At 36.1% G+C, this 144,179-nt stretch overlaps 1 long non-coding RNA gene across 3 annotated transcripts; it reads left to right on the forward strand.

Annotated features, from left to right (window-relative positions):
- Positions 1-1,065: 1,065 nt before the first annotated feature.
- Positions 1,066-67,386, forward strand: LOC114085523 (uncharacterized). 3 transcript variants are annotated; one of them, XR_003581486.2, is made up of 4 exons: positions 1,066-1,353; positions 2,828-2,934; positions 49,116-49,294; positions 66,963-67,386. It is a non-coding gene; the product is annotated as an uncharacterized lncRNA (long non-coding RNA). The 3 variants fall into 3 exon arrangements; XR_003581487.2 differs by lacking the exon at positions 66,963-67,386 and adding an exon at positions 49,781-49,815; XR_003581485.3 differs by lacking the exons at positions 49,116-49,294; positions 66,963-67,386 and adding an exon at positions 6,950-7,720.
- The last annotated feature ends 76,793 nt before the right edge of the window (positions 67,387-144,179 follow it).

Raw genomic sequence — 144,179 nt, forward strand, 5'->3', positions numbered from 1 at the left:
CCACACCATCATGATTCTACCACATCTTCTCACATTTGCCTCAGCAAGTCCATGGACAAGCCTGTCAATAGAGCAGTCAGTGAGAAAGTCCAGGCAGACACTAAAGTTATATAACAAGAACAATGACGTATACTCCTCTTCTAGGGCAGGGAACATGGGTTGTAAGTATTTCAATCTAATTCACTTAGGTACTTGTTTTTAAATTGTTCATTTTTCTTTGTAGACAGAATACCAAAGTGAAAAGAGGGCCCATTGGAAGTCAGGAGATGAGACCATACATCTCTTTTCCATTCACCTCACCTCACTGAGCTTCAGTTTGTTTATTTATAAAATGAAAGTGTAGGACTAGAATATCTAAAAAGACTGCCTTCCCAGGAGTCCACCCCAGTTCTGTGATCCCTTCTCATTTTGTCATGATCAAGAAGAAAATGCAAAATGCAGCAAGAAAACCTAGACTGTATTTATAAGTCCCAGTTCTAATACATCATGCCACAAATCTACGTTCTTTCATATTTTACTGTGCGGTTGTGATTGTTTTTGTTGTTTTTCTGTCGTGTATTAGAATAACCAATTTGCTTTTCTTCCATGTTACAAATAAACATGCTGGCTTTAGGCATTCATATTTGTTAATAGTCTTTGGAACAATAGAAAATCCAATTCAAATGGCTGGATGCAATAAGATGATTTATTAGTTAATATGGCTGAAAAGTCTAGGGGAGGACAGTCTTGGGAGATGGTTTAATTTGGTGACCACATGGTGCCACCAAGAACCTGTGAGCTTTATCTCAAGACTAGTTTTTCTCTTGGTCACAAGTTGACTGCCAGCTGAAACTGAAGTAAGACATGTTTTTAATTCTAGTCCAAAGAAAGAGTGCTTGCTACTGTAAAGAGCATATGCCACAGATACTCTGGGACATGCTAGGACTCACTAATTTGGTGGCCATAAGGAACAACAGCCATTGAACTGCTTAGTCATATCTGCTTGCAATTGATAAAGAAATGTGAGGGGTACTAGCCATAGGCATGCTTGATAAGGAGCACAGCTCCATGGACATGCATGAAGAATATGCCCAGCTGCAATTATATCACCTCACTGGACACAACCAGGCAACAATGACTTTCACTGGGTGTAACCAGTCATCAACGTATACCACCAACTTGGAACTGTATTTACATTGCTGGTCCTGCTTCATTGAAGAGTTTTGCTCCAAGGACATCTGTGAGACTGGCCACCTTGCTGCCCATCCCTAGACTGACTCCACCATTCCCTGACATCCAGCCATCAGCTGGAGAGAACCACCAGACAAGGACAACATCTATTCTTTGGCTAAGAGAAATTACATTGCATTGGAGGTATTTTGGGGCTCGTGGTTGTCTTGGGAATGTGTAATATGCTTATAGTATTTAATTAGTGTACATTGAATGTTAGTTGAGGTGTCCCAACACACCCAACACTTTTGCATTAATTATTTATATTTGATGATTGGTGTGATTGAATATACACTTACATTTAAAGACAATCCACCTAGGAGTAATTATTAATAGCACCACTAGCAACATCCACCCCAACTATTGACCACAAATTCTGGGCTTTACTCTGAGTGGAAAACGTTGTGTCAAGTTCCCAAATTTGGTTCAGACCAATCAAAGTCAAAAGAAGAATATGATTTTGCTATTTGGCTTCTCTCCACCCACATCCCTGTGGCTTTGCACAATGGGAAAGTGGTAGAGTAAATATTAGAAAAGCAGCCACTCCAGTTCACAATGGAAGACAAAGATGTAACAGGAATATTTCTATTGCTACCTTGCCACAACATAAAAAAAAATAGATCACTGTCATATAAAGAGGTTTAAGAGTAAAGTCCTGCCACATTCACACCTCCCTGGGAATATTTCTATGCTTCTGATAGAAAGCACAATGACTAATTCAAATCTGGATTTTATGAACTTCCAGTGTGTTTGCCTACCAAGAATTATCTATGTAGCAAAATTACTTTGTCCAATTTTAAGGAGCTCATAAAAAACTTTCTGAAAAGAAATTTATCTATAAATAGATAAATTTAGGGTTGAAAAATGTAAATATACTCTGCTACCCCTAGGAGTCACCCCTATTCTTTTATAGTGATACAAGTCCATAAGAACACAAAACCTACTTTGCTTAGTTAGCTCTTTTGTTAACATAAACAGAATGTTCTTTAACCTGTGATATACATGGAAGAGTACTTTATTTGAGAGGAGAAGGATTGTAGATTAAAACACAGTACACACCACAATTGCCAATCTTTCATGTTTTGTTTGTTGTTATCGTTGTTCAATAACTAGCTTCCTCTTATTCCCAGAGAAGTCCTGGGAAAAAAAGGCCAGACAGGTACTGTGTGGCAAAGCTAAACAGGAGGGTAGCTTTTAGCTTGAAGAATCAGGGCTTACAGATGTGCCTTCCATCTTTTTATGAAATATGGGAATTCCTAAAGCATCCACTACAGTTGTACCAAATGAAATGACAAAACTGTATTTCACGTACAAATATAAGTGATTTTTGGATTATCTGTTTTTGTTCCTCTCCAATAGCTTAGGAAATTGAGTCAACTGCATGTGAACTTCGTATTCACAGCTAGCAGATAGCCTCTTCTGAATTATTCATGCTAATTATGGAGAAGGAGAAGAAATGCCATGAATAAATTAAATTTACAGATGAACAAAAATATCTGTGATTCCATGGCATATTGTACATCTCCTTGGGATAGATGCTTCACTATATGCTACAATCATTTAGATGCTTCACTATATGCTACAATTATTTATAATGTTCTATCTATTTGACTTGGAGATTTGCAGGTGCCTGGTAATAAGGAACTGAAGTGGGAACTAGAAATATGAAAAATTTCAAGTCACAGTTGATCATCTCTAGGAATTTGAGTCTTACAAAAGACACAGGTAAGACTAAGAAGGTTTACAGAGCAGAAAGATAACTGCTATGACAATAACTCTAAGGGGGAGCTTGGAGGAATGTACTGTAGGGCCCAGGAGGGGCTTGTAGTAATGAGGAAGTTCCAAGAGTTGGCAACACTGGAGGTGGAGGTGGATGTTAAAGGGTGAGGTATCCAGCTGATGAGGAAGGACTTAAGTGACCTGCATTGAGTGGAACGTTTAGACCCCAGGCTTGCCAAGAATACCAAACTATTGCATGGAGCTTTCACCAGCCCAGGTAGAATTGTGAGTCTGGCTGCATCCTAAGCAGCCATGGCAGTTAGGATTAACAAACCAAAACACTTGGGGTTTCTTTTTTTAAATTGAATGCCATACTTGGCTGATAAATTTGAATGCTGGATATGGCTGCAGGATTCAGAACTGCTAATAAATTACCCAGATATTTTTAAAGTTTACTAAAATTTAAAAATTATTGCTCTATGACATTGAATACATATTGGAATCACCAAGGAAGATTTAAAAGATGCAAATGCCTGGATTCACCATACACAGAGTAACTCAAGCATCATTTTTTTTTTTTAATAGTTTCAAGGTGATTCTAATGTGTAGCCCATTTGAAAAAACACTTGTTTAGGGGAACAATCAAGGTATGCTTTCTTTTCTTTTTGCTGACATGTGGGATTTTTTGGAGCAAAGCATAGTCCATTTCATTAGATGCTAAAACCCACTGCGATTGACAATAATGTCAAACAATCCTCACAGTGTAGTATAACCACCTAATTATGCCTTTATCCTAAAAAAAAAATCTAGATAAATTGAAAAAAAATGTTACAGAACTCAAAATCTTTAGGGAAAAAGTATTTGGTAGTTTCATGTACTGTGTGTTGGAATTAAATATTCTAAGATCTCTATTTCAAGGGACTCCAGAATTTTTGTTTCATAAATGTAATTTCAAGGTGGTATGTCTTTCTGCACATGAGGAGATATCAACTGATCATTGTGATTTTTTCAGTATTGATTCCTTCTTTCATGAGCACAAGCTTGTTACAAGATTATTTGGGAGTACATTTGAAATGAGATGAAGATACATCTCATTTGTTTATTTGCTTCTTTTCCCCTAATACCTATTTATACTTACAGTAAAACCCCTAGCTACCTTTTGAATAGATGACCACCTTTAAACCTGTACTGCACAGTCACTGCCTGTTCAGCCGTGTGTCCCCTCCTTCATTAAGAAGAGATAAAGGAGGCAAACTCAGCCAGTGACTGAATTTTCATCTGTTCCCAATGATTGAATCTGTGGACTAGTTTCCAATTGCCTTAGGTACAAAAACAATGAGAAAGATACTAAGGGACATCAAAAACATGGATGTTGGAGGACAATTCCATTGATTTTATTAGGTGAACTAGTGGAAGCACCAGAATATTCAGCAGATGTTAACTAAAAAAAGTAAAAGAAGGAGGGAGGAGTAAGAACAGAGCAATAACCCATTTTCTCTTTCTCTTGCTGATGACAGTTATTTTAATTAAGGAGTCAGTGTTATTTACCCTGGAAACTAAAGTTGCTGATTAGAACAAAGAACAAGATCACAAGATCAGATCGTGCCTAATTTTGCGTGGGAAGGGGTGAAACATCTGTCCTTTCCCAAACTCTTTCTACACAATGACAGGAAATGGAAAGGAAAATGTAAAAGTCATTCTAAAGTGTTAGCTTTATCATTCTCCTAAAAATATCTTCAGGCCAGATATGAGCATTCATTAAGTCTTGTCCTGGCATGAAATGAATCTGATTAGATCTTCTTTTATTCTTGTCTTTGTAGACATCAGTATCATCATAGGCATTCGTGATAGTGCACAGCGTATTATATATAGGAAACAAATGCATTGCTCCATCTTCTGTGAAGTTAAAAATCAAAGGCAAGATGGGTATGGTGGCACATGCTTGTAATCCCAGCAGCTCAGGAGGCTGAGGCAGGAGGATCGTGAGTTCAAAGCTAGCCTCAGCAAAAGCAAGGTGCTAAGCAACTAAGTGAGAACCTGTCTCTAAATAAAATACAAAATGGGGCTGGGGATGTGGCTCAGTGGCTGAGTGCCCCTGAGTTTAATCCCCAGTACCAAAAAAAATCAAAGGCAAATAACTGATTCTAGGGGTGAGGCGGGTCAATACAAGATAAGCTTGGGATTTTTGTGTGTGTGTGTGTGCAGATGTGAGGCAGTTCTAATAAATAAATAAATAATCAATCATGTCAAAAGGCCAAATGCCCAATTTAGCCAATCTGAAAGAAGTCTCGATGAGCAAAGCTGGAACAATTTGGACAACAAAAATAACTATCCCAACATTAGATTATCACTGAGATATAAAATATAAATATCCATAAGGCCATACTGTTATAAGCAAATGGCCAAATAAATGAAAGAGAAGAGACAAATCTTTCTTACAGAAGAATTCCAAATAATTTATGTAGGTACTTTCTCCTACAGAACACAGAATTAAATCTCCTATCTTTCTGATGTAGAAAGAATTTAATGACTTGATTTCAAACAATAGAGGAGGGGAAGGGAAAACAATAATCTTACAGTGAAGAAACCTAGCAAACACAACCTTGGCTGTGTAATCAAGGTGAACATCAATAGTAATAAATTGAGTTGATAGCTATCATGGAAAACAAGAAAACCTGAGAAAGTACAGACCAGAAGAAAACTAATGGGGCATGACAACTAAATACTAGGGAGTGTCCTGGTTGGATCCTAGACCATATTTAAAATAATAGTGAAAAAAACATAGAAAGTCCTGGAGTTCAAGTTAATAGTACATACCAACATTGGTTTAACAAGTGTACTCAGGTAATCCAAGCCATTAACAATAGGCAAAACTGGTTAAGAGGTATTTGGGACTCTTCATGTTATCTCTGCAACTTTTCTGTAAAACTGAACCTAATCTGAACAAAAATATGGATTGGAAGAAAATATAATGCAAGTCTAGTCAAAATTATTAAAGTATGAGGGATGATACTGTCAAAATAAAAACATTCACTTGACAATGCCATGCAGAGCATTTTAAAAATTGTGTGAGTTAGCTGCACTTTAGAAAGAAGAAACCAAGAACATAAGTAGTATAAAAATACTATACATGGAATTTAACCTAGTTCCATTTCATTTCAATGCAGGAAGGCTTCCTATGTACACTTGCTTTCTTTTCCTGAGACTAACAAAAAATCATTGTGATTCAAAGTGCTTTCAAGGCTCATTTTCTACAGGTTATACCAAATATGAGACCACTATGCAATAGGGTAAAATCTTCAAAGATTTTACTCCACAACCCAACTAGCATTCATTGATGGATTCCTACTCCATATGAGCTACCCTAACTTTTCCTGTTAATTCATGCTGTTTTCCTCTTCAACCATTTTTTCCTTTTTTATTGTTTTAACTCTCCCTCTCTTCCTTTCAACTGTTGTATGTTCTGGCTCTTAATGAGGTCTCAGAGCCCCCGTGACTGCTTCTGTTTCTCTGCCATCATGGTCTTGCCTGTATTCTGTCCTTTGAAAGGAAGCAACAGAGTTTGGAGGAAAGCTTTATTTCCATCATAAAGTACTATAATTTGGATCTGGAAGATTTCCCAAAGGCTCATGTGTTAAAGGCTTGGTCACTAGTCCCTGGTGCCATTAGGATGTTATAGAACCTTTAAAAGCTGAGGCCTATTGAGGTCTTAAGTAACTGGGATGTGTCCTTGCAGGGATTTTGGAACCTTGATCTCTCTTTCTTCCTTCATATCCCAGCCATAGGTTTTGCTGTGCCACACACTGCCACCATAGTGTGCTACCTCATCATAGCCTTAAAAGCAATGGGGTCAACTGATCATGGGCTGAAACCTCCAAATAAACAAAATAAACCTCTTTATCTTTATAAATTCATTTTATTCCAGGTATTTGTTATAGCAACAGAAAGCTAACAAGCAAAATTTACAAATTTTTATCAAGGTCAGATACTGTTATTTTAACCACCTTCATCTTATTTCTAGGTCAGAACTTTTCAAAGAGTAGTATAAGGATCACCCGAATCAGATTCAACTGGAATTTTTCTTCTTGGCCTAGACCTACTGACTTGGAATCCTTGGGGTTGTCCCAGTAATCCAATTTTAACATTAATTTCCAAGTGATGTTTTTATCCACCACTATAGGAAGTTACAACTCTTTGGACTTTTCAAAGGATTTTCATCCTCAGTTTATCTTCCTTCTTTGAAAGAACATGAAAATGTATTGAGCTGAGACAAAATTTGTTTGTCCAGAGTTCAGAAGCTGAGAAAGCTATGTCTTGACTCTTTATTAGGAAGAGACTGTGTTATAGTTTGTATAAAAATTCTCTCAAAGACTTATGTATTGAAGGGTTAATCCCTGGCCCTTGGCACTATTGGGAGGTGGTGGAAACTTAGGAAGGGGGTACCTAGATGAAAGACCTAGGTCATGGAGGGCCTATAACTATGAAGGATCTATCGGTCCTTGAAGGGTATGTCTTTTTTCTGGTCCCTCTCCCTGTCACTGGCTGCCATGAGGTGAGCAGCTCTGCCTCACTCTGTGTTCCAAAGAGCACCATGATATGATGTTCAATCTCACCACAGACCCAGAAACCACAAAGCCAAGTGAATATGGACTGAAACCTCTGAAATCATGAACCAAAATAAGTATTTCCTCCTTTAAGTTGGTTTTTGTCAATCATTTTGTCATAGTGACAGAAAGCTGACAAATGTGGTATATCTGTCTCAAAATAAAGAACTCATGGAAATAAAACTGCTTGTAATTGTGTCAGTTTCAGCATTTCCAAGGAAGTTATCCAACTAGGGTCCCTACCAAGACCCAGCTACCAATGGCTTTATTAACCAGTGTTCTTAGGCATTAAAACATTATTTTCATTACCTGTTTAGCTTTCTTCAATAAATTTCTTGCCACTGTTATTAGATGAAAAATCTAATAAGTGTTATGTAATGATGAAATTGAGAATTAGGCTGAAACTATGAGAAGAATAGATCATTTTAACTGACACCACTTGGCTTAAAATTTTCCTGAAAATGTTTCCCTTCTCAAAAGTAGAATAATATGAAAATTGTATGTGATTTATAGTTGTACGATTTGTCTTTGATATTCAATTTTCCATTGCTTGTCTCATTGTGGAAGCATCAGTCTTATTTTCTTCTCATTTCATTTGAAATAGCCAAATTGTCTTTTATGTTAATTACCTTTAAATAAGAAAAAAAAATATCCCTATGCACATGATACCCACCCTCAAACAGTCATTATTTCATTAACTTCATGCTTTGGTGACATGATGACTGCTTGTTACAGCACAGTGGAACTGATAAAAATTAAATCTAAATGGGTCATTCATTAAAAAGCCAGTGTGAAATGTCCTGAAAAGCAAGGTTCCTTAGTTTAATTTAATGGTTTTTTTCCCCTAAATAGTCATGCTGCTCTCGTAGTTCAAACAAACATCTATATGATTAATTTCTAATTTTTTTTTACTCAAAAATAATACCTTAAAAAATTAATGCTGATTATATCTTTAAAAAAAACAAACCCAACCTAAAACAAAAATGTTGAAGCACATAGCCAAATATGATTGGGAACTATGCATGTCTTTGATCAAAAAACATAAGTGAAAAATCTGCTATGGCCACTGAAATATCAAATTTAATTTGTTTACATATTAATTTTTAAAGCAAATAATTTATTAGTTTAATATTTTGAATCCTTCTGTAATATGAATTGAATTGCATCCTGCTGTCGTATATAACTAATTAGAATAAATAAAATTTAAAATTTTTTTTTGAATTCTGAAACAATAATCTCAATCAGGTTAGAATGATTCATGGCCATTTAGACAAAAGTTTGTATTCTAAAAGCCTTTCTAGTCTTTTGTGTGCTTGTTTTTTGTTGTTGTTTTGTTGTTGTTTGTTTTTGCCTACTAGATAAAAACTGTGTTTCCATGGTATTTGGCTCTATTTAAGTACTCTAGTATTTATATGGGGGAAGGCCTTATGGTTTTAAGAACTTGTAGAGCTCTCATTATACTTATTTTGAGTAAAAGTTATTCTATTCTTTCACTCAACAGAAATTTTCACAACTTCTTCCTTCCTTCCTCCCTCCCTCCCCCCTCCTTTCTTTCTCTCTCTCTCTCTCTCTCTCTTTCTTTCTTTCTTGCCTTCCTGCCTTCCTGCCTTCCTTCCTCCCTCCCTCCCTCCCTCCCTCCCCCTTCTCTCTCCTTCCTTCCTTCCTTCCTTCCTTCCTTTCTTTCCAGAGACTTAACCCAGGGTGTTTAACAACTGAGCCACATACCGGCCCTTTTTAATTTATATTTTTGAGACAGGGTATCATCAAGGACCTTGATAAGAGAGAGACTGGCCATGAAATTTGGATACTCCTGCCTCAGCCCACAGAGTGGCTGGGATTACAGGCATGTGCCACCACACCTTGCTCTCAGCCTTTTTCTTATGTCAGACATTGTACCAAAACTTTTAGAACGAGTGCAGGTGGAGCAGACATGCTTCCTGCCTTCATGGAACCTAATGTTATTATCTTATTTTTTATTCCTAAAAGTATAAAGACTTTTTGTCATTTTCCTGCTAGTTGGATTCATTGCTTATTAATCATTAAGACTGTTCTAGTACCTAAATGTCACTGTTTTAACAACAAAACAACCACAAAAAGACAAAATTTTAAACATGGTAGAAAGCCAAGGTATATGTTATATGTCTTGAAATATATCTCGAAATAATTATATATTTTATATATATTGTAATGTTTTACATAACGTGATTTCTATATGACACATAATAAGACATAATTTGAGGCACATAATTACATGTCATATATGTCATTTACTTCTATACATCACATAATTTCTATATGACATATAATTATATATATATATATATGTTATATGCCTTAAATTACATATTTAAATAATTAATCATTGAGGCAATATGAATTTTACATAATTACTGATCACAGCTTTTATTACAAATTCAGTTAATTATATGAGAATATAAGAAATCAGGAAATGGGAAAGTACCTGACAAAAGGCTAATTCAGTAATATAAATCACACTCCCTATAAAATGAGGAGGTGCATCTTTTGAAATTCATTAGAATAGAGGAAACCTGGACAGAAAAGGTTCAAGCTCTTATCTTTTCCAAGTAATGATATGATATAAACAAACACTCTCCTATAAAGATACAAAGCCTTTAAGTTTCTTTGACTGTTCCTACTTAGGAAATTATATTATGTAAATTAAGGAATTTTCTTTGTTCAAATTTAGGAAATTATATTATGTAAATTAAGGTTAACTTTGAAATGTTTTCTGGGATTTTTATGAATTACAGTGAGATTAATATTGTCCATATGTATTAAATTTTAAAGCTTAACTATTTTACTACCTAATAAATAAATTCAAGTATTATCTAGAAACTGGTTTCTCTCAACTTTTACTTCAGTTCCATTTTACCATCCACCACTCCTGAGTCAGTAAAGACTTTCGATTGGTTGTCAAGGAAACTATAATATAAAGAGTTTTGAAAATGGTGATAATCTCAATCCCCATACACCTGTAAACAAGAGATAAACTAAGTAGAGAAAGTACAAATGTGTTCACCATCCCATGGAGAAAATAAGCTTTAAATTATACTATCAAACGGCTTTTCAAATGTGAGGTGTGTTGTTTTAAAGGAGAAGAGAAAGAAAAACAAGAATTTGAAGGAATCTCAAGAGGTGCTGGGATAAATGAGGAAAGAAATGAAACCTGAAGTATAATGATACATATTCATTGCAAACTCCTGAGGTATTTTCCTCCTTGTCTAATTTAACAATTGGAATCACAAGCCTGCAATTCTGCCAGTATTACTGTGCCTTTATTATACAGCACGAGAATTTTATTTGCTAGCATAATATAAGCAATTTACCTGAAGGTTTAATTGAAAACAAAATCTCAATAGTAGCATTTTGTACTTTCCTGAATTGTTTTGGAAATGCCCAGAATTTTTACTTTATTCAAATTCTAGGAATTAATTTAAATGTGTAAAAGTTTTCAGGTTTCAGCTCTCCAGATTTAAAGTTACAAGTCCCAAATAAATTTATTTGACAGGAAAAAAGGAAGAATAAGAAGTAAAAAGAGGAGAAAGAGAAACAGGAGGAAGTGAAGGTGAGAGCAAAGTGTTAGTAATTCTACTGAAATTTTAGCATGGCTCATTTGGGCCATTTAAGACTCAAGTCAAAGTCAAGAGTAGATGTGGAACAGGAATAAGTAAGTATGCAACCTGGATAATACTAGTTTACAACCTAGATCAAAAGTGTCCTACATAGGTATCTGTTCCAATACTAACTGCATATCAAATAGAAGTCAGTACTTGGTTATATCAAGGAGACACCCTCCTTGACCAAACTTTCATCAGTCTCCTCTGAACCCTCCTCAAGGAAGCCTTGACCTGTGGACTTCCACATCTATTTTTGCATTGAATTTCTCACCTTCAATATCTGATTCTTCTCCATATCTGAAATAACCCCTTAACCCCTAACCTTGCTATCTGATCCTGTCAAGTTAACTTAGCCTGAGTCTCCTTACCCTTATATTTCCTATTAATAACTTTCCATCCATTTACCTATACCTGTTCCTTGGCTCTCTATCCCCCACTTGTTCATGTTGTACTCAAAATTAAGCCCAGTTCTATGCTGGGGTCTCCTTTCCTCTATTACAATAGTTCCTGAATAAAATCTGTTTTTTACTGTGTTAATTTCTGTGCAGTTCTGATTTGCTTTAACAATAATCAATTAAATCTTTTATTACATACTACTTTCTGTGGACTTCTATTTCATGTTGCTGATATTTGTCTCTACAAATGCTAAAACTAAGTCTAATCCCCTTGAGGCTCAGAGCCTCCTATATATTCATCTTATGTTTCCCTATCTCTTCCTCTATAGGATGCCAGCAGAGAAATAAGATCTCCAAAAACATAAGTAAAGTAGACAGTATTTAAGATTTTCTTAAATATTGAATAGATAGTATAATCTGAATTCTTTACAAATGGCATCTCTTAATAGTCTGAATTCTTTGCTTCTACCAATAGAAATATGTGTTTGGGTGATGTAAAGTTGATTTTTTAGGTGGTATTCTCATCGAATAGCTTTGAAACTAGAAAAGTCCTAAAATCTTAAAGTTGTTAACACAACCATCAAAGTTTAAAGCTTTAAAACGAAAGTTCAAAATCTACTTAGCTTACTTAGGATTCATTTGACAGATATTTTTCTCTAAAATGGAGAAATACAAGTGAAATGGAATAATGTAAGATGCATAAGTTTTCTCTAAAATAACAATGGCTCTTCCAAAAGAAAATTTTATGTGTCATATTTTTTTACAACTCAGTGTAAATTGCTATGTGAAAGATGCATATAATGCTATTACATGCTGACTAGGGGACATAACCTAAAGAAGTAGCTACTGTTAGCTCAGTGCCCAGGATGCCCCCTATTTGAACACCTATCTCATCTAATTCTCATTAGTGACCATCCCTGGACTGTGAGAATGAAAGGAAGCAAGGGGTTGCATTGAATCTGTGATAATTTAATGCAAAAATACTAAATAATCAGTTTGTATATATTCTGTTTTATATTAGGAAAGAAAGAGACTTCAAGCAATTATAAACAATAGTGATAAAACAATCATGCAAATTTGTGTTTTACCCTTTATCAATTAATTTTGCATCCATTTTTTTCATCTACACATCAGTTCAAATCTCTGGAGTGAATAGTTATCATCTTTACTTCCCAGAAAATGGAATCTAACTTAGAAAAGTTTTAATTTGTTCTGTCTAAATATTTACCTGCAGGGACTTTCAATAGCACATGGAAGAAATATGCCTTTGTCTCTTAGAGATGTCATTTGTAAACCACATGATGAACCTTTTCAGGATTAGAACATTCATAAGATATAAAGATGTAACCTATAAAACATGAGATAGAAGACATCTCCCTATTTTGCTACATTTAATTACATGGGGAAAATAACTCAGCGGCCTAAGTAGAATTTAAACAACAATGTCTGTTATAATAGATTTTACTATATTTAAGATGTAATTTATTGGGGGAAGAATAATTTTAAAAGAAGTAAAAAAATTCAGTGAGAGAATCAAGTGTGAATTTCAAGATCAAACTTATTAAATGCCATGGAATTGTATTGCTAGCACTCCTACCCCAAATTGCCTGCTATCCTTTAAATTTAATTCAGAACTAGGACAATAAGTGACAAATTTCCTTTGAAACAAGTAAAATAACAAACAGTATTCCATTGCTATGACCAAATATGCCACTACATGTCAAAGGTTGGGAACAGGGAATGATTTTTCCCTATTCTTTGTAATGCTGAATGGATATTGTTCATAAAAAGTGAAAAAGACAAAGTACATCAGAAATTCTGCTCCTTAAAGTTTTCTTTATAAATCTCAACTAAGTACCTCTTTCACTTGCAACATAGATAAAATGGGAATATTCTCATTCTTTTCTGCAGTAGCCTTTATATGTTTTATAAAAATGTAGAAGCATATGTTTCACATGTATTTGTATCTCAAAATGAACAATATATTTTGAACAGTGAATTCAATGTTATTTAAGCATATGTGTGCAAACCTGGGAGTTCAGTCACTGAAGGTCCCATTGGGAACAATTTTTTTCCCTAATGTCACAAGGGCTTTCAGTCACTGATAATTTTCCTTTGTTTTCCCTCCTGTCCCTGTCAAAATCCAACCACACCAGGGAGTGAAATCAGCAGGATGCTTTATGGCCAACTTCAAAAAGCCATCACTAATGAGGTATTGAGAGGCGACAGCCACAGTCTGACAAAATTACACTATGATATGAAACTTTTGATGCTTCTAGGTACATTTTCCACTAGAATCAAATGAAAGTAAGGAAATACATAAGATCATAAAGTACACTATAATAAAATTATAGCCAGTTGTAACCACAACATGGAGAAATGCACAGCTTTGAAATTTATTTAACTCAACACAATTAAAACTCAAATATTTAGAAAGAAATTTAATTTTCAGTTATGCTGGGCATTATTTGAACTTTCTAACAAGTTAGCTTGAATCAAATGAAAATAATTTTCTGTGTTAACGGCTCATTAGCAATAAGATGAAAATATTTCCCTAGTTTAAACCATAGTTGAATGATCTGAAGTCCCACCAATCTATACAGAATGACTTTGGTCATAGGTGTTCACAGAAGTGCAAATATTTGTTTGTAGAATATAGACCATTTCAGATCAAAACTAACATGGGGTCATGAATAAGGGATAGGGCAACCCTAGAGTAGAGAAAGTGAAGGTAATAAAGAACGTTCCTTTACAGTGTTTTCTCCAGCATAGTTCCATGATGATATTTCCATTCCATACTTCTGGTTAAATAGAATTTATCAGCAAGGAGCTTTAAATACCAAACCTCTGGTCCAGACCATTCAAATGTGGTTTAATGGAATGGGTCAGGAGTTTAATGGAGTCTTGTGTTGTCACCATGAGTTTTCAGAAAACAGACTCTTCTGGAGGACTCCCAAGATGACTACAGCCCACCTACACAGTCTCCTGGTAAAGATTTCAGCACCTATCTTTGGAAGAGAGAGGCCAATATCACTCAGATTTGTTCTTGCTTTTTTGCCTAATCAGTATCTTAGGGTCTTCTATAAAAGGCATCAGGCAGATAATTCACATGAAAGAAGAAATTGATTTAATAGAGAAATTTCTGTGGTGTACTAGGAACACATGGCTGGAATAATTTTGAGAACAAACAAAGTTCTCAGGGTCAAGCCAATACTTCCTTCTAGTACAATATGCGTGGCCTGTTACAGGACTGTGATCATAATAGGTATATAAGCACTGTCTGTAGTAGGAGAAAGAGGAAAAAAAATCTTGGCCAGACACAGTGATGCAAGCCTGTAATCCTAGTGGCTTGGGAGGCAGAGGCAGGAGGATCACGAGTTCAAAGCCAGCCTCAGCAAAAGTGAGGCACTAAGCAATTCAGTGAGACCCTGTCTCTAAATAAAATACAAAATAGGGCTGGGGATGTGGCTCAGTGTTTGAGTGCCCTTGAGTTCAATCACTCGTACCAAAAAACAAACAAAAATAACAACAACAAAAAAATCTTAGTAGTGTGAAGAATCTAGAACATAGAATATGAAAAACCCAGAAATATCCCAAGAATATGATTTTTAAGGAGAATCCTTTCACTATATAGTATATTGTTGGGATGACTGGCAACAACTGAGTGAGGCCTAATGGTCAGTTAGAAGTATATTCATTTTTATAGTTTGATTGGATAAGATAGAATAGATAGTAAAATGGCTAAGTAGTCAGTATAATGGGCCCCAATTAAGGTTTATTTCAAATGTAAAGACCACTCCATGTAAATAATCTGTAAAAACATTATGGCCAAGCCTTTCTTCCAGAATAGTGGGAAATGTAATTTGGGGTAGAACTGGTTAAAAGTTACAGGGAAGTTTGAACTCTTGGGCTAAAAGGACACAGTGAATTAGAAGGTCACAGGCGGAGCCAGTAGCCTTTGTACTTTTTCAATACCTGTGTAACAGATTTTAACCAATACCCTTGATATTTTTCCAATACCTGTTTAACATGAATTTTGACCAATAGCCTTGGCACTTTTCCAATACCTGTTTAGCATGGATTTTAATCAGTGTCCCTACCCAGAAGCTACATAAGCCCCTAGACTAGTAGTGGAAACCTGCAATCAGGTCCCCGCTCATCTTGTGAGAGTTCTCTCTCTTTTCTTCTCACTTATAAACTCTACTCCTTTCACTCTTGCCTTCCATTGTTGTCTATAAATTTCATTGTTCCAATTTTCAAGACAACAACTAAGAAATAAATTGGCAATGAGTTACTCCTGGGTTCTACCATTAAGAGCTGCAATGCACAGCTAGGTGATAGTGGAAAAGAATCTGACTTTGCTGGGCGGCAACCCTTGGCCTTAACTTCAGCAGGCATCCCCCACTGTGAATAGCTGCTAACACAAAAATGGTATTTCTTAGCTACAGAAATCTATGCCTACACACCTACTGGCAGAAGTAGAGTATCTAGTTTTATCTGAAATCCAGTTTGGAGATGGTTGCTTCATATTTGGATGGTTAGATAATTACAGAGGAGAACACTAAATTTATATATGAAATGCATACTAAATTCCTTAGGGTGTTATATATCATATCTACAAAGTACTCTTTTTAAAATTATATTTTAGTTGTAGGTGAACAACATGCCTTTATTTTACTTGTTTATTTTTATGTGGTGCTGAGGATAGATTCTAGTGCCTCACATGTGCAAGGCAAGTGCTCTGCCACTGAGCTATAGTCCCTGCCCCTAAGTTTGAGATTGCTATATATATACACACACACACAATTTCTCTCTCTCTCTCTCTGTCTCTCTCTCTCTCTGTCTCTCTCTCTCTCTCTCTCTCTCTCTCTCTCTGTGTGCGTGTGTGTGTGTGTGTCTCCACAACTTGGTCTGTATCTGTCATTCCAATATTTTTACTAATTACTCCCCTTTATAAATCTTGTACTCCAGTTTGTCTAGTTCACTGGCTATTTTTCCAACATAACAGACTACAGACTTTGTCACTATCAGGACTTTGCTCTATTACCTCCACTCAAGGAACTTCCACACACCCCCAAACACACACACATATTCCTAACAAATTCTACTCATCCTTGGCTCAAATGAAATTTCCTCCATGAAGTCTGCTCCAATATCTCATACAAAGTATGTGCTCAAAATGTACCTAGTGAAAATAACTCAGTCACCAAGATTGGAATGGTTAAGGTTAAATGGTTAAGGTTAATCTCTACTGAGATTATATGGAAGTCGGGCCCTTTGAGATCAGCAGAAGTTGGCAAAGGTTGAAATAGATGAAAAAGATTTTATTTTATGAATATGAAGGAAATAGTATATTATTCAGGGTCCTCCAGAGAAACAGAATCAATGTTAGGTAGTAGTTAGTAATGAGTAGAGAAGAATATAAAAAGGTCACAGGTGTTCTTTAAACTACTTTTAAAGTTTTCTTAAATTACTTCCAAGGCAGATGAGTAAATGACTTATAACAAAATAACTTGTAGAAAAACATTGTTGTACACAGAACTTGAGAATAAACACATAGAAACAAAATGAGCTAATTGGAGTACTAATTGGGAATTTGTGTCAAGAAAGAAGGCTTAAGGGAACTAACTCTTGATAGGGTCCACTGAGGTCAAGGTGTTATGGACTGAAAGCCATAGGTGTCTCCATATATTTCAAAAGGGAAGTTTCTTTAGTAATGCAGGCACACTAAGTTAACTTCTGATTGACCACTTGCCCTAGTGCCCACATTAACGTAAGATTGACCCTGAATAGGATGGCCACCATGACAGTTCCTGAAAGGACCAATTAGGGTGATAAACTCTACCACCCCACTAAAGGATGAGTTGAACCCCTGATTGGTATAGAATGTAGAAAGTGGACCCCAGTTATGAAGGCAAACATCAGACAGTAATAAATTTGGAGACAGCACTGTCTCCTTCGTCATTCTCTGCTGGGAGGTGACCCACTATCTTTCTTGAGAGTGCTCTCTGCTTCAGCCTTACCTTACCTTTCATGTATAATAAAATTCTCTTGCTTGGCTTTTGGTGTCTGGTTCTAAAATTTCTTTCATCGGAATACAAGAACAGAGGTTTGGAGCTTCAACCTCCCACTCTCCTGTGACACCAACATATGAAGAGATTTGTTATAATCTATTGGCTCACACAATTATGGAGGTTAAATCACATAATCTAGACCTTCAGGAAAATCAATGGTTGTGTTCAAAGCCTGAGAGTGAACACTGGTAATTCCTACTCTGGGTCTAAAGGTCTGAGAATCAGGAATGCTGGGAGTGATAGTCCATTCCAAACTCAAGAAATCAGACAAAGAATGAATTCAATATTTCTTTGCCTTTTGGTTCTACTCAGGCTCTCTATAGATTGAATGACAATGTATTGTCATTTGTGGAGGATGATCAGATTAACTCAGACCATCAGTTCAAATGCTAGTCTCCTCCAGAAACGCCTTCACAAACACACCTAGAAATAATGTTCAATCAGTAATCTTAGCATCTCGTAGTGAAGTTGGCATATAAAATTAATCATTACAAAGAAGAAAATCAAAAGAGGAGATATAAAGTTGTTGTTTGAAGATGAATTTGGTGCTCTGCAATGTAGAGATGATCTATGGAAAGAGGTGTAGAATAAATTCAATTAGTGTCACTGTGGTATAGAAATCTATCCCTGATAGATTTAAGGATTGGATAATAACCTATAAGGCTGATGAAACCAAGGAAAAATGAAAAGATTTTCATTCACAAGCAGCTGAACAAAGCATGATAATATACATTTTAGAATATGGAAAATGTGTTTGTATTTTATTTTGTTAAATTGCTTGAAGGAAAGTGAGGTGGTCACAGGCATGGATCCATAATACCACAATAAATCTAAAACATTGTAAAGGGAAGAACAGTAAAAAAAAAAAAAAAGAATGAGATATTCTGGCTGTATATTTCCTAAACAACTTTCCTGAGAAAAGATGCTAGAAATTAAAAATATTATTAGTTATAGACTATGCAAGGGAAAACATGTAACTGCTGAAGAGACAAAGAATTCTAGTTTCTCCTTGAATAAAACCATAGAAGAAAATGATTATAATTCCTTTGTATCCATAATATTACATCAGAGGACTACTAAGAACTGTGCAGACATTATTAACTGCTACTTTAAAGTAAATTTCCTATTTTAAAGGATTTTCTTAAGGATGCAAAAAAGAATAAAAGTGATTTCAGTTTCTGAGGAAAAATATTGAAATTATCCCTTTTTCAAGAATAGGCAGTTTGTCAAATGTAACTTGGACTCAGAAAACAAAACAAAAAAGCGATTTTAAAACTGAACAAAGTCACCAGCATAAAACATTTGTCATTTCACTCTTAACCCTAAACTCTTCCTGTATGACAATATAGGGGTTTCAAAATTCTTATTAAGCTGTGAATCACACTTTTTTTCCCCAATACTTTCATTTTACTAATGATTTCACTTTTAAAATCAAGAAATAAATTTGGGGGGTTATTTATAAATATAAATATTACAGATTATTTTTTACTGAGATTTACTGAGTAGACTGTATTGAAATTGATCTCAAATTTCTTGGAACTTCTCTATTCCTTATGCCATCCTATTTCCTTATTTGAAGCCTCTCCCACGGAATCATAAGAGCTTTGCTCAATAGATCTCCTTTCCTTTCTTACAACTGTCTCCTGAGTCTAGTGTGCCTTGAGTGGAAGTCTCTCCTGATACCTTTTGACCCTGAGATTTGATCAACTAGGAGTATGAAATGTCTTCCTTATCATTAGTTACAATTAATAATGCAGGTCTCAGTTCTCTTTAGCTTTTTCCTTTTTAAAGCTGAAAATTAAACTCATTAGGCAAAAAGAAATCATGTGACCATTTTTTTTTTTTCAAATGAGCTTTCCCTTGGGGTGCTTTCATAGGGAGAAATTAAAGGGTAAGGGGCTCATTTGCACTGTAGGAATGAATAATAATGGCTTATAATGACCATGACAATAAGTACAAGCCCATGGGGTCTAAGACTTAGAATAAATCAGGGAAGGCTTAGTGTGAAATAGGTTGAAGTCCTAAAAGGCAGTGGGCAGAGGTCCTAAAGGGAAATGCAGTGATTACTGTCTTGCTTTTTCCTTAATTTGTGGTTTCCTTTTTGTGGGTATTGATTTGTAGGTGACCTTTAGGAGAGGTCTTTTCCAGGCATGTGTTATCTCATGACTTGGAGATCACTGGATATCATAAGACCAAAAAGAGGAAACTATCTAAAATAAGTGAGGAAGACCTAAGCAGATAGTCAGTCTGATTTACTATAATTGAGTATGCTAAACTGAACAAGATAATAATATTATTGAAGGGTGGTTTGGGAACACCCAGCAAATTATAGCAAATGTTTCCTGAATCGAATTCTGACTGGAACAGCGGGAACATTTCTTATCTATGAAGTTGGAGAATCTCCTCTTATCAAATTCTTACACAAAGAAAGAAAAAGTATCATTTTTTTTCGTCCATAAACTGTACTAAGACCATCTGTCTTTTTACAAACAAATGAATTCATAAATCACATGGCTTCAATTGGTTTGTTGTATAAAGAGCAAATTAACTTGAAAGCAAATGTTAACATTTTAAACAATCCATTAGAAACTAGTATCAAAAATTGGTTGTCTGGTTAAGACAAACTGTACGTTCTATAAAGCAATGATTATTTCCTGGGAGGCAAAAATTAGAATTGGTTCCTTGGCATTTAGACTTGAATGTTAAGTTAACTTGTGGAGAGAAAACTATAGCCTAACATTCACAAAATTGAACAACATCTTATTAAATTTTACTGTATCCAATTAAGATTTTTTTTTCATTTTTAGTTACTCCTAAGGAAATCAGTTAAGATGGTAAATAATAGTATAATTGTAGCATGTGTTTCAAAGTTAATGAGAATTACTTTAAAGATGATTTTTATCACATGCTTTCTCTACAAAGTCGATGGATTAATAACTAAATAGGGAAGCTACCCACAGCTTCTGCCAGGAAGAATTATATAAACTCATTAACAGAAGACCTGGGAGGAACCTGGGCTCATTAACAATCTTGATAAAAGGGAGGAGAGAAAGGCTACCACAAAAGAAAACATAAACAGATCTTTCTGTGTACTAACTCATTCTTTTTTAAATTTATTTTTTATTCTAATTTGTTATATATGATAGCAGAGCGCATTATAATTCATATTACACATACAGAGCACAATTTTTCATATCTCTGGTTGTATACAATGTATATTCACACCATTCGTGTCTTCATACATGTACTAAGGGTAATGATGTCCACCTCATTTCATCATCTTTTTTTTAACTCATTCTTTATAATAAAATATATCATACCTTAAAAAGCTGATAAAATATTTTCAGGAAAGACATAAAATTCAAAGGACAAAATGTGACCATATATAAGAAAAATTTGTAAACAAATAAATTCAAGAAATTTGAGATTTAAATTTTGAAAACACATTATAATAAGTAAGTGTACCAAATGAAAAGGAGGAGAGAAATTATTATGCTGTTACTCACCGTAAGAAATTATTTTTACTTTAGAAATCACTTCAGAAATAATTTTTATTATGAACTCCAAAAGTCATATAAATGGTGATATCTATTGATACTGTGATCTTGCTCTAGGAATTTTCTTAAGGATTATCTGTATTCATTGCAGAATTATTTATTATAGCACAAAATGCTAACTGTTTAGCAATAAAAAATGATTAATTAAATTTTGGACTATCAACTGATGGAATATTATTAGTCAGTAATTAAATTATTATTTGTAAGGATTTATACCAACGTGTGATAAATATTAACTGAAAACAACAGTCAGAAATTAGAAAACCTACAGAGAAAAGAAGAGAATATGGAAAAAGAAAAAAAATCTTAGTGGAAATATTGTGGCTGCTATATGTAATTTTTGTTCACAGTTTTTGCCCCTAGCTTATTTGGGGTAAAAAAAATGTAGAGTAAAAGATTGTTCAGACTTTTACTGAAAATCAAAAATTTCAACAGTTAAATGAAAGTCCTTCTAACTAAACTTACATTATAATTTATTTCAAAAATAACATCTTTTGATATAAATGTGCTGTGAAATAATATTCCATAAAATATTTGGTCAGTGCCATTGACTCAGAGACGGTTTGATAGAATATTTTACCAATCTAATTGATCATGTTTTAGATTCTAGAACAAAGGAACAAGGGTCCAGCCCAGGATGAGGGCAATATAAAAGGCAATAAGTACAGCACCAGAACTGTCCTAATTAAAATCTTCACCACGTGTTTTGTGAGGAGAAAGCAAAACTGATACTAGAATGCTCCCCTGTCTTCTTTATAATTTTAGCTATATGATTGTGTGTAAAAATTGCTACATGAATTTAATTAGAATGCAAGTCAGTCTTCCTGCATGGATACTTTAATTGCTCTTATAAAAGCCTGAGTCAGAGAAGGAGTAAAAAGCTAAGGACCTGTGGGCTAAATCTGCCTTACATTTTTTTTTTTTTTAAATGTGGTGCTGGGAATCAAACCCAGGGCCTCACAAGTGCTAAGAAAGCACTTTACTACTAAGCTACAGCCCCAGTCCCTGCCTTACAAATTTATATTTGGATAGACAGAGTGCTTATAAAAGTTTTTGTGAAAATTCCTGCATGTAGTGGGGCATGCAGTCTGGACTGATTCATATATTTATATCACTTGACTGGATCCCAGAAGCATTTGAGCTATTGATGCCTAAATCAGATATAAGTTTTAAGACCCAAACCAGTGGAGAAATAGCTGTGATCCGCAAAGTCTTGTGAAAAGGCCCCTCATACCCCCACCTCCCTATCCCCAGCTGTCCCAATCCATCCATAGCTTGATTTTTCCTGCATGTCCTGGAGCTGTGGCAACTGAGTTTGATTTCTTCAAACCATGTGGTAGCTGAAGCTGAAAAGAGAGGATTGCCTCACCCCTGCCCTTTCCTCTTTTTGCCAAAGGGGTTATTTTCCAGCCCTTGTCTTCAGATCAAATCTTCAGTGCAAGGTTAGACTCAGTTGCCTTCAGTAATTTGAGAAAGTGCTGGAAGCCCTGATCCTTTTTCTCTGCCTCCTACTGAGAGAGGCAGATCTCAGAAAACCTTAATTGACCATAGACAGTTAATATTCAAGTATAATGATGTTGACATTATTGATGACATGTGAAGAGTCCTCTGCCCCTGTTTTAAAAGAAAAAAATATGATAATTTGGAACATATTGCAATTAAGCATGCATTTTATGTAACATCTTTCACCTGAGAATCTCAGAGGTTTATAGAAAATTAGCTGATTTGACCTGAAATGAATGATGTGCTTTCAATGTTAGAGAGTGCTGACCATGTCTAAAAACCACAAATGGAATTTAAAGGTGTTAAAGAAAGGGGTAGAATAATTAAAATATATTGTCGTTTCAGGGGCTTTAAATATGTCCAGTAGAAAGAAACATTGCATTTAACAGATAAGAGCATCTGTGTGACATGGTGTACAAAAAAAACCACATTATTCCCATTTAGCTTTTTTTTTCCCCACCAGATTCAAATAATATGCATATAAACACTTTTGTGTATGAAGAGCCTTTTTTACTCAGGCATCTTTGGCTTTTTGGTGACATCTACTGTACAAAGGAGAAAACGCTCTCGAATATTTCTCAGAAACAATAGTTGAGCTGCCTAGGTATTATTTAGGTTTTATTTCATTTTCTTTTTGTATTTACAATTCTGTAACTCCTTTAATACTTCTCTTCAATGTAAGAAATCTTCCTTTTATAAAAGGTCAGATATTTAAATAACTTCCATATGTTTTGTATTATAAAGAAATATTGATCTGTGATGGCAAATTCTAACACTTTACTGGTAAATTGATTGCATTTCAGTTTAATGACTTCACTAAGATTCTAATCAAATATCATGAAAAAGTGAATAGTTAAATTTATTTTCTTGTATTAAAAATTATCACTTCTGTGGGTTAATTAAAATGTTATTAATATAATATTAATATTTACCATAAAATTTGAATTTTAGCAGGAATCAAAACTCCTAATAAGTTGTCAACTTGACTTTTTGGCATGGAGATAGGATCAGCCTGAACACAGAGTCACCCAGTAGTCTGGTCACTGGGGACACACATGGTTATGAAAGGAGAACTAGGAAACAAAGGCTCATCCTGTGCAGGGTCCTCAACTTCAAATTAAGGAGCCTGGATGCTTTTATCAGGAAAGTCAGTTGCTTATTCTTGATTCCTAGATCACATCTTCATTTCAAGTTAACTTCCTTGAAGCTTCAACTCAGAGCCAGTGTTCAGGATTAGGTTTCCTCTACCTCCCTTCTTCCTGTGCTTTTAATTTCTTCCTGGTCTTAGGCCAAAGCATTCTTGGCCAGTTATTTGCTACAGATCCTTCATACTAGATCAGTTTACATCCTAGTTTCTGAAATATCTTACTTTCCCCTAGTTAGTCTAAATTTTAGTCTAAAAATTACAAATTATAGACAACCAACACTATTCCAGTGGAAATTTATTTTTACACTATTAATTTTAAAATACTTTAGATTTTCCTCCCCAAATATATTTTATCATACTCACTCCTTCACTTTCCTTACCACTTTCCTTACCTGTACTTAAAGGACATTTCCTTTAGCAAGGACAGGAAAGTCCATCTTCTCCCCTGACTGCAAAAGCTAGGAAAGCCAAGACCTAGAAAAAGGAAGATTCAAGAAGGAATGTTACCAAACTTAGTCACTCTCACCCACTTTTCCTAAAAAACTTCAGTTCACTTTCTCTTAAAGTTTGAAATAATTCTGTGACTTGTCAATAAAATATATTTGAAATGACTGTGTAAGTACAAAATATTCATAGCTAATTAAATTCAGTTGATAACTCAACAGCAAATCATAAATACCATGCTATTTAAGATTCTGTCTAAAATTAATTTTCATTCTAATTCTAGCAGTAACTAAATAGTTTTCTACCATATCATATTTGGGGTTTTCAAGACTACCCTAAGCAGGCATAATTTTTGAGTTTCCAGTATATGAATTTATAAATTTTTACCATTTGTCATTACCCTTTTACAGTAATCTCAGTCTAAAAGTAAAATCAAACAAAAAATTTAAAAGAAAGAAAAAGTAAAATTAAACCATTATTTCTGATTTTTAATTTGTAGTTTGTGTCTAACTTCAATTAAATTAAGATAGGACAAGTCCAATTAAGTAAAAAAAAAAAAAAAAAATATATATATATATATATATATATATATATATATATATATATATATATATATATATATTCAGGAGTAGAGTGCTCACCTCACGTGTGCAAAGCCCTGGGTTCTATCCTCAGCACCACATAAAAATAAATAAATAAATAAACAAACAAATAAATAAATAAAGGTATTGTGTCCAACTACAACTACAAAAAAATAAATATTAAAAAAATCACATTTATGATTTTTTAATGTCTGCATGCATCAGCTTAATTTGGCTTTCCATAAGTCTATGTTAAGTAAATGAAATGGCCAAGAATAAACCACAATTCACTGTAATACTCTGAACATGTACATTTGTCTGGAATTGGTATTCCCAACTGCTTGATTCTTAGCATTGTCAGTACTGCCACCTACTGACAGATCTGGGTACATCTGAAGTGAGACAATTTAAGATTGAAATTTATTGTTCATTCAGCACACTTGATTGAAAAAATAATAATTTTTTAGTGTTCATCAAAAATATTAATTTTTATAAAATTAAAATTACATATATTTGTAAACTGAAAAAAGTATAAAACCTATTCATTTTCTGCACATTCAAAACTCATACAAACATAATAAATATTATTGATACATATTCACATTCTTTGATATCTTAGAGTCTGTCTCTAATACACATCACCAGAATTTTCTTAAAAGTTGTATTTTTTAAATGTGACTTTATTAGTTTGGCTTTTAAAATGAAAAATGCTTTACTGAAATCTTTGTTTTGTTTTGCTTTGTGTTAAGATGAGGCCCACTATGTTGCTAACGTTTGTCTCAAGCACAGGAGCTCTGAGATCTTTTCAAATGCCACCTTAGGGATAACAAACTTGAAATTGTTGGCATATTCAATTTTCTCTTCTCTATAGGCCATAATGAAGAACATACTCCTCTTCGGAGAATGAAGTAAATTCTACTAAATGGCAGACACTCTCATATGCTCTTATATTTTTCCCAACAGATTTCTCATCAAAACAGTAATAAATTCAGCAGGGACCCCAAATAACCAAACTGTATGTGTGTGCAATTTGTGAAGCAAATATCTATATTGGATTTTAAACTTAATATCTCAAAAACTAATTATTTGATCAATTTAAAACAGTAAGAAATCATAGGCCATGCAGGTAGGACCCTTGCCAACCTTTTAAACAAAAATATAGTGTTTCCAACCAGAGATGGGACCTAAAAACTGGAAAGAAGAAACTAAGACAATGATACCAAGAAACTATTCTTCCAGACATTTCTTAGAATTTTAGTTCCACAATCACAAGTCTTTGTTCTTATTTCAGGTGACACCACCTCTGTCCCCATTATTCTGCTCTGCAAGTCAACATAAGTGTCCTACAATGCTATGGAAGTACAGTAGTATGTACAGCTTTTGAGAAGTCATTTGAAAATTTTGAAACCTTAAAATAGAACTACTTAAATAGAAATCTTTAGTAAATAATTGAGTAAATGGAACACTGATGAACCCTGAAAACCAATATCCAGTTCTTGAATTAATCACTTGTTTGTTTTCACACTTAACACTTAGCTATTCTGTACCCATTCAAAGTGCACACACACACACAGAACCATAACATTTACATGCTTGAATATGAGAGACATTTTCATAATCTGTCTTTTTTCACCTTCCTCCTGTGCCTGTAATATCCCTCCTTACATCCTTATTCCTTCCACCAAGTCCTTATAGTTTCCTGTACACAATTCACTGCAGCGCCAAGATTTCTTTATGATTCACATTTCATATTCATCCCTCTTCACTATAAACTCCTCTTAGGTGGGGTCCTTTCCAGTTTATTTTTGTAGCAAGCCCCTAGCACAGTGCCTATCATGTTATAAATATTAATATTCTTTGTTTGATGAATAAATGAATGACTGCTTGGGTAATGAGGAATAAATGAATGATATTCAGGGAGCCCTACCTGGAAGATACATTTTGATGTCCCAATTCTTCAATTCTTTTTGGTACCAGGGATTGAACTCAAGGGCACACGACCACTGAGCCACATCCGCAGCCCTATTTTGCATTTTTATTTAAAGACAAGGTTTCACTGAGTTGCTTAGTGCCTCACTTTTGCTGAGGCTGGCTTTGAACTCTCAATCCTCCTGCCTCTGCCTCCCATGCCACCGGGATTACAGGCATGTGCCACAACACAGCACTGGTGATGTCCCAATATTTTCTGGTATAAAACATATCTTCTATTAAATCAGACATCCAAAATACTGCATTATTTTTACCTCAGGCAGAATTACTTGGCTTTGATTTGAATATGGCAATAAAAACAACTCTTTGAAACTTATATTTAAATTTAGCATTTTTCAATATTTTATTTACTATATTTCTCAGAGCCATTTTTATCTTTGGTAATACACTAGAAAATTTTTTCTTCAACTTTGGAAGCTGAAAATGCTTTGTTTTCTATGGTACACAAAACAAATTTATATAATGATTTCGTACCTTTATCTGCATTGGCTTCTAGGAATCTTAGATCTGCAATTGTGTCCCATCATTAACAATTAAACATGTTTGATGTACATGTATTGTCATTATTGTTCTTTGATTTTTCTTTTAATTGTATTTGTTTGAACATATAAAGACAAATACAAATATAATACAAATTTTGAGTGGTTTAAAATTTAAAATATAAATACATATACATGAAAAGTTGTATTAATTTCTTCATTCTTCAGCTTCTTATTCCCCCAGTTCTATCAAGAAAAAAAATACCATTTCTTTTTTATTCTTCTAGTGGTCAGAGACCACTGTGCATATAACTTTTCTTTTCTTTCTAATTTTTTTTTTGTAGAAAGGGAGCAAGCCACACACAATTCTACTCTTTACTATCTTCACTTAACAATATATGTAGACATAGCTCCATATTGGTATATAAAGATCTTCTACATTCTTATTTATAACTATTTACTAAATCATCACTCTGTGTGCATGAGGAAATGTTTTCAAGTCCCCGCTTAAATATCTAAATCTGCAGATATTCAAATCCCTTTTTTGGAATAGTATATGATATTTTCACATAATCTATGCACTTCCTTCTATATACTTGAAATCATCTCTAGATAACTTATGATACCCAATAAAACATAAATGTCACAGAAATAGTTGTTACACTGTATCATTTAGGAGATAATGACAAAAATGTCTATATATTTAAAATATATTTTTAAAAATATTATTGACCCATGGTTGGTTGAATCTCAAATACTTAGGGCTGATTGTATTTTATTCACGGGATATGCCATAATTTGGTGTTGTCTTCAATCTTTGCTATTTCAAACAGTGGTCCAGTGAGCAACCATATAAATAGATATTATTTCACATGCATAAATATTTCCAATTTTGAAGGGATTTTCCCAAAAGCTACTTTATTCAAGTATTCCTAATTTAGATTCTCACTGGCATATTCTCTTTTTTTAAATCTTTGCCAATTTTTCTGGTGAAGAATAACGTTTAGTGATAGTATTCTTTTATTATGAGTGAAGATGGGAATCACTTTGTGATGAAGATCCATTTTCAACTAATTGTCTATTTATGCCATTTACCCTTTTCTATTGTATTGATGGTCCTTTCTTTACTGATTTTTTAAAAGTTTCTTTTAGTTGTTAATGGACATACATACATACATTTATTTAGTTATTTAGTTAGTTAGTTATTTGTGATGCTGAGAATTGAACCCGGTGCCTCACATAGGCTAGGCAAACTCTGCCACTGAGCCACAACCCCAGCCCATCTTTACTGATTTTTATTTTTTTATTTTTTTTTTAATTTTTTATTGTGGGTTGTTCAAAACATTACAAATTTCTTGATATATCATATTCCACACTTTGATTCAAGTGGGTTATGAACTCCCACCTTCACCCCATACACAGATTGCAGAATCACATCAGTTACACATCCATTGATTTACAAATTGCCATACTAGTGTCTGTTGTGCTCCGCTGCCTTTCCCATCCCTTTACTGATTTTTAAAGGTTCTTTTTGTATTAAGAAAACTACGTCTTTGAATGTAATGGTGGCAAATGTTTCTTCCAGTTCTTCAATGGGGTTTACCTTGCAAAAATTTTATTATTAACTTTGTTACATGTAGTTGAACTTATTAATCTTTTATCATATGCATTCTGAGTTTGAATTATACTTAGATTAGACCTCTCCTTTCTGAGATTATTTAAAATTCATAATTCCTTGTAGTATTATTGAGCCCAACCCTGATGTTTCTTCTCCACTGTTTATGAAATCCTTTCCAAATACCTTTGCATCTGAGATTTCACTAGTGAGCTGGTTTTGTTGAAGAAGGATTTCATGTTTAACTTTCTTCTTGTTATTGCCTTTTTGTAACTTTTTACAGGAGAAGAAGAAAATATTGACTCTGTTTCCATTTTCAAACTGGAAGACCTTCCATTTTATTTAATTGATTTTATTTTTTTAAATACACTACAGTGGAATGCCTTACAATTCTTATTACACATAGAGAGCACAATTTTCATATCTTTGTATAAAGTAGGTTCACGCCAATTCATGTTTTTATACAAGTACTTTTTTGCATTACAATTCTTATTATACATATATACTACAATTTTTCACATCTCTGTTTGTATATAAAGTAGGTTGACACCCAATTCGTATCTTCATACATGTACTTTGGATAATGATGTCCATCACATTCCACCATCTTTGCTAATCCCCTGCCTTAAAAAAAAATCTTACTTTATCCGATGTACTTTCTATAAATCAAGTCAAATCCTTTGTAGAACAACCATATGAATGGATAAACATAATTATTATACTATGCAATTAGTGTTACTTTTGTTTGTTTTGTTTTATAGCACTCCTTTTTTTCACCAAAATACTTATTGATTTTTTTTAAATTATCTTGTTTTTAAGACCACCCTTCTAAGATTAAGTTGCACTATAATGACTTACAAACTTATACAAAGATTTTGCACACAACTTCATGTGCTTAAGAGTCCTCTTTGAGACTCTTAGTGTCCATTATGACTTATTATGAGAATTAGAGGTCAAATATGAAAGTCTCATCCTCAAAAGACAAAATCATTTAATAAAAAAGAAAACGTGTCCTGGATGTTATCATTGATGTGTATATATTAAAATGTCAAGTGAGATAAGACCATTTTAAGGACCCATCACAAATGTCATTATGTATTTTAGAATTATTATGGAAAATATATGACTCAACATAAAATTTTACTGTTTGTAGGAATGAGTTTAGGAAATATATACTCAACACATTTTCAAACAAATCATTGGGTTTTCTGCAGAATTTTTAGCTAAATGTATCAAGTCCATGGGCAATTAATTTCCTTTATAGAAAAAGGTCTAGGCAGACTATTAAGAATATAAATAATATTGTAGAAAATAAGATTTAGATATAAAACATAACAAGATGTTAGAACAAACTTCATCTGCTTCAGTTTTATGTCAGATACAAAGGGAAAAAGAAGGATGTATGTCATTTGTCTTCCATTTCAAAGTAACTTACTAGATCACCAATGTAGGATCTACAAAGTAGATAGTGAAAAAAATATCTTGCATTCATTGATGGATTACCTAATTTAAAGACCTGAGAAGTTCAATAAACCTAAGAAAAGAGTTTAATAAGAATAAGCTATCCACATATGGTGGTATTATATCTACCCTCTTTCTTTGGGTACTTCTCCTTTACCTCATGGCTAATGAAGGAATCTTCCAAGGTACTGCTCAGAGAATTTGATACTGGTCTACTTAAATTTGGAGAAGAAAAAAATCTGAAAAATTCAGGGTTGGGGTTGTGGTAGAGCGCTTGCCTAGCATGTGTGAGGCACTGGTTGGAGTCTCTGCACCACATATAAGTAAATAAAGGTCCACCAAAAACTAAAAAAATATATTTTAAAAATTCTGAAAAATTCAAAAGTGGAAGTCTGTTCCTAAATTTGAAGAGTGAAGAGACAAAATTATATTTTCCATCTATGGCAGGTCAGAGAAGTGTGGTTCCTAGTCTTCAAGGAGAGGACCAGCCAGAAATCAATTTAGGGGAGGGCCCCTCTCCTGCTTCTAGGAACAAGGAGCTTTTAGCATAAAGAGGCGAAGAACGTACTGTCCACATAGAATTTGCTGGGAGACAGCGGTGTGTAGGGAACAACTATCAGAGAAACATTCCTTACACATGAGAGCTGAATGTGGATCTTATGTGTTGCCCACATAGGCTCATTCGTTAGAGGACTTGATCCTCAGGTTGGCATTATTGCAGATTCTGGAAACTTTAAAAGGTAGGGCTTAATGGGGAATGTTTAGGTCATTGATGATAGGACCTAAAAGGAGATTTTAAGACACTAGTCCCTTCTTTTCTTCTACTCTTTCATTCTCTGGCAATGAAGAGAGTAGTTTTGCTATGCCACACAGAGTTTGCCATGATATGTATATGTAGGCCCAAAGCAGTGGGTCCAATGAATTACAAACTGGAAACTCCAAAACTGTGAGCCCAAATAACCCTTTTCTTTTTATGTTGATTAGCTCAAATATTTCTCATAGTGGTTGGAAGCTAACACAGGGAAATAATTAAGGAACCCCCCCACACACAAAAAAAAAATATCCCAGGAGGAAAAAGAATGAATACTGGGAACCTGCCAATCTCACAGGGCACCAAACACCAAGTTACATCTACCTTTGTCAGGTAGGACATCTTTTCTGACCCCTTTTCCTTGAGAACAAGCCCAGGAAGTCTCAGTAGCAGCTTTGTGGGCGAAGTGAGGTCAAGAAAGATCAATTGGAACACAATGAGGAAATGGAAAAATCACCACACCCTCCTCTTCTGCTCATATCTTCCCAGGTGGAAGTATTGTGAATGGCCTAATTGTAAGACTTTAATTTAAATGAGGCACAGAGATTGGATTATTAAAAATTACAGGGCATTCCATTTGTAATACTCTGTCCCATTGGAGGATTTGAATTTTATTGAGATAAACAAAAACTTCCTTCCAAAATAGAAAATTTACCTCTTCTTCACCCTCTTGATGAGGAAGAATAGCTACCCTGGGTGTTATTGGGGATGGATGAAAACACAACACTTTACACTGAACAGATGCATTATATCAGTCACATATACTCATAGCCCACAGGAGGAGGACATCACACACCATTCAGGGTCACATGGATACCTGGGGGAATAGATGAACAGGCAGTGGTGGTATGGGTCAGGCTTTGTAGTAATAAGAAGGTGGGATATCCTACAGAAGGATGCAACTGGCTTATTTGAATAATTTTATAGGCTGGCATGGGACTGGAACCAAGGAATTTAGGGATAAATACTCATTGTTCTGGTCCTCATGATAGGAATATTGTTTCACTAGGGGATGTTATATATCAGAGCAGAAGAAGAATAGAACTTTTAATTACACCATTCAATAACCTTCTAATTTTATCAGATGTCAAGGTAACATTAATAATGAGTCTCAATATCAGGCCTTATACCATAATGTACAAGGACCAGAGAAAACATTGTGTAGTGTCTTTCCAGTAATTTGGAAAGTATGGAATATGGGCTACAGGACAGAGAGTTCTGGATGAGGCAAACAGAGAAGCAGGGACAAGAATGTAGAGTCTCAAATGCTCTGCTACAGAGTTCTTCCCTGTAAGGGTAAATAGAAGGTTTTAAACCTTCTTAAATGAAGTGACAGCATGAGATCTGGTTTTCATTTAGAGAGCCTCTAGCTAAAATAAAGGGATGTTTGGAGTTGGTACAACCAGAGACAGTAGACCCATTATGAGGATTTTAGAATTATGTAGGAGACTGAAATTTACCAAAAGTAGTATTGGGAATAGAAAGATGCGGAGGAATCTCAGAAAGAGTAAACAAAAGGAAAAACCTAAGGATTTTATTTTCTGGATTTAGCAACTAGATAAATAACCATGTTTTTCATTTTAGTAGGAAAAACCAGGTAGACATAGTTCAGAAATGGGCATAACAATTCACAAAACTACCATAAATTAATCACATGGTAGGAGGTTGAGAGTTATATATTACAAAGTTAGATTTTTCCACTTCTTGTGTTTATTAGTATTAAAAAGCTTATAGCACAATGGAATCCATATATAGGTAATGAGTCAGTCAACAAAAATTTTCAACATATACACTAAATAGGTTATTCTCAAAGATTTTTTTTACTTGGATATATGGACACCAATCTCATATAATATGTATCATGCTGATATTTAATACATTCCAAATTATCAAATCAGGAAGTAATTTTTAAAAATATTTTAAAATGTATGATAACAATAGTAAAAACTCCTTTCAAAACACAAAATTAGAAATGTCTTCTCTTTATCTAGCAGTTCTGCTTCTCAAAATTTGTTCTTGGAAACTAGCCATTGGAAAGTATGAATATCTATGCATAGACTAGTACTTGTGTTTTAAGAGTGAAAATGTAGCCATTGCCTATATTAATATCAAAATTTTTAGTTATAGTTATATAATTTTTAGTTATATACTGTGCACAATTTTAATCCTAGCAGCTCAGTAGGCCGAGGCAGCTGGATCACAAGTTTGAGACCAGCCCCAGCCACTTAGCAAGGCCCTAAGCAATTTAGGGAGACCATGTCTTAAAATAAAAAATAAAAAGAGTTGGGGATGTAGTTCAGTGGTAAAGTGACTCTGGGCTAGAACCTCAATACCAATAAAAACTAAAATAAACTTGATGATATATATATGTTATATATATATATATATATATATATATATATATATATATATATATATATATATATATATGATATGTATACATATGATATATATATATATATATATATATATATGATATGTATACATATGATATATATATATATATAATATATATATATATCAGTATAATTACATAATAGAATATTGTTATGTCATTAAAAACAATAGAGCAAAAAGTATTACATAAAAGGCATCAAATAATGTATTATTCTATTAAAATGCAGTCAATAGAAGAGTATTATGGCATAATTATATCCCTATATCTGTCTAAGAAATTCTGAAAGTAATCACCCAGCAGGCATAACATAGTCTTTCCTGAGGATGTGGGATTGCAGGGTTACTTTCACTCGCCCTCTATCATTTAAAATTTTAGAATATTATGTATATTCCTCCGGGTTCTCCGGAGGAACAGAACTAAGAGGATATATGTAGAGATATAAGCAATTTATTATGGGACTTGGCTCATGTGATTATGGAGGCTGACAATATGCCATCTGTCAACTGCAGACCCAGGAAAGCTGGTAATAAAATTTAATTTGAGTCCAAGAGCTTGAGAACCAGTGGAGACTGACAGTGGAATTTGAAGTCCTGAGGCTAAAGGCCTGGGAAAGTGGGAGAGAGGTCAGGGGCACTAATGTAAGTCCAGAGTGTGAAAGTTCAAGGGTTCCAGGGTCTGAGGAAAGGAGCAGATGGATGTCCTAGCGCAAGGGGAGAAGTAATTTTTCCTTCCTCCTCCTTTTGTTCTATTTGGGCCCTCAGCATATTATGTGGTAGACCAGATCTTCTTTACTCAGTCTACTGATTCTTCCAAAAACACCCTCGCACGTACGCTGAGAAATGCTTAACCAGCTGTCTGGACATCACTTAGCCAAGTCAACTGACAAATAAAATCAACAATCAAATATATTATGCAAAAAAAATGATTTTATGAAATGACTTCTATTGTCACCTCATGAGGAGCTTTCTGGACAATACTTCTTTAGACAGAGAAAAATCATCAGGACAAATGACAGAAACTTTTTTCTATGGTTTCATCTTGACTCTTACCACTAAATGCTTTCCATTCCCCAGAAACTAGAATTAAAACTGAAATACTTGCCACTTTGATAACTATTTAATATTTATTATTCTAGCTTCAAATAATGGTAAATTGTACAAAAGTGTCTGACCATTTGAGAAAAATCCAAATGTAGCGATTTTTTTTATTAAGGTAAAACATTCTCTCAATAACCCAAATTAAAAACTATAGAACTATCTTTCATTTCTTCTTGCTTCCTATATTAAATCAATAACTCAGTCACCGAAACTCTCCCACTCCTTTCATTTTCACAGTAATGGTTGGAAACTTGTTGTACAAAGGAACAGACAGTAAATATTTTGGCACAACAACATGTTCAAGTCTTAAATGCACTTTGCTAAGTGAAAGAAGTCAGACATAAAAGGCTAAGCTACATAATTACATTTCTATGACATTTTCTGGGAAGGATAAAACTTTAGAAACAAAGCAGTGTAGTGGTTGCCAATGGTAAAGGAGGGAGGGGTTGACCATAAATGGGCAGAATTTGGGGACTTGGGAAGTGAGCAAGATCTGTATGGATCTGTGGTAGTAGATGCATGCCTCATCACATTTATGAAAACTCAAATAAATGTACATCATAGAGTGAAATTCACTGAAGTTTTTTTTTAAATCAAATTGTATAGGGAGGTGGAATACAGATTGTGACAAATCTAGCTATATTATAGGTCAACCTCAAATCGTACTAAAGGAGATAGGGAAGAAACAATCTGACCCAAGTAATTTTTGGTGAACAGTTACATGACTGTTTATAGTTTAAAGCTATAGACAAAAGGAGTACGCTGACAGTGTGCTCTAGTTTAAGGATGGGCAAACTTTTTCAATAGAGAACAAGATAGTAAATATATTAAACCTTATGAGCCATAGAGCTGTTATTACAACTATTAGATCTGGTTGTTGGAACACAGAAGCACACATAAACAAAACATAAAAGAATGAGCATGGCTAAATTCCAGTAAAACTTTATGCATAGAAAGAAAATGTGTCAGGTCAGCTTCGACTTATGTGCTGTAGATTAGTATTCCTCAGAGTTGACACATTTACTTATTACAGGAGTATGGGTTAGGAATTCTGAAAACACTGCATTTTCACACTAAGTATGAGCTGATGTGTAAATAAACTGTAGATGATGAGATCTTTATTTCTTACTCTCAAAGGAACAAGTTACAGATAGGGAAAGAGTAGACTCTAGAATGAGCCATGTAATACTAGATTAGAGATGGAGATATTAAGATGAACTCCTGATTTTTTGTGTTTTTGTTTGTTTGTTTGTTTTTTGGAGCTGGGGACTGAACCCAGGACCTTGTGCATACAAGGCAAGCACTCTGCCAACTGAGCTATATCCCCAGCCCTCTTCATGATTTTTATATATATAAACATATAGGCATAAGTAAATATAGATGTGTTTATAACACAGAGTACATATAATATCAGTCTTGAATATCAAGATCAGGTCCTCATTCCCCTGGTGTTGAAGATTAAACACCCAAGAAACATCAAGGCAAGAATAGAAAAATAAATTTTATTTAAGAAACAGAACAGAGAGAGAGAGAGAGACAGACAGACAGGCAAAGAGAGAGACTCTTCTCCAGAGAAGAGGGGACCCAGAACTGATGCAGATGGGTGTGGGGGTATCTCATCCCTTTATAGATTTTAGGTTACCTTTCTTCTCATGCCCCTTCCTCCTATCTTGCCTACATGACCAAAAGGCAGGAAACAAGTGACCCAGCAGGTGGTTGCTTGTGTTGGAAAGTGTGATTATTCTTCTCTTCCCCAGGGGTATTTGCAACTGGTTGATATAGAAGTGGTATGTACCCTTTTCCTTTTCTTTGATAATCAGCTGCCTGTCCTTTGCCCTGGTCTCACATACACACATTTCTTGGTTCTATCCATTAAAAGATACTAGAGGGGCTGGGGTTGTGGCTCAGTGGTCGAGTACTTGCCTAGCACAAGTGAAGCACTGGGTTTAATCCTCAGCACCACGTAAAAATAAATAAATAAATAAAGGTATTGTGTCCCTCTACAACTAAAAAAAAATTAATAAAAAAAAGATACTAGCAATATTGCCCCAACCTAATGGACTTCATTTCTAAATAGCATTTTCTAATAATAGGACCCAGGATTCTTTAGAAAACTGTTTTGTTCCAGGGCAGGATCAGGTTCCAGATGATCCTGGAACAGTTTGTTATATTAGAAAGTAAAGAAAAAATTAAAGATAAATGAAAAAGGCTGGGGCTGGGGTTCAGTGGTAGAGCACTTGCCTGGCACATGTGAGGCACTGGGTTTGATCCTCAGCAGAACATAAAAATAAAGGTATTGTGTTCATTTAAATTTAAAAAAAAATGAATAAATAAACCAGGACCTATTGAAAGGGCACAAAAGACAACCTAAGCAAAGTTCCCATACCAAAAATTAGGACAATTAAGAAACAAAATATGTAACCATAGCATTGGATTGTAACCCAAAGAATGAAATAAACATTCGTTTTGATGTAAATAGCAGATTGAAGGGCTAGGGTTGTGGCTCAGTGGTAGGGCGCTCGCCTGGCACATGCAAGGCCCTGGGTTGGATCCTCAGCACCACATAAAAAAATAAATAAATAAAAATAGCAAATTGAAGAAATGTGTGTTTTTTTAAATAGAAGGAACAAGCCTTCATTCTAAAATAAATTCCAATTAAAAGTGGAGAAGAAATGAGGACAATAGAACACCACATTAATAATTGTCTCTTGCAGAATCCAGAAATGGGTGCTAAAATTGGTAAGTAAAAGTTAAAGCAGAAATAGGATTTTGCATTGTCACTGCCTAGTTTAGGTATGTGGTTTCCCCCCCAAAAAAACTTATATGTGAGACAAGAATGTTTACAGGTGAAATTATTAAGTTATAAAAGTTATAACTGAATCTGTGGCTCAATCCATTGATATGAATTAACTAGGTAGGAACTGCAGGCAGGTAGGTTGTAGCTGCAGGAGGCAGGTCACTGGGAGTGTGTTTATATTTTGTCCCTGGTGAGCAGAGTTTTCCCTCTGCTTCCTGGTGGCCATGCCATGAGGGGCTTTTCTCTGACATGCCCTTCTGCCATGATGTTCCTCCTCACACAGGTCCAGTGCAATGAGTCAGCCATCTATTGACTAAGACCTTCGAAACCATGAGCCAACATAAAGTTTTTCTCCTCTAATTGTTCTTGTCAGGTCTTTTGGTTGCAGCAATGAAAAAGCTAGCTAAAACACTGTCTTGAGTCATTCAGGAGGCTGTAACAAATTTCCATATTCTGAATGGCTTGTAAATAACAGAAATTTATTTCACATGGGTCTTGGGGCTTGAAAGTCCAAGATAAAATTGCTGGCAGATTCAATGTTTGGTGGGGGCCTGCTTTTTGAGGGAGCAACCTGAAACTTCACAATGACTAAGGGGGTGAGTCTTCTCTCTGGAGTCCATTTTGTAAGGAAGCCAATTCCATTCTTGAGTGTACCACTCTCAGGAACTAATCACCTTCCCAAAACCCCTATCCCTAATACCATCTCCTTGAATATCAGGATTCAGCATATAAATTTTGGGGGAAAGACATTCACTTTATGGAAGTCATAAGTTCTTTCTGTAAAATATTCAGTAATCACAAAATGAAAACCATCAACTTTACAATGGAAAAACCTGGCAGACACCAAGTGATCAAAGCTAATATCATAAGTAATAAGATTTATCAACATTATTGACCCTTGAGCTGATACATTAAAAATGCACATCATCTCTAAGATATTTTAATAATATGTAGACTTAATATGATTAAGAAAAAAAAATCTAAAAAACCTGAAAGAAGTGAATTTCTACAAAACAACTCTCTCTTAAATAGTGTCAAGGTCATTAAGGACAAAGACTGAGGAATCATCTCAGATTGGAAAAGATTTAGGAGACATGGAAACTATATGTGATGTGGGATCTTGGATTAGATTCTAGAACCAATAATCAAATAAATAAAGTGGAAAAACTGGTAAAATCCAGATGAATGCTTTTATTCCATTAATACCACCACACCAAGGTCTATTTCCTAGATTTGATCATTCCCCAACCTTCACTGTGGTCAAGAGAGATGTTGGCATAAGGGTAAGCTGGTTGAAAAGTACATGGGAACTCTGGGCATTATTTTTTGCAACCTTCTGTCCACCTAAAATTACCTCATTTTTTTTAAATGTTAAGGGCAAAAGTTCTTTAGTGTATACTAACTTTATGCTAAATATAAGATTAATGCTAGAGTTATTAAAACCTATTACACTGGTTTATAAATGCTTATTCAATGGAGCTAGAACTAAACAGACTATAAATAGGTTCTTCGAGGTGCAGTTTGTAATTTGGGGCTCTGGATAAGAGGATGCCATTTGATAACTCCTAATAGGTTCCAAATCTGAAGAATTATATATATGAACATCAATAATTCCCCTGGCATGGCTTGAAGGAAGATTCAAGGACTCTGTTAGAGTGCTATTTGACTTGGCACTCAGCTCATACCAACATTAATGAGGAAGGTTTTATGCTAGTTTAACACATTCCATAGATCTAAATACCATGGATCTTCATGTTCTTTACATATGGATCCTGAAATGTTCATAGAATATTAGTTACAAAATACAGAAAAGATGAATGGGCAGACTAAGGCTGGGGGGTTATAACTGAAATATTCCAGGACATTAACTTTGGTGGCAAATAACTAGAAACATAGACTTTTGAGTAGAGGCTAGCAGAATGTCTCAACTAGACAGACAGAAGTGGTCACGTCCCAGTGGACACCAGTCAGGGGTTGGTAAGACTCCTTATCTCACAAGAATCCAGCATGGATTCATATGACTCAATATGTCTACCCCTCTTTCCTTCTGTTCCCACAGGACATTTAAATTTCTAAAAACACATAAATCATTTAGAATTAGGAAGGAAGGAGAAGAAAGAAATCTGAAATACCTAAAACGTATACCAAAAAAGGAAAAATCCTAAAATAAACCAAAGAGATTACTCATACTAGAAAAAAGTGAGTGACCATTACTTTATATTCCGGAGTATAGTCTTTTGCAGGAAATGAAAGTTATACTTTACTTTCTGAGTAGTTAATCAATTAGTGACCTTACAGTGCTTACTCTGATGCAGTGTTGGAACAAAGGTTCTGTAGTAGCTGGATCTGCATCTTTTCATTTTACCATTATACCTAGCAGGGTAATGATGTTTGATAAACATTGTTATATGAACAAAAAAAGGAGGGAATGAATCCGGAAAATTAAAATCGGTACCCTGGCTCAAGAGTTAGAGAGGCAAACAGTTATGTAAACAAATAATTAAAATAAACTTTAGTAAAGGATGTGAAGCTACCCAACCACATCTACCTCTGGGAGGCTAAAGAGACTTCAGAGAGTAGTGTAGATTTTGAAATATTAGTAGGATTTGTCAACTAGGGATTTTCCGAACTAGGAGAAAAACTTAAAATTTTCTTGAGTTTAAAACAATATATTTTTACTTTTTTATATTTTCTCTGAGTCCCAGGACAGATACAGGCATTTTGTAAATATATTAATTTGATTTGAGTTTTGGTTTATAATCCTTTACTCTTAAAAAAAATTGCCAGTGCCTAAAACACATTTCCAATTAACGATGTTAGATAAATGCTTTTTTTTAAGCTAAATTGATCATGTTAGTGGTCTTTTACAGTGAATGAGGTTTGTTTATCAAATTACCACAGGATCAAATCAAATAATGATCATGGATGAGTATGCAAGTAGATTGGTCTTTTTGTTTGTTTGTTTTAAATATATAAAAATTTAATAATAATGCCATTCATCAATGCTTTAATTTCAGTTCTCTCAGCAAATCTTCTATATTCTTCATTTCAATCTCTCTATCTACTTTATTAAAATGTAATTGTATCTTTGTAATAAGCATTGAGCTTTAAATGTTATATAAAAGATTAATTTGATATGTCTTCTCCCTTCTTTGAATCTTCTTATTCTCATTGTATCAAAAATATACATAGAGACAGAAAATTTCAACTGGAGACATACTAGTCACAATTGGATCAGATTTCTTTCAGATTTTGATACAGAATTATAGAATCATAAAAATCCAAATTATATTTCTAGAGTCAATCTTAGAAATCATCTACTTAGTTCTTTTGTTTTACATGGAAATTTTATTAAACTAGAACTTGTGTTGTACCCCAAAACAAAATAGTATCTTAAATGCCTTGGTTGGAATTATTATTATTTTTAATTCAGTGTTTTTAAGGACAGCATTATTGTGTGTGGTAGTAGACATACTCATAAAACTAACCATCATAAAATATAAAATTCAATGGGTTTTAGTAGATTGAGAGAGTTATGCAGCCATCACCAACATCTAAATTTAAAATATTTCACCAGCCCCCAAATAAATCCCATAGTCATTATAATCATACTCCATTCCTACCCCAGCTCCTAAAGACCTAATGTACTTTCCATCTCCTGAGGTTTGGAGTAGAGACAGAAAGCTTCAGGTCCCAGAGACAGCAACCAGCTGAGAACACAGGGATAGTGATGTCTCTGTCTTGTTATGAACTTCATTTTGAGTCACAACTTCAGTATCACAGTACTTCATGGAAGATACTGATGATTTTAAAAACTCTCTGACAAACTGAAAGTCCTCTGTGGACTAGATTTTTACCACTCAAGCCTTCCATCTCAGGGAAACTTTTGAAAACAATTATTCTGTTTTTGATCAACAGTTGTCAAAGTATTTGAATTAAACTTCAAATTACACGAGATTTTTTTATTTGCAAAAAAACATGGTAATTACTAAATTGTATTTTTTAAATATTTTGATTTTATTTTATATAGTGCTGAGGATTGAATGCAGTGCCTCACACATGCTAGGCAAGCACTCTACCTCAGAGTCACAACCCCAGCCCCTAATTTGTAATTTTTACCAATAATTTTAGGCACTGAATAAACTTAATTCATACTTAAAGAGCATGAAGAAAGAAAACACATAACTATAAAACTTGAAAAATAATTATGAAGTATTTCTGAACATGTAAAATAAAAGTTATTGTTACTAATAATATGGACAATTGAAGAATGACTTAATCCCTTTAAATTTTTCAACCTAAAAAAAGCAAAAGCCTGACTCTTATCCATAAGTTAGGAACAATAATATTCATGCGAAATATTCTATTTATTCTCTTCTATAAAATTGAGGAATGGGAAAATTGGAAAAGCAACAAATTATTTATGACATCAAATGTTATTAGAGTACAGCATATGGAAATGGGAAATCTGAGCAAAAGTAAAATCATTGTATTTACCTGGCATTTGAAGCTACAAAGGCTTTTTTTGTAAACACTGATTTTAGCAACTTAGACCCTTTTAAAACTCTGGGTATGTGTGGGTGTGTGCTGGTGCATGCCAGATTGTAAGTAAAAAAAAAAAGACACATGTTTATATTGGCTTATATTGAAAGCAATGTATTAGATATGACAAATTAATTATCCAAATGAATGTTTATCTAAAGAATCATTTCATGCCAGTTTTATACATATACATGTACATATAGCCAAATATTTTCAAATTTAATCAAGGAAATATTTTATTTGCCAAGACTTCTTACTCAAACCCACAGAGTATAAGCTCTTTTTTTGCTAAACAATTTTTTCTTTACAATAAATAACATGGCACCCTTAGAAATGCTGTTCACAACATGTTTTCAAGCAAAATTAAAGTGTTAGAATTATATTGCTAAACTCTAAAGGCCTGTGTCAGGAAGATGGATCAACATGTTAACTTTGTATTGTAGACTGACTCAACTTTGATCTCCTTGGGTAGAAACCTCAGGATTCCTATGTTCTTGGCTCTGTCTCTGACCTCTCTCAGTGCCTTGCTACAAAGATTATTTGTACTTTATCTTGTATGTTTTCCCACTCAATCCACAAAAACACACAAGTCTTCTATTCTAAAGCTCTTAGTGTCTTAGATTCTATTCAACACACTTCCTTATGTCTATACCAAACTTCATGGAAAATTAATGTATTTTCCTTTGACTTACCATACCCCATTGAGATAGAGATTGCTGGCTGCCTACCCAGCACCCAAACTCCCGTCCTTTGTATCTAACTGGAGCCTCATCAGTGGGCCCAGCTAAAAATCTTTATTTCCATCTTTCTGGCAGTTAGAGGAGTTCAATGAATCTTAAACAGAATTTAAACCGACTTCAAAAAAGTCTCTTAAAAGGGATTAGATTCTTGAAACATACCCTCTTACCATTAGTTCCTTCTCCTTCATCCTGGATACAGGTGTAGTCCCCATAGCTCCAACAACCATTTTGAACAATAAAAAAAAAAAAAAAAATTCAGGATGGAGCCAGGGCTAACCACAATGGCACAGAAAAATAAAAGAGCCCAAGAGTCAGATGATTCTTGAACATGGTCACTTCCATTGACCAAACTCAGGTGCTATGATTGGCTGAATTCAGATATTTATTACAAGGACAAATTCCTAAACATAAGGACTCAAGCATGTGAGGAAGACTCTCAGACCAGTTGAATTTCATTGAACACTATGGAGTTTCATGCCATCTTTGAGATGGCTTTTTCCTGATTTGAAGAAAGAAAGGAAGGAAGGAAGGAAGGAAGGAAGGAAGGAAGGAAGGAAGGAAGGAAGGAAGGAAGGAGAGAGAGAGAGAGAGAGAGAGAGAGAGAGAGAGAGAAAGAAAGAGAGAAAGAAAGAAAGAAAGAAAGGTCTACATTTTTATTACTATTTTAATTTTTTTAAATTGCTACACTTTAGCTTCTTTTATTTAAATTTTTATTAACATACTGTTAAATGCTTATCATAATCTATGTAAAATTAGATATTATTATTTAAAGATTTAAACTTTAACTTTAAAATATAAGTAATATTTTGACACAATAAAATACAGTGAACATATCATGTTGATTTTAATTAGCTGAACTTTTATATACATGCTTTTTTTAATTGTCCACTGTTTTATTTTTCCAAATGAGCAATAGGCTTCATACAAATAAGAAGATCTCTAGCGATATGTATTAAAATGGCAAACTTATCACTTGTTCGCAATCTAAATTTTAAAAATTTATTAAGGCAAATTTAATCTGTGAGTTAAAAACAAACATTCTGGTATAATGAGAGTCATTTCACTCTCATACCCAAAACACATGGGCACCAAATTATCCAAGAACACTTACTATTTAAAAAACCAGGAATATAAAAAATTAAGGAGGATTCAACTTAACTGATACATTCAAGCACCCTTCAATCTCTAAAATCTTTTCCATTCCTTTCCTCTAACAAAACTCCTCTCTGAAAGGTCACTAGTTAACTCAAGTTGCCAAATCCAATATTTAAATGTTAAATAAGTTTATGTCATTCCTCTTATTTTCCAACACGTGCACCAAAACCTCCTCACAACTCTGTTCTCATTTCTTTGTTTCATTGTTCACTCTTAGATTTTCTTCTCCTTTTCAGATCAGTCCTTTCCCAGTGGCTGCTCTCTTCTAGCTCCTGTTAAGTATCAGGTCCCTTACAGATCAGGCTCAATCATGCCTTTGCAGCCTGTCTAGTACAATGCCCAAACTCTCGCCCTTACTGTTCTGACAATGCTTTCTGCATCTATGTCTCAGCCCTGGCATTTCTCTTGTGTTCCACATCCATGCCTCACAGTGGCTGCAGCCCCACAAAGGACATGCTCTCAATAATCTAAATGAGCATGCACCTCACTGTGACTCCCACAGAGCCTGCCACCTCTCAGACTGCTCTGTTCCATGGCCAAGGGAGGGCAGGAGAGTCCTACTCAAAACAATGCTACGAGGTCCTCATGCAAGAGGAAGTCACAAAGATAGCCTGTGCCTATGAGTGATAGCTGTTACTGTTTCAAGTGAAAAATAGGCCAGGCCCAGCAAATAAAAAACATACTGGCTCATATGCCTGAAAATATCTGGAATAACTAGCTATAGTTTAGTTTGGTTTGGTTGTTTAATCCTTATATTCTATAATATTTGTTTTCCCTCTCTTTATTATTTAGTTTATTTTCCTCTATGCTGGCTTCTTTCTCAATGATGTTCATCCCAGAGTCACCAAACATGGGCTACAAATTTACTCAAATTTGAGGATTTCAATAGAAGAGAATCTCTTCTTCAACAACCCAACCAAAAGTGAAAACAAGATTCTCATCAGCTTGCCCCTATAGGATAATTAAAACTTTTCACTACCTACCTACACCCAAGTCAGTGGGACCCCTGACCTTAACTCCTATGATACTGTGATACAATAAGAAATAAATATTTGAGTACTGTCCCCATTCCTAGCACAGAACTTCTAAAACACTTATAATTTCCTAAGTGATATGGGTGATAAGAACATCTTTTTTAATATGTGGTTTTGTTCCCAGTTCATGACACAAGAACCTTGGATTAAAACCCTAGGCTTTTCCTTAGTGATGGTAATGAGAAAAGTGACTTCATGATTTATAACAAACCTTTACCAACCATACCAAGTTTTTGGAATGAAGTGATTTTTGGTAGTGCCTACAAGACTTCAGGATAGGCACTAGTTGCCAGAGGAACAAACCATGTGATTTGAGAGTTGGAACTTTGTTTTTTTAATTTTTTTTTTTTTTTTTAGTTATTGATGGACCTTTATTTTATTCATTTAATTTATATGTGGTGCTGAGAATTCAACCCATGTGAGGCAAGCGCTCTACCACAGAGCCACAACTCCAGCCTGGGAGTTGGAACTTTTAACCCCACTCCCCAATATGTAGGGAGAGAAGAGGGGCTAGAGATAAAGGTAATCACCAGTGATCAATTGCCGCAGTATGGCTGGCTGCAGCAAACTAACCAGGGGGTGATGAGCAACTTGTGTACATTGATACAGCAGGAGTGGGAGCCGTTTATTGTAGGACAACAGAGGTATTTATACATTTCACACAGCTTATCTTAATTAACATAAACTAGATACAGCAGTCAACCAATAAGGAATCTCCACACTTAATGGCTCGCTGGTGTTACTTCACAAACCACTCCCTCTGGCAAAATGCCAGGCGCCATCCTGACTTGTTTACAGACTCTAACAATCAATGGTGTAATCAATCATGCTTATGATCAATGGTGTAATCAATCATGATTATATAACAAAGATTCCATTAAAACCCTAAACATTGGAGTCTGGAGAGTTTCTGGATGGTAGACCCATTCACTTTCTGGGATAATGGTGCATCCCAACTTTGTAGGACAGAAGCTCCTGCACTCAGCACCCTTCTGGATCCCACTGTATATACACTTCATCTGTTTGTTTATTGATACCATTTGTAAGTGCAAAGTTGATAATATATACATTTCACACCTTCTGTTTTAATATTGGACGTAGTACATGCCTATGTAGTTATGTAATGCCAGGTTTTTTATATAGTTGTATTTACAATCATGTATGTATTTATTTATCTAAATTTCATTGAGTATCAGAAATTAGAATAATCACTGTTCTCCCAGAAATATATACCATATCAAAATGCTGCAGACAAGAATATGGATAAATAATTACATTATAGATACATAGGTAGGTAGAGAGATGTAGTCACATATAATTTTAAAGCATGAATGATGTTAAATAAAATGGTCTTACCTCAGATATCCTTTTTTTTTCTCTATTTCCCACCCATCTTCATTTTCTTTATACTCCCTGTTATGACTTGAATTGTGTCCTCCCAAAAGATATGCTGACTTCTATCCCCAGTGCATGTGAATGAGATCTTACTTGAAAATAGGATCCATATAGATGCAATCAAGTTAAAATGAGGTCATGCTTGACTATAGTGGTTCTTGATCCAAAGTCACTGGTGTCACTGGAAGAAGAAATAACTGAGAGGGAGGAAATCTACCATGGGAAGACACAAAGATACACAAACAGAGGAAGATGCCTGGTGAAGATGGAGTCTGCCAGTGGAACTTTGCTGTCAAGGAGACTCTGGGGCCACACAAGAAGCTAGAATGACAAAGGAGTATTCTCTTCCAGGGGCTTCAGAGGGAGCATAACCCTACCAATACCTTGGTTGAACTTCTCGCCTCCAGAGCTGCGAGACAATAAATCTCTGTTGTCTTAACCTACCTAGATTTGGGGAATTTGTTAAAGCCGCCCTGGGAAACTAACACACTTACCCACTCCTTTCCAATAATTCATCTTAATTCATATAAACTCAGTCCCACAAAAGAGCCTGCAATTGTACTAATACTGGGACTATACAGTGAAGATAGAGCCCTTCCTCAACAGAATTACTATTGATTGGCAAAGACAGACATTGGAAAGTACATGTGCTCATGTGTAGCTAGTGACACTCAAGAAAGTCCTTAGGGCTTGCCCATCAATCCTACTACTGTATTTCCTTAAGTAAGGGGCCAGAGGTGTGGGCAAGGCTGCAGGGCTGGGAATTCGGACCTGTATAGTTGGTGCAGTATCTCTGGCGGTTCAATGAACCTAGTTTGGGGAGTGTAGGGAAAACAAGGAACCCAATGCTGCTATTGCAACTGAACCACCAGCTTCCAATATGAATAGCCATGCTGGGCTGAAGCTGAGCAGAATCACACAGCAAACCGTAAAGAGGGAGCCCCCTTCCCTTTTCTTGCCTTCCAGTCTTCTTCCTGTGCACTCTTATCAACAGAGCTTGACAGGAAGCCAGCTGGCAAAGGATAAATGTGGTCTACAGAGTCCTTGCTCCCAATTAGGAGGGTTAGAAGCGGAGAGCCAACAACTGAAGAACCAGTGAACTCACTGTCTAAGCAGCCTTCCTATTATTCTCACTTTTTAAAAATTAGTAGACTTTATATTTTAGAACACTTTTAGGTTTACAAAGAAACTGGGCAGAGGGCACACAGAGTTCTAGCATAAACCCTCTCACTGTCCCCTCCTCCCTCGGTTTTCCCTGTTAACTCTTCCATTAGTGTAGCATATTTGTTCTACTTGGTGATTTAATAGTGATGTGACCATTAACTAAATTTCATAGTTTGCATTAGGATTCATTCATTCTGTGTTACACAGTTCCTTTTTGAACCTGTTTAAATCAAGTTTCCATCCTCCATATTCCACTAAAACGCTTGTCAAGGATATTCTTGCCAAATCCAAAGTTCAAGTCTTAAGCATCCTGTTATCCAATCCACCTGTAATGTGAAGCAGTCAGCCTCTTCCCGCTTTTGGAAAACACTGTCTTCACTTGTCCTCAACGCAATCCCTGGGGTGTCCTTGTATCTCATAGGAGAGCCTAATACTTTTGTGGAAACCTATTTTCTTCCTTACAAATTGAAAAAGTGTCCGAGAGGTCCTCTGATCTCTTCTCTTTGATCTACATCTGTTCTCAAAATAATGTCATTTAGTTTCAGTCTTAAAATACCATCTATTTGCAGATGACTCCAAAACATATACCTCTAGCCCAGAATCTCTCTGCTAAACTCCAGATTTTCTTACCTGACTCTAATAGTTGTCTTGAACTCAAGGTGGTCTAGGCAGAATTCTTCATTCTAGCTGCAGCAGCAGTAGTAACCCCACGCACCCCCCACCACCACTCCCACCCTGAGAGTTTCTCTAGGTTTTCAACATTGTAGTAAATGACTATCTATGCCCCATTCTTTATATTTGCTCAAGCCAGGACATTAGAACAATTCTTGACACTTGTCTTCCTCCCACCTTACATTAGCAAGTTTTATTGGCTCTACCAGCAAAATAAATTTAGACCCTAGACCCACATCAGCACCTATGTCACCATTGCATAAGCTACCATCATCATTTATCAGGACTTCTACAATAATCACCTAACCATGCTCCCTGCCATTATTCTTCTCCCCTCGGCTCTGTCAGCAGGCAGAGTGACATTCCAAATATATGTCATATCATGCTGTGCTTCTGCTTAAACTATTCAAAGCCATGAGAGCTTCACTCAAAGGAACAGGCAGGCTCATTCATTAATTTCCTATTTGCAGTGCGCTCTGGCCAAACCCCTAACCCCTCTCCTCTCCAGTTTCCTCTCCCCATGTTCACCCCTTTACTCACTCCATTCCAGATTTTCATCCTGTTTCAGATCAAAATCCAAACCTCTTACTATCCTCTCTAATGTCTGAGTTTGACTTCTAGCACTTTCTCCTCCCTTAATACCCACCGTACTGATTTTCTTGCTGGTCCTCAAACATGAAATCCTTCTCACCCCAGGCCCCTGATCTACCTACTGCTGGCTCACCTGGATTCCTTGTCCCCAGAGGTCCCAATCCCAACAGGTCACTTCTTAAGTGACAGTTGATCAACAGGGCCTTTCTTCATTTCCCATGCCAAGCCACCCTCCCTCTTCTCATTTCCCTATAGCAATGAAGGCCCTCTGAATAGATGTTTATTTCCTCTTCTTCCTCTTTAGGACCAAGTCAAGGAAGAACTTTCCGGAGGAAGCTGTGCTTCTGATGTGATCTGAGCAGAAGTGGATCATAAAAAATGGCAGAAAGCACATTCTCCACAGAAGGATGAGAAAGTTCAAAGCCCTGCTTCTGGAAAAGGCAGACACAGGAAACGTGTGTTACAAAGAAACACATAAATCAGGTCAAGGATTTTTCATTTTATTCCAAGCCCAATGCAAGATTTAAGGAGTAGTATGATATGATTAAGATTTCATTTTGAGAAAAATGCCTTTGGCTAATCACAAGATGAGATTGAAAGAAAGACAAGGAAGGAAAGCCAGCAAGAGACTCTTGTTATGGCAGATGTAGGTGCAGTGTAGTGGATACTAACTAAAACTAGTCTTCTATAGGATCAACTGGGAATCTCCTGCAGCCCCTTGTCCCAGAAAATTCTCCCTTTACTTATATTGAGATAGTCATGTTTTTACTTGGTTTGATATTAGCCATTTACAATATCTTAGATGAATTTAACTCCAGAGTTAATTTTTCCACGTCTCTATATATCTTAAGTCCAGAGTTGATTTTTCCATGTCTATATGTATTTTAAGTTTCTTCTTTAGGATTCAATAAAAAATTATCATACCTGGTAAAGTGATTTTAATCATCAGCTGAGGTTTTGTATTTGTAGATGGAGATTAGATGCCTTCAAGAGCAAGTCCTGCCATTGTAAAGAGTAACTAGTGCAAATATAGAAGAAAAATATAGCATGTTTCAAATGGTGTGCATTTTTCTGTGATTGCATTCATGTTGGAAATCTATGAAGAGAATGGTTTTCTCTTACCGGATAATGGTGTCCACAAAATCGGTCTCTAATGGGATATTCCTGTGGCAAAATAAATACTTGTAAATGTTTACATTCACTTTTTTCCTACAAATGAAAGTGACAAAATAATACCATATGTCCTTGATAATTCTAACCCGAGTGCTTTTAACTGGCAGCTCCTCCTGTAATATGTACAGATTATTGCTTTCAACCTCACATGTGACGCTTTCAGCCTTCTAAATTTGACCTTCATCTGTCATTTTTTAAAACTGTGAAAATGGCTATAGAATATCCAGGATAACTAATTCATAGTAAATATATCACTAACTACCTCATCTACTAAGTGATTTTATATGGTTAGTAGCTTAGCAAGTGATAGTGAAGTCTAGGTTATTTTAATTTCTCAGACTAGTTGAATTTTTGCCTTACATTATTTTATCACATAAAATTATAACTACACATAAAATTCCTCTTTTGCATAATAGATCAGGCATGAACAATTTTGGAAAATTCAATATTTTGGTTTTCTAATTGTGTGTGAGGGTGAAATTTTTAGCCAGATATACATAGACTTTGATTCTATCCTTAGAGATGAAACTTAAAATTCATATAATCTTGGAAAGGTTAACTATGGGCTTAAATTGTGTTTTATCAGTCTGTGAAAAGTTTGAACATAATATAGTTGCCTTAACTGCCAAACTACACTGATTAAAGTTTAGCCTTTTTGAAAAAAAGTTTTGTGGGGGTACACAGGATTGAATTTAGGGTACTTGACCACTGAGCCACATCCCCAGCCCTATTTTTTGAAGGTTTTGTTTGTTTGTTGTTTGTTTTTTTGTTTTTTGTTTTGTTTTGCTTTTAATTTAGAGACAGAGTTCCTTAGCTCCTCACTTTTGCTGAATCTGGCTTTGAACTTGTGATCCTCTTGCCTCAGCCTCCCCAGCCACTGGGATTATAGACGAGTGCCACCATGCCTAGCTATTTTTTTTTTTAAATGATGCTGAGTATTCTCCAAAGGGGAGAGGAAGGGAGGGACCAGAGGAAGGGAGCCATACACTCAAAATTACCTGCTTTGCTATAATGGCTACCAGACAAAAATTCATTCGAAGAGTGTGTTCTGCAGATTTAGGTGGTCAGGAGTTTTTTAAAATATAAATGAAATAATTTATGAAAAGAAAGTTACACAGTGCTCAGTAAATGTCAAATTTATTCTTCCTTCCTATTCCTTCCCCTCCCGGTTGCTCTCCTTCCCTTTCTGTCATCCTGAATTTCTGGATGTAACCACAGTGAAATAATTTTACACATAAAATAGAAAAATAGAAATATTTTATATCGAAAAAAGCTCCTCCATATGGATTTCAAAAATAACCCTTGATATGAAATAGCTTACAGATTTTATTTTCTATAAACTACATAAAGAAAAGATTTCTGATCACTTGAGAGTTCCAACTGCTAATTTTTTTGGTATAAATCACAATTATTACATTGGGCCTCCATGCCAAGGTATCACAACAGAGTTTTGAATATGCAATCCTGATCTTGATTTTTTTTTTCAATTGTGAAAAACATTATTTGGTGAAGTCTACTGCTAAAATACATTGCTAGACAGAAAGGCAGGACACAAATGTCATGACTATGTCAATTCTCTGGCCTCCCAATATTCATTCTGATCCTCAATAGTTTTCTTATTACCATCTCTGGTGTCTTTATGGAAGAAGAGAGGGCCTCCAACCTCTCATATCTTCTTGTATTAGTCAGAGATGGGAGCATGATATAAGTTGAGTGACTACAATTACCTGCTGGCAATTAGACCTGAGTGTCTGAGTTCTGTGTTATATCAACCCTACCACCAGCTACATTAGCGGCGGTGCACTGACTTGACTGATTCTGATATGTGACCTTGACTGTTCTTCACAGATGTTCAATTTTATCTCTGTTTGAACATGCCCAATTGCTTTGTCTTGCTCACCCAAATTCTAACCCTCCAAGTGAGTCATAGTGGTCACTTTTTGTTCACCCCTAAAACCCTCCTTTTTCACACCTCTTTTTTTTTCTCCTATAAGATAACCATATTTGATATCTGATATTGGAACTGTCTTAATCCATTTTGGAGTTGCTGTAACAAAATACCTGAGATTGAGTAATTCATAAAGAAGAAGTTTATCTGGCTTATATTTCTGGGTGACGAAAAGTGCAAAAGTAAGACAGCAGTATCTAGTGAGGGTCTTCTTTTTGTACCATGACATAGCAGAGGTTAGTTCCTGGCGAGATAGAGCAAGTATGCTTACTCTGGACTCTCTCCCTCTTCTTATAAGGCCAACATGAGGGCCTACCTCATGACCTCAAATAATCTTGATTATGTCCAAAAGGCCCCTCCTCCAAATACCATTGACATGAATCTGGAGATTAAATTCTTAACATATAAACTTTGTGGGACACAGTCAAACCATAGCAAGAAGTAAGACCTTTGATACAGAAAGTAGGAGCTAGGATGGGGTGACATTAAGACACTCTAAAAAATTTTAGAAGGTTGACCTTTGAGACAACTCTATGCATTGATTGGAAGATTGCAGTAATTGCTTTGTGTCATGAAAATAATACTAATTTCTGTCTTTGGTCCTTGAGAATCTAATCATGTACATATTGAAGCTTTATCATTTAAGAAAATTAGGAGAAAACATTAGGGTGTTAGAGTATGCTGATTACTTTTCATGATCTTTAATAAATTTCTACATAAAAGAGATAAGAGAGTTTGACACTAGAAACTGAAATCATCGGAAAAAAGACCTTGCTTAGAGAAACTCTATTTTTGATTACTAATCAGTAGCCTAAGAGTCTGGTATCTGCAACCCTGAATGGAAAAGTAGTTATCTCCTGCAAGTGAAAGTGTTTGCTGAGGGAAGGGGTGAGGACATTGGAATGAGACTACTTCTCAGGAGAATATTGCTGCTACCTGTCCTCCATACAGGCCTCTGTTAATTATCTCCTATTAATTAGGAAAAACATGTCTAATTACTCACTTTGACAAGGAGTTCCTCAGACAGCCTTCAGGGAGAGAGGATTTTAATGGGACTTTCATGCCCCAACTTATTTCAAAATTCTCCAAATAGCAATCACAAAAACCATGGTCTCCACCTTTATCATGAACCAGAAATTTGTAGGCTACATCCATGAGTGTAGGGATATTAAGTTAAGGGAATACTATGCTGCCCCCACACATGCTTTCTTTAAAAGGAAGAAAGACAGAAAGAAAGAAAGAAAGAAAGACAAGAAAGAAAGAAAGAATTAATTAATTAACCTAAGGTTACTCTCGCCCTGCCCTGGCTTAAGTCAATAAAAATCTGTTATCTGCAGTTTTTGTTGGGGCCTTTTGCCAGTAAGAACACAAATCACCTTATGGGGGGACTTTTATGACATTTATACAGCCCAAAGATTCCAGGACTCAGCAAGACAGGATAATTAAAAGCAAAAACACCCACCATAAAATCTATAAGAGCAAGTTGCAATTAGAACCAGGCAGCACAGGCCAATGTACCCTAGAGGTGCCTTTAGATCTTTAGCATATATTCATAATAGTAAAATTCCCCCATGAATTTTACTTGGGTACCCATGGGTTGGGCCATGATTAGTAGGGACTTAAAAAGCTAATGCAATCCTACTGTCATTCAAAAGCTAAGAAATGGTACCTGGACAGAACTCTCTAGAAACTTCCCCAAGACCCCCAATAAAACTAGAAAACAAAGGAGGCCCATGGTCCCTCTCATCTCTGAGAGTCTTTTTCCCTTCTCCTTCAAATAACATCACTATATTTTTACTAAGTCTCATGTTGTCTTACCTAAAATCTTCTAATGCAAGAGCACAAGAGTCAAGAACACAATACAATCTGTGGTAACAAATCATTCTGAAGGATTATTGCAACACAGATCATAGTGCACCGTCTCCAGCATTTTTAGGTAGATGTGGACGTACCTGAGAGTGCAACCAGTTCCCAGGTGATACTGTGGAAGATCCATTATCCTCACTCTTCATATGGAAACCAAATTTATTCTTTGTAAGTTAAGAGTTAGGTGTAGGTTGTCCTGATAGGACCTATAGTGCTCAGAACAAACATGTGAAATATACCTTTGCTGCATAAATAAATCATTTCACCCCCAAAATTCTTGATATTACATGTTGTACCTGAGGCAAATACTAGCATATGAAGTCAAGTTCTATTAAAAGGCACTGTATTCTGATAGGAGTATAGACAGGTGCTGTCCCTTGATCTGTAGGAGTGCTATGACAGCTATCAATTCACTTAATTCACATAACTACCTCTGAAACAGCCCAATGTACATGTACACACACACAGAGACACACACACACACACCACATACTCACACACAATGTTTATTTTCCTATTTTCCCTTATCTTGTCTTGTTCACAAGTTCCCATTAACCTTGACAGCAGGGGACAAAAAAAAAACAAAAAAAAACAGTATTGCCAATAAGTAACTAATACAGTCTTTTCTAGTTTAAAAGCCTCTTTCTGGTTCATTAATGTCCTCTGAGTAAGTGCTCTCCAGAGTTTATTTGCCCTTCAGCACCTTACTCCCAAGGTTTCTCTCTCTTTTCCCAGAGTAACCTGAAGTCTCAGGTAGTGGAAGCATCTTACAGTGTAGGTAAAGGAGTGGGTGAGATATCAGGGTCTCTGTTCCCTCTGCACCAGCTCCTGAGGTGCCAAGAGGTGTGTTTCTCACAGCCTGATCTCAGATAACCTGACAATCAGATGGCAGATTGGCTGACTCAACCTTCCTGGGCTTTCCTCTGTGTTGATAATGCTCTGAGGCCTGCCCTGGGACCCATTTTTTTTTTGGGGGGGGTCCATCTTGAAGCTCTCTGTCTCAGTCACTTTGCCTCTGGTTCTAGTATCACTTCAAACCATACCATCTCCAGTGGCCATTTTTACTCTACCACTTAAAAGCCATATCAAGTGTGGCACTGTTATTCTGTGGTTGCTGTAAGATATCTATATCCTTTTTGGGCCACCCCTCTGAAGAACCCAGAACAAGGCTCTGGCTCCCTTGAATTCATGGCAAAGGATGTCAGAATTTTGGGTGTCCTCCCCCCCACTATCAAGGACAGCGTGAAGACATCCAGTTTGGATGTGTCTGCATTGCTATCCTCTTTCTATGGTTCCTCACCTCCCCCAGGGTCAGAAGGACTTTCTACTTCTTCTCCTTTGGGACCTTCCCTGACATCATAACCTTCTTTCAATTTACTAGATGTCTTATAGTAAAACACTGGTGATGTGAGTCATAAGTAGGTGTCTTGATTACATGAGAGAATGGGAATTTCAAGAAAACTTTTTTACCTATAAAAATTCTGATATTCAAGGCAATTGTTTCACTGAGTGCTCAAAATATGTCTAACTTGACATTGGAAGTTGAGCATCACCTTCTCTATGTCAGGTGATGTCTACTTCTATCCTGAAACAACTGGATCCTGAAAGAAGGGTGGGAATCCAGGGAAATATAATTTATGGGGAATAAAAAAAGATGTTTTATTTAATACACCCATCATAGAAACAAATCAAAGTCACACTGCACAATCATGAAATTTAAATCTTGCCTCCCAATCCTGACAAATAAACATGACTCCAGATATTATCAAAATTGCCCAGTTAGGAATCACTGATCTTGGTCTCCGGCTCAATGCCCCAACCTCAAGAGAAGCTTTCTTGGCACTTCCCCCCTCACTCATGTACCTGTGCTGTTCTGTTGTAGCATTCACGCCAGCTGGAGATAAAAATTATTTGAATTTGCTTGCTCTCCGTCTTTTCCCCTACATGGACAACTTTCTGAAAGCAGAGACCACTTCTGGGTTTTCTTTTCTTTTCTTTTTTAAATTACTCTTTTGTAAGCAAAACTCTCAATAACAATAATTCCATGTTAATCTAATAAATAATTTGTTAGAGAATAAGTGAAAATTCAGTAAATAAAAACACAAAGCTGGGCATGGTAGTGCATGCCTATAATCCCAGTGGCTCAGGAGGTTGAGGCAGGAGGATCACAAATTCAAAGCCAGCCTCAGTAAAAGCGAGGAACTAAGCAACTCAGTGAGACCCTGTTTCTAAACAAAATACAAAATATAGGACTGAGGAGATGTGGCTCAGTGGTTGAGTGTTCCTGAGTCCAATCCCTAGTACCCCTCAAACACACACACACACACACACACACACAAAGATGTTACATAACTAGTAGTTACAAATCAGAACTCACCATCATCTTATATTTGGGGAATAACAACTAATTATTAAGGGATAAAGTGAGAGGAAAAGAAAAGAGAGGAGAGAGAAAGGAAAGGAAAGGGGAAAGACAAAATCAAGGGGAACAGGAAAGTGTGGGGTTTCCTTAAGCCCAAAGCATAGATGACATTTTTGAGAAGCAGAGCTACAGCAATCCTAAATATGGCTGCATATTGAAACAAACGTGTGTTTGAGGAGTGTGATGTGTTCCTTAAAAGTTCCTATGCTTTTAAGGAACATCTTTAATATAGGTATCTAAATATTACCTGGAAAGTTTTTTGTTTCCTTCTGGATACCTGTTTATATTCCTGTCTAATTCAAAACAGTTATTTATTGTTATTTAAACATACAATAAAGCCTGATGACTAAATCGCAGGCAAATCAGAGTTAAAGAGTATAAGCACTCTGTATTGGGCATTTAAATTAGACTGAAGAATAATTATGACAGTCTAAAAGTTTAGTCTAAAATATAATTGTAGTAAGCTAAATATTTTAAAAGATTCCGAATCAAATAAAAAAATCCCAGAAGGCTTAAGAAGATGGCGGAAGGGAGTTAGGCAGTGAGGCCCATTCTCCTCATAACACAGAAAGCAGGCAACAAAATGAAAATTAGAATTGAGAGGTGGGTAACAACGTAAATGCTCTGAGAATCAATATTACAATGTCTGAGACCTGGAGAGACTTGAAGATAGGTCACCAGCTTAGAAAATAAGTACAGAGTCACCAAACCCTTAAATGGAACCAGGGTAAGGGAAGGGGGACGGGCAACAGAGAGTGGAAAAGAGAAAGAGAGAAAGAGGAGGAGACAGCAGAAAAGCTCTTAAGATCACCCACTTAAAAACATGTGGCAAGGCAGACAAACTTTAAAGCAATGGGAAGAGCAGCATCCTTGAAGCAGATGAAACAGCTTCAAACCAAATGGTGCAAAGCTGTGCTGGGAGTGTGTAGCCATCTTGTGGAGCCCTCAGCCAACTAGTCACTTCCTTAAATCAATACAGCCTCTGTCCCCACACCCAGACAGATGCAAATTAAACCAGAGAGAAGTCCCCTGCAGTGGGAATCCTTAAGAATTCAGCTAGAAAGAACTTCTAGAAGGATTGCTATTAACCAAGCTGAAAATGAAAATCCCTAAACCCCTCTCCCTCACCAGAAACAACGGGAGAGAGGAGGAGCACACACTGTGCCTAAGCCGGTGCTTGGCTTATCCTCCTTGTAACCTAGGCAGAGGTGGAAAGCTCTGTGCAGACTTCATGGGGCCCAGGCAGAGAGAAGAAGCAAGACAACTTTGGCCCCAGCAGAAGCAACCAGGCGCATCAGGAACACACCAGCACTGACTGGGGTGTGGGGTGAGAGGCTGCACCAGACACTGTGGGAAACCTAGGGACTGTTCCTCAATCATGGGTCACTGTACCAGAGGGAAGCTGGTTGATTATCCAGTGACAGATATGGTTTCTGAATGTTGGCAGCCACTAGCAGAAAGTCTCTAGGAGAAATTGCAGGAGAACCCCCAGGAAACTTAAGCAAACATGTCCACAACCACAGCCAGAGGGAGGTCAGTTAAGATGGAAAATTGCCTGACTTGTGGCTGCAACTGGAGTGGAAAGCACATTTTTTTGGACACTGGCTGGACCCTGCATCAGTCATAGTCAACAGACGGAATCAGAACCCACCATTCACAATGTGGGGCAGTGGAAATTAGAATCCAGTTGAACCACGAATGCCTTTACTACAGTACTCCAGAGAGCAGCATTGCCCAGGAATATTTCTGTAACAGATCAACCATGGAAAATACACAACTGGAAGACCTGTACTTACAGACAGCCACCAAGACTTTACCATCACCAAGAGGATCCTATAGAGGAGAGCAGGTACATGGTGACCCACAGAAATCACAAGAATGCTCCAGAGCCTGCAACCTGAATTCCTGCACATAATAGAAACAATCAAGATGCAATAATGTATCCTCTGAGCTATCAATAACATGCCCCTGAGCTGAAAAACCCGAACTGGATGGTGGGGAGTCCATAGCAACTCTGGAATGATGCATAGCTAAAGAATGATGGATATCTGCTAAATGTCCAATCCTCAATGAAATCCAAAACAAGATTCAACAAGAATTTTCTTCACTTTGGCAAGGTTTATTACAAATAACTGTAATGTCAACTTTGATCATACATATTTTCTTTAATTTGTTTGGTAGTTGATACCCTAATAGCCAATATTGTAACTTCAACTTATTTGGATATATTTCTTCTAAAGGTTTAATGCATTAATTGAATCAATCTTTCTACCTTTCCCTAGCTCTGGTTTATACTTGCTCCTCTTACTCCCTATCTGTCCTCTTACATTCTCTGCTTCTACCTCAAAAACCCAGCATTCATCTATTTCTCTTTTCTATCTTGTTGTGCATTATTTTTTTCTATCTTTTCTCTTTTTTATTTCCTCCTTCCTTGTCTTTTTTGTTGAATTTTTCTTCTTCCCTTCTTTTAGCCATCATTTAAAGTTATACCAATTTTGCTAAATTTAATAAGGAATTTTTTGACCTATTTCAGAACTATACTACAAGTTTATACCTGGATTTGAGTAACTATGGAGAACATTAACAACAAGGTTTTTGTTTTTCATAAGGTTAAATAGCATGAGGCTTGGCTCTGAAGAGATTGTAGAAAATACAGTGTCAGTGACATCTCTCAATGTGGTTCTGATATTGGGAGCAGCAGAAGTCACACATCGAATTAGAGTATCAATCAATATCTGGATATTTGCTCAAATCAGGGTTTTAAGAGAAAGATGCTTATAAAGCAGTCTCTTGCTTAAAGGAAGAAATGATCACTGTTCCAATAGATGGGTTTACATACAAAAAACATAAAATAGAAAAGAAACAAACCACTTCAAATAGCCCATAATGCTTTAACAACTAACTCCATAGATATTACAGTGGAAAAAATGTCAGAGAACAAATTTAGAAAGTTCATAGTTAAAATGTTCTATGAGCTAAAAGAAGACATAAGAAGTGAATTTACAAAAAAAAAACATAGGAAGTGAAAGATTATTTTAATAAGGAGAATTTTATTTTTTAGAGATTTTTAAAAAGAATCAAACAGAAATCCTAGAAATAAAAACTCAATAGATGAAATTAAACCTTCAATGGAAAGAATCACCAATAGTTTAGACCACTTTAAAGATGGATTTTCAGGCCTCCAAGACAAAGTATTTCATCTACCCAAATGGAACCATGAGGCTATAGAAATCTTAAACCAATCAATATCAAGTGATGAAGTTGAAGCAGCGATCAAAAGCCTCCCAACAAAGAAAAGCTCAGGACCAGACAGAGTCTCAGCAGAATTCTGCCAGATCTTTAAAAAAGAACTAAAACCAATTCTCAAATTATTCCATGAACTAGAAAAGGAGAGAATACTACCAAACTCATTCTACTAAGCCAATATCACCCTGATACCAAAACCAAACAAATACATATCAAGGAAAGAAAACTTCAGGATGAATATAGATGCGAAAATTCTTAATAAAATATTGGCAAACTCCATACAAAAACACATTAAAAAGATAGTACATCATGATCAAGTGGGTTTCATTCCAGGAATGCAAGTTTGGTTCAATATACAGAAATGAATTAATGTAATTCACCACATAAATAGACTTAAAGACAAGAATCACATGGTTATCTCCATAGGTGCAGAGAAAGCATCTGATAAAGTACAGCACCCATCATGCTTAAAACATTCAAAAAATTAGGGATAGCAGGAACTTACCTCAACATTGTAAAGCCTATGTATGAATGGAGAAAACCTGAATGCATGTCCTCTAAAAACAGGAACAAGACAAGGAGGCCCACTTTCACCACTCCTACTCAAAATAGTCCTTGAAATCCTAGTCAGAGCAATTAGGCAAGAGAAGGAAATTAAAAGTATAAGCATAGGAAAAGAAGAGCTCAAATTATCTATTTGCTGGAAACATGATCCTATACTTAGAAAACCCAAGAAACTCCACCAGAAGAATTTTAGAGCTCATAAATTAATTCATCAATATAACAGGATATTCAAGATGAACACCCATAAATCAATTGTGTTTCTATATTCCAATGATGAATCTGCTGAAAGAGAAAGGAGGAAAACTATCTCAGTCACAATAGCCCAAGAAATAATGTTTGGGAGTCAATCTAATAAAAGAGGTGTAGGAACTCTACAATGAAAACTATAGAATACTAAAGAAAGAAATTGAAGAAGACCTTAGAAGATGGAAATATCTCCCATGTTCTTGGATAGGCATAATAAATATTGTCAAAATAGCCATACTACCCAAAGTCTAAACAGATTCAATGTGAGATTATATATATATATATATATATATATATATATATATATATATATATATATATATATAGTGTGTGTATGTGTGTGTATCAAAGTAGATCAAAAAACTATAATTAGACCAGAAAATCTGCAACTGCTACAGGAAAATGTAGACCCAATACTCTGGCGTGTTGCATAGAAACCAACTTCCTTAAGAAGACTCCAAAAGCACAAGAAATAAAATAAAAATCAATACGTGGAATGTCATAAAATTGAAAGCTATGCAAAGCAAATGAAACAAAATTAAGGGTATGAAATGAAGTAAGCCTTCAGAATGGAAGAAGATCTTTGCTACCTGCTCTTCAGATAGGGCATTAATATACAAAATATATAAAGAACTCAAAAAACGTAACAAATGGGCAAAATACCTAATTAGACACTTCTCAAATGTTAAAATACAGATGGTCAAAAGTATTTAAAAATATTCAATATCTCTTGTAATTAAGGAAATGTAAATCAAAACTACACTGAAATTTCATCTCACTCCAGTCAGAATGGCACTTATCAAGAATACAAGAAATAATAAATATTGGTGAGGACGAGGGTGGGAAAGGTACACTCATACACTGATGGGTGGGACAACAGATGAGTGCAACCACTCTGGAATAGCAGTATGGAGATTCCTCAAAACCTAGGATGCAACCACCATGACTCAGTTATCCTACTCCTCAGCATATATCCAAAAGATTTTAAATCAAAATACTACAGTGATACAGCCACATCAATGTTTTAGAGCAGCATAATTCACAATAGCCAAGCTATGTAAAAACTAAGTGCCCTTCAACAGAAGAACGGATAAAGAAAATGTGATATACATAAACATACGTGTGTGTGTGTGTGTGTGTGTGTGTGTGTGTATAATGGAGTATTAGCCGTATAGAAATTATGGCATTTTCTGGTAAATGGATGGAAGGGGAGACTATCATTAAGTGAAATAAGCCATTCCCAAAAAGGAAAATGTCAGATGCTTTCTCTGGTATGAGGAAGCTAATTCAAAACAAGAAGAAAGAAATAGCAGGAGAAAGAAGGATAGGGCCGAGAGAAAGGAAAATAAGGGAGTGGGAAACTCATCAACATGGAGGAAAGATTAGGAGAGTAAAGGTGATTGAGAGGGAGGAAGCAGGGATGGGCAAAGGGAGGAACAGTGGAATAAATCGAAACAAACTTTCCTATGTCCATGAGTATCACACAGTGAATCCCAACATGGAGTATACTCACAAGATACTAATGTAAGAAAACTATAAATAGATGGCAGAAAAATCAGTAGAGGAGAGGATGGGGAGCAGGGGGACACTGCTGGGGACTGAATTAGAGCAAGTTACATTCCATGTTTTTGTGATTGTGTCAAAAATGTGTCCTAATGTTCTATGTAACTAAAAGGAAACAATTAAAATTGATAAAAACAATAAATAAGAAATCCCAAAGAACTCCACTTAATTTGAATCAGAACAAACTGAAAATACTTTGTTACCCTTTTATATTTTCTGTACTTTTAAAAAATGTCTATTGCTGTTTTCACTTTTAAATGTGTCATTTTCATCATATTTGAGATGTCTACAATAAAGACTTCATTTGGTTATAATAGTTTCCTTCTCCTTTTCCCCATTTGAAAATGAATAGGTACTTTTATCTTATGCAGCTTGCACCAAGAAATTACAGAATGAGTAATTATTCCCCTCCTGCAGGTATTCTTTTAAAGTTTTAATCATAATTAAAAGATTACTGGCTTTATTTCCATAAGCCATTCACTCTGAGCACTTAATTATAAAAGTGAAATCATAATGCATATGCCATTAAACCTTATTGATAAGAAAATGAGCACAGAAAAGACTCAGTATGATAGGATCTTTATAGAACTGTTCTTTTATGTGGTTCTTCTATTGTACATAATTTTGCTAAAACCATCTTACTCAAATTGTGTTTTCTACCATTAGCTTGCTGAATTTTCTTTTTGGCCACTAGAGGTCTGCCAGAGCTAACTTGAGAACATGATGGCCTTAGCGTCTAGGTCCTGGAGTTGGCTTGAACACACCCATCATCATTCCTCCATCCTTTCACTGATTCATTAATTCACTCAGTGTTTATTTTTTGCTGGTGTGTGCCAGTATTGGTGCTATTTACAAAGGAGCAGGGAGCTGTGAGTTCTCTCTCCCCTGGTCTATCAGACTCTCTATCTCCCACCTCCCTTTTCTCTCAGGCATCTCCATCCTTTCTTGGTCTTTGACTTTTGCCTCCTTATTTGCCCCATCTCACTCACCTTTGCATTTCAACTTACTAATTAAGTCACCCATCCTAAGATCTTTTTTCATTCTGATCTTTCTCTGACTACCACTCTGAGTCTCTCTACCCTCTCACAGATGAACTCTCAACAGAGTTATCAGTGCTTTCTCCCTCTCACCTCCTTTCCTATTCCTATTCTCATTGCAGCTGGACTCCATTGAAGCCGCCCTAAGGTAGCAATTGCATCCTTGAGACCTTCTCTCCTTGTCCTCAGGTCTCATTGTTTGAGTCCTGAGGAGTTACCTCCTTAGTGCCTCCAGAGTGTGACCACCTTCTTCCTTGCCTCACCTTTATCCAGACTCTAATCATTTCTCATCTAAATTATACCCACAACCTGCAATACTCTGAGGTATTAATCATGTTTCCTTCCAATACATTCTCTTCCTCTACCGCAGTGATCTTATGGAAGCACGAATCTAAATGTGCACCAACTCTCTAAGACCCTTCAATATTCCTTGAATTTTCAGGAAAAGCACAAATCCCTAGTAGAGGATAAAAGCAGCAGTTGTCACAGGCCTCAGTTTTATCTCCCTGTACCTGCATCAACCTCTTCTTCTCCCAGGCCTCCAAATACCTCAGGCTTTCTACTTGCCTCTGTTCCTTTGATCACCACTGATTTTTGTACCCATCCTTCTTTTCTGTGTTGCATCTCATCTTTTTGAGTATTTTTTCAAGAGTCTATGGGTAAGCTAGGCCTGGTGGCTCACATCTATAACCCCAGCAGCTCAGGAGGCTGAGGCAGGAGGATCTCAAGTTCAAAGCCAGCCTCAGCAACAGTGTGTTATTAAGCAACTTGGTGAGACCCTGTCTCTAAATAAAATACAAAATAGAGCTGGGGATTTGGCTCTGTGGTTGACTGTCCCTGAGTTCAATCCCCAGTACCCTCCCCAAACACAAAGAATCTAAGGGTAATACATAGTCTGTGTATATTTGGAAATGGCTTCATTTCATTCTTATTTTCAAATAATAACTTGATGGGAACCAAATGCCAGCCTGGCAGATAATTTTCCACATTCCTTTGAAGATAGGATTCTAATTTTTTTTTAGTTTGTCTCATTGCTAATGAGAATTCTGCTGTCATTCCTGTTGTTGTTATTTTATGAATAAGTTATTTTTCCTCTCTGCTTATTTTTTTTTCAATTTTCAGTTTTTCTTTTTTTGCTCTATAGTTTCATCTTTAATGTCTATGTATGATTTGTTTGTAGTTTTACTGATTAAAAAGCATTGGAATTTTTAAATCTGAAAAACTCTTAGATACTTTATTCTAGAAAAGTCAGAGCTTCTACCTTTCCCCTATTCTTTTTAGTCTCTCCTTTTCTTACTATAACTAAACATATGCAGAAGTTGATCACTTCATCCTACCTGTATGTCACTCTGGCATATTCTGAGTGAGCATCTCAAATCTATCTTCCAATCCACTTTCTGTTTTGTTCAGCCATTTCTATTCTATTGCTTAAGCTCAACCCCCTACTTGGAGAGGTAAGCTAAGTTTTCTTTGAGTCAACACAGCTTTATGTACAGGCCAAGACATAATCATATTGTACATGTTTTAATGATCTGCTTTTTTCTCTCTCTCCCATTTTAAACTCTTTTTTGAGGGAAGATCTGTGTCTTATCTTTGTATTCTCTGTACTTGATACTGTGCCTGTGGCATAAGGGGGAGTCTATAAACACTGAATAAATTAGGGAGTTAGTCAATGTTCTACATATCCCCACCTTTTGTCTCAATGTGCATACCTGTCTGGTGTTATTGATGCCCTCTTTCCTCTCTACATGTCCTTATACTTCCTAGGCAATATATTGTGGGGGCTTAGACTATACTTACTTTGTACACTACTATACTACCAGGGCTTGGCACATAAAAAACAACCAAATATATCTGTCATGCATCTGTGCTTTCTTAATTATTTCCTTCTCGCTAGCTAGAAGAAAACCCAAAGGATGGTATATGTGACTTGAAGACATTTGCAATATTAGTATTAGTAGAGTTGAGGGGATATTAAAGGATCTACATTTTTAAATCATAGACTTCCAACTCTTCTGCTGACTGCAATAAGTTAGGCCCTAGTTATATATTTTCAGCAATTCTTTCATTCTAATCAGGTGAACTGATTTTTCATCTCTATGGGAGAAGAAAAGTAAGAATTCCAAATATCTGATATATATTACTTCTAACCAAAAAGGAGACATTTCAAAAGAGAAAGAACTTAGGTATTATTAGAAAGATAATGCTTTTTTCCCATTCCTAACATTTTCTCTATATGAAGGGATATTTATTAGAGCAACACTAGGACCCCTCTCTCTATGCCCTCACCACACATTCCCCTGTCCCTACCTCAGCTGCTCTACCTCCCACCCATAATTGGAACAATTATTGTTGAATACATACATGGATATTCCAGCTCCTTCCTTTTTCTTTGTTCTGAGGAGTAGCCATGCTGCAGTACTGGTTCTGCTTCTATTGGGAGACATCTGCCACAGTCCAGAGCTGCTTCGTAGATACTTGTACATAATTTGGGGGTTCAGTATTTGGTAACTAACTTGACTACAGACATAATCATGATCTTTTTATTTTTTTAAATTGGTTCTTTTAGTGTAACTGTGATATTTTCTCCTCTGTCTGCAAAAAAAATAGCTTCATTTATGAGTAGATTTAGACCTAGACAAGACAGGAGGGAGCTATTTATTAGTACTCTTTCAAAAATAACAACACATTTCAGCAGCAGGTAACAGTCTATGTTATGGTGACCCAAAGCATTTTCTGTCACTTTTATAAAATATCAATAGATACATTCATTCATTCAACAAATATCTACTGCGCATCTATACTGTGCCAGACTTTGCACTTCTCTTAATTAAACAAAACAGCCCAAGTCCCTATCTTTGTGAAACTCACATTCCAATGGATCAAGGAAACATATAATTAATAAATAAGTAGGTAATCACAGCAACTCAGGAGTCTGAGATGGTAGGATCACAAATTTAGTGCCAACCTGGGATACATAGCAGAACCCCATCTTAAAGTAAATAAACAAATAATATTTTTTAAAATAAAATTAGTAAGTGAAATGAGGTGAGAGGAGGGGTGTCAGGTTAAAGTAATTGGGAGTATCCAGTGGGGAAGTGGGGAATAAAGGAACAACCTCATAGAGAGCATACCATTTGAAATATTTGAACCAAGAATTGAAAGAAGCAAAGGTATAGGGTGTAGAGATATCTGGGGGAAGAAATCTCCACACAGAGAACACATATCTAAGGCACAAAGAGTGAGAAGGCCAGAGGCAGTGATGTGAAAGGAACGGAGGGCAAGAGAGGAAGCATTCCTGTGATAACCAGTCAGAGATGGGGAAGGGAACTAAAGGCGGTAAAGGGTATACTAACAATATGTGCTTTCTCTCAGAGTGATATGGGCTACTGTTGCAAGGTGGAAGACAAGGAGAGACATGTTTCACATTTCCAGAGGCTTCCTCTTGCCACTGTGTTGAGAATAAACCTAGACAGCCCAAGCATAATGCTAAAAGAACATCCCTTACGGATGACATTTGAAGTTTACCAGAGACAATACCTCTGATATTCTGTGAAATTCTGTTCAATTTAAATCTTGATACATTGTTCAGGAATACTGGAAAAAATACATCCTTTCTCTCTTTTTGTAGTTTTTCACATAAAAGGCTGAAAGAAGACCCATCCTCTGAATAGGAACATATTAAAACATTCTTTCTTCAATTTACGTGCTAAGTCATGTATCACTTGAAAAATTCAACTATGAATAATTATTTCAACAAAATTAGAAAATAAAACTTCACAGACATGTCTTTAAGATTACCAACTTGCATATACTCTGCAATCTAAATTAAGGCTGTGAAACTACCAGTTTCCTAAGATAAGCAACAGGATGTTTGCATAATCATCTTTTTTTTTTTCTTTATTATTACTCAAGTGTACAGAGTATAGGTCAAAAGCAGCATTGTTCTCACAGGAACAATAAAATGCTAATTTTACTTGCTATTTGCCTGAAGTTAACAAAATTAGAACATGGAGGAAAATAACCTGTAGTCACAAATGTGTGCAAATGGTACAATCTTAGCTAACAAATGTTTTCCTGTTACAGGTGCCATCCATGCCAATCCCAAGTATCATTTCCTTTTATCTGCTGCCATTTTGCCTTTGAAGAAACATCTAAGCATCAAAGCAAGAATGACCTTCCCTGCTTCCTCCAGATAACAAAGTGGATGTCACCATCTCCTTGGAAGAACAGGAAGAATGTCAAGGACTTGCTTTTACAACATAGTAATCTGGGGATTTTTTTTTTTATTATTCATTCAGGGATCCTATTGTTTTTTCCACTACCATCTGTAACAAAACAGGGAAATGAGATTTTAAAAATCAATGTGAAGTGTAAACAAATCATTTGGGCTCCACTTGGCTCCCGAGTGTTTTATGTTTACTTTACAGATGTAACCTTTGCAGGCATTGGCCAATTCTGGTGTGATAAATAAAATTATCTGTAAAACTAGAGTATGACGTCACCACAAACATGGTATGATGGAAACAAAGATATAACCAGTGCCCATTTATCCAGAATGACAGGAAAATGGATACTTGGATTGTCTCATTAAGTAAGAATTATTGTACATAGATTATCCATTTTCCAAGAAATGAAATAAAAATAGAATGTACTTAACCTATAGTAAGAACAAGTTAACCCACTCAGTTCACAACAGTAACTATGCCACACTAGTAATTATGAATGTCAGTGGCTATAATTTAGGAATGGGAAGTATGTTGGATACTAGGTTGAATTGATGCTAGATTTCTAATTTGACCTGAAAGTTGTTAATCTCAACAAATTCCTGCCAAATGATAATATCATTATTATTTGTCTCATAAAAGAGATGTACAAATGTACATTTTTATAAGTCAAATAATTTAAGCTTTTTAAATACTTTATTTCAGGGGAAAAAAAAGAAAAATCCCTCTAATGATAATCTTCCTACAGGAATAATATAAAAATGCATATTTTTCCCAAATTCAAATTACTAATCATATAGTACAAGCAGGAATCATGTATTAAAATACTCAAAATTCTTGATTGGAGTTGCAAAAAAAAAATTATTTAAGCTGAATGCTCTCATCCTGCATTTGCTTTTTTTCTTGTAGCCAGTCTAAACCTCATCAAGAACATTGAATTGTAAGTGTAATAAATCTGAATGCAAACTATCCTGAAAATACTTCAGTTGGCCTTTGGATACTGATCCAGAAATAACCTACCATTGAAATCTTTTATGCATATTAAAGGTTCAAACTCTGTTTTCTATATAGAATGTTGTTTTGATATGAACTCAAAGCTCTCTGATTTTACTTACCCCAAAGCAATAAAAACCTGTTCTTTTTCTGTTTCTGAAGTGACAATAGCTTTCAAAGAATACAGGCATTTTGTGTTGGAACTCAGCCTAGAGAAGCAGTCCACCTAATTATAGTGGGTAGAAAAAGGCTGAGGAGATGTGGGACCTGAAACATTCTGCTCAGTATCTCAGGCATGCATTTGGAAAAAATTTGGTGTTAGTCTGCAATAGATGGCTCACTAGATCCCTTCTGTTCCCTTGAGCAGAATTCCCCATCTTCTGACTGCTGTGCTGCTAACAGCTAGAACCAGTGACTTTCTAAGGCTCATCCTGTGCACTGACGTTATCTCCCTGGAAATGGTTGGGAGTTTACAGCTTCCCCCACAGACTATAGTGGCCACCTGTAGCCAATGTGCAATGTGCATGTGGGTATGAACTTCAAGTTCCTTTGCCTCAAGATAAAACATGTTCTGAAATGTAATTCATGCTCAGGTTCTTCACAGAATCATACTGAGTATGGAGCCACACCTGAAACTATTGCTTGACTTCTTTACGTCTCCATTCTCTTCCCCTGCTTGCTTACTTTTCCTTCTGTGATTACTCCTTTACAAATTACTTATACTTGAATCTTTAACCAAGGCTTTACCTCTGAGAAAGCTTCATCTACAAGAGAGGTAAAGTTCAGAATATAAAAGGCATGAAAATATCTCAGCTTAAACGGATTAGGTATCCAAATGCTAGGATTCAAATATGCCCGCCCCCCCAAAGATCACATGTTGGAAGCGTGGAACCCAATGCATCAATCTTGAAAGATGGGATCTTTATAAGGTGATAGGATTATGAGGGCTCTACTGTCACAAATGCATCAATTCACACATGGATTAATGGGTTATTGAGGGAGAGGTTTTGTTATAAATGTGAATTCTCTCTGGCATGCTTGCTTTGTCTCACTGTGCAATATCCTCTGCCATGTTAGGATATAGTGGAAAAGACCTTAGCAGAAGCCAAGCAGATGCCAGTACCATGCTCTTGGACTTTCTAGCCTCCAGAATTATGAGCAAATTAAGCTTCTACTTGTCAAGTATTTTGTTACAGCAGTGGAAAATGGGTAAAGACACCAAGAAAGTAAATAGATGCAGAAATATGGGATCTACAAGTGCAGGTGCCATTCAGAATCAGGACCTAGGGCTGACAGGCAGCATCCAAGAAGTCTAATGGACACTATTAAAAATAGTTACTATCCAGGGGCAGAACTCCATTCTCCTGTAAACTATCCAAGTATTAAGGCAGGGATTGTGAGTGAAAAGAATTTGGTAAGTCATGAGAATTGGGATCTAGAAGTGAGACCAATACAGAGATCTAGTTATATAAAAGGTATGGAAAACTTTTTAATTCTTTTATGCCTTTTATTATTATTATTATTCCTTTACTCCCAGTCTCCCCATATCACTTTCTCTTGAATCAGGAAAATCCTGATTAGTCTTTGAAAACATAATCCTGTTGTGTCCTCTGTATAAGACCTTTTCAGCACCTGTAATACCAAAATAAACATTCCTTCCTCTCTGCCACCTCTATCATAGCTACATTGTTATTATAATTATCAACCTATAGTAATACTAATGCTTCCGTTTTTCTCCTCTTACCTTAAATCTGTCTCATTCATCATTTTATCTGTAGAACCTATGTCATGTCTGAAGCACCCACCATGAATTGATAGGTATATGTCCTAGAACAATTCAGAACCCACCTTACCTCCCTCAGAGAAAGTTCAGAGGCACAGTGGACACATTCAAATAGATCAGGTCCAAGCCAAGCTGAATTCTAGTTTCAGAGTTAGTGGTTGGGGAGTTAGAGGCAAACCTGAGAGGGTGGGGAAAGGCAGTAGCTATTGTGTGGCAAAGAACCAAAGTGGGTAGGAAAAATATATATTTCTCATATCATGCCTTAGGTTTGCAGCAAAATCAAGTGGAAGGTAAGGGATATCCCATATGCCCCCCCCACCCAACATATGCTTAGCTCCCCATAATGTTCAGCCTCCACCAGAGTAGTACACTTATTGTACACGGTGAACCTATGTCAACACGTCATTAGCAACCAGAATTCACAGTTTACATTAGGGTTCACTCTTGGTGCACATTCTATGGATTTGGACAAATATATAATATCTATTCAACATTAGAGTATCATGCACAGTAGTTTCATTTCCCTAAAAATCCTCTATGTTCTGTGTTATCTTTTTATTTTTTTCATCTTTCCTCCGCTTCAGTAGTTTGTTAATAGTACTACTTGTTTGATGGTTGGGAAAATGAATCTATTAAAGAATGTATTGGAGAAATAAAATCTAATTACCAATTGAAATGACAATATTAAGTTATTGAAAAATTTTATTCAGGACATCTCTTTCACTATAACTTTTAGGAAATAGATTTATTTGTGTGTGTGTGTGTGTGTGTGTGTGTGTGTGTGTGTGTTAAGAATCCTATCTGTATTTAAGTGTGGATTGATTCATGTGATTATAACTAGTTTGGCAACTTATTTTTTAAAGCCCAATGAATTGCATTAAGTCTATACTCTATTTCAACATATATGGATACAAGCATTATTACTCATATTTCTGTTCTACAAAATTTAATTATGGAAGGGTAGTAGTGTGAAGATTTCAGAATCTAATTTTTTGTATAATGGTTAAAGAATTTTCTGTGAAGGACCAGATAAATATTTGATAAATATACTAGTCCTTGTGAGTCATATATTCTCAAATGCTAGATCTTCCATTGAAGAGATTTAATTTTCTTTTCCATGGTCATAATTCCCATTCTTAGCATTGCAACTTCTCAATGTTTAATGGGATAGTAAGGAAAAGAAATATGTAATGCATAGACCCTGACTCTGACTTGCTCCAAAATGCTGAAATTTGAAGTAACTGAAACTTAAAATATATTCTGATTCAATGGTCTTATCTAATCTGTGCTTAACCATTTACCCATGTTTCTCCCAATGAAAAGGGAGTCTGTTCTTTTTCAAACTGACTAGGTACCACCTTCTGTATATGGAAAGTGCCAGTAAATTGAAGTATTCCTATTCACCAAGGCTAACCAGTGGCGCTCCTTCAGTTCATTAGGGTTTGGTCTTTATCTCCTCTACCGCAGCAATTACACTAATTCAGGATTTCATCATCTTGCTTTGGAGCTATTTCTACAGTCTTTTTCTTGCTTTTCTCACCTACAGGGTAGTCAAAACACCATCACCAAAATTTTCATCCTACAATATTGGTCATGTTATGGTGTATCTCCTGAAAACCTCTTCATGCTTCCTCATTGCCTATGGAATACTCCACACTCTTTGTCAGAGTAAGCAGGTTGCCATCTGTCTTGTAGTTAGTACTCTTACATTCCCTGAGTGCTTCTCTCACAGTAGAATACCTGGTTGGCCAGACTGGGTTTGCAAACCATTCCATCCTCCTGGGCTTTGTTTACTCCAACAATCTAGATTAGTCTACTCATCAGATTTGTGTTCATTCTTCAGTATTCTCTTCAAACACCATATCCTCCATTAAGTACTTTCTTTTGAACTGCCTACTCATATTTCATTACACATTTCAAGGGCATCCTAACTTGTAATCATTTCAAGTGTCAGGACTGTATCTTGTTCAGTTTTGTCTTGCTGGTCCTATACGTCAAACAGTATTTGGCCTGAAAAATGTGTTCAATTAATATTTTTTAATTGAAAGTTTTCTAAATCATCTGTCTTGGAAATTTGGAAGATTTGACTCTCACTCTCCAGTCTGAGCCTCCTTAAATTTCAAATTGTCTCCAGGATGACCCAAATAAGATTTAAAAGACTTTGTTGTTTCAATTATTAAAATGTTTCTGCAACACCCCCCCCCATTATTTACTCAAGTTATTCAGTAAATATTCTTGGAAGACTTTCTATATGAAGGACACTGAGATTAAAAATGTCACCAAATGAACGTTGTCCCTGTCTTCATGGAAACCATAGTACAAAGACCCAATTAATACACACGACTTGCACACATGAAGTACAAATTTTCCTAACAAATAGGAGGAAGTACAGATGTGTGAAAGAGAACAACAAGAGATCTGAACTTTATCTGTTTGCCTTTCAGTCCCCAGTGTCTGCAAATTACCTGGGTGGAGACAAATTTTTACAGTTATGTAAGCCAAGCAGAATTCTTCCTGCTTTGCTGTTACACAACATCAAATAAGTATCAGAAGAGCTGGGCAAAGGCCTCTTCATCTTCAGTTTATATTTTCAGTTCATCAGAGGTTAAAAACAAGTTTTCAACACTCATATGCATACAGATGAATATATCTTTTGTGCAAAAAGCCCTTATGCTTTATGTGAACCCTAAAATTATCACTATCAAAACATATGTAGAAAATATATTAGAGGTAGAACATAGGTAAATGACAAGAGAAGACAGAATAATAAAAAACAAAAGGGAAAAATAAGGCAAGGAAAAAATAAATAAAATTAGAAGAAAATTGTAGTTACAGATATAAAAGAAAGTTTCTTCTATTTATCTCTGTACATGATAAAGTTCTTACTCAGTAATGCATTTTTTCATCTTCATGTGCCAATAGTGAAGAATAAAATTAAATTCAGTGTAATGAAATCATTAAACCAGAGAGGATTTTCTTTTTTTAAGTAGCCATGTCTTGGAATTTTCTGTGAAGGACCAGATAAATATTTGGTAAATATACTAGTCTTTGTAAGTCATATACTCTCTATTAAAACTACCCAAGTCCATCACATATTTGGAAAGGAACCCTGAACAATACATACATAAAGGGCATTGCTGGGCTTAAATAAAATTTTATCTACAAAACAAGTCCCAACCTGTCTGATGTTGTTTGTCAACCCCTTTTAAACTGTCCCATTAAATATAATTTCCATGTGCATATTTGGGCTACACAATGCATCTTTCACATACATGTCGGGGAACAGTACCAGGGATTGAACTCAGGGGGACTCTACCGCTGAGCCACATCCTCAGCCCAATTTTGTATTTTATTAAACACAGGGTTTCTTTGAGTTACTTAGCACCTCACCATTGCTGAGGCTTGCTTTGAACTTGTGATCCTCCTGTCTCAGCCTTCTGAACTGCTGGGATTACAGGCATGCCCCACTGTGCCTGGCAAGGACATATATTTTTCAAGTGTTTATATTTTAAATTATTTATAAAATGTAATGCACTTTTAACTATATTGTAATCATCACCCTTCCATTTTTTCTAAGACATTTTGATTCATATACAAGCCTTCCCATTTTTATGATCCTCAAATTTTAGTAATCTATAATTAATTTTATCATCATACTTTATAATAGTATTACCACAATGCAAATAGCAAGCTTGACATGGGTGCGTTATTCCCTACTAAAATAGAGTTCTGTGGCTTTAGCTATTAATTAGTTGTAGAAAAAGATCTAATCACCTAATTCTTCAAATTTAATTTTTTCATTGCTGAGAATTGTTTCCAACAGATAGGCCAGTATTTATATGATTTCCTGTAAACACACACACACACACACACACACAATTTGGATACCTCCTGATGAGTTGCTTTAGTTGTAAATGTTTTGTGCCATTTTTCCAGATGGATTTTAAGAGGAAAGTTTTATGCACTTCATTGTTTGAAGAGGGGCAACATCTGGCTGATCATTATCTTAGGCTCTATCAGTTTTCCCACTTGAGACTAACATGAATACTTTCTAGGTGACACATTTTTCTTTCTCCCCCACCTCCTAAACCCCAGCTCAGTGTACTGTTTCCATAACCTAACCTTGGCCCTTTTGCTGATTTACATGGTAGGACAAAAAGGGAAGGAAAGATGCCTTCACATCAGGAAAGGTAAATCGATATTTACAGCATAAAAGCCAAAATTGTGCACTCCTGAAAAGAGAAAAGGAGTTCTGTTTTCCTGTTTTCAGAAACAGGCACAGAGCCAAATTAATTTCTTCTAAAATTGAGGTGTGTATTACATGGTCATTAAGTCTGAGCTCAGAAATGAAGTTGACAGCTAAATTATAGGCAAAAGTCATGGTTAAGTACAGATCTCATAGCCTTTACTTGGGGATCCAGGTATGGAGCTATTTCAGCGTTTGATGTGTTAATCTGATCCTGCTCACCTCACCCTGGTGTAACTCCAGATGAAGCCTGAGAAATCAATGGAGAAATTGTATGTAGACAGGATTCAGCAGGAAGGAGAGCAGGGCAGTGTTTAGGGCCCCTGGAAAGATAGCAGGCTTGAATTGGGGCTTTGATATTAACATCAATTAAGATTGACTAGCATAACAGCCAACAGCATTCTCATCCTGCATTTGTAGATTGACCTATGTGTCCTGCAACTACAAACTGAGCGAGCACAGGCAGCCTGTTCTTCAGCTATGGTAAATAACTGGTTGATCAAGTTTAAAAAAATAGTACACAAACAAATGAGAGAATAGCATACTGACAATTTGTAAGTTCAGCAATCAGACTAAGTATATTGCTTTTTAGTTTATGATATTTTATTTATTTTTGAGACAAGGTATCTTTTCTGCAGTTGCCCACATTGACCTTGAATTCCTGATCCTCTTGCCTCAACCTCCTAAAAGACAGGGATTACAGGAGCCACTGTGCCCTACTTATTATTTTATATTTATATTTCATTTCTATTTGCATTCTTAGCAGGAGTATTTGTTAGAAAATAAAAATACAGGTAGATACAGCTAAATTTGAATTTTCCAGATAAGCAATAAAAAATGTGATAGAAGTATATTTCCTTCAATATATAAGACATAGTATGCTAAGAAATGATTCATTTATTTTCTGAAATTCAAATTTAACTAGGCATCCTGCATTTTATCTGGCACCTCTAATTCTCAGTGAAGCATAGAAAATGGAAAAGTGTGAGGTTTCAACTGGAGATATTAATTATTGAATAGATCAGATGAGATTAGTTTGTTGTTTCTTATACAGATAATACATTCTAATTCAGAAAAATTGGAGAAGTTCAGTCTAAAAGTAAAATATTTTTAAACAAATGATGCAGTGTAGGACAAAATTATTGTAGAATCCAGTTTAATCAACAGGCACTTAAGAATATTTATTGAAAAAATCAGCAAGATAAATTGTCATACATGGCAGGGTTGTTAATTTCAATTGAAGTTAAGATGATAATGAGTTTTTCCTTAAAGACAATAAATAACATTTAAAGTCCTTCGGGTGTTGGACAGTAGTGTAGAAAATAAGACATAATAAAAGGTGATTAGACAAACATCAATCAACAATTTCTTTTTGAAATTAACACAAAATAATAATAATAAATATAATAGTATCTAATAGTTTATTGAACCCTCTGTTTATACATTTGGGTTGCACATTTTGCCAAGCATTTTATATGGCTCATCTCTTTGTTTTTAACCCTCAGAGTATCCCTATGAGAAAGATATTCCTACTTTCTCTATTGTATAAATAAAGTCACACAAAAGCAGAAAGGGACTTTCAAGCTACATTTAACTAATATTATAAAATTCCAAGCTCTTAGCTAGTACATATTACCAACCCCCACATGCAAAATATCAATCTGATTTCTATTTGAAAATAAGAAATAGGTTAAATAAAAGACTTGGTAGCCAACATTGGAAGACTTAGAAACCAGAAGATATGTACAAGTACAGGAAATTTAAAGAAAGAAGAAAAAATAAGAATCTGCAGTCTATTTTCTGCTTTTATTGAAGATTAGCCTGACCATGAGTTGACTAGAATCTCATGCGAATCTTGTGTGATGGAAGGGAAACTATACTCTTCTTGCATAGTTTGCAAATGCTCCCAAAGTGAATAAGATAGGCTCTCCTAGTAGAGAACCACTGGTTTGGACAGATGCATAATTCTAACAGATACAAGTGATTCATTAGGCCGCCATATGTTGGGAATATTAATTGAGACATAGGGTTGAATGTGGCAGGATTGGCACTGTTGTCATTAATTACCACTCTGCAATTTGGGTGGCTACCAAGGACTCATTGGGCATGGGTAGAGCACATGTTAGGAAAACATCCTTTTGTAAAAATAGAATACTTTATTAAAGTTGCTAATGGCTTAGTCAACTGTACAGTGTAAGGGAGATATAAAATTTGAATATCCAAAGCAATCAAGACAGGGAAGAAATAAACATCTATGTATAATAGGATACTATTTTACAAGGTGTATATTTGCTTTGAAATAAGAACTTTAGTGCCTTTTATAATTCTTAATTTACAAACTTATAAAGCCACAAAATGATTCTGTTCCTCTGCTTACAACTAGGCATGGTCACAATTTTATGATGTGTAAATAAACAAACAGAATAATATACAGCAGATTATAATTCTTATAGTAACCTTAAGTGTTTTGTGAAACTTTATTCCAGTTACATATATTTGTGTACATAATCATAATATAAAATGTATTATTACTTATTCTGAATCACACCCAAAAAAGTTAGGAAAAAAACGGTTTCTCCTCTTTGCATTCATTTGACTTTCCAAACTTTGTTTTATCTTTGCCTCACCTTTTTCTTACTTATTTTAAACCATCCTCCCTTATTCTGTTGACTGTATTTTCATTAACATATTAACATTCTTAAGTTCTTTTTGGAGCCAGGCAAAGTAAAAATAAATAAATAAATGAGGCAAAAGATGTGGAAAAATGGAGAGTGCAATTGTTCATCAGTTTCTTTCTTTTTTTTTTTAAGAGAGAGAGATTTTTTTTTTTTTTAATATTTATTTTTTAGTTTTCGGCGAACACAACATCTTTGTTTGTATGTGGTACTGAAGATCGAACCCCGGCCGAACGCATGCCAGGTGAGCGCGCTACCGCTTGAGCCACATCCCCAGCCCTTGTTCATCAGTTTCTATGGGGACAGGTTCCAGGACCCCATGGATACCAAAATCTGCAGATGCTCAAGTCCCTTCTATAAAATGGCATAGTATTTACATATAACCTATACACATCCTCCTATGCACTTGAAGTTCTCTCTAGATTATTTATAATATCTTATGTTAATAGTTGTTATACTGTGTTTTATGGACTAACTACAAGGAAAGAAATCCTGTGTGTATTTACTACAGATACAATTTTTTTTGGAATACTTTTGATCAGCTGTTGGTTGAGTCCAAGAATACAGGATCCATGGATATAGAAGACTGACTACATTTTGGAAAAGGCACATAGGTAGTATTTCATTGATTTATTCATTCATTCAATAAATATGTATTGGGCTTTCTAACTGACAAAATGCTAAAGGCATTAATAAGCAAAACATACCTAGCTTCTGGTCTCACAGATCTTAGAATCTACTGGAAGAGTCTAAGAATCTTAGAATCTACAAGTGAATAAATAAATAAGTTTAAGTTGTGAAAGTACAATGAGGAAAGAGTCTTTGGTGGCCGAGACTAGACTACAGGCTCTTTTGAGCCTAGGGGTACTCGAGGTGTGTCTCATTTCCTTTGGGTTCACTATCTAGCACTGCTCCTTGTATATAAATGCTTAAGAAATGAGTGAATTATTATGATAAATTTGGTGATGGTGAGAATTAAGAGATTAAATTGAAGCAATAGAGTAGATGAGAGAGAAAGCACAATATTAAACAGAAACAATGCATGTAATAGGAAAATATTGAATTATATTTCTTATAATCCTTCCTTTCATCTTTTAGGAATGGCGGATTCCAAGGACAAGATTTTGTTGTGCTAAATTGATTGGTGATGGATGAAAACATGAATAGAAAAATGGAGGAAGATTAAATTATTTTCTGTAAGAAAAATTCTAGACATCATCTGTGGGAATGACAGAAAAGAGCTAGCATAAGAAGCAGCCAATGTGAACAAAAGGGGACAAGGGTTAAGAGGAGCTATGGTGGAGAAATAGGGAGAAATGGAAAAGGTGTCAGTGGAATGGTGAATGGAACTTTGGGAAAACATAAGAGCATTTAAAAAGAATCTTTAGGAAAATGTTCTGGGTAAAGTGTAAAGTAGTATATGTATACTACTATATATAGTAGTATATATAGTATATATAGTAGTATAATAGGTTTGCATATTTAGATACATTTACATATTTATACACACACACATATATATATATATATATATATTTTTTTTTTATTTATTTCTGTGTCCTTATGACAACTGCCACAAAATCCAAAATCCACATTATTTATTTTATATCTTCGGAGAGAACATTTTTCCTCTTTCTCTCTTCTGAATCACTCTCATTTGTGTGCGTGTGCATGCATGTGCATAAGTGTGTGTGTGTGTATGTGTGTGTGTGTTAGATATAACAAGGCCAATTCTGTGCTAGATGAAGGTAGACCCAATAAAGACACCTTTATGTAGAGAAGTGGAGCTATATGATGGAAAAATAGCAGGAGGTTCAAAGGTAGAGTATGCTCTCCAATCTGTCCCAGAAGGGAATGGATATCAGTGGATATATATGTTCCAACTTGCTGTTGAGAGTATGGGGCAAAGAAAGCTATTGAGATACAGATATCAAGTCACTGAAAATGAATATGAACAGTATTTAACTTACGTAAAATGATCTATGTCATCTGTCAGAAGTGTTGACTGTGAGTCAGGGATTTTGAAAAAGTCTGGGACAGCAACTTCTAATAATTAGCAACTCAAAAAGTCATCAGAGGATGAACTTTTAAATGACTCTCTGAATAATGGTGAATATTTGTCTGAAATTAGTACTGAGCGACTTTGTGTCACTGTAGCTATGATATCCCTCATCAACTAGCAACCTTAGAAAAAGTACTGAGAATCACTTGTGAACTGGTGATATTTGTATTTGCTTTGTTTCTGTGACTGTCACCAATTCAGTTGCTATGAACTTGAGTCCTGGGTATTGGATGATATACTGTGATTCATTTTTCAGAAGTTATTGAAAAGAATTATTAATAACAAAAAAAGGAAGAAAGAAAAATAAAAAAGTACTAAGAAAGTAGACATGCAAAAAGTCCAGGGCATGGGTGACTGCTCCGGTCTGAATGTTTGTGTTCTCCCAAAATTCATAGGTTGAAACCCAATCTACACAGCAATAGTATTAAGAGGTGGTGACTTTAGATGTGATTAGGTCATGAGGGTGGGGTGCTTATGAATGGGACTGCTACCCTTAAAAAGAGGTCCAAGGGAGTGTGTTTGCCCCTTCCACCATGAGAAGATGCAGCGATAAGGTGCCTTCTATGAGGAACCAACAGTCACTACAAAAAATTTACTTTGTTCCCAAATCTGCTGTTTGAGTAGGTTAGGTGGTGACATCTTGACTATGCTCAGCCTCTGCAGGGGTGGCTCAAAGGCTGGGACTGGGAATCAAATAGAGATTTTTTTCACTTCCATGATTGGTAGTCACTCTGTATATTAGCTGGGACCTTAGCTGGATTCAACCAGAACATTCAGACGTGGACTAGGGATGTGGCTCAGTGGTAGTATGTTTGCCCAGCATACACAAGGCCCTGGATTCCATTCTTAGCACAAGAGAAAACTTTTTAAAAAGAAAGAAAGAAAACATATAGACATGGCTTCTCTATGTGGCCTATGCTTCCTCACAACATGGAGGCTCCATTGAAAAGGCAAGTATCCCAAGAGTGGGCAAGTCAGGTGGAAGCTATATCACATTTTATGGTTGAGCCTCAGAAGCATCATTTCCTTGCATTTTATTCACTGGGGCAGTCACATGTGTCCACCCAAAATCAAAGGACATGAGTAGAGAAATAAACACACTGAGTCTCTTGTGCTACATTCTTTCCATCTAAACATATCACAAGACCTGCTTAGTTTCAAGGGGAAAAGACTCTTCTTTATGGGAAAATGGTAATGCTCTATAGGAATACCTGATCCTTGGAATATTGCTTTGGCTATTATTAGAGAATACAGTTTACCACATTCTACAAACTTCTTTTCAAATATAGTAAAGTTATGAAAAGTAAGGTCCAATTTCATTTAGTCACAGAAAAAAGAAAATCTAAAACTTTCACAAGTAAGAGCACAGAAAAAATCATTACCTTTCTTCAGCAAATCAAATTTCCAGAGGTTCTGCGTCAATAGGAATTTTATTCCAGTAGTCAAAGGTAGAGTTTGACCCTACAATTTTATGGGTGCATCTCAGAAGAGAATCTGAGGATATAAGGAAAATTCTATTCTGTTTGAAGCTTATTTTAGAAATAAGTAACCAATGAATCACTAAATAGCTTATGGTTATGTTTTTATTGACTCATGACTCATCATGTGCTTCTATTTTTTGGCAAAAATAATGCCTTTCCTTGTAGGTGATTTGCTCTATTAGACCTCATGCAGAAAAAGAGTTCTTTGCTTTATGTTTTACTCTGACTAGGTAATAACCTTAGTCCTGTTTTGGAGAAGTGACTAAGATGCTCAGTTGGGAAGATACTTAATTAAGTGTTCAAGCTATATGAATTCCATTTATGAGCTTATTGCTACTCATACATTATTATCTAAAAGAGTTACTGTTCCTTATTAACACATAGAATTAGCTGTGAAGACCTAGTCCACCCAGGACACACAAGCCACCAAAGGGAGACCATGGATCTATTCTGGGAAGTTGTGCTCAGGATCAGGAAAATGAACCAGAAGAACTTTGAAGAGTTTGAGCATCTTTTTGCACTGTCAAAAGCAGAGGGTGACCCCCACATCACATGACTTTGTTCTTTTATTCACTTCATTTCCTCCCCCATTGAGAGTCCTACTTCTAGTTCAACTGTTAGCATCTCCAGAAATCTATCTGGAACCTTGCCCTGTTTCTCCAACATTATGTACTATAAGTTCATCAGAATGAACCTGATGAACTACTTACTTTTATAAATTCGATATATGCAATTAAAAATTTAATATAGTATTTTATATATTGTCTCCCTATGTCTCCTATCTCTGTCTCTTTCTTCCTGTCTTTTAACATTTAACACAATAGTTTGAATTAGTCTTCCTTTTGATCTCCTACTGCAGAGATTGGTAATACTTGCCATTGTAATCCAAAACAAGTCCTGCCTGACAGTCCTGGGCTTTCCAATACTGACTTTATGTTAGAATCATGCAGAGTACTTTGTCAAGATACTGATCACTGAAACTTACCCTGGACCCAATGATTATAGAAGAAGCAGAGGAGAATTCTACATTAGTCTTACTTGGAAATTAGACCTGCCAATGTCTTCATATAAAATTGTGAGAGAATTTATTACCAAAACATATATGAGCTCCTTTCAAACAAACACTGGCAAGACTTAGGAGCACTGGTTTAGGGAATGTACTTTTCCTGGACAAAAAATAAAAATAAGTTATGCAAAAACAAATGAATGCATAATATATCACATCACAATAATAGGACATGATAAAAAATTTAATAACTTCACTTTTTGGTGCTCCTTTTCAGGCTTTCACATTTATTACAGGGAAGGCAAGCATTGATAAATATTACTGGTGATACAATTCTGACATAAACTTTTGACTACTACTCTTTCAAGTTTCCAAATCAATGTAACCTAAAAGTAACCTTATAGCTTAAACTGATCTATTTTTAAAGACAATTTATGCATTTATAACTACTTACTTTTATAAATTCAATATATGCAATTAAAACTTTTTAAATAAATTGTAGGGCTGGGGTTGTGGCTCAGAGTTAGAGTACTAGCCTATCATGTGTGAGGCCCTGGGTTCAATCCTCAGCACCACATAAAAATAAATAAATAAAATAAAGGTATTTTAAAAAATTAATAAACTTAAAATAATTGTATGTTAATGCCAATAAAGTGCAGTAAATGTCATCTCTCATCGGCAGCCACAGATTTTATTAGTAAATCTGTCTTTCGTAAACATGCTACATTGATTTTATTAAGCTTATTATAAGTAAATATATGTTTCATCTTACATATTTCACTTATTAACAAATTACAAATCTGTATTTTATATGCAAGTATTTCAGATAAGTTTTCTTGGAGGGGTGTGAAATTAAAATATTTGGAAAAAATCTTGAGTAGCCACTGATTTAAGAGACTGGGATTACATGTATCGATTTTCTCTTCTCTTTTCATGCTTATTACAAAGTCGTGTGTGTGTATGTGTGTGTGTATGTGTGTGTGTGTGTGTGGTTTTGTTTTTTTGGTACTGAAGATTGAACCCAGAGGTGATTTACCATTTGGTGGTACATTTACCATATGGTGATATATCATAGCTATATCCCCAGCCCTTTTTTATTTTGTATATTTATGCAGGGTCTCAGTTGCCCAGGCTGGCCTTGAACTTGTGGTCCTCCTGCCTCAGCCTCTCAAGTAGCTCAAGTAGCTGGGATTACAGATATGAGTCACTGCTCCCAGCTTACTGAATATATTCTTCTGCTATATTATCTCTCACCAAAAATATTGCAATAATCCCTTACTTGTTTGCCCTCCCTTTAATATGACCATCAAATTTTCTGCGTCTCGCTGCCATGAGAGTAAAATTTCTAAAACCTTGATGTGGCAATGTCACTCTCCTGATTAAAAACCTCCAATGTTTCTTCACTGCCTAAAATAAAGCCTGAACCCATTTGCTTAGCATTCAAGACCCTTCAGCTTCCCTTTTTTAGATTTCTACCCCCCCATCCCCACCCCCACCTCCAGGCCCAGCATCTGTCACAAGTGTCCTTGGCCTCAGCCTCCTAGGGCTCTATTCACATTACCGTGATTCACACATGTTATTCCTCTACCTACAATATTCTTCTCTCTCCCCTTTCTTCCTTAGGTCTACCTAAAGAACATAAACTCATTCTTCAAAACCCTATTTAAGTGCCACTTTCTCTGTGAGGGTTTCTTTGGTCTCCCCTTAAACCATTTTATTTATGAGTCCGTTTCTCTTGCTACACCATGAACTCTGTAGAAGCTTGGACTAGACTCTAACTTAATCCCATACAGTAACTCCAGAAATCATAAGACAGTAGAGAGTGGATCCTCAGTATTGGTTAAAACAAGTTATATAATAATTTTCAAGTGTCTCTACTACCTGTCCTTATGGTGAGGATTTACAAACTAATTCTCAGTAGGAAGCCATCTTAAATTTTGGTAACGGTACTGGAGACAGTTTCAAGTATATTATTACCTAGATATTACCTAGAGTCCCCAAGAAACTAGAGACAAAGCAGCCAAACAAGACATAACCCCTTGCTGCTTTTCAAACACACTTTGTTGGCTATTGTAATGAGAAATACATATGGTAAAGAGACTGTGCTAGGAAAATCAAATTACCAAATTCAGACTTGGAAGTGTGCATTTGGCATTTCAAAAAAGTTCTCTAGTTTTATATGGAACTGTGTTTTTCCAGAAAACCAACTTCCTTTTTAGTAAGGTACAATTGTTTCAGATATATCTCAGGGCAGATGGAAAATACCAGGGACATGTATATCAGCACTGAGAAGCATGTTTAAAATTGGAGCTAGTTAAAGTTCCTTCAAGTCTATTAAATTGCAAATAGAATGTTTGCTTGTCAATTTCACATTTTGTAATTACCGGGCTTCAGAACCTTGGATGTGCATGCAAGAGGGATAGTGGAAGCTTCTCTACTTTGCCTTCTTCTCTTTATTCTGAAGATATCAGTACTTGAAGACTCTCTACAGTGAACCTCTAGCTAAGTAGGCTAATTAGGAGGGGGAAAAGGAACTAACCATGCTAATTTTCTACCATTACATCAACCCAAAGTAATACTGTCCTCTCATGAAGTGGGAGGGGGAGCAGCAATAAGGGTTCAATCCAGATCACTTACTATCCATTAGGAATAGCATCTTCCACCAGAACATGTTAAGTCTTGCCTTGATCCTAAGGTGTAATAAGTTTAAGCACTTTTTTTCTGGATAGCTCTCTAATCCAGCACAGAGCACCACACTATAAGGTTTATGGAAGCATCACTTGCACTTTAATGGAATGGAGAAGACTGAAGTTATCAGAAGGCACCTCAGAGAGTAGAATAGTGGGGATAATGAAAGGAATACTGCAAAGAGCCCCTTAGGGAAATTGGTGGAGGAACTGTACCCTCCCACAAAAACAGGGAGAGAAAACATGCTGGAGTAGATTTAGAAGGAGAAGCTAATAAGCTGTGGGCTTCAGTTTGATTCCAAGGCCAATAGGCATTAGGACCACTTCCTAAGCAACTCAATCTCTGCCCTTTGCTGAAGCAGCAGGACTCAGACCATATTTGAGTTGGAATTGCTCCTGGGCCACAAGGCCACAGAGGAGGGATGTGGAGCTGGACGTGTTATGTAACTCATTGCTTTTACCTTGTTATCTGAAAACAGCAGTGCATTCTGTGTATAGCATGTTGAAAAGATTCAAGAAAATAAGACATGCAAAATGCGTAGAACAGAACCTGACCTAGTCAGTGCTCAATGCATGGTAGTTACTTTAAAAAGATGTCAAGAATATTCATTTGAAATATTGCCAAATTTATCTTAGCCAGGGAAGTCCACAAGCCTCTGTTTATTTAGCTTTGTCTTTGGGATTTTAACCTTGCCACTTCTAGTCTCTTCTAAATTCTTTAGGCCTGGAAAACAGAACAACTATAAATAAGTTGTGTAGACCATAATCTGGAAATAAAATTAAATTTCATTTTTTTCTTGGAGAAGGTCAGCTAATTGAAGTTTCAAACATGATGAGATATTTCTCCTTGAGAATAAATTTCCTGCCTCTACTAACACTCATAACACACTTCCTTTTTTGGGGGGGGTGGGCGGGTGTAGAAAACCCAGTCCTTTGTGAGCTATTGAATCCTATAAGGTGCTGATGTGAAAATCTCAACTTGTTCTGTTAATTCTTTCAGAAGAACTATATGCATGTCCCTTTTTACAGGCATTTTTTTTTTTTTGGTGGGATGGTAGCAGACAACTCTCACATTAGGGACCTGGGTCTTTGGTTTCTCTGTAACTCAGAAGACATCCAATATTAATGTTCTCTCCATTTCTAACATGATCGCAGCAAAGTCTTGATGGCTACAGAGTTACCCAGTGATCTAAATTTCAAAACACTTGTGAAAATAGACACTTGGCAAGCAAGATAAACTACATCAAGAATCATTTTGCAAAAGTTGAAAATATATCTCAAAACAAGATTATCTGTCTTTTACTTTACAGAATGTAGTATGTTTATATTCCCATTACTTAGAAAGATCTTCAAAAACAAAATGGAGTTATTTGGGAATTAGTTGGATATTTTATTTTAAAAAGGAAACACTATTGCCTGCCAGATATTTTGTTAAATGCTGAATGTACTTAGGACACAAAATAGACATAGATCCTAGGTTCCTGGAATTTAATTTATACATATAATTCTTCCATGAAGTTTAAACCCAGGAAGCTTCTAGGTTCTCAGGACATGAATTCTGATGCAAATAATTTGAAAGGAGCCCTGGAATCTGCAATTTCCCTCGGCACCTCAGGTGATACTAATACTAAACACCCAAATTGAAAACTCTGGAGCTGTAGATGATCTAGCCATGTCTCGTCAAGAAGAAAAGGGTTGTGGTCAGCATTTCCATAGCAGTCACTTAAAATGAAGGGACACAGATGTCTGTTACCTCCTATAGCATATTGTGAGCCCAAAGTCTAACTGTAAAACGGAGGGGGATGATTCTATTTTATAGGGAAATTTTGCATAAGAAGCAAGCTTTATGGTTACTGAGGCTCTTTCAGGCACTCCATCTTCCAGCTGTGACCAAGTCTCTTAGGACCCTTCAGTACGTGTTCAGCCTCTTTCCCAAGCCCCTTGATACTCATCCAGCTGTTCAAAGAATAAGCCAACTGAATCAACATGAGCTATATTTACCACAAGTGAAAGACTATCACTACTTGAGATAGCAGCAGGGAATTCTGACATCTGGTAGCACCAGATGATTAAGAAAAGCATTTGGCAAATCAAAATAGGTGAAGCTTAGGAAAGACAGCTGCTTCGTGGGATCAGGATTAAACCAAGCCGGTTAGAAGAGGAATTGTCTCAAATGACAGCAGACTTGCCTGATAATTTGCAAAACTGATCCTTAATTCTTCAAGGTGCTCATCCTTATAGATGCCTAGATAAAGCACCTGGTGTTACTATATTATATAAACAAATACCATATAAAATTAGATGCTCATTCAGACATTGTCTTTCTCAGCTGAAGATTTGAAAAAGAGCATTTCCTAGCAATACTAAGAAACTCTGAATGTTTTTCATCAGTAAGGTTTCTTGTGGGAAATTTAGTTTACTTATTCTTTTGGGGTAGTTTCCATAAATAAATGATGTGCCCAATACTGGTGTGAGATGGAAGGCAGTCTTCTCAAGCAAATGATCCTTCTAGAAAATGCAGAAATCCTACATACTTCTATCCTTTGGCTTAAATATTTATATCTCTGTTTGAAATGATGATGTATCTTCTGTATACCAGAGCTCAAGTAACACTGACCACGGAAAAATGTGCACTAAATAGGTTGCAGAGACCACACTGCTAAAGAGTTGAGATTAAAGGTCTGGAAAATCATCTATTGTCTAATGAGATAAAGAAGAAGGATTGGAAAAAGGGTTTTACTGAGATGCCTTAGGCTCTATGGTTAGCATTTCCACTCTTCATTCATTATCCATTCCTTGAGCAGTTCTTTCTTTAATGTCCAGAGTATGCTCCCTCCAGGGCTTAGTGATGGGGACACCAAGATGAGCCAAGCAATCCCCACACACTACTTTGCTTCTCCAGCATTTCTCAACACCAGCACACTGTGGTGGGTGAGTCACTACATAGAGAATGAAGAGGCATATCTGCAATGCTACAGTCTCCTCAAATTTTCTGACTTCTTCAAATTTCTTACCTTTTGTCTTTGTGCTAATATCCAGGAACTCACTTCAGTGAGTTGCATTAAAACACATTTATTTTTTAAGAGCCATTAAATAATTATGAAACTACTTAGTATAGCTTCAGGTGCTTTGACTAAGGATACTTAATGCCCTCAAAGACAGTTTCAACCCTAGTTTTCCCATTATTTAAATCAGTTCCTGACAGATTATTAGTAAATTATTCAAGATGAATATTAAATGTTCTAATTCCTCAACTATGGCAATAATGTGAAATTGGTGCATTATAAAACATTCTAAACCATCACTGATAGATAATTTTGAAGTGGATGTTATGCAAGGGTGCTTATTTAAGATTTGCCTCATGAATGATGGTCATTAACCAATTTTAAGAGCTCAAATTTTTTTCCCCTATGGTCTTATTTACCCAGATTTCTTTTTACCTTACTCTGAGAACTCTGTAGAAATTATTTTCAAAGTTATCTCAATAAAAGGATAGAAGCATCGATATGTGGTCTCTTTATGCATTATCTAAGTTTCCTAATATTCCAAAGCCCATTTACCACTAAAAACAATTACTATTTGCTATCTGCTAAAACTGAGCCAGGCATTGTGTAGATCTTGCATAAGCACTGATTCACCATCACATACACCAGTTCTGCCAAATAAGATTTATACCACTTTAACAGTAAACCAAGACTTAGAAGATTGAGTAATTTGGCTGAGTTTACACAGCTAGTGAGCAAAAATGCCAGATCCAAGCTACAGGGAACAAGACTCCTAAGACTACCCCCCACACACACACACACCCCATTATACAACAGTCAAGAAACTCTGCAAATACATAAGTAATTTCTCTAAGTGACCCAAAACCATAAAGAAGGAAAGACTACATACTCTCTAGAACTAGACATAAATAAGGATGATTCATTTTTTAATCTTGGTATTCAAATTCTTTATATATTTACTTATTCTTTAGCTATTTGGTCTGTCAAGTTCTTTCAAAAGATGAAAGGTGCTTGTTAAGTCATTTGATCTAAAAATATAATTTTTTCAGCTCAGATTATTTTTTCATGTTATTTTATGACTTATTGCTTTCCCTCCATATGTTCTATTTTTCCTTTTAAACTTGCTGATATCTGCTTGCTAAACTCCTAGCCACTTTATCTCTTATCTTTTAAATCATTATTTCCATTTCTTGGTATTTTTTTACCTTCATTTTATAAGGTTGTATGTTAATTTGAATCTTTCATATTATTAATTCATTTCAGCAAGGTCCATTCGCTTTTCATTTTCTCTACAGTTTTTTAAATCACATTTTTATTTACCAAATAGCTATTGAGCACCTATAATGTTCTTAGCACTGATCTAGGGTATTGGGTTATATCAATGATTAAAACAATAACTATCCCTACTTATGCAAAGCTCATAATTTGGTGGGGAAAGACAAATTGATAAGAAGCACAATGATTGAGTTAATTATATAACAGTAAGAGATTAAAGGCTGCGGAAGAGGAGGGAAAAAAATAAGTAGGGAAGAGAGTTCAAAAATGCAAGAAGGTGGAAACAGATGCTTGTATTAAATAGGTAGATTAGGCCTCACTGGGAAATGGAGATTTGAAGAAGGAAGTAAAGGAGGTAAGGTAGTTAGCAACACTGATCTCTGAGGGAGACCATTCCAGGCATAGACGACAAGTGATCTTTACTATAAGTGAAGTGTCTTGTTTGGGTTCTAATGTGGTCGGAAAAGAATGGTAATGGGAAGATAAATAGTGGAAAGGGTGGAGTGGATTGGCTATGGACTGTAGCCCCCTCTAGTGGCTCTGTTCTCAATGAAATCCGGAGCCATTGCAACATTCTTGGGCTTAAGAGTCATGATATGACAAATGTTTTAAAAGGCTCACCCTGTCTACTCTGTTGACAACAGATTCTAGAGGTGAAGTATTGAATGAGGGAGACCCAGTGCAGTAATTCAGGTGTAAGATAATGATAGCTGGGACCCACAAAGTCACGTAGGCAAAGACATATTCTAGTTACAATCCATAGAATTACTGGCTGACTGATTATGGAAAACATGAGAAAAAGAAGAGTTCAACATGACTCCAAGGTTTTCTACCTGAGCAATTAGAAAAATGAACTTATCTTTAACTGAGATAACAAGAATTCAATTTGGATCACACTGAATTTCAAGTAACTATTGAGTATTTAAGTGGAGATGTCAAGCTGGAAATTGAATATTACTTTTCTATGATGGCTGTCACACATTACCATAAACTTAATGATTTACAACACAAATTTATTATCTTATGTTGCTGTTGGTCTGAAGTTCAACATGGGTCTTATTGGACTGATGTAAAGGAACTGGCAGGGCTGCATTTCTTTTGGAGGTTTAAGAGAAAAGCAGTTTCCTGATAATTTGGGTTGTTGCAGTATTTGCAGTTGTAGAACTGAGATCCCTGTTTGCTACGGCTGTTCTCTGAAACCACTCGCAACTTCTTTGGTTTTACTCACCCTTTCTCCAACATTGAAGTCAAAAATGGTAGGTGGAGTCCTTCTTGTGTTTCAAATTTTTCTCCTTCTTCTTCCATCTCATCTGACTCCTTTTCTCTGCCTTCTTTTTTCAGTCTTAAAAACACATTTGATTATGTTGGGCACACCTGGCTAATTCAGAATGCTCTCCCCATATAATTTCCCTTTACCTTGATCACCTATGAAAAACCCCTTATTCACAGGTTCCAAGGATTAGGGCAGTGAAATCTTTTAGGGAGCCATTCTTTTGCCTTCTCAGACATATAAACATGAAATTCAAAAGAAAATTTTAGACTGAGGGAGTTACCAATTTGATGTAGTTGACATACAGGCGAGTTTCATAGGAGAGGTGATTTAGATAAAGAATACAACAAAGGTTTGCTCTGGAAGAATAGTGTCCATTGAAAGAGGCCAAGAAGAGACAAAAGAAAAAACAAGTGTATTAGTCCATTGGTATTTAATCCAACAAAAATACTATAGACTGTGTAGATCGTAAATAATAGAAATGTATTTCTTACTCTTAGCAGGCTGAAAGTCTGATCTTAAGGTACCAGAATGGTTGGGTTGTAATGAGGACCATCCTCTGGATTACACATGCTGTCTACATGTTTTATCATCACATGGCAAAAAAAGAAGATAGTTCTCTAAAGTCCCTTTTATAAGGGCACCAGTCTCCTTCATGGGGGCTCTGCCCTCCTGGCCTAACTACTTCCAAAAAGCCCACCCTTCAACTATCATTACACTGAAAGTTAGGATTTCCACCTATGAATTTTGAGATGGCATAAATATTCAGTACCTTGCAAACACATTGTGGTTTTCTGCAAATGGATTAAATGCATTCTATTATTTTTTTTGGTCTTAAAAATCCTTTGTTTTCTTCCAGTATTTGTTGTGATTTAGATATGAGGTGTCCCCTAAAAGCTCATTTGTGAAACAATCCAAGAACTTTCAGAGGTGAAATTATTAAACTATGAGATTTATACACTAATCAATGAATCAAACCACTTGAATGGATTAACGGAGTAGTAATTATAGACAGGTAAGTTATGGCTAGAGGAGGTAGGTCACTGAGGACATGTCTTTGGGATATATATTTTTTCGCTTGTGAGAAAAGGTCTCTCTCTGCTTCCTAGCAACCATAACCTGAGCAGCTTCCCCCACCATGCCCTTCCACCATGACATTCTGCCTCACCTTGGGCCCAGAGCAATGAAGTCACCCATTATTGGACCCCTAAAACCATGAGTCACAAATAAATATTTCTTCCTCTACATTGTTCTTGTCAGATCTTTTGGTCACAGCAATGCAAAAATGAGTAAAATACTAATTTTATCTTCTTTTAGAATTGTCATTCTTTTATTGTAGCACACTTTCATTACTACTAGTAATTCTCCTTTAGTAACAGACATCTGTTATTATTTTGCTTGGTCTTCTTCCAGCAATGTGCTGAGCCCCTTTTAAAAAAAAATTAGTGCCACTTAGCATCCTCACGCTGTGGGACATCATGTTTACCTCAGCATCTATGGAGACAATTCCAGAAATGGATTTTCAGATAATGAAATTAAAACAAAAGTTTCTTTTCCAATGGAAAGACAAGTACTCAAACTGGGGTCTTTCTTCACATATGAAGGGGATCTTCAAATTACTCTGGGTGTGAAGGAAAGGTAGAAGAAGATTTCATCTAACCCTATGAAACAGGGTCAATTTAACCCAACACGGCAATGCCCATGATGGCTACCAGCAATTTTGGCACCTTCAGGCCTTCCCCAAGGATGACCACATCATAATAATCCTGTTCTGAATTTAGTCTCCAGTTGACTTGACACCCTCTTCGCAAGGTTGGTGGTCTTCATCCTAGCTTCTCATGAAAAGGCAAAACTCTTGGGCCCCCATTACCATTTGTGTATGATAAACAGTTTAGCACCACACATACTTTTTCTTGTCAGTGTGGAATCAACAAACAAAATCACAAAAGCTTTAGTTTAAAGCTTTCAATTGGCTTTATTTGCAATTCTAGAATTAACACCTCATTCTATAGAAAAGAATGGGTATTCCCATGACCTGAGCTGAGTTGGTTGACTTTAGGGACAAAAAGGAGTGAGTTAAGCAGAAATGAGGAACAAAATGGTTGTTTCAAAATTACTTTCCTTATAGAGTTAAAACTGAGAGAACTTTTTTAGCTCACCAGTTAAGGTAAACTGGGCCACTTTGGGTTAGTTTCTGTGAAGCTCCTGGGTTTGGTTTTGTTTTGTTAAACTGGTGTGTTTCAGATTTCAGTATGATTACATGCACCTAGCATGAGTGAGTCCGTCTGAATTGTTCTGCTCTGCTCTGCTAGGCATAGCACAAGAGGCTAGTCCCAAACAACGGCCTCCTACAAACTGCATTTAACAATGCTAAGGAACTTAGACTTAGCGGCTGGTCTACCACCAAATCAGTGCTAAGTCACTCAAGCAGAGAAAGGAAAACAGATCACAGACAAATATGGAGGCTGCTGTCCTAGTTTGCAATTTTAAAATAACACTTTTCCTGGTTGCTCATTAAAACTATTTTTTTTAAAAAGCCTTGCACTTCAACATAACACATGTATTACATGTAGAAAAACATGGGGACTCTTGTCTTGATTATGATCCCCAGACTGTCGCAGAAGATGTGTCTCCAGAAGAGTCTGAGGAGTTTTCAGAGGAAAGAAGGGACTCGACTCAGACCAGTGGAGTCCTTGGCATGTATGACAGAAAACAATTTCAGCATGCACCACTCAGAGGCATAGACAGAGGAAGTAGATACACATTTGAAGAAGGATGCCGGCCATCTCAAGAGTGAGAGATGCAGTGGGGGGGATTTCCAGTTCTTTTAAAGATAACTCAGTGAGAGGTGGTTATGCAACAGTATGCAGAAATGATATCAGTCTGGTGATCTCAAGACAGGTTTTAGTGGTCTGGTCAGTCTCCAGATCCTTAGGCTGATGTGGTCTTTATTATTTGATCAATAGATAGTACTGGAAAGTTCCCTAAATTACAAGTTCCCCAAGATATTATATCTCTCTCTGCTTAATCTATTTATTGGGTCTTAATTAATAGTGCACAGACACGTTCGTTCACAGATTTCTCAGGAGTTCTGGGAGTAATAGTCCTGCAAGAGAGACAGGCTTAGAGAATGACATGCCTGGAGAAATATGCAAGGCTTCCAAATTGAAATTAGCATTCCTTGTCCTTCCTTTTCCTACTTTGTCCTTCCTCTTCTATTCTACCTCAAGATCATGCTTGGGCTCAAAATTACTTAGGAGTACATTGAGGACACAGATCTACAAGGACACATGGTGCCTCTTCTTCTGGAGCCCCTAGGGATGCCTGAGAATGGACCTGCACTCGCCTAGCTCTGAAAGGTATGCTTACCTGGCCACTGGGTTATTCTCTACACTTGAACCTGAGCAGGCAGACACACCACCAAAGTCCCCTGAAATGAGTTGGCAACAGAAAATGGCAATGGCTTGAGGGATCTATACTTCTCAGACTTTGACAGGTTTCCCAAATGAGGACCCTTCCCAAATGATGGCCCTGGGAAACTGCTCTTTACCTGAAAGGATAATGCATTTCTTTTAATTTGTGTGGAATCTCTACACAGGATAAGTCCAGGTCCATTCCCACTAAAATCAACAAAGCCTCATTTCCTCTAATCGTACTATTGGATTACTTGCATCTATCTCAATCTCACTGTGATGCCCCCACAGGAAGGCAGATCCTAGTTATGTAGGCCTGAAGCTAATATGATCAGAAGAGGATGGGCTCTTTAATAAAAAGAATATAAAATTATAGATGCAAAATTAAGGTTAATATTGATTTGGAATGAGAAATAATAAACAACAAATTGATGGTAGCTTGAAGATTCAAACCCTTATCTTTTAAAATTTCTTTAAGGCAATTTGTAAAAAAATTCTTACTTAAAATTCTTCCTGGTGGTGCCCTGATTCCTCCTCATCAATAATATTCTGTAACTCTGAAGGTTTCCATTATTTAAAAGTTTAAGCTTCAATTAAAACCTCCTCTGCAATTTGTGATCCCTTCTGGTCCAATTTCCCTTGAAATCAAGAAGCTATTTTCCAACTTGAAACTTACCATTGCTGGAAGGTAAATTCTACAGAACCAGCTTAAATTGTTTATTCTTGATTTGGGGCCTCATTGAAAGAAAAGTTATTAGTTAGGTTATTAATAACTAGTTGACAAAACATATGGGTTAAATACTCTCTAATCTAATTTCCAAGAATGGGCAGGGAATGGGGAATATATGTCTTTTGCTCATTTATATATAGAACTTGGGGTTGGAGTTGTAGCTCAGTATCAGAGCACTTGCTTAGTATATGTGAGGCACTGGACTCAATCCTCAGCACCACATAAACACATAAATAAATAAAATAAAGGAATTGTGTGTTAGAGTCTGTAAACAAGTCAGGATGGTGCCTGGCATTTTGCTAGAGAATTGTTAGAGTCTGTAAACAAGTCAGGATGGCACCTGGCATTTTGCCAGAGGGAGTGGTTTGTGAAGTAACACCAGCGAGCCATTAAGTGTGGAGATTCCTTATTGGTTGACTACTGTATCTATTTTATGTTAATTAGATAAGCTGTGTGGAATATATATACCCCTCGGGTCCTACAATAAACGGCTTCCACTCCTGCTGTATCAATCTACACAAGTTGTTCGTCACCCCTCGGTTATTTTGCTGCAGCCAGGCTGCGTGCGGCAATTGTTTCCATATATGGAACTTATGGGCCCTTTTTCCTATTTATCTCTGAATTTCTAGCACTAAGTAAGCAAAGTACCTAGCCTATATATTAAAGAATTTTTTTGAGTGAACAGTACAAAGACTGATTATTTGATATGTATTTCTCATTGCTTTACAAAAAAACTTAATGATAAAAAAAACATGAACAATGCACAACTTAACAATAGCTTACTGAAATTCAGTGTAAGAAAAATGAGTAATAAACCACTGCAGAATTTCCTTCAGAATTATTAAGTGAAAAGACAAAATAACTTTTTCCAATATGTCTCCCTATTAATAAAATTAGCATCCTTTTAGGATTTGTATTTGGTGGTCTTTGATTTTTCAACAAATGAAAAATAATTTGGTGTCTTTGCTTCAAGCTCTTAATTTCAGTCTTAACTAGAAAGTAGAGATTTCATTATACTTAGATCATTGTTCTGTTCTTTTACTTTTCGTTTATTATCTGTGTTATATATTTCAAAAGTATTAGAAAAATATTAAAATCAACCTTTGTTTGTGGGATTTTCTTTTTTTTGGGGGGGGGGTATTAATTTGTACCTTGATTTTTGCTTTGTAGACACACAAAAAAATAAAAATTATTTTTCCCTTTCCCTTACACAAGAACTTAGTATCTCTAAGAAAATGCCTACATGGATTTTACAGGTAACATCAATGAGTGGAATAAATGAGGTATTTGTGAGAGATGAAATGGAAAGTTCTTTCTAACCAAGGCAGCTGCTACTCAGCTCCAATTCTGAGGAACACAAGCCCACCATTTCCACACTCTACACCTTCCAGTTTTCCATGAACAGCCAGAAATAAGGATTTTAAAAAAAAACATTGGTTAAGTAATTCAATTTAACAACAATTTTAAAAAAATACAGGCCAAACAAAATACATCAGTGGGCACATTCTGTCCACAGCTGCCAATTTGTAACATATGGTTTAGTGACTATAAATTTCTTAATCCTAGAAGGAACTAAATTTTTATTTTGTCTTATTATTCTGTACAAAAACTTTTTAAGCCTTCTCTCCCTTACTTGAGGGCTCAGGAGCCTATGAAAAATAGGATGGAATTATCTCAGAATTCAAGGATACAAAGACAAAAATTGGAAGGATTTAAAGATAAGAAAGTAGCACAAACCCAGGAAAGATTTGTTTCATCAGATTGAGAGACAATTAAGGGCAAGAGATTTTTCAAATGGCAGAACTGAGAGTTCAGCCACCATATTATTTCCAGGAGAGGGCAGAGCTGGCTGTAGGGATGGGTATGCCCATGAAATGAACATGAAAAGGTAGAGTAATCTGTCTTCAGAGGGATCGTGTCTTATTCAGCCTGCTATAACAAAATCACCTGGGCTAGATAATTTATAAACAATAGTATTTCTCAGTATTCTAGAAACGGGGAAGTCCAAGATCAAGACATCAGCAGATCCAGGGACTAGTGAGGGCTGATTTCTCATAAAGGGATTTGGGGAGTGGCAAGATGGCACTTGAGTGAAACTCACCTGTAATCAATCATGTCCCCATAGAAATATCAATTTGAATGACTATTCAGTCCCAAAACTATCTTCCCAAGAGTTAAGGATACCAGGTGAGAGACCACAGTCTGGTTTTAGCATTATAATAAGTGAAGACAGGTTGAAGAAGGTAGAAAAAAAGAGTTATCAGAGTCACCCCTCCATCAACTCCATACAGTATGCAGAGAGGTGCCTCTGCTTGGGAAGGAAGAGAGAACTAGGCCCACGCTTGGATGTGAACCTCAGAAGCAAGCCCACCATGGTAAAACCCTCTACTGAGCAGAGCCCCATAATCTGTTTACTCCCCAGGCCAGGTCATGCCTTCCAAGTAGCTGGACCCATGTTACCCTGGTGGCCATAAAACTGCCTCCTCAGAGATGGACTTTCTTGCTGTATCCTCACATGGTGGAGGGGCAAACAAGCTCCCTCAGGCCTCTTTTATGAGGGCACTGAACCTATTCATGAGAGTTTCCACTTCAAAGACCTAATCACCTCCCAACACACCACTTTTTAATAACAACATATTGGGGATTAGGTTTCAATATACAAATTTGGGAGAAGAAGGGATAGAAACATCTAGACCATACAAAACTTTGGAGACTCAAACAATCATTTCAATAGTAAACATTGTGGCCACAGTCTGGAAACCGTTTCTAAATTTCTTCAGTTACTTTGCTTGGGTGTTTAAGCTGTTCTCCGTTCCCCTACTTCCATGGTAATATAATTTTTAGTGAGGCCCGTGGCTACCCAGCCAATGATATTCCTAAGTACCCTCACAGCTAACTGTGGCCATATGAACACCTTCTGGCCAGTGAAGAAGAAATGTGTACACTTTTAAGGCGGCCTAATCTCTCGTCTCTTTCCTTCAGTGGAAATGTGGACTTAATCCATCTTGGATCAAGAGTTGAAAACCACAAGTTGAAAAAAAAACAAAGTAATAACACCGAAGGAAATACCATCAACCCTTGACTACCTATCCATAATTTAATGTGAGAAAGAAATGTTTCTAACTTGTATAAGTGACTGAATTTGTGGGTCACTTTATTACATAAGCCTGGTTTACTCCCTAATGAGTTAAAGAGGCTTGGAGTTTTTATAAAATCCCAGGATAATATCTCAGGGATGCCTCAAAACAAAAACAAACAAGGAATATTTAAAGCCCAGGAGGATGAGCTCTGTATCTGATTTTATTTAATTATTTTTATTATGATTTTGTTTTGTTTTGGTGTTGAATACTAGGGATCAAAGCCAGAGACTTGCATATGCTAGGCAATCACTATGACACTTAGCTATACCTCTAGCCCCAGATAGTTTATTTAGAAAAATGTAATATTTACATGCCCAAATACTATGAAAGAATTCATACTGATTACATGTTTTTTGCCACTGAAAATAGAAATAAAACTGAGTGTCTTGCCTTGGCAGCTCTAGTCTTGAAACATTTAGTATTTTCTCGGATAACTCTGCCTTGGCGGGGGTCTGGGTTAGGAGTTATTGCCCATGAGTATGGTATCTGTTTATGTAATACATCTATTCCTAGATACAATTGCATCATGTTTTTATTTTTAGGCTATTGTAACTTGTTTTTATGTCTAGAGCTAACTATGGTGTGTGCTTTGGTTACTCTAGACTGTAGCCTGAGATTTTTTGAGATGAAATCTTAAAAAGAAACTAATTTACTCTCTCTCAACAATAAATGAGGCATAAAGATTTTTTTATCCACCCACTTTATCATGATTGATATTCTTAATTCTTCTTTGCAAAATGATACTAAAAATTATTTCATTTAACATATTGAGGAAATGAAGATACAAGAAAAGAGGCAGAAACACAATTCAGTTAAAAGAACCTTGTGAGGTATAACAGACCATCTGTGTTTATAAGAACTTTAACTTATCACTAGATGTATCATTTATGAATACAAACTTCAAGCTACAATGATCCTCAACACAATATTAGAATGGACATCAATGATCCCTTTAAAATATTACATAATCCTTAATAGAGCAAAAATATATTTCATGGAGTTTTGTTGTTGTTCTAAAGTCAAGGGAACATTTCCTTTTATGGTAAAATAAAACCCAGGATCTATTTCTTTCTTTTAAAGACGACTCTGATCAGTATTAAAAAAAATTGAAAAAATCAGGCAGTTTTATTTTAACAAATAATTCCTCAAAGCCATGTACTGAGAGTAATTGTATATAATAAGTAATCTATATCAAAACATTTTCAATAACAGTACAGTGTGTTTACATTCCTTGAACTTCTTCAATCCCTAAATTCTTGGACAATGTTATATAATAGGCACCATACCCAGGCAGCCCTCATTAATGTATCTGTGGAACAAATGAATGAGTGAAGGGAGAAATAAATGAGCACCTGCCAAAATTTCCACTGAGATAAACTATTAACTACCTAGATGTAGCATCATGCTTTGGTTGCATTATTTTGTTTACTTATATTTTCAGTAAAATTTTTCTTCAAAATTTGGAAGCCATGTTCTAGGGAAAGTTTGGAAAATGCCACATCTTGATCCATAAAGATAAAAGGCTTTGCATAACTTATAACCTGTACCATAACTAACAGAAATGCACTAAGCTGAAATATATCATGGAATACACCCCTAGAAGAAAACAGGTATAATATAGCCCAACACCATCCCAAAAAATAAATAAATAATTGAGCTACAAATGCAAACCATGTATGTCATTTAAAATTTTCTGCTAGCCTTGTGAAAAAGTAAACAAAAAAATAAGTGAAAGTAATTTTAGTGATATATCTTATTTAGCTGAATACATCCACATTCTAAGCTTCTATGTACAATCAATAAGATAATGTATGAGATATTTTATTTTCTGTGAACTAAGTCTTCTAATCTGTGTATTTTACACTTATATATCATGTCACAATTTGGACAAGGTATACACTTTAAGTGCTCAATAGACACATGAGGCATGGACTAACATAATGTGCAGAAAAGACTTTGGTACTTTCCTTTTACTTTAAGTGACCTCTTTATCAAAGAGTAGGGGAGAGATATAGTCCTCTGGAAGTTTTGTTTAGTTAAAAGTATTGTTAATATCCAAAATATTAAATATAAAGCATTCTAAATCTGAGTAGAAGTTATTTGGAAGGTTTGTGCATGTTAATGATACATGACCCTTAAAACCTGGAGTGGTAGGCTACATGAACCAATAAAACTCAGATTTACAAATTTTAATTAGAAATACTAAGAATTACCTCACACTTAACCTCATGCTTCTTGACACCATTAACTGAAGATATGACCTGTTCTTGACTTGAGTCTAGGACTTGGGGCTTTCTGCAGTTCTGTGAAATGAGCATGACTTTGAAACCAATCATTTATATCTCACCAATGCCATCACCTCCTCTTTTGCTAAATGAAGCCAGTAACACCTGTGTTGAGAACTTTCGTACCTCATAGGAATAAGACATGTAAATTGCTTTCGTCCCTTCCATTCTGTCAATTTGTCCCTGTCTGCCTTTCCTTTGCTCATCTTAAATGAACTGCTGTCACCCTTCCACAACTCTAACTGCCCTTGTGCAGAACTGTCCTTTCAGACCATGAACAGAGCTACATGAACACCTCCCCTAGCATCCAGCAGGCCTCACCCTGGCCTGCGCTCCCACCAGACCCCATCGCACCAGCCTCCATATCCTCCTGCTCTCCTGTATTAAAAGATAGGACAAAACTACACATCCAGAGGCAATTACCCAGTTTCTGCTTTAGCTACACCTTTTTCTTATTTTTTGAATTCCTGCTGCGTATTTTTTATCATTATTTCTCATCTCATTAGCACCTATCTCACTGGGGAGCATAGAATTAAAAGCAGTGAACACAAGTCAGTCTATTTTAGATATTAACAAGATCCTTTTAAAATGCTACGTAATAAAGGGCACTTGAACTATTGGGAAAATAATCCCAACAGAGCTATGGTTCAGAAATGTGCCACACAGGGGAGTCAAAATCAAAGAAGGTATAAGTAAAATGAGACTGACAGGGAAATGGGAGATGTCCTCCAATTCAGCACAGGAAAAGTCATATCACCACAGGCCTTTAATGGAATAGCCTAAGAAAGTGAGTAAAGTCACAAAATGCCCACGTCTTCAGTCAGCCTAATTAAGGTTTCAGACCCTCTCCAGGAAAGAAATGTGTATTAAATGTGTGTGTGTGTGTGTGTGTGTGTGTGTGTGTGTGTGTGTCAGAGAGAGAGAGAGAGAGAGAGAGAGAGAGAGAGAGAGAGAGAGATGAAGCAGGAAAAGAATCTGTCAGTCTTATAAAGGATTCTGAGTAAATGTTAAATGTGCTATTTCACATTTAACTTAAGAGAACTCTATTTTTACAAAGCACTGTATAAAATTCTAAATATTTCTAAGAATTTGGGTTGGGCAAGCCTGTCATATGTTAGGGAAATAAGGAGATTGGCCATTTCCATTAATAATAATTTAACTGAAAAAATTCCAATTTCAGTTTGTGATTTGTTGACTGAATGCTAAAATGTGAAGTATGACCTATCCTAGTAGAGTTTAGAGTCAAGAAAGGAGTAATGTAGTCCTCTAATGTAAAAAAAAAATTCACAGGCAATGAAACAAACAGAGAGCAAAATGTACACGTCCAATGTAATTTCTAACCGAGGTTGCTACGGCCACAACGCAGAGTACTGACCACTATACGATCACGGCGCGCCACAGGCACGGCGCCTAATGTAATTTCTAGATAATTTGTTTTTTCTTTCTAGTCTGCACTGGGTTTATATTGAGTCAACCTTGATTGTAATTCTATCCCTATCAGCTACTAGCTCTATAGTATACATGGAATCTGAGCCCACTTTTCTCCTTGTACAAATTGTGATTCTTACATTCAAAGTTCTGTTTCCTCAACTTTGACATTCTGACCCAATTCTATTTTCAAAAACAGTGTTCTAGAGTTTACAATTTAAAACACCCACACACACACACAAATAGAGCAGTTTTTAAAAGTTAAAAATATTGCAACAATATAAAGTTCAAGATGAAGAAAGGAGATCTTTTATTAGAGAAAATAGAAATATTAAGCATTAAAATCTTCAAATTTCTTGGAAGTCAAAACAAACAGAAAAAGAGGATGGGTTATAACCCCACTACCTGATCAGAAATAGTTTCTCCTTTATAGAGAAAATCTCAAAAAAAAATTGTTATGAGACACTTTTCTTTATGAAGATCTCATGCTCAGTGAATTCAACACCAACACTGTAAAAAATTCAATTAATTCTCCCTATAAGATCTTAGAAACCATTAATAACTGTCAACATAACTCTTAGGTTATCAGACCAGGAATAGAGATTGTGGTTTGCATTTTTACAAATGACAGAAAATAATTTTACTATCAGTAATCAACACACCAAGAAAACATTCTTGTCAAATTTGATTTTTCAAATTCCTTTTCTTCTAAGAAAGTTTTTGAAGTTGTCTAAATATGGATAACAATTTCTTTCAAAATCTAAGACTCCTATCCATATTTTTGGTTAGGACTAGAGATAGCTTTGAATGACTTAGGTTCGTCTGGACTATATGGCATTGGATGACGGATTGGCCACATTCTAGTTCCCTTATATTCTGTAAATAGCATAGAGGAAATCAAAGAGAGAAGCTATTTAAACGTTGAGAACAGAGGGTCTCCTGGTTGCCATGGCTGTCGTCTCTGAGGATAACGTTAACCCTTGCATTAAAAAAGCATTTTGTTCCATTTTAGTCTGTATGAAAATGTATCCCTCTGACAAAAGAGTCTGAATCCAGGTAGGTCTGAGTAGGAAAGAAAGGGCATAATTTTGAATTAGAATATTTGATACTGGCAAGGTTCATTATGAGATAATCTCTTTCTTTCTCTCTCCCTCTCCCTCTTTCTCTTTTCTTCATGCCTATTCTAATCTTCCAATCAATATGAAAACATAAGTATGGGGGGAAAATACTCAGTGTTTGTGAATCATTTCAGCTGAGAATATTTCCTGCTTCTCTTCTGAACCTGGAGAGAAAGCCAAAAGAAAGTTGAGTTGGGGGAAGGCCAAGTTTTAGGTATAATTTCAGGCTGATGAGAAGTTTTGATTGTAGAGCAAAAATGTAAAATAAAAAATGCTTCCCACACTCCATAAAGGTCCCAAACACATTGATATCCTAAATTATGTTGCTGTCCTGGATCTTTAAAAAAAAATCAATCAAGTACAGATTAATCTGTCTAGCCAGTTAATTTATCTCTGTATATCTTATTTTTCTTCATTTTGTATCAGAAAGATCACACTATATCTTGAGATGTTTTGTTTCAATATTATGCACCAAAGAGATGAAAAACCTCCCATTTTTTTTCATTCTATAGATTGTGTAATGTTTGTACTATTACCTTTCTTTAGTGCTCAATTTAGAGCTTAAATTTTGTGGTCTATCATTCAAATAGTTCATTGTCAAAACCTTCACCATTTCTCTCATTGCTCACTGTATCATAACCACATGACAAAATTTCCATTCTAATTAAACTCAGCTAATTCACCCAGGTTCAGTCGGCAACCAAGCAGTTTCCACTGGAGAAAAACATGCGCTCTTAGTGACTGTGTGGTTACAAAACTCAAAGGAGCAAACAACACTGCCCCCAAAAGCATGTTTATCATACAACTCTTCAAAATAGCTATTTCATACATTACTGTCCTCAGTTCTCCTACATCCCTTCTTCACTCACCCTCTCTTAGCTAACAAGTTTGTCTTATAGTTAACTAAAAATAACCACCAGCTGATAATCTCTCAGGCATCTTAGGTCTTGAGATAACCAGCCTAGCCATCTCCATACCCTCCCATTAACATGCATGAAGCATCCCTTCTCCTATCCAAGTACACCTCCTGCACTTGTGTCCTAGAGTCCTCTAGGACTGTCTAGACTCTGACTGCAAGTACTTCCTCTCTATCCTGCATCAATTACTTCTCTCTAATGAATTATTGCTGCTTATCTAAAACCTGTTGAGTATTTCCTCTCTTTATTAAAAATAACCCATCTTAAGGCCCCATCCTACTTCAGCTTCTGTCTCATTTCTCAGCTCCTGTCACAGCACAGTCCTTAAAGGTGCTCCATAACCACGACCCTACACTTAACCCCACATTCTATCCTCCACCTCTACCAGACCACTATGCCGGCTCTAATCAAGGTTACTAATGACTTCCATGTTTATACTATTCACTTTCTTGTTTTTCACATCATTGTAGAAATTGCACAGGACTGTAGAATTTTCTGGACCCTCCTTTTATTTCATTTTCATACTCACCCCTGGCTTCTTCCTCCAAACCCCAGCATTTTAAGATAATTCCCAAAATTACTTCCCTTGGTCTGTCTCCAGAACCACAGATGTATATGTCCAACCTCTATTCAATATCTCTGTAAGATCTTCTAGTAAATATCTCCAAACTGACTTGGACAAGTAGGACGATGGATTTGGTTTATCACAGACATGTCTCACCCTCAATTTTTTTCCAGTAAATGATACAACCAGCCTCCCAATTGCTACATGATAGATAATGTAGGCATTATCTATCATGCTCCCCAGTCAGTCTATCAAGTCCTGCTGACTCTATCTCCAAAACTTACCCCAAGTCTGTAACCTCCCAAATAAACCCTTTCTTTTTCTCTTTCTTCTCTACAATCTCCTCTATAATTCGCCACATGGTAGTCAGAGGAGATTCTAAGTATAAATCAAATCTTGCCACTCTGTTCCTTTAAAATTTTGAATGCTGTTCCATCACTCTAAGGTAAATCCAGACTCTTAAGCCACCTTATAAAGAACCTCACTCCTACCTACCTGTGAGGCCTCCTGGACACTTCTTGCTTCAATCATTGCACCTGCCATCTACGAACACTTCAAGTTCATTCCAAGAACAATGTATCTTCATTATAGAAATCCCAACTATTTAATTAAGGTAGGTACCCAATTGTCATATTTTAATTTCCTTCATTATTGTTAACCTTGGTTTATATTCTTCTTCTTCTTCATCTTCCTTTTTATTTAATATTTTTTTCTGTTTTGTATTAGCTGTCTTTCCACTATCACCAATAGAATATTAATTCCATGGATTCAGGAAACTTTCTTTTCTAAGATCTAGCATTAACATCTAGAATGATGCCAGTTTGGCACAAATTAGGTTCTCAATAAAAATGTATTTAATAGATGAATGATTGAATGTTTCATATATAAGCATGTTTGGATTAAAATTAACCAGTTCAGACAGAATATTTTCTTATAGATTTCAAAGAAAAAAAAATCTCTTTCTGATCTCATCAATATGAAGGTTAATAGTAACAGGTAATTATGACAATAATAATGCAACCTATTAATAATAACAGGTAATAAAAACAAATAACTTTTATTGGAGAAAGATCAGAGGAGCAGGCTTCGGTTTTTGAGGAATCCTTAGAACACTATTAAAAACAGTTCTAGAACCATAATATAAACCAGATTTATCTAGTGACCACGTCTAAGAGCTTTCTGCCTCTGGCCCAGAGAAAGTAACATGGGCTAACCTTACATCCCATCTGAATCAATGGGGAAAAGAACAGACAAATATATAAAGCAATATTTTTTCAGATACAGATAGACAAAAACAACAAAATAAATGAATTCTACAATTGCCTCAGCTGACATCCTGGAGGGAATTTCCAGCCTGCAGTAGAGAGGGGAGATCAGGTAAGCTTAGTGGTGTCCCTGATTTGAGGAGATGGAGTTGGATGCATGAGACCAAAATAGCTAAAGTTCAGAAAGCAGGAAATCATAGAGGAGATTGCTGCTGAGGGTTGGGGGAGGGGGAGAGAAGTATGGTTAGGCTTCCCTTCAAGTATTCAGCTAAGTATTGATCAGCACATCCACATGAAGAAATTATAAGAGACTAGGAAATAACCATAAGAAAATAATCGAAGAACAAACTTAAAGTTCACATAGGCCTTGAAGCAATCTGTTTGTACCAATCAGAGAGGAAAACCATTACAATTCTTGGGACACTGAGTAGTGTATTCAGATGGATATGGGCAAATTCGCCCTGAACTAAAATCTGCTCTGGTGCCACCAAATGAAGCTTGAAAACAATTCTCTAATCATGAAGTTTTAAATAATTTACCTATATCCAAGATTAAAGCCCAAGATTATTTTTAGGAATAGAAAATATATATCCATCACAGGGCAAAGTAAAAATAGTGTCTGACATCCAATCAAAAATTACTAGTCATATAAAAGAAAGAACAGATGATATAAAATGAGGAGAATAATCATTCTATAGAAGCAGACCAATATATGACAAGACAGTAGAGTTATTGAAACCACATTCCATATGTTCAAGAAGGTAGAAGAAGACTGAAGCATTTTAAACAGAGACATGGAAGATATTTAAAAATACTACAAATGAACTTTTAAAGATTGAAAAATTCAGTGTATGAGAGAGAAAATACACAGAATGGAGTTAACAACAGATTAATCATGAGAAATGTATTTAAACACATAACATTGGAAAGTATCTAAAATGAAACACTGAGAGAAAAATAATTTTATAAAGTAAATAAGAGCATCATTGAGCTGTAGGACAATTCAAGAGGCTTAACATATGTATTATTTGAGTTCCTAAGGTATGGAGGTGGGATGGAAGAATATTTAAAGAAATAATGGACCTAAAGTTCCTAAATTTGATGAAATTGATAAACTCACACATTCAAGAAGTGAAACAAACTTGAGAAGCTACCTAAAGAAATGGAAGTCTGTAATAATTCATGAATGAGAATAAGTCCTTTCTTCTGTATGCACCTTTACTGCAAAAGCATCTTTCCAAAGGTGTACAGTAGGTGGGGAAGACAGAGTATGACTAGTAGCTTTCTCCACTCTGTTGCTAAGACATTTAGCACTATTCTGAGCCTGAATAATAAGGTCATTACCTTGCACTATTCTCTGTCCTTGCTTGATACTTCTTTTAATTATATAAAATTGTTAAATTGAACTATTTTAGTACCCAAACATTCTTATTTTTTGTCATTATCTTTTGTATGTATTTGCCAATATTTAAAGAAAAAAATGGTTCATGGCATTAAGCTAAATGAAATAAGCCAGATTCAGAAATTCAAGGATCACATATTTTTATAACATATGTGAATGCTAGAGAGAAAAAAGGTGGGGGTGGGTGGGAGTTTGGGGTGTCCCGTGAAAATGGAAGGGAGACCAGTAGAGTAGAGGAAGGGCATGTACTTGGAAATGAAATTGACTAAAGTATGTTAAATGCATATATAAATACATCCCAATGAATTCACCATTATATATACTATAATGCACTAATAAAAAAAAGTTAAAACAAGAAAAGAAGGTAGTGCAAGTTCTTTTCACAGATAAGTTCATATTAAATAACATTTGATAAAATGTAACATCAGTTTATTAATAAACCCACAAATTTATAATAAAATGTCTCATAAAAAACATTGTCTTTTTTTTTTAAAAAAAAAAAAAAAAGCTTTCCATATAATTCTCTTTTTCTCTGAGAGGTTGTTGACTCCATAAGCTCTTCGTTGTGAAGCATTTGGTTCCTTCGGCCATGATGAGGAAATAACCAGCACTTTCAATATGTCATGCAGGTGTCATCAATGAGAACACCTTCCATGCAAAGTCTATATAGTATCATGATCTTTGGGCTCTTTTCTTATGCTGATTCATGAGACCCTCTTTCAGTCACCAAGTATGAGTATGTATGTGTAGACTTGGAAAGACAGCAGCCATTCAGAAGGAATCACAAATGTCAACCAAACTAGCATGAGAAATTCAACTGAGGGTGGGGGAGAGACAGAAAGAATCACTGAGTCACAGTTGAAGACTGAGAGTGAAAAGTCATCACCAAAGGAGAAACTAGGATAACTCCAGGTGACATACACAGCAAGCTTAAATCAAGGATTTACAATGCACTACTTGCTTGTACTTATATTTTTCATCCCCACAATAGCTCTAATGGCTAATGTATTATCAAAATCTTTCTTTTATAGATGAAAAAAATGTATCCAGAGAGGTTAAATAGATTGCCTGAGGTCACACAGTCAGAAAATCTTGGAGCAAAAATTCAAACCCTTGTGCATCAGGCATCAGAGCCCAGACCTCAGAGTATTAAGCTGTACTACCTCTTACTAGAAGAAGCCAGAGTCACAGGGATTTAAATGATGAACAGGCTGGAATGGTAGACTGAGCTGGACTAAGAGGTTCTTAGGGCAGTGGTAGGAGCACATACCTCTCCTACTACATATCCTTTGCCTGAAAGTGACCACATCCACAAACCATGTCCTGACAAAGGAACACAAATCAATTGATCCTAACCTTGAGCATATTTTCTTATATTATCAAATAGTAATGAGGATAATGTAGCTCTTACTTTGTAGGGCTTATTCATAAGCCATGATACATCTTTATAATAGCTATGATAATGATAGCAGTAGTTACTATTTTATTGAGTACTTTTTTATATGCCAAGAACTGTGATTCATTTGTACAAAATAGGCTAAAATCCTGCTCTGTTTCTGAGTAAAGCTTTTATACGTGTGTGTTTATCTTACTAATATGTGTAGGTTTATGTGTATATTTAATTGATATGGATTTATATTCAGAGTTATTTGTAATTCTTCTTTCTTATGGCCAGTGGAAAATTATGCCATTGCAGTTACATATTTTATATTTTATATTTTAGCCTTAATATATTTTAAAGACAAATGATGATAATTTCATTTGTAACATTTTCTTGTGTTAAGAAGTTGGCAGAAATTAATTTTTGAAAGATTGGATTTATAAAGTTTTTAAATAAAATAATAATAGAAACTAGTGAAAGTACTGTAGTCTTTATTGGAGTTAGCAAATGCTGCAAGCTTCAGAGTCTTTCACTTTTATTGCCTTTCATTCTTCCAAGTCCTCAATACTTCAAGCCATTGTCTATCAAATGTGCTGATATTTTTTTTTCTATCTTGCACTGAGGCCACCAATGATTGATGTAAAGGTCACGTGGCTGCCATCATTTCTATAGTGTTACTGAAAATGCCAAGAGAACAACTTTTTTACCCAGGCCTCAAAAGAGTTTTGCCTTGTTCTTTCATTGTCTCAGACACTTGAAAGAAATAGTTGTCACATTTTTCTCATTGGCATCACTGTCAAGACTCAGTAGTAATAATCCCTGGGTATGTGTTGAGGAATAATAAATAATGTGTGGTATAAAGGAAAAAATAGGAGACCATTGCACTGTTTTAAGGATGATGGGAGAGAAGGCCAGAAAGGATCATCCATAGCTAATGAACAGGGAAGCCAATATGTGAACCTCTGCTATCTCAATTCCGCCCTGCTGCTTCAATAATGTCCCATGGCTTTTGTTGTCTAGCACATTGCTCATAGAACCTTTATGAATTAGACTGGCAAGAAAAAAAATTTCCCTCCAGAAGTTCACAGTCTGGGAGAAAAGGTAACACAAAGATAACTAATCACAGAAACTTGTATCAGTTTTTCTTTTCTGTTGTACTCCCAGTATCTAGAATATTCCATATTAATTTCCGAGGGCTGCTTAACAAATTACCAGTCAAGATGGTTGACAATAACAGAAATTACTGGCAGGGTTAGTTCTTTCTGGAGACTTTGAGAAAGATTATGCTCTAGGCCTCTCTCCAACTTCTGGCGTTCTTGTCTTAATGCTGTAAGTCTCCTATTCCTGCCCCTTTCTTTCTCCTAGGCTTTCTCTTTGTGTATCTCTACGTCTCTGTCTATGTCCCCAGATCTCTTTCTCCTAGCTCTTTTTCTAATACATATCCCTTTGTTGTTGTTGGTGAGAAGTCTTCAGTTTTCCTAATGATTTCCTACCTAAAGTCAAAGTATATATAATAACAAAATTTAGATAATTGAAAATGTTTGATCCTTGATATAGGGTGCCAGAAATCTAGAAATGGTCTATTGATATATTTTTTTAGACTGTGAATAGTCAAGCAGACAAAAAGCCTTAAAAAAATACTAGCAGGTATTAGGAGGGATCTTTACTTCAGGATACAAAGCAAGTAAATATCTTTCTCTAAGCCAGAAACAGAGATACTGTCTTACTCTTTTGGCATGGTAGAGTGATATTCTCAAAAAAAAAAAATTAGAGTGTTTTTACAACATAATTGTCATAGGCTAAATTTTGTCCCCCAAAACACATTGCTGTCCTAATTCACGACACCTGTGAACGTGACCTTATTCAGAAATGGTGTCTTTACTGATAATCAACTTAAGATCACTAAGATGAGTCCCTATTCAGTAACCTATGTATTTATAAAAAGGGGAAATTTGAATTCAGAAATGGATGGACACATAGAAAAACAATGGCACGAAGACACAGGAAGGAGATGGCCATCTACACATCAAGGAACACCAAAGATTGCCAGAAAACCACATGCAACTGGAGAGAAGTGGAATTGCTATGGTTTGGGGAATAATTGGATCATCTCCCAAGTCTTCATGTGTTGAACTTTCCTTCCATGGTGGGGTATCCAGAGGGTGGAAACAATCTGACCATGAGTTTAGAAGTAAGAGTCTTTAGGATTTGATAAGGTCATGGGGGTGGAGCCCCTCATGATGGAATCCCAGTTGGCTTTATAGAAAAAAGGGACAGAGACTAAACCTATACACATACATACCTGCACACCCACTCCCTCTCTTGCTATGTAATGCCGTGAGCTCCCTTAAAACTCTACCAGCCAGAAGACCATCACCAGTACCTCAACTTGGTACCTCCAGAACCATGACTTCAACCTCTTTTTTTGCCAAAATGTAGTCTATGTGTTTGTGTTACTGGTGATAGAAAATGGACTAATTCAGAAACAGATTCTCTCTCACAATCTTTGAAGGAAAGAACCATGCTGAAACTTCAGTTTCAGACTTTAACCAGAACTCAGTCCATAAACTTGCATTATGTAAGTCACCCAGTTTAAGGTCATTTATTTATGCCAGCCCTAGAAAAATTTTACAGTAGTCTTCATATACTTTTTGTTATTGGGTTTTAACATTTTTAGTTGTAGGTGGACCCAATACATTTTATTTATTTATTTTTATGTGGCTCTGAGGATCGAACCCAGTGCCTCACACGTACTAGGCAAGTGCTCTACCACTGAGCTGCAACCCCAGTCCACTTTTTGTTATTTCAGTGGTCAGAGATAAAAGAGAGAAACTCTGATCAGAGGAACAAGATATGGATTGTGTTGTTAAATGGCAAAGAAGTCATTTATTACAAGAAGAACATGGTTTTCCTTTCCTTCCCTTCCCTTCTCTCACATTTTGAAAGAAACCTGGCGCTATAGATTAACATAAGGATAACCTAACTTTAAGCTTATATTCATGCAAGTCCTGTGTCTACCCGCTATTTTCAGGAAAGAGAACATTTTTTCACCAATTTAATGAGAACATAATTTCATTTGTTCTACATACCATATTCATGCAACAACTATAGAAAATATGCAAAAATGGAGAATAAAATCCTCTTTAAGGAGTTTGTAATTATTTGGGAGCAGGCAAGGTATTGATCAAACTAAAAATCAATAAAGAGCAATGTCTAATGGATTCCTAAATTGAGCTGCATAGGGGTACTATAAAATCCAACACAAGTACAGTGGTGCATGCCTGCAATCCCTGCTACTTGTGATGCGAGGCAGGAGGATCAGAAGTTCAAGACCAGCCTTAGCAACTTAGCAAGGTCCTAAGAAAGTTAGCAAGGTTCTGCCTCAAAATAAAAAATAAGGAATGGGGATGTGGCTTAGTGATAAAGTACCCCTGAGTTCAATCCCCAGGACAAAAAAAAAAAAAAAATCCACGGTAGTGGAAAAATCTCATAGGAAAACTGTCATCTTTTAAAATTACATATTTAATATTTACAAGCATAATACACAATATTCCCAAAGAGAAATAAGCCTTTAAAATCAGCTTTGTTGTAAAGGTTTTGATTAATTCACCATCAGGCTCTTGACTACAATCATGACAGGTGTCCACACCTGTCAACAACTGCAATACCCAAGCAGGGACTCTGTATGCCCTATTATCAAAAATGGTTCATTAAGAACTGAAACCAGTGTGGTGGAGTGTTGATTATATATATTTTTCTTCATTTCAATATATATATATATATCACAAATAATGTACTTCAATAGAAGGTCTTTAGCCACGGAGATGAGTCTTGTTCCCACCTAGGGTCTAGAGCTTTCAAGAATATTGATTGAGTAGACAAAAATAAAAGAATAAAATTTGCTTCTGATATTAGCTCTTCATAAAGGAACACATTTACACTCTTAGTCACTTGTTCTGGTGAAATAAAATTTTCTTTCTTCTCGTGTTGATTAATTTCTATTGATTCTCAGTGTGTGGTCCACAATATTCTTGTCTCGCACCATTTAGTACTAGGTTGTTGATTCCCTGTAACAGGGTCCTCAGAGTCATTTGCAGAAAATTCTAAGTCTTTGCTGATGTGCTTCTTCTAAGTTTGTTTTAGGGACAGAACCATTATCAAATACATTGGGAGGAAGGCTCTGGTACTTTACAGTATATTATATGAAAAAGTGGAGGAGTTTTTTGTTTGTTTATTTGTTTGTTGGTTGGTTTGGTTGGTTGGTTTGGGGATTTGTTGTTGGGTTTTATTTGCTGATTTTTGGTTTGGTTTGGGTTTGGGTTTTGGTAACTTCAAGTCAATATCATCAGTAGGTCAAGGAGTTAACCCAGTACTTTGAGACCAGATATTTTGGAAAGTAAAGGTGGAAGATGGGAAAAGGAAAAGAGAAAAGGGAAAGGAAATCATCACCAATAACAATTAGTTCTTTTAACATTTGCAAAGCCCCATAACTTTGTTTTCTGTAATATTCTTTAATTTTAATTATTTGAGCTTTTACCTAGATTTTCCTAAATTATATTCATTTTGCAGCCATGGAAGTTACATTTGTATCTTTTCAGCAAGAATGACAGGAAAGTACAACCTTTTTGGAGATGAACTCAGTTGCATAAGACACCTTGATCAAGAAGCTGGGTTATTTGCTATACAGTTCTTAATAGATGAGCAACATTAGCCCTGGATTGGTGACAGTAAATACATTGTTAAATTCCATTCCTGCCTTGCGTATGAGAACAGCCAGTGTCTATTTGCTGGATGTTGGGCTGAGTAATCAGCATTTACTGATTTACTGTATCCTATAAAACATTTTTTAGTGGGGTACCCAGGATTGAACTCAGGGGCACTCGGCCCAACCCTATTTTGTATTTTATTTAGCAACAGGGTCTCACTGAGTTGCTCAGTGCCTCACTTTTGCTGAGGCTAGCTTTGAACTCATGTTCCTCTTGCCTCAGCCTCTCAAGCTACTGGGATTACAGGCATGTGCCACTGTACCCAGCTTGTATCCTGTAAAACTGAGAGATTATTTTTTAATCAGATGAAAAATTCATCATTATGTGCCAGAACTCAATAGGCTTCTACTAAGTTCCATTAAATTTAGGTCATGCTAACTAGAACTAAATAAAAGGTTCTCCTGTATGCATGACAGGAGAAAGCTCTATGTGTTAAATGAGTTCAATGTAACCAGTTCCTGGACTAAGATGCTCTAAAGATGTCAAACTAAAGTCACCCATGAAGAGCCCAGGACTGGTGCCAGCAATGGCTGAGATGTAAGGACTCTCGTTCACAAACAGGGTGCAGTTCTGAAAGAGAGACACCTATTTCTTTTCGATGGTTGCCAAGGGTAACCTTATACCCTGGTGTTGGAGACATGCCTCCCTACTAATCTGGCTCTGTGGAACAATTTTGCTCCTGAAAATTTTTGCAAATGAAAGCAATGTTCACAATGTCTTTTAACTGATAAAAGACTGAATCAAATTCAACAAAACAGTCAAATACAAGATCAATGTCACCTTTCTGTGTAGTGAAATCAGCCCTGAGCCTTTGCCTAAACTATACCTATTCAGAATTCACTGATTCTTAGTTCTACCCATTCCATTCATTGTTCAAAATAAAATTTCAAAGCCCGTATTCTTGTGCTGAACTAGGGGCTCTGGATTTGCCTTCACTGTTCTCTAGTAAGGAATACAGATGTTAAACAAGCATACTGCAAAAGCATATAAAAATCTATACAAGTCATACAAATATGCAAAATATACTACAATAAGGAGAACATGGTGTTATGGAAAATAATAATAGGGGAATGGTGTTACTGTGAATTATGTGATGATGACCTGTATTTAACCTGCCACCTCAAGGATAAGAAGTCATCTTTATGAAAGGAGAGAGAGAGGGGGGCTCAGAGGTAGAGCGCTCACCTAGCATGTGAGGCACTGGGTTCGATCCTCAGCACCACATAAAAAAATAAAATAAAATAAAGATATTGTGTCCATCTAAACTAAAAATAAATATTAAAAAAAGAAAGAGAAGAGAGAGAGAGAGCCCTTCAAGCTGGGGGGCCTGGGACAAGAGAGAGCTCAATAGCTAATGAAACTAAAGGAAACCTGTGGGAATGGCTGGAACAGAAAGTTCCAGAATCGGGAAGGTGGGAGGAGAGGGATTTGGGGGAATATCAATGGGGAGTAATACAAGACCTTGCAGATCATCATAAAATGTTAGGGTTTTGTTTTAAATGTAATGGAAGCCACTTAAGAACTTTCAGCAGGAGGAAGACATGATAAAATTTAAATTTTTAAAGATCACTTTCAATGTGGTATGGTGAATATGTGGGAGACAAAGATGAAATAGGGGGAAAAAAACAGGGATTTCAGAGTCAAGATGAGACATGGTGACAGCTTGGACTAGGACTGTGGTTGAGAAATGAGCAGGTAGTTCTGAAGGTACACAAATTGAACTTCATGATGAACCCAATTAGAAAAAAGAAGATGGAGGGATTACACGTGACTCCCAAAGGTTCTGATTTAAATATTTAGGTGGGTGTTTGCTGAGCTAGGAAATTCTGGGGGAATTATAGGCTTCAGGGAGAAATACAAGACTTCAGTTTAGGACAGATTAACTCACAGTGTCTGAGACACGTGAAAAAGACATGAAAAGTAGACAATAGGAGGACAGAAGGAAACATTCTAAAAGGGCCTCTGCTGTGTGTACCTTGCCTCTGCCTCCCATGTTACTACCTTGAGCCCCAGCTAATCCCAATTGGGGGGAAGTGGTCAGCAAAAGGAAACTCAATATTTTATTTAATCAAATCACATACACTCTGTTGCATTTGACTTGGCAACTCCTGGGTGAACTGCTGCCAAGTCAAATTTTTAATCCTGATAATGAGCTGTATCTATTGCCTACCACATCTGCTTCCTGATTTTCTGCAAGCAGAAAAACCACCGAAAGGTAGAAACACTAGACAACATCATAGAAAGGGAAGCAACTGGTATGGGTTGATCTCATAGTGAAAAATCTGAGGAAGGAAAACTGTATTTCAAAAAATGTCAGAGAGACTAAAATGTAAAGTAAGGGTGTGCTGCCCATATTGGGGGACAGCATTAAAAAAAAAGCAGGAATTCAAGGCAAGGTGATTTATGCAGAGACAGGGAATCAAGAACATTGTCACCTGGAGAACTTCAGAACTCCCCAGTAGGCCAGATGCTTCTGTCTTACTGTAACATCTAGGGCCATCTGTACTGGTCTAAAGCACCAAGCATCTCATTTCCAGTGGGACAAATAAAGCATTGGACAAATGGTCATAAAGGAAGCTTCAAAAAAGGTTTCAGGTTTCATACAGGTTTCAGGTTTGCAGTTGACTTATTCCTGAGTAGAAACAGTCAGTCTATTCAACTTAATTCTCGCTATGACTCTATCTAAGCCATCCCTATTTTACACACAAAAAAAAATTGAGGCTCAGAATGTTTAAGAAATGTGTCTAGAGTTATACATCTAGTAAATGATGGAAGCAGAATTTATTCCAGGTCAATCTGATTTTCATGCCACAATGTGATAATGTGTCTCAAATTAATGAACCAAGTAGAAAATTGAAGAATATGTAGAAATTAACCAATAAATTTCCCATTGTTTCTCAATTTAGTAGCCCCTTATACAACTTTGTTTTAATATCAGTAATGCCTACCATATACTCACCAAAAAATATTTCACAAGTATTATTTTAAAACATTATAAAGACCAAATACCTGAAAACTGAAAACATTCTCCAAATAAGAAAAATACAAAGTAAAGGGAATATAGAAACAGAAAAGACACTTTTTTTCGGTACTGGGGATTAAATTCAGGGCTTTGCACATGCTAGGCAACATTCTTCCTGGGCTACAAGAATAATCTGAAAATGTACTTTAAATTTGTTGACAGCCTGGCCCATTGCAGTGGCACATGCATGTCATCCCAGTGGCTTGGGAGGCTGAGGCAGAACGATCAAAAGTACAAAGCCAGCCTCAGCAACTCAGTGAAGCCTGGAGCAACTTAGCAATACCCTGTATCATAATAAAAAATAAAAAGGGATGATGATGAAATGTGATGATCATGTAAAGACATGAATTGTTGTGAATATACTTTGTGTACAACCAGAGATATGAAAAATTATGCTCCATATGGGTAATAAGAATTGTAATGCATTCCGCTGTCATAAATAAATTTTTAAAAACCTCCTTATGGGCAGTTTTTCTGAAGCATTTAGACCATCATTGGCTACTGAAATTCTGATGGGAGTCATAAATGTGACTTATGACTAAGTGTTTTAAGTGTTTCAATAACTATGCTTAAAAAAACCATGTAAAAGTAGAATTTACTTTCATAATGTATGAATTTACCTTAGTGTATCTGAAATACTCTGTTAAAATCTTATCAACATAAAATGTTAGTGCAATATTTAACTTTCTTTTGTTTATTTTTTTCAAATCTTTGAAATTCAGCATGTTTTGGACTTGTAATCACTTCAATTTGGACTAGCCACATTCCTCATGTTCAAAGTTACAGGTGGCTCATGGCTACCATACTAGAAAGTATAGTGCTAGAGCATACACTGGAACCTAGTAAGTCTCTGATCAATACTGTTGAATGAATTCACTTACTCACTTCTCTCTGTATCCCAGACACTGACCCAAGGACTTCACATATTTTATGTCACTCCCACACAACCACTTTTTCATTAGCTATTATTATCTTCATTTTACATATTAAATATCCAAGATGCACTAAATTGCCCACAGTCACATAGAATTCCAGAACAAGAACCTCAACTATCAGGCCAACTCTAATGTCTCCCAAGATGTCTTCATAAAAAGACACTAGTACAGTTTTACCTAAAATATCTAGTAAGATATTAGTCAAAAGATTTTTCACTATGGAAGGGATCACAAGAGTTCTGAAAACATTTTTAGTTTAGCCAAATCTAGAGTATATAGCTTGCCATTTTAAGAACCAGGTAATACTAATAAGTATAATTATTATGTGACCAAGTGATTAAGCACACTCTCACCTGAGAGCCTATCAGCTGTCCCATAACTTACCAGAAGTTAATTAGGAAGACTGGTGATATTGCTGGCTAGGCTTCGTAACATGAAGTATCAGGCATCTTCTATTATGGATGCTTTAAGCAGAGACTCTCCATACCATTTCTTGGAACAATATGGAAAAAGGCATTACTATTATTGGGGACCACATGGTTCCATCATTTTTATAGCATGGAAGACTTTTCACTATTTTTCCTTATTTTTGAAGCAAACACTGTTTTTAACACAAATTTATGCAATGAAAAATACTGCATGACACCTACTGAATGGCAATGTAATAATCAATTCATAATATTTACCTTCTTATGATTCCAAAAAGGACTTAGGTGGCTTCATCAATTAATAAGAATAACCCATGACTGATGAGCACAAACAACTTATTTTTTTAATGCTCAAATCCTACTCATATCAAAATCTGAGGGATTAATCATAGGTAATTTGTTGGAGATCAAAAAATGGAGACAAGAGAAGGTTAATCAGAGAAGTCATAGAATAATGAAGTTCACTTTGATTCTGTTAAGAATGAGGAGCCCTCCATATCAGACTAAAAATTGCAAATCATATTTTCAATTTCCCTGAAGCCAGACTCTGATTACAGCAAATGTTATACCATTGGATCCCATCAGTTTGCCAGTATTCCTCACATGCTCATAGAGAAAGTAATCAGCCACTTCAATCCAAGAAGAGGGCATCAGGCCTTCACATATGAAGCAAACAGCATGTGACACAGGCCACTACAGACATTTAAACATGCTTCTTCAATCATGTTTTCCTACAGCAATAGAGATTTTTAATAAACAAATAACCAGAATATTTTTTCAATTGATCTATTGTTTCTGGCTTTTTGTTGTTGTTATTTAAATTGTCTATAAATGTGGAGTTTTCAAGAAATAAACCATAATATGCATCAGATGTCACCATAAAGTAAATAGGGCTCAATGTTTCCATTCGTTTTAAAATATTCTAACATAGGGTCGTAGCTCAGTGGTAGAGCACTTGCCTAGTATGCTCAAGACCCTGGGTTCAATCTGCAGCACTGAAAAAAAAATATTCTAATGTGATGACAAAGATTTTCTCCCATTCTGTAGGCTCTCTGTCTTCACACTCTTGATTGTTTCTTTTGCTCTGAAGAAGCTTTTTAGTTTGATGCCATCCCATTTATTGATTTATTTTATTTTATTTCTTGTGTTTTAGGAGTCTTGTTAAACAAGTCAGTTCCTGAGTCAATATGTTGGAGTGTTGGGCCTACGTTTTCTTCTAGTAGGCGCAAGGTTTCTGGTATAATTCCTAGGTCTTTGGTCCACTTAGAGTTTATTTTGTTCAGAGTGAGAAATATGAGTTAACTCATTCTATTACATATGGATTTCCAGTTTTCCCAGCACCATTTGTTGAAGAGGCTTTCTTTTCTCCTGTGTGTGTTTTTAGTGCCTTTGTCTATTATGAGGGAACTGTACCGTGTGGGCTTGTCCCTGTATATTCTATTCTGTTCCATTAGTCTTCTTGATTATTTTGGTGTCAATACCATGCTGGTTTTGTTACTATAGTTCTCTAGTATATTTTAAAGTCTGGTACTGTGATTCTTCCTGCTTTGTTTTTCTCACTAAGTATTGTCTTAGCTATTCTGGGCCTCTTATTTTTCCAAATTAATTTCAATGCAGCTTTTTCTATTTCTATGAAAAACATCACTAAAATTTTGATGGGAATTGCATTGAATCTGTGTAACACTTTTGGTATTATGGCCATTTTGACAATATCAATTCTGCCTATCCAAGAACATGAGAGGTCTTTCCATCACTAAGGTCGTCCTCAATTTTTTTTAATATTCTACAGTTTTCATTGTAGAGATCCTTCACTCCTTTTGTTTGATTGATTCCTAAGTTTTCTTTTCTGTTGTGAGTAGCATGGATTTCCAGAATTTCTCTTTCATCTGCTTCATTGTTAGAATATAGGAATACAATTGATTTATGAGTATAAATTTTTTATCTAGCTACTTTGATGAATTCATTTATGAGTTCTAGATGTTTACTGGTGGAGTTTTCATCTCACTCCAATCAGAATGACTATTATCAAAAGTAAAGTAATAACAAATTTTGGCAAGGATGTGGGGAAAAGGGAATGTTCATACATTGTTGGTGGGACTGCAAATTGGTGCAACCATTTTGGAAAGCAATATGAAGATTCCTCAAAATCTAGGAATGGAACCACCATTTGACCCAGTTATCCCACTCCTCGGCATATATCCAAGTATTTAAAAACAGCATACTACAGTGACACAGCCACATAAATTTTTATAGCAACACAATTCACAATAGTTAAGCTATGGAACCAATCTAGATACCCATCAACAGATAAATGGATAAAGAAATTGTGATATATATATATATATATATATATATATATATATATATATATACACAATGAACTATTACTCAGCCATATAGAAGAATGACTTTATGACAATTACCAGTAAATGAACAGATCTGGAGACTACATGCTAAGTAAAATAAGCTAATCCCCAAAAAACCAAATGTCAAATATTTTCACTGATATGTGGAAACTAAACCACAATAAAGCGGGGAGGGGAAGAAGAGAAGTTCAGTAGATTAGGCAAAGGGGAATGAGAGGGAGATAGGAAAAGGAAAGACAGAAGAATAAAAGGGGAATGAGGGGGGATAGGAATAGGAAAGACAGTAGAATAAATCTAACATAATTTTCCTGTATATACATATGAAAATATCTAAGTGAATCCCACCATCATGTACACCAACAAACACGGGGTCCTAATTAGAAAAAGATACATTCCCTGCTTGTATAAGTTTACCAAAATGGATTCTACTGTCATATATAACTAAAGAGAACCAATAAAGAAACAATTGGAAAACAAAACAAGAAAGGATAAAAGAGTACACAAAATGTAATCCTGACTTTGAGGCATAGGGGAAAAAATCCATCCCTTCAAAACTGGGACAAGAGATATGCCAAGTTCGTATAAAATTTCAGTAAATTGTTTTTTTCCTCTCAAAGAAGGAGGAGGAGGAGGAGGAGGAGGAGGAGGAGGAGGAGGAGGAGGAGGAGGAGGAGGAGGAGAAGGAGGTGCTGTAATGTGGTCTTATCCAATTGGCAACTGTAGTTAGGACACAACACAGCAGGGTCCCAACAAGCTTCCCCCCAATCCTGTTCCCGCTCTCCATCTTTCACAAGCATTACCTCCAATTCATTTCTCTTCCTCCTAACTCCATCTTGGCATCTGCTTCCCAGAGGATCTGAGTGGACACAGGACATAGAAATGGACAAGCCCCTCTCCTAAAAGTTGAAAATGGAGTTTCCCATGAGCAGAAATATAGCCTTGTAGTGAGGGACCCACATACCCCATATTTTGTTCTGTTTGACATAATTATCCACACCAACAAGACCAAATTACTATGAGATACTATAGCACCTAGAAAAACATGTATTCAGTACCCTCAGGAGGATATGAAAAGGCAGGGTCTCTTGTGGAAATAAGGACTCCATAGGGAGAGGGACTTTACAGGAAAACAATGGCAAAAGTTCACTGAATAAGATGAGAAAATAATACAAAATGCAACAGCAAATTTAAAATAAGCATTGGGGGTAATCAAGGAACAAAATGTTAAATGTGGAAACTGAATAAATTATACTAACCAGCATAATAGAAAAAATAAGATGACAAGGGAACAAGAAGACATAACAGAATCTACAGATCTTGGCTGTTACTAAAAAATAAATATGAACAATTGAAAACTTAGCAATACTAAATACAAAAAAATAAATAAATAAAACCCTTCTGAATAGAACGGAAGCCTGAGTAAGTACAATGAAAGGTTTCATTGTGTTCCAAGAAAAATTAATTCAAAAACACACATAGTATGGTAATTTTAATTTTAAGAATAAAGAAGAAAGTTAAGAATCATCCAGCCAACAGGGAAAAATGTCTATTTACAAATGCACAAAAAAATCAGACTGGCTTTAGCCTATTTATGTGTGATGTTGAATCCTGAAATAATGAAGAAACTCCCACACTCGTCTTTGTCATTCTTCATTGTCCCTTTAGGTCATTTTCCTCAGTTGATAGTTTGTTGGTCATACTCAGTGTGGCATGGTACTCTAATCCACCATGCTTAGATCACTCACCTGCAAGGGAGATGGGTCTCCCATCCCCAGTGCCTCCTTGGAGGTTTTTTTCCTGCAATTGTTGTACTAAGAGAGCAATCAACCTCCCTATGCCATGGCCTGACCCTTCAGCCACTGAGCAGCCCTGATTCTACCCAAGGATACCCTCAAGGATACCGGACACCCCAAATGCACCAGAATTAAAACACAAACAGAAAAGCAGTCTCATTTCCCTATACAAGGAAGGCAGTATTAATATTTCTTGTGTAAAGGAAATACATAGGACAACACTAAATAAGGCCTCCAAATTTAAATGAATGACAAAGGATGGAAATGAGATAATTCAAAAAAAGCTACAGGTAGTAGCTAACCTGCATATAAAATATAACAACTCTTACTCGTTTTTTTAATCTTCTTACTCATTTTTAAATAAACAAACTTACATAAAATGGGAAAGTCTTATGTGCCTTTCTTTTCTTTTTCTTTCTTTCTTTTTTTTTTTTGCAGGGTGTGGGGGAATAGGGATTGAAAGCCCAGGTGCTTAACCACCAAGCCACATTCACAGACCCTTTTTTATATTTTATTAACAGACAGGATCTCTCTGAGTTTCTTAGGGCCTTGCTAAGTTGCTAGCTTTTAACTCCTGATCCACCTGCCTCAGTTTCCCCAGCTGCTGGGATTCCAGGCGTCTGCCACTACACTCCGCATATGTCCCTTTTTGAAGGATGGAAAGAAACATGTGAAGCACTCTCAAAACTGCTCTTAAACATGGATTTTGTGACAAAATAGTTTGAATTAAGTTGGTTTCATTCATCAATAAGATTGTACTTAATAATTCAAGCAATAACATCAAATAAAAAAATAAAATATAACCAAATATTTAGATACCAAGATGCCTGTTATTAAGCTGTCATAGTAGAACAAAAAAATGAAATTAAATTCACTATCCCAAATAAATAAATGATCATCCATAATTTCAGTGGACCTTTTAAAATGATATTCATGAGAAAATTAAATAACAAAAAATGCTTGAATATTATCATCTAATGTTAAGAGAGATAGTAGGTCATGAAATTACCTAGGTATCTATATATGTAGGTATATTTGTGTGCATGTGTCTGTGCATATGTTTTTTTTTTTTTTTCCAGGGATGCTTGATCTTTTTTTCCTTTCTTTTAAATTGTAGATGGACACAATATATTTATTTATTTATTTATTTATTTGTTTGTTTGTTTGTTTGTTTTTATGTGGTGTTAAGAATTGAACCCAATGCCTCACACATGCCAGGCAAGAACTCTACCATTGAGCCACAACCCCAGCCCCCATTGTTCTTAACCATAGAAAAACCTACCAGCATATTATTTGGCACAAGAGCACAAATAGACTTTCTTGCTTCCAAATGTTTATACTTTTCTTTACTCTCAGATTCTTTTAAAATAAGAATGTGCCCCTTCAATAATGAAAAAATAATAATTCCTATTTATTTCATATAATCTTGAATATTTCAAAAAGGTTAATGGGGGGAAACTTTTAAAATTATAAACTAGAGGTTGCAAGCTGGTGGACTACAGATCTTTTGTTTTTGTTTTGCTCATAGTATGTTTGTATATTGATTTTATAGCCAGTATCAAAATACAGGGAGATTTCATATAAAAATATAGATATCTGGCCTATCTAGAAAAATCAAATCTTGTGCCCCACAGGGCAGTCATGACTAGAGTTGAGGACCCAAATTTTCCTGACACAGCTTCCTTTTCTCATTCATATTACCTATTCTGATCCTCATAGACATTTTACTTTGGTAGGAATACTTAGGAAATATAAAGTTTTATTAATACCACTCTACTCTGTGTAGTGAAGACCACCTCTTAGCATTAGACTCCTGAGCTCAGCTATTTGGCTCCCTGGAGTGGAGCATATTAAAGCCTGCAAGGGCCTGGGAGTGTAACAGGTGCACTCTCCTCATCTCAAGACTTCCAAGCTGTTCTACCGTCTGTCTCTCTCCTCCAAATTGGTGTTTGTTACAGATGATCAACATAGTTCCAATCTGTGCCTAAGTTACCACCGTCATGGCTGGATTCTGTCACTCTTTGCTTCTTTGATTTCTTAATATTTTCCATTTTTTGTTTCATATGCTTCCAATTCCTTCTGAAATGTCTTTTAACTTTTATATAAATCGACTGGGTTTTATAGCTCTCCCCAGTACATTAAGGCACTTTTTTGCTTGCTCATACCGAACTATCCAGTTACAGCTTATTTATGCATTCATTCAACAAAAAGCAACAGTATGCTGTTGAGAAATAGCAATAAAGGGGCTTGGGAATGTAGCTTGGTGACGAAATGCTTGCCTAGCACACACAGGAGGTCCTGAGTTCCATCCACAGCACAGTAAAAAAAAAAAAAAAAATTCCCCTGCTTCCTCCACATCTGATGGATCTACACTCCTGTGAGAGAAAGATGGACAACTAAGAAATGGAGAAATCAGATCATTTCATTTCAGAGAGTGATCTACATGCTATAAAAGCAAAACAATGTGAAGGTCTGCCTGAGATAGGGAGCTCTGAGCTGAATGAAAGTGGCAAGCCTCAGAAGAACTGGGAGAAGAGCACTGCAGGACAGGACAAGATCCAGTAAGAAGGAAAGAAAGCGAGAAGGTGCTTGGCAAAGCAGTGGGGCAGAAGGAGGTCACCAACCGACAGACCTGGAAAGAAGAAGGGAGGACAGGGGTCAACAGGGCAAGGCCAGTTCAAGAAGATGGAGCCTTGCAGGCACTGTTAGGGAATTTTAGATTTTTTTTTTTTTAGTTGCAGAGGAAAGGTCTCTTAGAAGGCTGTTGCAATAGTTCCAAGAAGAAATAATAATGGTTTGAACACCAGCACTATTAATGGGATTCCTAAAGTTGTCTTTGTATTTTTCTCAGGTATAGTCATTTTTCCTTAGGTCTTCTAGTGCTATTTACTTGCTACCAACAAAATTTTTCTCCTAGCAACATAGACATATGTGCATAGTTAGTCTAGAAGTCAGAAAGTTATGGAAGGCTAGGTTTTGAACAGTCCATGTTTCACTATACTTAAGGAAATACATTACTGTGTTTTTTTACTGTAATGTTCCATTTGTTAAAGATGCTCCATCATTTTATGCATACTAAGAAAGAAACATTCTCAACTAAACGATTACCCAAGGTTTCCTTATTCTTCAGAAATTTTTTTTCACACTATGGAAGAGTCCTTCAATTATTTAAATATGAATTTTCTTCATTTTTACCTACTGCAATAAATTTTAATTGTAAAGCTAAAGAGCATAGTTTAATCATTTAAGGCATTCAAAACAACAATGAAAATCAACATGCATGAAATTGATAATGCACATAACTCAACTGAAGTGTCCTTTAAAAAAAGTATAAAGCTACTTCCACATTTATGCATTTAAAGAAAATGACAAGGAATCCTAACTGTCCTCTGGCCAAGAGTGGTTGGAAGATACCATCATTTCGTAAGACACTCTGATTTTGGAGATGTTAAAATAAAATAAAATGTGCATCTTCTAATTGATGATGTAGTAATAGTAGGAAAATATCTAAGTCAGCAAAAAACAAATAGGAATAAGATAATCTCTTGATTTATTACCATTCCACTCTACAATTTATCATTCCATTAATCAGAAAACTTACATCTAATACTAATCAATCTTTCTTTCCCTCTCTCTTTCAGTTATATCATCATATGCACATACTCATACACATATTTTTATAACATAAAGAGTTTCAAAAATGTGAAGATGGATTGAAAAATCAATTTTCTTTTTTCCTTAGTTCAATAACCAGTCAAGGCCCGGTTCAATGTTTCACTCTATTGCTCTTCCTCTGGTTAGTAAGACAGTTTGTTCTCTGGATTATTTCTTCTAAAAAAAAAAAAAAAACCACTTTAAATAATTCTATTACTAGTGGCTCAAGCAAGATTTCTGTTTATGTATCTGTTTTGAGGGTGCTTCCTCCAAGAAATGTAGACATAACAAGGGGAAATATTTCCCTGCTAGTATAAGAGAAGTTAGCCAAAACAAAGAAGTCTACATATAGTCAGCAAGAAGCTCTTCAAAAGCAGACACTGTGTTTTGGGGGACACTGGTGTGTATTATAGATTAACTTGTATCTCACCCCAAAAGTTATGTCTAAATCCCAACCTCTTATACTTGTAATTGTGATTTTATTTGCAAATAGGGTCTCTAAAAATGTAATAAAATGAAGATGAGGCTTACTAGAGTAGGATGTGTCCTAATCCAATAAAGAATGTCCAATAAGAGAAATGCAAACACAGAACCAGGAGAGTCCCAGGTGAGTTCAGAGGCAGAAGTAAGAGTATTGAATCTATAAATCAAGGAACGTCCCCAGTCCTTGATCACTTCTTAGTCCTATGTCTTAGCAAGTGACATGCTATTAATTCACAATAATGGAACTTGGGGAATATTGGCTAATTCTGTTCAAGTTCAAACAGTTCCAACTACTTGTGAAGTCCTTGGAGCCCACATTGATCTGACCTTAGACTTTTAGAAAGACACACACACATACACACACACACAGTGGATCATGCCTAGCAGTGAATTTTATACATATTTTAGCTGTAGATGAACACAATATGTTCATTTTATTTATTTATTTTTATGTGGTGTTGAGGATCGAACCCAGTGCCTCACACATGTGAGGCAAATGCTCTACCACTGAGCTACAAGCCAAGCCCTTAGCAGTGAATTTTAAGGTAAAACAGAATGAGGTCATGAGATACTACAAAGAAAAGCAAAATCTCTTGAAAATATAAGGCATTGGGTACTATAATTATCTTTAAAAGTTAGAAGACCATTAATGCAGAAGATACTGTTGTTATATTTCATTTTGTAATTGTGATTTTATTTGCAAATAGGGTGTTTTGTTTTGTTTTTTTTTCCAACTTCCTCAGCAGTTAACAATAATTAGAATTTTTAAGGAGGCAGAATCTGATCAGCTAAATATACAGTTAGTTAAAGTTTGTGTCATTTATTTTAGTAGAGGCTAAATAATCTTTCATCAAGGGCAATCTAATAAGATTTGAGTACCAAATGATAGGGAGATAATGTTACATTAGTTTCAGGAGTTCTTTACAAAATGACAAATTTATGCTTCTATGACATTAAATAAACAGCTCTCCCTCCATATTTAACCAAAAATGTCCTTTAAAAAATTGCATGTGTATTAAAGATGTGCAGACTTTTTTCTGATCTTTATTCCTATACAGTACAGTGTAACAACTATTTCATAGTATTTGTGCTGTATTGGGGAGTATAAGTAATCAAGAGATTATTTAAAATACACAGGAAGCTGTGCATAGGTTATATGTAAGCACTACTCAATTTTACATAAGGACCTGAACATCCTCAGATTTTGGTATCTGCAGGGCATCCTGGAACAAATTTCTTTGAGGACAAAGATAAAATTTCTAATGTAGAATTGGGTTATTTTATTTAAAAGTACAAATGAAACCCAGACGCTTTTTAATTTAAACTTTTATCATATTTGTTTTCAAAACATTCGCATTTAGCATTAGTCAATGCCATTTTTTAGTACAGTACTACTCCTACACTTATAAAATTTGATTATTTGTCTCTACCAACACAATTTTAATGGAGTTCTTTTGCCCTGTACTGTTTCATTGCCAAACATATTACAAGGTACTTACAGAGCACAAAGTACTTCAGGTTTATTTTAGAGAGGACACATTGAGGTCAGGAAGTAATCCATTTAATAAATGAACCTACACTGTAGTTTAATGACTTACAAACATTAATGGCTTAGCAAGTATTAGTGGGGCCCATATGACAACCTGCCTCTGCGAATGTACTATACACACTACCGTTCTCTGCTTGGGGAGGAGGGAGTTTGGTTTACGGACTTGTCAATGTCAAGGGCTTACCAAAATGACCAAATCTCAGGAAATAAAAGCAGAATTTTAATTTATCAACCTTAAGAGAGTACATCTAGAGGATTCTGAAGGTAAACCTGTCATCTGGCAAAAATAAAATCAAGATGTTCTGGGAAATGAAGATATTTTGACTAAGACAACCTAGAAAAACACAAATAAAATGATGAATGACTTAATTATCTTGAAATGGAAAATGGCAAGTTACAAAAGCATAACATATGTAGGACATATTCTTGTCTGTGTCCACATTTTATTACATAGATGAAGTGTAAGTTATATAGCCAGACATGGCTGACTGAAGAGAAAATTGTAGAAATTAATGTAATGTTACATGGAAATCTTAACATTTAAGACTGGTGACAAATACAAATCATCGTCGTACTTTATCTTCATGTTTCAGTTCCCTGAAGTTTCCAATCCTCTTCACCAAGCTATGCCTGCAATTGAAAATATAGATTATTGCATGAAGTTCAAAGAGCATCTTTCCCTATTAATGGGAAGGGGAAATGGGTGGTTGGCAAAGGAAGGTCACACAAATGAAATATGTAAAAAGTCATCTGCAAAGTATACACTTATCAAAAATGTAATTCATGAATCCTATCTTGTAGGGTATTTTTTTTCTCTTCAAACAAAAGTGCCCCTAGCTGTTTACTGATTCTTATTTTTTTAAGTACTGTGTGTCAGTGGAGAATCACTTCACTTGTAGAGACACCCCCTCCAGGGTGGGGGTGTCTTTAACAAAACAATTATGATTTCATTTCTACCCTCATGGGCTAACCCACAGCATCTGATTAGTTCATTTAAAACAAAATTAAACCTTGTAATTCTATCAAAATTATTTATCACATAGAAACAATGCTAAACCTGAGTGAAGTAACCTCACTCTCCAATAGTAACCACTGTCCTGAAGCAGCTGCTATCACTTTCTAGTAATAACCACATAAGGTCCACATAGGAGGGACACCAAAGGTTACTTTGTTGTCATCATTTCCTGAGTGAGCTCCCTAGTGACTTACGATTCTAAAAGGAACACATAGTAAATCTTTAGAGACCAGACGATAACTGATAAGATTGCTGAGTCATATTTGTGTTTATTTCAAAAGCAATTATAATGATTTATGCTTAGGAAGAATATATAATAAAGGGAGACTCCCAGTTCCCCATCTCCTCATGACCACAAATTTTAATGGTTTGTTATTATTTTGATTCAAAATGCAATGAAAGAACTCAAGTATTTTCTCAAAGCTCAGTGTACATAATAAATTCCAAAATAACATGTTAAAATATTCTCTGAGGCAGATCTTTGTTCTAAATATACAATTCAGTAATGTGGTTAGGTCAAGTTAATTAGCTAACCACCATCTCAGAAGCAGGATCTTTAGTTGTCGATAAGATTCTTCTCATGTGAATACCAAGCTATTAGAGCTATTTAAATTTTTGTTTGCTTTCAAAATAATTTTTTTAAAAAGACACAACTTTCTTCTTTGATTGAGTCATTTATATCTGAATATGAGAAATATGTTCTTAAAAAAATGGTTCACTTTAGAGAACAATATGGAGTGATATGAACGTTAGATCACAAAATTGTTCTCCTTATGTTATTAAAGATGATAATATAAACACCCATGAAATACAATCTAAGTACAACACATATATGAAATTCTGGAATAGAGACATGTCCATCATCCCAAAAGAGCATAAAACTCTAAATGAAATAGAAGAAAAATTGCTGAATAGAGGCTGAAAATGGAACTACTCAGCCCTAAGACTGCATTTGAAGGCCTGCATTTGAGATAATGTAAGGTATGTAAGTCCTATTCCAAGAGCACTCTATTACTAGCCCAACACCTGGGCATTCGAAGTTAGAAAGAAGAGGAAAGCAAAAACATTGCCTTAAAATTAAAAATCCAAGAATATTTTTAATCTTAGTTTGGAGAATTAAAAATGACATCTGGAGGATTTCAGGCAACAAAAAAAAAAATGTAGCATTAGATAGTAAATATTAAAAGAATAAGTGGAAATGTTTGCAACTTTACCTAGATACCCAGAGAAGTTTATCTGCTTTGGGGATAACATTGTTTTAATCATTCAACGACAAAAAAATATTTATGCTTCTAAGTCCCAGGAAAAAAATATAGCTGGAGAAGGAAGATGGCGGCGAGGGGAGTGCATCGCCCCAGTGTGCTGCTTCACTGTGTGGGAGTATGACAAGTCAGGACGGCTAAAGGATATCTTGTTAGGAATTCCCAGCAATAGTGGGGTGCTCCGGAACCTGGAGGAAGGATTTCCATCGCACGAGGATCGGCTATGGGGACTCAAACGTGAGAGGTTTGTCGCACGGAGGGTAACACTGCTTATTCAGCAAATCGCCCCGCGGCTAGAGTCTGCAGCACGCTCTGGGAAACGAGGAGATAGCGGCGCAGGGATACAGCGCTGCAGTTTCTGCCAGCCGTGCAAGCACCGTACTCAGGGCTGAATTCTGGGTTCGAGACGGGGGAAGGAAGTGGTCCATCTCAGTTCTCCACACCGGTCAGACCACAGAGGAGGCCAGCAGCCACCATGTTGGAAAGCTGACGGGACTGACCGCAGCTCATTCAGCCATAGAACAGGTAATTTCAGGCTGCAATTCGCCTGCGGCTTGCAGACAGATTGCTAGGGTTCAGCGCCTGGGTGCTTCTTAGAACCTGATCTTATTGGAGCGAACACTGAGCACGGGGCGGCCGAGTTCCAGCTCCCGGAACCGTCCAGGAACCGCCCTGGCCCAGGGCTGCGGAGCCTGCGGAGGCTGCTTCTTGGACCCTGCTCCTATCAGAGCATACACCAAGCACTAAGCAGCCGAATTCCGGCTCCCGGAACTGAGCCCGCGGGGACTGCTTCTTGGAGCCTACACTTATAGGAGCTTACACCGAGCACGGAGTGGCCGAGTTCCGGCTCCTGGAACTTCCCTGGCCCGGGGCTAGGAGCCCGCGGAAACTGCTTCTCGGTCCGGGTCCTGCTGAGGGCCGGTCAGGACTCACCCGTTGCTTTGGTTGCCCGGCAAGGGGAACGAAATGCTGCCATTCGCATAGGATACCAACATGGCAGAGATCTGATGTCATCAGAAAGCGGCGGAGGAGAGAACTTCATCAATACCAGCGGTAACATAAGCAGTTGGTCTCCTGGTAGGGGGGGTGAGGCACAGTCACCTGAGTCTCCTCAATTTGTCGTCGAGCCAGAGGGGAGGAGCCGGGCCGCCGCCAGCGCCCGGAGCAGGCCCAGCGGCTAGCCAGCGTGGTGACCGCGTGACCCCAATTGGAGAGGAGGCGGAGCGGAGCCGCCACCCGCAACCGCAAGGTGGGCAGACCCGCGACCCAGTGGTACATGGGCGTGGTAGGAGGGGCAGGGCAGAGGCGCCGTTGGCGCTTGCAAGGTAAACAGACCTGTGACAGCCTGGCGGGTCAGGCCCAGTGGCCTGCCAGTGTGGTACACACGTCACCCCAACTGGAGTAGGGGCAGAGCAGATCCTTCTCCCACGCCCGGATCAGGCCCTGCCGGTGTGGTGGTCACGTGACCCCAATTGGAGTGGGGGCGGAGCGGAACCGCCACCCGTGCCCGCAGGGTGAGCAGACCTGTGACCAACCTGCAGATCAGGCCCTGGGGTCCACAGGCGTGGTAGGAGGGGCAGGGCAGATCCGCCGCCCGCGCCTCCAAGGTAGGCAGACCTGCAACAGACCGGCGGATCAGGCCCAGGAGCCTGCCGGCGTGGTACAAACACCACCCTAATTGGAGTAGTGGCAGAGCAGAGTCGCCACCCATGCCAGGAACAGGCCCAGCGTCCTGCAGGCGGGGTAGTCACGACACCCCAATTGGAGTAGGGGCAGAGCAGAGCCTCCACCCGTGCCCGAAAGGTGGGCAGATCTGCGACCGACCAGCAGGACAGGCCCAGTGGCATGCCGGTATGACAGACACGTCACCCCATTTGGAGTAGGGGCAGAGTAGAGCCGCCGCCTGCGCCTGCAGGGTAGGCAAACCTGCAACCGACCGGCGGATCAGGCCCGGTGGCCTGCCGGCGTGGTACACTCGTCACCCCAATTGGAGTAGGGGCAGAACAGAGCCGCCGCCAGCGCCCAGAACAGGCCCAGTGACCTGCAGGCGTGGTAGCCACGACACCCCAATTGGAATAAGGAGAGAGCAGAGCCGCCGCCCGCACCTGCAGGAAAGATATGCAAGCAGTATGAAAAGACAAGGAAAGAAAGGACCACAAGCAATGCAGGTCAACGCAACTTTAGAAGAGGTAACAGCTGCAGCAGATGGAATGTCAGATAAAGAATTCAGGATATACATGCTTCAGATGATCTGGAGTATCAAGGAAGACATTAAACAGCAAAATCAGACATTGAAAGATCACTTCAACAATGAATTACGCAAACAAATCCAGGAAGCAAAGGATCAACTATACAGGGAGATAGAGGTTATAAAAAACAAACAAACAGAAATCCTAGAAATGCAGGAAGCAATAAACCAACTTAAAAACTCAACGGAGAATACTACCAGCAGAGTAGAACACTTAGAAGATAGAACATCAGACAATGAAGACAAAGTATTTCAACTGGAAAAGAACATAGACAGCTCAGCAAGACTGTTAAGAAACCATGAGCAGAACATCCAAGAAATATGGGATAACATTAAGAGACCAAACTTAAGAGTCATTGGGATACAGGAAGGTACAGAGCTCCAAACCAAAGGAATGAGCAGTCTATTCAATGAAATAATACGAGAAAACTTCCCAGACTTGAAGAATGAGACAGAATCCCAAATCCTAGAAGCCTACAGGATGCCGAATGTGCAAAATCATAAGAGATCCACACCTAGACACATTATAATGAAGATGCCCAACATACAGAATAAGGAGAGAATTTTAAAAGCTACAAGAGAAAGGAAGCAGATTACATTTAGGGGTAAGCCAATCAGGATAACAGCTGATCTTTCAACACAGACTCTGAAAGCTAGAAGATCCTGGAATAACATATTTCAAACACTGAAAGAAAATGGGTTCCAACCAAGAATTGTGTATCCAGCGAAATTAAGCTTCAGGATGGAAGATGAAATTAAAACCTTCCACGATAAACAAAAGTTTAAAGAATTCGCAGCTAGAAAACCATCTCTTCAAAACATCCTCGCCAAAGCATTACAGGAAGAGGAAATGGAAAATAACAATGAAAACCAACAGTGGGAGGTAGGACAGTAAAGGGGGGGGGAAATAATCAAAGAGGAAAACAAACCATGTTTAGTAACAGAAATAAACAAATATGGCTGGAAGAACAACCCATATCTCAATAATAACCCTAAATGTTAATGGCTTAAACTCACCAATTAAGAGACACAGGCTAATACAATGGATCACAAAACAAGACCCAACAATATGCTGCCTACAGGAGACGCATTTGATAGGAAAAGACATACATAGGCTGAAGGTGAAAGGTTGGGAAAAATCATATCACTCATATGGACTTCGGAAACAAGCAGGAGTGTCCATACTCATATCAAATAAAATGGATTTCAAGCCAAAGTTAATCAAAAGGGATAAAGAGGGACACTACATACTGCTTAAGGGAACCATACACCAACAAGACATAACAATCATAAATATTTATGCCCCAAACAATGGTGCAGCTATGTTCGTCAAACAAACTCTTCTCAAGTTCAAGAGTCTAATAGACCACCATACCATAATCATGGGAGACTTCAACACACCTCTCTCGACACTGGACAGATCTTCCAAACAAAAGTTGAATAAGGAAACTATAGAACTCAATAACACTATTAATAACCTAGACCTAATTGACATATATAGAGTATACCACCCAACATCAAGCAGTTACACTTTTTTCTCAGCAGCACATGGATCCTTCTCAAAAATAGATCATATATTATGTCACAGGGCAACTCTTACACAATATAAAGGAGTAGAGATAATACCATGCATCTTATCTGATCATAATGGAATGAAACTGAAAATCAACGAGAAAAGAAGGAAGGAAAAAGCATACATCACTTGGAGAATGAACAATAGGTTACTGAATGATCAATGGGTTATAGAAGACATCAAGGAGGAAATTAAAAAATTCTTAGAGATAAATAAAAACACAGACACAACATATCGGAATCTATGGGACACCTTGAAAGCAGTTCTAAGAGGAAAATTCATTGCTTGGAGTTCATTCCTTAAAAAAAGAAAAAAACCAACAAATAAGTGATCTCATACTTCATCTCAAAATCCTTGAAAAAGAAGAGCAAAACAACAGCAAAAGAAGTAGAAGGCAAGAAATAATTAAAATCAGAGCTGAAATTAATGAAATCGAAACAAAAGAAACAATTGAAAAAATTGACAAAACTAAAAGTTGGTTCTTTGAAAAAATAAACAAAATCGACAGACCCTTAGCGATGCTAGCGAAGAGAAGAAGAGAGAGAACTCAAATTACTAGCATACGGGATGAAAAAGGCAATATCACAACAGACACTTCAGAAATACAGAAGATAATCAAAAACTACTTTGAATCCTTATACTCCAATAAATTAGAAGACAGTGAAGGCATAGATAAATTTCTTAAGTCATATGATCTGCCCAGATTGAGTCAGGAGGATATAGAAAACCTAAACAGACCAATATCAATTGAGGAAATAGAAGAAACCATAAAAAGACTACCAACTAAGAAAAGCCCAGGACCGGATGGGTATACAGCAGTATTTTACAAAACCTTTAAAGAAGAACTAATACCAATACTTTTCAAGCTACTTCAGGAAATAGAAAAGGAGGGAGAACTTCCAAATTCATTCTATGAGGCCAACATCACCCTGATACCTAAACCAGACAAAGACACTTCAAAGAAAGAAAACTACAGACCAATATCTCTAATGAACCTAGATGCAAAAATCCTCAATAAAATTCTGGCGAATCGGATACAAAAACATATCAAAAAAATTGTACACCATGATCAAGTAGGATTCATCCCTGGGATGCAAGGCTGGTTCAATATACGGAAATCAATAAATGTTATTCACCACATCAATAGACTTAAAAATAAGAACCATATGATCATCTCGATAGATGCGGAAAAAGCATTCGACAAAGTACAGCATCCCTTTATGTTCAAAACTCTAGAAAAACTAGGGATAACAGGAACATACCTCAATATTGTAAAAGCAATCTATGCTAAGCCTCAGGCTAGCATCATTCTGAATGGAGAAAAACTGAAGGCATTCCCTCTAAAATCTGGAACAAGACAGGGATGCCCTCTCTCTACTTCTGTTCAACATAGTTCTCGAAACACTGGCCAGAGCAATTAGACAGACGAAAGAAATTAAAGGCATAAAAATAGGAAAAGAAGAACTTAAATTATCACTATTTGCAGATGATATGATTCTATACCTAGCAGACCCAAAAGACTCTACAAAGAAACTATTAGAGCTAATAAATGAATTCAGCAAAGTGGCAGGATATAAAATCAACATGCATAAATCAAAGGCATTCCTGTATATCAGCGACAAATCCTCTGAAATGGAAATGAGGACAACCACTCCATTCACAATATCTTCAAAAAAAATAAAATACTTGGGAATCAACCTAACAAAAGAGGTGAAAGACTTATACAATGAAAACTACAGAACCCTAAAGAGAGAAATAGAAGAAGATCTTAGAAGATGGAAAAATATACCCTGTTCATGGATAGGCAGAACTAACATCATCAAAATGGCGATATTACCAAAAGTTCTCTATAGGTTTAATGCAATGCCAATCAAAATCCCAACAGCATTTCTTGTAGAAATAGAGAAAGCAATCATGAAATTCATATGGAAAAATAAAAGACCCAGAATAGCAAAAACAATGCTAAGCAGGAAGTGTGAATCAGGCGGTATAGCGATACCAGACTTCAAACTATACTACAGAGCAATAGTAACAAAAACAGCATGGTACTGGTACCAAAACAGGCGGGTGGACCAATGGTACAGAATAGAGGACACAGAAACCAATCCATAAAACTACAACTATCTTATATTTGATAAAGGGGGTAAAAGCATGCAATGGAGGAAGGATAGCATCTTCAACAAATGGTGCTGGGAAAACTGGAAATCCATATGCAACAAAATGAAACTGAATCCCTTTCTATCGCCATGCACAAAAGTGAATTCAAAATGGATCAAGGAGCTTGATATCAAATCAGAGACGCGCCGTCTGATAGAATAAAAAGTTGGCTACGATCTACAGTCGGTGGGGTCGGGCTCCAAATTCCTCAATAGGACACCCATAGCACAAAAGTTAATAACTAGAATCAACAAATGGGACTTACTCAAACTAAAAAGTTTTTTCTCAGCAAAAGAAACAATAAGAGAGGTAAATAGGGAGCCTACACCCTGGGAACAAATCTTTACTCCTCACACTTCAGATAGAGCCCTAATATCCAGAGTATACAAAGAACTCAAAAAATTAGACAATAAGAGAACAAACAACCCAATCAACAAATGGGCCAAGGACCTGAACAGACACTTCTCAGAGGAGGACATACAGTCAATCAACAAGTACATGAAAAAATGCTCACCATCTCTAGCTGTCAGAGAAATGCAAATCAAAACCACCCTAAGATACCATCTCACTCCAGTAAGATTGGCAGCCATTATGAAGTCAAACAACAACAAGTGCTGGCGTGGATGTGGGGAAAAGGGTACACTTGTACATTGCTGGTGGGACTGCAGATTGGTGCAGCCAATTTGGAAAGCAGTATGGAGATTTCTTGGAAAGCTGGGAATGGAGCCACCTTTTGACCCAGCTATTCCCCTTCTCGGTCTATTCCCTAAAGACCTAAAAAGAGCATGCTACAGGGACACTGCTACATCGATGTTCATAGCAGCACAGTTCACAATAGCAAGACTGTGGAACCAACCTAGATGCCCTTCAATAGACGAATGGATAAAAAAAATGTGGCATTTATACACAATGGAGTATTACTCTGCATTAAAAAATGACAAAATCATAGAATTTACAGGGAAATGGATGGCATTAGAGCAGATTATGCTAAGTGAAGCTAGCCAATCCCTAAAAAACAAATGCCAAATGTCTTCTTTGATATAAGGAGAGTAACTAAGAACAGAGTAGGGACGAAGAGCAGGAGAAGAAGATTAACATTTAACAGGGATGAGAGGTGGGAGGGAAAGGGAGAGAGAAGGGAAATTGCATGGTAATGGAAGGAGACCCTCAGGGTTATACAGTGGAGGGGGTAGAGAGAGAGGAGGGGAGGGGAGGGGAGAGGTGGGGAGGGGGGAGGGTGGAGGATGGGAAAGGCAGCGGAGCACAACAGACACTAGTATGGCAATATGTAAATCAATGGATGTGTAACTGATGTGATTCTGCAATCTGTGTATGGGGTGAAGGTGGGAGTTCATAACCCACTTGAATCAAAGTGTGGAATATGATATGTCAAGAAATTTGTAATGTTTTGAACAACCCACAATAAAAAATTTAAAAAAAAAAAGAAAAAAATATAGCCAAATATATAACATGGTTTTTCAGTTCTCTCACTTAATTCTAATCATAGCAGAACACAATAGAAATGATGTATCACTCAGTCCTATACTGTTGACTAAACACTTCCAGTCCAAGATTCTGGCTTTATCTCTCTGCCTTCAAAAAAAATTATACTAAAATGACATAAAAACAAACCCTCAGCAATTCTATCAACTCAAGAAATATATCCTCAGCTCACTAGAAGAGAAATGTGGTTCTGGAGAGAACGCATGGCAGAGACACAGCAGAGCTGAATCATCCAGCGACACCAGCTTCAAAGGCAATGAGCCTGGGAAGAGTGGGCTGGGGCTCTCCTGATTGGCTGTGCCAGCTCCCTGCTTTCAGAAGCTGACTCTTGGAAACTGCCTTTCACTTCAGACCAAAAGCCCTTGAATCTGGGAGCCTGATGGAGACTGCTCCTGGAGACTTCGTATGGTCATGAGGACTGAAAGCCCCTGTGATTCGAAAATATGCAACAATCATTCCCCAGAAGAAAGCCAACCTGGCCAAGTGTTTGTTCTGTCCTCTCTTCTGTACACACACATGCATGCACACATACACACAAGGAGTGAGGTCTCTTGTCTCAATCTTTGTTAACTTCAAGCCCAACACAAACCTTCATTTGAACACTGAAATATTCTACTGTTGCAAACAACCACCTAAAATATTAACTATAGAGAAAATAGATAAGGAATACACAATTACCATTTAAGGAAAAACAGTAACATGAAAGAGAGCTAGTAAAATCTATAAACAAAAGAACTAACATAATACCCTGAGCAACAAAGGAGTATTTGAAAATAAGCACAACTAGTAACTTTTAAAAGACTTAAAAGGATAACACACACAGTAAGCATGAGCCTACCAAGAGAAAGAAACTGCTAAAATAATAATTGGGAAGAGTAAGAAAATAAAACTTAGCTCCAAAATCAATCTCCAATATTTTCCCAGGATACCATGCTAAGAAGTAAAATATATTAAATAAATCAAAGCTAAAGGATCAAAAGTATGAGAAAAGAGTTACAAGATAAAATATGGATTCATAGATCTATGACTTCTAGCATCCATCAAACAGGGACTTCTGTAATGAGAGGGAGAAAAAGAAGGAGGGGATAAAAGGGAAAGAGAGAAGGAAAAAAAATATATATATATATATATATGGCCTATTCTTCAAAAAAAATCTATAATTTGAATGGCTCCAACTACTCTGATCAATAAAGTAAGTCAAGTTGATCCCAAACTTTGTATAGAAGAACAAAAGACCAAGAAAAATAAGCTCTGTCAAACAGAAACCTCTCAGGTGACAAGTCTTAGATCTAAGGCAGGAAAAGACTATGGAAACTTGTAGAAAGCCCAGAAATAGAGTAAAGCATTCCGGAAAACTTGATATATAACTGAAGTGCTACAAGTTAGTGCAGGAAAGAACAAGTTAGTTCTAAATGGTACTGGGATTATTGATTATCCAGCCGTAAAGCAAATACACTCCCTGTCTCATTTCTCACAAAGATAAAATGGTTCCCACATGGATAAAAGACTTAAAAGTAAAAAATCAGAACTCACTCTTCAAAAGTGAGTTTAGAAAATATCAGATAATAAGGATATAAGGTCCACATGTTATAGTTTTGAGTAGAAATTGACTCCCCCTCTTTAGAAAGCAATCTGGTCATATATATTTAATATCTATTACTAACCATACAAATGTAAGGTGTGCACATTCTAAGACCCAACAATCCTATGTCTCGATATTTACCTAAGAAATTCCAACACATATGTCAGTAAAATAGTATGAACTTATTTAATTATCAAAAGTAAAATAAAATACAAAGTTTGAAACTTAAACATCAGTAAATAGAAGAATAATTAAAAATTGTGGTACATCCATAAATTGTGGTTTAATTGCTGAAATACTATACAGATGGTATAAAAACAAGCCAGACCCACTTGAATCAACATAAATATATCTCAAAGAAAACCAAAAATTGTATATGTAGTATAATGCCACCTGCATAAAATGAAAAACATAGAACAACATTATATGCATGCATACATGTGAGTATTCAAAGTATTGAAAGTTGCATAAGAAAAATGCACACCACTTCATGAGAGAAGCCAGGGAGATACAACAGTAGGATCAGGGAGTGGTATATAAGTTTCAACTGCATTAGTACAGTTTTCTATATGTATACAAATTATGACAAAATATTAAGATTTGATAAAAGTGGCATATAATTATGTTTGGTTTTTATTTTTCCTCCATATTTTCTCTATGTTCAAAATATTTTATAACAGTCCAATATACTACCAATATATTATAATTAATTCATCAAATTAATTTAAAATTAACTCAGAATAGTCATTTTATGATTGATTTAATAAATGTTAATAATTATTAAAACAGTGAGGAAATAAATCAGTAAAATGTGTAGCTAATTCCAATTAGTAAAATGATGTTATAAAATGACAATCTGAAGAGTTTATCTCTCTCAAAGTTGCATATTTAGTATTTAGCAGAGCCAAAATTGAAACTGAATCTCTCACGAAGGACCTCACTCCCCTGCTTAAAATCCTAGAATAAAATATAGGAAGCTGACTCAGAATATTAGTAGGGTAGGAATTTATAAATAAGACATAATACCCTCTTTAGGGTATTAAGGTTGAACAGCATCACAAACACAGGTAAAATACAAATAAGTACTAGGAGAAAACATTTGCCATATGTGTCGTTTAAAGAGGAGTACTATTCAGAAGGTATGAAGAGCTTCAGCTCCAAGGAAAGGATGGCACCATGAAGAAACAAAGCACACGAAGAGGCACTCTATGAAAAAAGAGTACAGAAGACCAAAAATGTAAGAAAATACTCTCAAATATTTGTGTCAGAAAGCACTTTCCTATGTCGAGACTCTAAAAATGCATGGTAAGTTAACAGGATCTTTCAAAAGTAATGCAAATATATATATATATATATATATATATATATATATATATATATATATATATATATATATATATATTCCTAAGGCAAAAGTTCCCCCACAGAAACGCAAAGCTTTGAGTACAGTGTTGCTTGAAATAGTGAACATTTGGGAGTACCCAGAATACTCATCAATGGGAAATGGCTAATGTATAGAGTATTCACCCTGCAGAATGCAGTATAGCTATATTACATGTATTATGTATAGAAACGATATATTTAATATAAAAATAATTAGCTGCCAACATGTATACTCACATGAAATTATCAACAAGAAAAAAGAAAGTTAAGTGAAAAAGTATCATCAGAGAACAATTTAAGACAATTCTGTTAACTTTAAAAAGGAAAATTATAAATGTATCAAAAAACATAATATATAATATAATCATGACGTAATGACATATATATTACAAGATACTACACATACACATAAACGCACTCATGTAAAAGTGCTCTAAGGATACACACCATTATCACTAGAGATGCCCTGATTAAAGGGGATGAAGGGCAACTAGTAAAAGAGACTCTGACATTTTACTTCGTGTGCTTCATTTATAATATATGATTTTGAGCTACTTTGTAATTAAAAATATGAAATGTTCAAAAAATAAGTCCTATGCTTTGATTGTTTATAATAGACAATGAACACTTCACATTTCATCTGGCTTTGCCTGTGAAGAAATATGTAGGACAATTTTAATGAAGCACTGTGGTTTAATTTGATCTGATCTCACAGCCTATTATAGAATTCACTTTTTACTTCTCTTCACTTGAAGTTATCTGGGTAAATAAATGCTTTGGGGGATAGTATTGATAATTTTTAAGCATTATTAAACTCGTGGTGTGCCCTGGAAGTACATTACACAAACCACTTCTCTCATTTCTCACAATGATCTCTTGTAATAGGTGCTATTTCCATCCCCATTTTATAGAGAAGAACACTAAGTTTGGAGAGATTAAAGTTGGGCTTTTGAGCCCAGATGGTCTATCTTTAGAATTTATTTGTAACTACTACCCTCTGTACCTCCCCAGACCCCAAATCCCCTCTATTTCTTTTTGCGTCTTCTGTATTACGTGTACTATCTTTGGAGCAGCTGGATATTTTCAACATTAAGTCAGTGTGTTATCAAATCACATAAGCCTTTTAATAGACTCTAATGAAATTCAGAATCAGCTGGCCATGCATGATATTACTAATTTACTTGCTATACCAGTAATATTATTTTCGAATAGACTACATGCTACACCCTGTCAATTGTTATTTTGGTATTCTTTCATTTTTATTGACTACTCTGGCAGCCATACTTCATTCAGAGTGACAGTAAGTACTACCTGACTTTTCTCTTTTGTTACAGAGCATCAATATTGATCTCTTTCCTAGCGCAACAATCTTAATATGATTGAGGATTTTCTGCTAGTCTTGACTGAAAGTATGATAAATGATAATAACATTTATCAAAAACCAAAAAGTTATGAATTCTGGAAAAGACAAAAATGGATTGAAGTTAAAAGGTATTATGATTATGTTAAGGATTCTTTCTTTCCTTCCATTGAACTGTGATTCAAGTGTCAGTCTCTCTCTTCCAGTTCAAGTTGGGAAAGGGGAAGTTTGTCTAGTATTTCTTCCTGAACCATCTTCCTGACAGCTAATTGTTCATCCACATCACCTGTTTCTAACCACCTGCTTTTGGTCTTTGTGGACATGGTTTAGAAGCTGATGAGCCTAGCTTGAACTCCTGAGCTCAAGAAAGATGTTCTGCATGGCTGTCAGTAGAGAGGTAAATGCAAGTTGTATCTCACTTTCAGCCATGTATGAGTCCTTTTTGTCCAAGTCACCACCAAAACTTAGTGGGGTATCAGAATTTATTGAAAGTAAGATAAATATATTGAATTTGAATATAGAGAAGGAAAAAAATTAACTATATATTGTGACTTGACATTTTTCTTTTTAGTAATGCATAAATGGGCATAAAAATAATTGGCCTCTCACATTGCTCCTTTGTGCTCCTTGCCTAGTTCCCTGGTCCTCACATATCAGTGCTAAAAACGAAATTCAAGTTAATTATGTATTTTGTTCAAGTAATTTTTCCCTGACATTGTTGATATATAATGTCAAAAAATATAGACCTAGTAGCTGAATGACAAGTCTACCTCTTAACAGAATAACTTCTGTAGTCTACTCTTGCTCAGACCTCCTGTACTTTCTACAACTATTATTATGTAGAGAACTTCATGTTGGGAATGATATTGATATATATTCAATTTAAAGGCATAATATTTGGGGGAATAATTATATATGTACATTTTAAAGGTACTTATTTACATGTATAAGAAGAGTCAAGGTTTTCATGCAAACAACCCTATTATTTAATTAAAAAGAGGAAGGTAACGCAGAATGAAGGACAAGCTCTTCACAACTTGAAAATATTCATCATTGAACCAAATGGTCTAACAGGTAGGAATCTGAATAGCTCTTCCAGGGGATGAATTGTGTCTTTTTAATTTTGTTTCTTTTGTGTTCCAAATGCCTAGAGTGGCACTAAAAATTTGGGGGGGGGGGCTATCAATAAATATTGAATAGTTTGATTAATTAAAGATACATTTTTATACTTTATATGTATTTGTTATTTAGCTTTCATATTAAAAAGCAAGGTCTCATTTGCAGAATTGCCCACCATATTACCTAGGTTTTTGTCCTTCTTTTCCCTGGAACACAATTAGCAATGAATACCACAAGGTTGGAGGAATATTCCTTAGGTACAAGAGGAAGCAGTCACAAAATTGGGAGAATTTGGTGCACTGTGGGTTTGACAGTTTCATTTGGAGGTTTAACAATTCCTTAATGTTTTGAACATCAGCTGTTTGTAATTTAACATTCACTCAATTTTTTAAAAGTTTTAGGCACTGAAAATAGAACAATGATTCATACAAAGGAAGTTTTTTTTTTTTTTTTTCATTTGATTGGTATTGGGGATAGGGAGACAGATAATTTAAAGAAAGAAAAGGATAGAAAGATTGATTGATTGACTAACTGATTTCAGAAAGTGATCTATGCCAGGAAGTCAACCTTAAACAGGATGAGGGGTGACCTATGGAGTGTACACACCAGCAGGGGAAGACAGGGGCTTCTTGAAGACATACAGCAGGAGCTCAGATCTGAATGATGAGGTGGTGTCAGCCACGGAACAATTCCCAAGCAGAGATAAGTAATCTCAAAGGCTACCGCACAGAACTATCTCTGCAGGTCCAAGGATCCAATTTTATGCCAGCAAAACTAAAGGTTATCAAGGCAGGAAAAATAAGGTAGCAGGGGTGAGATCTGAAAGGAAGGACATGCAACTGTGGTATTTGTATTCCAGTTCATTTGGGAAGCTATTAGATGTTTTAAACCAGTCTGACATCTGTCTTAAAGAAGATCCTGTGAGTTGTATTTTTTTGGTTTTGTTTTGTGTTGTACTTTTTGCCTAGAAAATATATTTAGGTCTGTAGACATCAGGAGAAGAGGTCAGTGCCCCAAAGAAGAGAAAACCTGAGAAAAGGACACTTAGGAGAATTCCTTACCAGTTTAGAATGCATAAGTATCAACAAAAGTGCTTTGTTTAAAACACAAATGCTAGGCCAGGCACTGTGGTGGCACATGCCTGTAATCCCAGCAGCTCAGGAGGCTGAGGCAGGAGGATCACAAATTCAAAGCCAGCCTCAGCAATGGCGAGGTGCTAAGCAACTCAGTGAGACCCTGTCTCTAAATAAAATACAAATAGGGCTGGGGATGTGGCTCAGTGGTCGAGTGCCCCTGAGTTCAATCCCCAGTACCAACACACACACACACACACACACACACACACACACACACACGCTAGAATTTATTACTAAAGAATTCTGACCTATGAAGTCATAGATAGAACCAAGAAGTGACATTTTAACAATTACTTCCAAGGAATTCAGTGGCCAAAACCAAGTGACCAACAGATCACTTTTGGTTCACTTCTTTTCAAATTAAAAAGAGAATTTAAGAATCTTTTACGTTGATCAACCCAGAACACTACTAAAGGGAAATCACAGGACTTTGGAGAAGTTACTCAAGTAGAAAACAATCACACTATACCCTTGATTAGAACTGAATCTCACAAAGCAAGTTCTCAGATCTCAAAGTGAGAACAAGAATGAATACTTGGTAGCAATCAGGTTCCACCTGACCTGCTGTCTTAGTGAGGTGTCACACTAAAGCAATGTCCAACACATATTCAATGACTCCATTTCCTAACCTGTCACATACAATCCATACTCCAATCCCTGTCCCAATTCTCCTCACAATTATGATCATCTGTGCCATTGCTACTTATATTCATGCTTCCTCTTGAATCATAGTAAACCTCATCTCTCATAGTCCAAGTCTGAATCCTGCTTTTGTGTCTCTTTTCCAGCAACACTCACAAAAATATACTGTGGATAATGAACATCAGATTATCTCATCATTTCTCTCTTCTCAGGAAGTACTAAAACTAACATTTCTGATCCCTTGTATAAATGAGAGGAGATAAAGTGATATCAATAAACCATTTTGTACATTCAGTAAAGGATCACGTTCCTTTAAAACCATACCCATTTTATTCTGTAACATTCAAACTCAGCTCTTGGCATCCACCAAAATAAAGGGGGGGGGGGTGCGGTTAGGCACAGGGCTCAGTTTATAATTCCAAACAGTCTCAGAAAATGTGGTCTGAAAATATGTTGTCCTGAGAATATGGTTTCAGGAAGTGTTTATGAAATATTTTTCAATCCATGGTAATGGAGATGTCATTGTTTGAACTTTCACATTTAAATCTACTGTCCATCCAGAATTGATTTTTAGTATGGTGCATGATAGAGATCAATTAAATAGTCAATTATCCCAGCACTATAGATTGAAAATAAAAATATCCTTTCCCCACTGTACTTCTATCATATGGAATCATAATTATCATCATCATCATCACCATTATCGGTTTAAAAACCTGTTTCTCTCTTCTCCACTAAACCATGAGTATTTTCAATAAGACTTTTTATTCACCTTTTTTAATCTATATTTAACACAGTTGCCAGTTAAAAGTCTATATTCAATAAATCTGTATCAGATCAGTACAAAATATAGAGATCATGTAGAAAACACACAACTATTTTCAAATTTCAGGCAGAAGGTAGGGAATCACCATGGCAGATCTTAGAAAATCTGAAGAGAATTTCTGAAAGACTGGAGATAGGCTAATGCTTTC

This window comes from Marmota flaviventris, chromosome 7, assembly GCF_047511675.1.
Source record: "Marmota flaviventris isolate mMarFla1 chromosome 7, mMarFla1.hap1, whole genome shotgun sequence".
In the NCBI taxonomy this organism is placed as follows: Eukaryota; Metazoa; Chordata; class Mammalia; order Rodentia; family Sciuridae; genus Marmota; species Marmota flaviventris.